Here is a 115915-nt window from a genome sequence, read left to right as displayed (position 1 = left end):
GTTCATGGTCACCCTTGGCTAGCTGGAGGCCAGCCTGGGATCCAAGGCAGTGAGATGGCTGGGGGAGCTGTCAGGCTCGTCGCCCAGCCTGGCAGAGTTCGATCCCCGGGACACAGGTGGTGGAAGGAGCGAACGGACTTCCACAAGTTGTGGGGTGACCTCCATACATGTCCAGGGCGCTCCCCACACCACAAATATATAAGGTTAGTAATAGTAAGGGAAAATCACCTAAACAAGAGAACAAGGACATAATCCAGATATGAGAAGGGGGAGGCGGGGGGAGGAACAGTAGGGGAGGGATAGAGTCAAAGCACATGATCTACTTGAGAGAAATTGTCTTCCGGAAGCCCACCGTTACGTACAGTTGAATACACAGTGGTCAAGAAAGAGAAAATGCAAGCTGTAATAGCGCATGTCTGTAATGCCAGTAACTGGGGGGAGAGGTGGGAGGATGAGGAGTTCAAGTCATCCTGGGCCACATAGCCCGGGTTACATGAGACCTGAGTTCAAAGTCCAAAAGTCAAATAAAACGGGGATAGCTTAGAAATGGGTAAAGTGGAAGATAAAATTTCCCGGGAGTCGTTATATTCACACACACACACACACACACACACACACACAAACTTCTCTCTAACTATCGTAAGTCCTGGTTCAGTACCTGGGCTGTTTAACAAAGGCTAAAATAACAGGACTTTCAACAACCATCTCTACAGCAGCAGTCCTGAAGCTGCCGAGTTCACACTTCACCTACAGAGCTGCATCCCCAGTTCAGGAGGCATTTTTTTTCCCTTGTGAGGAAAAAAAAATAATTACTAATATATTAATATATAACATATAATAATATATAAAAATATATAAAGTTAAAAAATATGTGTATGTGTACTTTGCCTGGTTATATGTCTATGTACTTTGCTTAGTTATATGTCTATGTACTTTGCCTTGTTATATGTCTATGCACCACCTGAGGCCAGAAGAGGGTCTGGGATCCCCTGGGACTCACTGGAATTACAGGTGATTGTGAGCCTCCATGTGGGTGCTGGGAATTGAACCCAGGCCCTCTGGAAGAGTAGCCAGCGCTCTTAACCACTGAGCCATCTCTCCAGCCCTCGTGTGTTACGATCCAAGGTGGTGTTGGTGGGGGCAGAGGGTTGGGGATGAGGCACAGTTGGTAAGTGTCTACCTGGTAAGAAAACACCTAGGTTGACCTCTGGCCTCCTCAGGCGCAGACACATGTACATCCGCAAAAACGATGTACGTACAGCCTGTCCACACAACCATGCATGTGTAATTTTTTATAGCATTTGTGTATTTAGCGTGTGTGTGTGTGTGTGTGTGTGTGTGTGTGTGTGTCAGAACTTGCGCGGGAGTTAGGCTCAGGCTGTAGGGCTTACTGTCAGCCCCTCGATTTTTAACTCCTGCCCCAAATATATATATCAAAGTAGAACCACAGTATACTCTGTAAACACTTAATACTGACTTATCAAATGTGATCACTTAGTTGCATTGGAAGGGTGGAAGCAGAGAAAACTGGTAAAAATTTAAGATAACAAAGTGTCCTTTTTGATAATGGAAAATGAACAGTATGCAAGATCAAACTCATCATAGACAGCAAGGTTATGGGGTTTTCCATTTTCAGTGGAAATGACTTTCTAAAGTTATAAACCTCTCTGCTCATTCCAAGCAATTCCAAACAGTGTATTTATTGGATTAAAATCTAAGTTTAGGGCTAGGTGTTGTGGCCGAGTGGCAGAGGCCGCCCTATCACGTGTAAGACACTGGGTCCACTGGGGAAAGGAATTAAAACAAGATAAGTATGAGAAGACTGGAAATAGGTCGAAGAGATTCCAAACCAGATGAGAGAAACGGAATTGGGGGGCAGAGCTGAAGGTTCCCGGTGCTGTGCTCAGGCTGATGGAGACAAGGCAGTTAGCTCCTTACCCAGCCCAGTGTCCTTCAGGATGACGGGCGCTGGAAGGTTAGAATTACACTTCCTAGATGACCTTATAGCTAGGGTTCCGGGCACAATTCTGCCCCTTCCCATTATTATTGTTATTGTTTATCCTACACGATCAGTCAATAGACAGGTTGGAAAGACGGTTCAGTGATCAAAAGCACTTGCTGCTCTTCCAGAGGCCCAGAGTTCAGGTCCCAGCACTTACAGTCAAGCAGCCTGTAAGCTGGGCTCCAAGGGATCCAATATCCTTTTCTAGCCCCCATTGGAACCCGCCTGTGGGCATGGTATGAGCACACACATCAACAAAACATGAAAAAGGAAAAAGAGAAATGAACAGAAGCGAAGCAAGTATGTTGTGTGTGCTGGGGTGGCTTCTCACCAGGACCCTGTGCCGTAGTTGCTTGCTCAGGGCGGGATTACATCCCAGGAGCACCAGGGGCTGCGTGAACGTCGGGAAGCCCGGAGTCCTCTGCGTGTATTTTTCCTCATTCACTGCTATCACGGGTCTCAGCGGCTTCAGCATGTCTCTCCCCATTTACCTTACGACTTCTTCTTGGCACATCTGAATTGCCAGCATCAGGAGTCCTAGGCTTTGGTAGCATCCTCTACCCGGGAACAGGTCTCCCATAGTCCAGGCTGCCCACAAAGCAGCCAGGTACCAGAGGCTGGCCCTGGACTCCCGGTCCTTCTGCCTCCACCTCCTAAATGCTGAGATTGTAGATGTGTGCCACCATGACCAGCCAAGGCTTTTCTTTTTTTTCTTAAAGATTTGTATCTTTACATTATGCATGTGGATATGCGCTGATGAACCCAGAGGCTGTGGTCCCCTGGAGCGGAAGTTCTTAGTCACCAGCAGCCATCTCTTCAGTCCCCAGGGCTTTATTCTTAGAGTTTCAGTGTATTTATTGTGTCCATGTGGATGCCAGAGACCATCTTTTAAGAGCCGGTCAGTTTTCTTGCTGTCAAGTCTGCTCAGCAGCTGAGCTTTTAGCCACTGAACCAGCTTGCAGGGGCCCAGCTGAGGCTTAATTATTATTACTTTTTACATTGTTATTGCGTATGTGCGAGCGTGAGTGTACGTGTGTGTGTGTGTGTGTGTGTGTGTGTGTGTGTGTGAAGGTCAGAGGACATCTTTGTAAGAGTTGAGTCTCTCCTTTTTTGGTGTGGACGCTGGGGATCAGATTAAGGAGGCGAGGCCTGGTTGCAAGTGTCTTCATTCCCTGAGCCACCTTGCTGGCCTCCAGTGGGGCTTTTTATTAGGTGAAATCCAGGTGGACAAAGCATATTATGATGGCAGTTCACCCGCTACCTGAGATGCTAAGCAACCAAACGGGCAGGTGGCGTAGACAGCATGGCTACGCCTGGCAAAGGGATGCCCCCCATCGATTTGTGAGATGACACCATGTTTCCTCATGATGCTCAGACTGGCAAGCTATGAAAAACTCATGAATTATTAATTTTTTTGGAATGTCCCACTTAATATTTTTAGACCACAGTTGATGGAATGTAATTGAAACCTTGGAAAATGAAACTGTGGGTGGGGAGTATCCTCCCCCCTTGGGTGTTTGCAGAGCTGCTAAGTGTAGCTCGGTGTAGTGACAGCTTTCCCGTCCGGTTGGTGGCTTCCTATATCTGGAGAGGCAGTGGTTCCTTCGTTAGCTCTTTTCTGCAGCCAGGACCCTCAATATCAGAGTCTACAGTCAGCCCTCTAAACAGGCTTTCCAGCAATTCCTTTACTACTTGAACCAGCTAGAGTGGAGTCCAGTGTATGCACTTGCTTTATTTTATTTTATTTTTTTCGGAGACAGGGCTTCACTATGTAGCCCAGAATGGCCTCTAACTTTCTTTCAGTCCTCCTACCTCCATCTTCCAACTGCTGGGATCCCAGGTGGATGACGCTAAGCCTAGCCTGGCCCAGCTGTTGGAACTCAGTGTGGCAGAAAAGCAGAAAGTAACATGTAAAGAGAAAGCATGGATGGGACTGGAGAGAAGGCTGAGTGGTTAGCAGCACTGACTGTTCCTACAAGGGGTCAGGGTTCAGTTCCCAGCTCCCACCCAACCATCTGTAACTGCAGTTCCAAGGGACCTGACGCCACCTTCTGGCTTCCAAGGGTTCCTACACACAGATCCTGCACATGCACTCACGCAAGTACACACACACACACACACACACACATACATATACAATTAAGAAATCAAAACAAGAAAGAAGCATGGTGGGGAGGACAAATACAACAGGGATACAAGCCTGATGATAACAAAGCAGTCCAGGGCTGGTGAATGGCTCAGTTGGTAACAGTGCCCACCACCGACCTGAGTAAATGCAGGGGACCTGAAGAGGAGGAGCAGAGAACTGACTTCTGCAAGTTGTCCTCTGAGTGCCACAAAGTCAACTTGGCACACATGAACATACACACACACACACACACACACACACACGCACGCACGCACACTAAATAAATGTAAAAAAGTCAATACATTAAAAAAAATCACAGGAAATAAAAAGGTTACATGTCATGTCTATAATCTTTTTGGTTTTGTTTTTGAGACAAGGTCTCAAATAATCCAGCCTGGCTTCAGTCTCACCACGTAGCCAAGGCTGACCTTGAACTCCTGATCCCCCTGCCTACACCACCCCCTGCTGGGATTACAGGTAGACGCCATAACGCTAAGCCTCATTTCCATACAAATTTTAAACACGAAACTTCATTTTCCACATACAGTGATTGGATTAATAAACAACACAAAATAAAAACATAAGACATGAACATAATACTAACATACTTAGGATATGTTAATTTTGAGAAATTCGAACAGGAATGGTAAATAGACAACATGAACACAGCTACTTTTTATGAAGACGAAGAATGAGGGTGAGGCTTTTTTTAATAATCTCTAAGCATATGAAGCAAAATGACGCTTTAAAAGTTTCAGTGTGGGCATGTGTTCAGGTTTGTGCTTATCACAGCCTGTGGAGGTCAAAGGACAATTTTCAGGAGTCAGTTCTCTACTTCCCCGTGAGTCATTTAGCTGGCCCCCAAGAGCCTTTTAAATTTTATTTGCAGCGCTGGAATCAAACCCAAGGGCCTAGGGCTCGTCACACAAACGCCGTACAGCTCCGCAGCATCCCCAGGCCCTGCAAAAATGTTTTGATGGTTTAATCATGAGGAGCGTGGGCGTTATTAATGTTATTTTCCGTACTTCTCTGCGTGACTCTAATACGTCCTAATTTACAAAACACAGACACGCTCAACACTCTCCAGGACATTTTGGTGCACAGCGATGTTAGAAGCAGCTTCTGAGCGGAAAGGGGAGAAAGCTGAGGAGGCAACCGGCTGTTTTAAAAAAGGCGAAACTGAAAAGACCCCGAGACGGCTCAGCCTTTAAGAGTAGTACGCAACCACTCTTGCAGGGGACATGAGTTTGGTTCCTAGACCAGTGGGATCCGGCAGCCCTGATCTCCGTGGCGAGATGCACGCACGTACATTTCCACACACTAACACATAATTAAAAATAAAAGGAATCTTAAAAAAAAATAAATAAAGGGGTAGAATTGGCCCCTGCTGAAGCTGGGGTTTTGAAGACAACACAGGGGCATTTGCAAAGAACGTGGGCAAAGAGCTGTGTGACGTGAACAGGGTGCTCCAGGCCTGGCACAGTGTCTCCAGCCGGTGTAAAGCAGGAGAGAGGGCTAGAAACCGCGCTCCGTCCTTAGACAGCCTTAGACAGAGCGAAGTGGGAGCGATGGCGACCTCGGAAGGCCACCAGGAAACTAAGCAGGGAGGGATAGGAGGAGGTAGCTGTTAGGCTCCAGGGCGGTCCAATGACCTCCAAGCGGGGTCGACCAGGTTGCACCCGCCGGCGTGAAGAGGGTAGGTGTGTTGGCACAACTCCGTGGCCAACGAGTCACCTAAAACTCCAAAGGCCGCCCCGAGGCTGGGGGCTGCGGGCCGTGGTACCCGGAGGCTCCCCCACACCGGCGCGGTTCCGCTCTGCCGACGGGGACGTAGGCGTGCGGGGCTCCCGAGGCAGGCCGGGGAGGCGGGGCCTCGGGGCGCGGGGGCGGGGCGGGGTGCGCGGAGGGCGGGGCTTCGCGTGCGGGGGCGGACCTCAGCGCGCTCCCGGCCACCCGCTGGCTCCTGCCGGGGCCGCGGCGGCTCCTCTGCCGGGTCGCGCCAGAGGACGGGCTTCGGGCGGCGGCTCGGGCGGCCTGCCGAGCGAGGGAGCGAGGGAGCGAGCGAGCGAGCGAGCGAGCGAGCGAGCGGGCGGGCCGGGCCCCGGGACCCCGCGCCCGCCGTCCGCCTCGGGCCTCGGGCGCGGGGCGCGCGCCATGGCCGCCTCGCCCGGCTCCGGGAGCGCCAACCCACGGAAGTTCAGCGAGAAGATCGCGCTGCACACGCAGCGGCAGGCGGAGGAGACGCGGGCCTTCGAGCAGCTCATGACCGACCTCACCCTGTCGCGGGTGAGGGCCGGGGCCGGCGCGGCCGGCGCGGGCGGTGCGGGCGGGCCCGCGGGGCCCGGGAGGGCGGGCGGGCGGCCGCGGCCTCGGTCCTGGCCGGCCTGGGGACCCCGAGCGCGGCTCGCGGTCGCGGTGGACGTGCGGGGCTCGCCGGGCCTTCGGTGCGGTGAGCTGGAACCGGCCGAGCCCGGGGAGGCGGGCGGCCTAAGCGGGAGGACGACCCCGGGAGGAAATGGCACGCAGCTCGGAGGCCGGACCCAGACGCGTCTGATTCGGGCGGTGCGGCTTCTCCGCGGACACCCCCCGCCTAGAGCCCTTGACCGTCGGCGTGGAAGGCCTCGGGGCCCGCGGGGTCGCACATCCTCCCCCGGGGGAGGAGGGAAGGGAGGGCTCGGCGCACGCACAAGCGAATCGACGGCCGGCCCCTGAGTGGCGGGGCCCGTGGTACCACGACGTGAGGAGTTCGTGGCTTTCCCCCTCTCGCCTCTTGGAGGTGCTTTAGGTGGTCCCGTGTGTTTGTTCAGCATCAGCTGCTCAGTGAGAAGTGACGGGATGGATGCCTGGCGCAGACGGTGGCTGAGCAGGGACCCCGGGGAGGGAGGAAGGAGCGAGCCGGGACACACACCCGGGAGGCTGGGTGACCGCGAACGGCAGAGGATGCGGAGCGGGCGTCGTCTGTGCTTGATCGCAGAGGGTCAGCGGGAGTGGGCAGCCCCGAGGATGCTGAGTCCTGGCCTTGAAGGCACATTGTCAGATGGGGGGAGGCTGTGAAGATGCTGGGCCCGGGGGAGGCTGGAAGGAGACAGATTGCGAACGGTTTCCCTGCCCTCTCAAGTGCAGACGTAGTATATTTTGGCCCCGATAGTGTTTGGGAACTTAAAAAAAAAAAAAAAAAAATATATATATATATATACGTTGCTAGGGTTTAAATTGGGAGTTTCTGTCTTTAAATATAAACTTAAAGTAAACTAAAAAGTTTTATAACATAAACTGAATTTACTTACTTTAGCAATTGTGAGACCTGGTAGCTGTCGTGAATGTTAGCACCCTCAAGTGGAGTATGGACTCTGTTTCCCTATGATACAACTCGTATCACTCACCGCCGCAGTCTCCTACCCTGAAACCGTTTGTCGTACTTAGGTAATGTTATCTTTTGGTGAAGTTAAAGGAAAAGGGAAATGGCTTCAGAGCTTTCATTGTGGCTACGCTGAAGGAAAAAAAAAATATATATATATATATATGTATGTATATATTTATGGCGAGATAAACGATAGATAAAGAAGGCTGAAGATTTCAAGAAAAAAATGTCTGCATGCCTTGGCCAGCTTCACCCCTTAGCAGCTGTCACTCACAGGCAGGCCTTTACCTTTGTGACCGTGATTAGGCCGAGCTTGACAAACTTAGAACACGTTGAGGAGGTGTGGGTAAAAGCCGTGGATGAATGTAAGGCCTGTGTTGTGACGTTAAGAGGCCCTTTGTGTGCAGACACATGGGCTATGTGTGGCTGTATACCTAGAGTTGATCCAGTCCCCTGTGCGACTTTTGAGTCCTCCTTAAATCATCCTCTGTGATGAGGTCATGAGTAGTGCACTGATTATTTTTGTTTTTATGAGACAAGGTTGCACTCTGCAGCCCAGCTGCCTCCTAGCTCGACATCCTTCTCCCTTTAGCGCATAAGGGCTGGATTATGGGCATGCGCCATCATTCCTGGTTCAGATTTTTACAAACAAAACAAAAACCCCCCAGAGATCCTCAGTTCGCTTAGTTTTGCCTTCCCTCGTGTGCATTCACACATAAACTTGTGCGTGAAGTTCTTTTGAGCTTCAGGACACCCATTCACCAAAACATTGATGTGTGCAACATAAACTCAACATTACCAATGCAATAAATCCAAGTAAAGTTTAATTTAGTATGATAAATGCTATTTTGCTGTATTCAACTTAGGCTCTCTGTGTGAATATGTTGAATTTAGCAAGCCCAATCAACTGTGGCTTTTAGGCTAACCAATTGCTTTTTCTGCTAATTACTACAAAGTTATGTCACTCTGCCCTTTACCAGGTAGAGGTACAGGGAGTCATTTGCATGCTAATCCTGCCTGTGTTTTCTCCTTGACCAGTTGTGTTCATTGTGTCTGAACACTTCTGAACAACACTGAATATGCCCAGGTGTCTTTGTCTATTTAATATTTTAAAAGATTATTTTCTCAAAGAAATCACAGAACGTAACACTTCTCATAAAGAACTCCTAGGTCCTCAAATACATGCGTAACCCGTTTGGAGAGTAATCCACCTTGTCCATGGAGGGTGTTTGGCTGGCTGGTATGCCAGCCTTCCTTCCTGCTTGTAGCAGGCATGTTAATTGATGGTCAGGCATTGGATCTCAGTATCCTTTCTTCTCAGAGCCTGTGTTGAGCCGCAAGTTCTCAGTGTAGCCACAGCCAGGCTTTCAGGGCTGAACTTGAACCCTACTTGCCAGATAGGCGGAGGTGCTACAAGTGGTTCTCAACCTGTGGGTCATGACCCCCCACAACAAGGGCTGTCAAATCAAGTATGATATTACAAATCATCACAGTGGCAAAATTACACTTATGAAGTAAACAAAGTACTTTTATGTAGCAAAGGAACTGTATTAAAAGGTTGCAGCATTAGGAAAGTTGAGAACCACCGCTCTAGATGTGCAGAATTTTTTTTTCTTCTGCCTTTAGTGGTTTAGCTTCATCAGGAAACAATGTGAAAGATTTTGTTTGTTTGGTTTCTTTTTGTTTTTTGGAGACAGGGTTTCTCAATACAGCTCTGGCTCTGTATTGACCAGGCTGGCCTCAGACTCAGAGATTCTCCTGGCTCTGCCTCCCAAGTGCTGGGCTTAAAGTGTGTACCGCCACGCCCAGCTAGCAGTGACAAAATTTTGAGAAGGGAGTAGTAGGAGGACTTGCCCATTGTGGTACCTGGGACTTCCTGGTATGGAGAGGGAGGAAATCAGAGGCAGGTCTGCGAGCTGCTGTGTTTTGATGCATTTCTGTGTTGTTGGTGAGCTGGGTGCTCCTGGTAGAGTTAGTGGGCTGTTTATGATATGCGTGTGGTGGGGTGAAGTCTAGGTGCTTCCCTTGGGCAGTCTTCTTAGTGTGGTCTCTGAGTGCTGAGTCTGCAGTATGTGCCTGGGGTTGCTCTGATACCTGGGATGTTGTAGTGAGCAAGCAACAATGCCTTCTGATGGGGTCAGGATCTAGCAAGGAAGACATTTAAGACGTCAAGACCCATTTTGGCGAATGTTGTAAAAAGGAAGTACCTGGTGCTGTGGGCTAGAATGTCCTTCCCACTCCTGAATGCCTAATGGATTGGTGGGTATGGGGAAGGAATTTGGGGATATGTGTGTGGGAGGGAAGTGTGCTTCAGGCAGAGTCCTAAGGTCCAACAGAAGGATTAGGAGAGAAATTTGAGGTGCTGGGGATGCCGTAGGGTTCAGGCTGTAGACTTTGGATTTGGGACCTGATCCTTTTTTTTTTTTTTTTTTTTGAGACAGGGTTTCTCTGTAGCCTTGGCTGTCCTGGACTTGCTTTGTAGGCCATGCTGGCCTCAAATGCACACTGACCTATCTGCCCACCTCTGTATCCCTGAGTGCTAGGAGTAAAGGCCTGTGCCACCTCGCCAGGCTTCAGTTTTCATCTCAAAAGGATCTGTCTTGCTCTAGAACCCAGAAGGAGGCCACAGTGGACAAAATGCACTGAGGCTGTGACAGTGAACTCAGGTGGGGCTGGCGGTGCTGACTAGGGGGACAGCCGATACTTACAAATGTAAGGAAAAGCTTTGGAGATGGGAGCAAGGCTGGGGGGGGGTGTGGAGATGGCCCTCAGGCTCCAGGCATGTCAGGGTCCTGCATGGAGAAAATTGGCAGGAGCAGCGTGTGGCTGTGCAGAGTTTGAGGGGCCCCTGAAGCGCGGAAGCATGTTCCAGCAGGCAGTAGTCTGGGCTCAGGAAGGAAAGCTGGGCGATGGGACACATTTGAGGCTCGTCGGAGTTTAGCCACAGGAGATCCGCTGCTTAAGAAGAGCTTAGAGACCACACGCTTCAGGAAGGGAGGGTAGTTCAATTGGAGGGTGCTCGCATCGAGTGCACCAAGTCCTGAGTTCGATCCTCAACATAAACCATGTGTGCTAGCTCATGCCTGGAATCCTAGCACTTGCAAAGTTGAGGCAGGAGGATGAGAAGTGTAAAGTCATTCTAGCTACATAGGATATTTGAGGTCAGCCTACCCTATTTCAAACAAAAGACACACACACACACACACACACACACACATGCACTACAAACTGACTGGAAGCCTACACCCTATTTTTGTCTCTCTGACATATTTTTATTTTGCTTTCTTTACCCAAAATGTATATGCATGTGTGTCTTTGTGTGTGTGTGTTTATGTGTGTCTGTATTTATGTGTCTGTGTGTGTTCATGTGTCTCTATGCTTGTATCTATTTAACAAGGGCCAGCAATGAGCATTGGAATTGTACATTAAAGTCTAGACCCTGAATTTTAGAAAGTGAGACCATTTAACAGCACCCTCCTCACATTGCTCTTTACATTAAGATATTTATTTATTTATTTTTTTTTATGTATCTAGCGTTTGCCTGTTTGTATGAAAGTGTACCATGTGGCTGTCAGGTGCTCACATAGTCCAGAAGAGGGTGCTGGATCCCCTGGGACTGGAGTTATGGCCAGATGTCAGCTGCCATGTGAGTGCTGGGAACCAAACCTGGGTTCTCTGCAAGAGCAGGAAGTGCTCTTGACCTCTGGGCCGTCTCTTTAGCTCTTCTTTTTACACTTATTCAGCATGTTTGTGTGTGTGCTCGTGTGCGTGTGCGTGCTTGTGGAGGCCAGAGGACAACTGGCTTGCAGGGGTTCTCTCCTTCCACCATGTGTGTCTTGAGGCCTGGACAGCAGGTGCTCTTACCTGCTGAGCCATCTCGCTGGCATTTCCATCTTATTCCCAGAAGCATGGCAACAATGGTCTTTGATACCCGGTTAGGTAGGACATGTATGTGGTCTTTAGCTTGCCACATTCCCCACCATCCCTGTGACATGCCTCATGCTGCTCAGGACTGCGCTGTTGACTTAGCTTCCCCACATCAGACTTGAATCTGTCTGTAAAGTAAAGCGTGGAGAGGGCAGAGAGGTCAAGGAGGCCCTGCCTTTCAAAGGGGAGGCAGAGGAGGCAGTACCATCGAAGACCAAAGACCAAGTGGAAGGGCAGGAGACAGGCCAGAGGGTTACAGTGAGGATGGGACGGCCACCAGCAGAGCCGGTACTGCTGTCTTGATTAGACGTGTCCTTTGGCCCAGTTGTGTGCAGGCTGCCTGTGCAGGATGCTGGGTGGAAGGTGGACTGTGAGGCATGGAGGGATGGAGCCTGTGGGAATCTTTGGGTGTGTACCACCAGGCCTAGTTTACACAGCCCCAAGGAGTGGACGCCAGGGCCAGGCATGTTAGGCAAGCCCTCTCCCAGCTGAGGCACATCCCTGCTCAGTCCAGTCACTGGTTTCCCAGAAAACAACAGTGTGGATGCCACAGAATGGCGAGGCCTCTGAGCCAAGAGAGAGTCAAGAAAACCCCCTGGAAAGACCAGGTTGTGGTTCAATCTGGCTCTGTCTGTGCCAGGCACAGCCCAATCTCTTCACTTGTTATCTCAGGCAGTCTTCAGAGGGACCTTGTGGTTCATTTGTCTGGATTTTCCATCCTTTCGGGGCGGAGTAAACTGAGGCTTAGAGAAGTATCTTCACAAGGCTGGAAAGGGCAGAGCTGGGATGGGAGTCCAGGTGTCACATCGGGTGTCTACACTCAAAGCCTTTACCCCCAGTAAAGGTGGGGTGTGTGTGTGTGTGTGTGTGTATCTGTCTGTCTGTCTCCCCACCCCACTTTTGGAATTGAACCTAAGGCTTATGACATACATGGCAGTGCTGACCAGCCCCTGCCTCCACCCTAGGTCTTTTTCCCAACAGCACACTGGGCTACTATAGCTTTGTAATAGATTTTACAACTGTTAACTTAAGTCTTGTGATTTGGCTGTTCTGGGGGCTGGAAAGGCAGATCAGCAGTTAAGAGCATGTGCTGCTCTTGCAGAGGACCCAGGTTTGGTTCCCACCGTCCACAGCTCGTAACTGGCCATACCTGCAGCTCCAAGGGATCCCGTGAGCTTCTGGACTCTGTAGACACCTGTGCTCATGTGTGTACATCCCCCTAGACAGACATACACATACACACATACTTGAAAAAAAATAAATATTAAAAAAATTCTCCTGCTAAGCTGGGTCATTTGCATTTGCATAACTTTTAGAATTATCTTGTCAATTTACACAAGCAAGACCAGCTGGGATCTTGCCACTTGCTTGTGTTGGGTGCTGGAAATTAAGCCCGGGGCCCTCGGAGTGCCAGCTAAGCTGTGCCCTGCCACTGAGCTGTGTGTCCAGCTCCCTCCCGGGGTTTTCATTAGGAGTGTGTTGACTGCTGTGAGACCTTTCCGGAAAAGAGTCGCTGTGGTTTCTATCTCATTTATCAGGCATTAGAAGGCATTCTGCTGAAGTGTGTGACCTCAGGTCAAATGTTGCTAATGACAATTACAGGGCGAGGTCGATAAGGAAGATGAATGGAAGGGCCAGCAATAGATGGCCAGTGGTAGCTGATTCTTAGCCATTGTGGTAACAGGGTATACTGAGACCTGGGCACACAGGACCTTCCAGGCCCTGGGTGAAGAGCAGGCAGTGTTCGCCTGCAAAAGTATTAGCTTAGGGCTAGTGAAATGGCTCTGCCGGTAAAGGTGCTGTCGCTGACTTGAATCCAGTTCCCAGGACCTACACGGGAAGGGAGATAACCAACTGTCATAAATTGCTTTCTGACTTCTGATCACATGCATGTACAAAGTTTGTATGTGAGCACACCACACACGCGTGCGAATGAGTTTAGTGCTATTTGCTCTTTTAGTCAAGAAAGTTAGAAATGTGGATTTTATGCAGTCACCCAAGTTCTAAAATTGAAAACATTGACCAAGTCAGAACTCCCTGTAGGCTGCCAGTCTGTGACCTCTGCCTTAGTCGGGTTGTATTTTAGTCTTTATTTTCATCATCTGTAAGCATGGAGGTGTTGAATTCAGTCTCAGGTTTCTAGTTTAATGATTCACAGTTTCACAAGAGGACAGTGTCAGAATAACTGAAAGGTTCTGGAGGTAGAAGAGGGCATCTGCAGAAAGAGTAGCCAGAGAGCTCGACCAGGTCTCTTGTTCACCTAACGCCACATATTTTTGATCTTCATCCTTACACCACTGTGAGGGGCACGGGATGGCTTGGCTAAGCACAGGAGAGCTCACTCCGCTGTCACCCGGTCTGGAGAGGCTCTGGGGATAGGCTTCTCCAGAGGGCGAGCAGTTGTAGGGGCCTTGGAGAGTTGAAGGCAGGTCCCTAGCTAGATTTATAATTGAGCCTGGCTGAAGTGTCAAGGCTTTTGGGTAAGGGTTGAAGCCCTTGTGGGAACTCTCAGGAGGGAGGAACTTGGCACGAGAGTATCTTTGTGAGCTTGCGCCTGGCATAGTATCCAACACACAATTAGGTATTTATAAATGAATAAGGGATGGAGTGATTCTTTGAAGAAGGAATGAAAGGTTTTAGGTCAAGGTAATCAAGAATCTTGTCTGAGCATTTCAAGGACTGCCAGTCAGATGCTTCTAGGAAGTGCGTTTAGAATGTTAAATGGGAACTCCACCGTGCCTCTTAGCTTACTGAATTTTCAAGCTTGACCTTGAGCTCTGAGTTCTGATTAATATGACGCGATTAATATGTCTCCTTATACAGCATGTTTGAGAAATCAAGTTCTGTGAGTATAAGGATGTTAAGGTCTTCATATGCCTTTAAAACTTACAAACAAACACATGCACTTGTTTTTTGAATATGCATATTAAATTAAGGGATATTATCACATGTGGGATTTCTCTCCCAGTGCCACGGGTAGTGGCTGAGGCAGTGATGAACCAGGCTGTTTCTCAGGTGGTAATTGTAGACGCTGGGGGATGGGTAGAAGATGGGTTTCATCCTAGTTGTCTCTAGTTTCCATGTATCTGAAAGCTTTCATGCTAAGTATTAGTAAATCAGAGACTCAGAGGCTCCCGAGTCTCTGTGAGCCTTTCAGTCTTTCTAAATAGCATGGTCATGATTTCCTCACTACCATACTTCCATAATATTTATGTTACGCTAGATAGTTTTCAGTAATTACTTTTTAACTTTTATTTGTGTGTGTGCCTGTGAGTTTATGTGTACTATGTGTGTACAGGGCTCTTGGGGGCCCTGGAACTAACCCTATAGCACTGTGAGCTGCCGGATGTGGATGCGGGGAACCAGATTTGGGAAGCTCCCCCGTAAGAACAATACAGTCCTAACTGCCGAGCCGTCACCCCAGCTCCCACACTGTATTAGCAGTAATCGTAATAATAAGCAGCATGGTCCTTATGGGGGAATGGTAAAGAGGAAAAGAGCATGGTAGAAATAGGAATGTGGGCTTTGAGTGAAGTGGCTGTGGCTTGCCCTTGGGCAGGACGTTGAACTTACCTGCATCTGGGTCCTCAGGTCTGTAGATTCAGGTAGTGCAACTTCCCTGCAGGACTGGGGAGAAAGCTAGGGGGAAGTGGACCAAGCGTCTGAGGACGGCCCCTCGTCGGCCCTCAGGGCTCAGGTCTGGTATACTTTTATCATTAGAGAAGGATAGAGTAATGGAAGGGTGAGAATCTGCCCCGGGGAATCTCGCTGGGGCCTCTCCTCCCTGTATGAATTACAAGTGGCGAGGGTTATGCATACGCACAGTTAACTTACGATTTTAGAAGCGTAACTGGGAAGACCCGCCTGGATCACTTTAGTGCGCAAGAACTATAACCAGTCGACTGCCCTTTCAAAAGTAAAGAGAGTGATGGCTACTGTTCGGTGCCTGTTGGCTTGGCCTCCCTTAAGAAATATTTTTATTACACTTTTGTGTGTGTGTGCACACGTGTGCGAATGTGCACATGGCGCGTGTTTGGAGGTCAGAGGACAACTTGCCGGAGTTGCTTCTTTCTTTCCACTGAATTTTGGTGGCAAGTTTCCCACCTGCTAAGTCACCTTCTCAGTTGGCTGTGGTCTCATTTAATAAACCCCTATCTAGAGATTTATTAATCATTCCTAAGAATGAGTTATGATGAGTTCAGGAAAAGAAATGCTATAGAACTATTGAAGCAAATATTATATTATATTATATTATATTATATTATATTATATTATATTATATTATATTATATTATATTGTAATGGTCTAGGAAGGACTCATGATGTAAGCAGGCAAGAGGCCGGGCTGGCTGAGTGTGGTGGTGCAAACTTGCTATAGCTTGGGGAGGAGGGGCAGTGGCAGGAGTGGGTGGGAGGCGGAGGGGATGGGTGTCGGGAGTTCAAGGCCAGTCTGTTTGTGCAACTAGTGAGTTTGAGGCCAGTTTGAGGTGGAGTTTGAGACTGCCCCTGAGAAAAGAAAGAAGAAAACAAAACAAGCAACACCCCCATGTGCTGTGACCCTTTACATAGCTGTGACACACAAACGTCCATGTTATTGGGGACGTCTGTGGAGAAGGGAAGAAAAACCGTGTTTTAGGGCTTTCTTTTTGTTTGTTTGTTTGGTTTTGGTTTTTGAGACAGGGTTTCCCTGTGTGGCCCTAGCCATCATGGAGCTCATCTATAGACCAGGCTGGCTTGAACTCACAGCTGTCGCCTGCCTCTGCCTCCCTGAGTGCTGGGATGAAAGGTGTGCACCACCATGCCCAGCTTAGCTTAATTTTTTTTTTTAAAGAAAGCCTTTTATTGTTAATGATGGCATCTGCATGCATATATGTCATGTTGTACAGGGCATTGGGAATACTCATGAATTCTTCCTACAACTAATAAATATATATAAAAAAAAACAAAAACAAAAACAGCAAGAAGCCAGTCTGTGGTGGGGCACACCTGAAACCTCACCATGAATTAGGAGTTAGAGGCAGAAGGGTCAGGATCCATAGCTACATCATGAGGCTAAGGCCATCCTGGGCCGTTTGAGACCAGGTTTCAAAACCAAACCCAAACAAGACAGAGCCCAGACGGCTCTGGAAGCCTGAAGGCTGCAGACACTTGCGTAGAAAAAGGGATCAAAACCAAGGCTTCTGTGTTCGAAGTGCTCCATAAAATGCTGTCCTTGGATGCCTCGTTCAGACTTTGCTGAACAACCTTGAACATTCTTGAAATCGCTCTGTTTTCAGGTTCAGTTTCAGAAGCTTCAGCAGCTGCGTCTGACACAGTACCACGGGGGATCCTTACCCAACGTGAGCCAGCTGCGGAGCAGCGCCTCGGAGTTTCAGGTACACTTGCCTGCCTCTGTGAGCCGAATGGCGTGGGGAGAGATAGAGATGAGCCCTGAAGAGATTAGCTAGAAGAATAGCCTGGGCCTGAGTGCGGCGCTGTCTTCTGGGAAGGCCAGCCGTATCTTCTTTCACAGTGGAGGCCTCGGAGGCCGAGCGACTCCACCAGCAGCCAGAGCTGAGCATCCGCTTGAAATGTGTGAGGAGAAATTGCCTCACATGTACAAGGCCCTGGGCACTGTCCTCAGCGTCAGCAGAAAACAAAACACAGAACACCACAAACTGTAACTTTCTACCAGACACACTAAAGGAAAACAAAGTGGTGAACTTAAATTTAACACCATCAAAACAAATGGTACTTCCTTTCAAACGTATCGTTACTATATGGATGTGTATGCTGTGTGTGTTATAGGTACGCCTGTGCCACAGCATGTGTGTGGAGGTCAGAGGACAAGCTTCTACCCTACCTTCCTTACCCCCACCGCCGAGACAGGCTTTCTCTGTGTAGCTCCGGCTCTGGCCATTCTGGAACTGTGTAGTCCACGCTGGCCTCAAACTCAGAGGTCCACCTACCTCTGCCTCCTGAGTGCTGGAATTGGAGGACAGCTTTCAAGAGGCCGTTCTCGTTCTGGGACTCAGCCCCAGGTCATCAGGCTTTCTCAACAAGTGCTTTTACCTGTCAGTATCCTGCTGGCCCTTGCTTAGGTTTTTTGCGTCTTGCTGTGTAGCCCTGGCTACTCTGGAACTTGCTAGGAGCATCATGCTGGCTTCAGGATTGTGGCGACCCTCCTGCCTGTACCCCTCTTCAGTGCCGAGATGACAGTTATCTCCCACGGCAGGCACCTGGCGCTTTTTTTCCCTTTTGTTTTGCGACTTCTTGGGTAGTTCAGGCTGGTCTTGAGCAGCTAAGCTACATAGCTGAGGATGACTTTGAACTTCTCATCCTCCTGCCTCTGTCTCCAAAGCGCTGGGATTCCCAGGGCTGTGGGGATGGAACCTAGGGCTTTGTGTGTGTGTTTTGCTAGGCAGACACTGTAGGTGAGCTACGTCTCCAGCCTCTTCTTAAGCTCTTAGTTTTCCTACTGTAGCTCTCTGAGCTGGATCACAGGCATGTGTCGGCATGCCCAGCCTCGTTGAAATGATTTGATACTCATTTAGCCAAGATATACCATAACACCATTTCAGCATATAAGCAACATACAAAGCATGAGATAGTTCCCACACGTGCTGAGTCTTTGAAGTTTGCTGTGTGTTTTACACTTAAGGCACATCTCAGTCTGGACTACCCATGTCATTAGAGTCATGTGACTAAGGATAGGCTCAGTGGGCAGGTGGGGCAGAGGCGTAGATAGCAGTCTTGCTGCGCTGAGATTAGTGCTGGCTCATAGCCGTAATCATTTACCAGAAAAGCCTTATTCAAAACAATGTGGCCTTAGTGTTTCAGACAATAGTGTCGGGCCCTGCAGCTAAGGTCTGAGGCATTGCTGGCCTGCCACGAAGAGTTACTAGCCTGCCATTTGTAATTAAACAAGTTAGGATTTGACGTTAGTTAAGGTATAAACTTTGTGATGAAGCACCATAACTCCATGCTTTTGGATACACTTCCGTTTTCTTTTTGGGATGTGTGTATATGGTGTGTGTGTGTGTGTGTGTGTGTGTGTGTGTGTGTGTGTTATATGATCTGTGTGATGTGTGTGATATGTGGTGGGTGGTATGTATGGTGTGTGCATGTGTGTATGTGTGTGGTGTGTATGTGCTCTCTAAGTGTGTGTATGTGGTGGGTGTGTGTGGCTGGCATTGTGTGTGTGTGTAAGTTCACAATAATGGTCAGGGCACACAAAGCTGTTTTCAGTATCTTACATGGGTGCTTACGTTCTTGTGCTTGCACAGCATGTATTCTGACCACTGAACTGTCTTCTAGTCGCGCCTCCCTCTGGTTTTAAAGCTAGGTCTTCCTTGCTGAGGAAACTGGGTTCACCGTTTTCATAATATGCAAATTACTGTGGAGCAGTTTAGACTTCTGGCTCTTAAAAATCCTTTCGTGGGTTTGTGTGTGTGCATGGGCGTGTGAGGTATATGTTTGCCTTTGTATTTTAGTATGGGCACAAGCATGTCACGGTGCACATGTGGAGGTCAGAGGGCAACAGCAGGCATTAGTCTTCACCCTGTTTGGGACAGGGTCTCTTGGCTTCTGTGTGCTCCAGCTAGCTGTCCTGCGCGCTTGTGGGGATCGTTCTCCATCCCTCTCGGAGCGTTGGGCTCTCGGCGTTGCTGCTGTGTACAGGGTCATGTAGACCCTGGGGCCTGCACTCAGTCCTCATGACTGCATGGCAGGTGCTTTACCCACTGAGCCATTCCCTGGCCCAGAACCTGGATTTTTAAAATAAGGAGTGCTTGGCCAGATAAATCTTTGCTAATATTTGAAACAAACAAACAAACTGAAATCTGTGGCACTTCTGCTTTTAAGCATTCACATTAAGAATACTTTTTTTTAACATTAAAAATTATTATTTTAAATTGGGAGTGGTAGTGCACACTTTTAATCCCAGGGCTCAGGAGATTAGGCAGGTGGATCTCTGAGTTTGAGCCTGGTCTACAGAGTTCCAGGACAGCATGGCTACACAGAGAAACCCTGTTTTGATAGACTAAAAAAGGAAAAATTATTTTGGGCAGTTGGAAATATGGCCCAGCAGTTAAGAGCACTTGCTGCTCTTGCAGAGTTCCCGAGTTCAGTTCCCAGCACCCACCTCTCGAGGTTCACAGCTGCCCGGAACTGCGCTTCTGGAGGATCTGCTTCCCTCTCCCGTCTCCGTGAGCACTGGAAGCACAGTTAGTTAGTCACTCAGGCTCACACATGCCCTCGTAAGTAAAAGCTCAGTCCTTTTGATTTGTTTGAGGGCTTGGGGGGACAACTCGGCAGATAAAGGATTTGCCGTGTAGGTCTGAAGAGGAGAGTTTGCATCTCCGGAACCCCGCAGGAAAGCCGGGCGGGCGTGGCAGGTACCAGAAATCACAGCGCTGAGGAGGCGGAGGTGGTGAGCCTCAGCGAAGTGGAGCAGGGTCGAGGCAGGCATCTGGTGTTAGCTTCAGGCCTTCACATGCCTGCACACTCACCTGCACACATGTGCCTAACCCATGTAAACATACGTACACTTATGTGCGCACACATATTTGTAAAATGTGTTTTATTTTTATTCTATTTTTTGGCAGATAGCCCAGGCTGGCATCAAACTCCACCCTCCTGTCTTGGCCTCTAAGTGTTGGAACTCTAGGACTGGGTCACTACATGCAGTCAAAATACGATTTGGGGTGAGGAGGTAGCTCAGTTGGTAGAGCACCAGCCTTGCATACACAAGGCCCTAGGTTGGGTCTCCAGAACAGCATGGGCAGGAAGATTAGAAGTTCAAAGTCATCCTTGACTGTTTAGCAAGTTTGAGGCCAGCTCGTAAGCCCTGCCCCCCGACCAAAACCCCTAAAAAACATTTTTGACTTTTGTAACCCTGACATTTTTGGCAGTTACAGGCCAGTTATTTTGTAGACTGATCCCAGTTGTCTCCATTGTTTTTTGGTGCCTTCTGGTGCTTGAGATTGAACCCAGGGACTCACGAATGGCAAGGCAGGCACTGCCCACTAAGCGAGGTCTCTGGCACCCGCTGCTGGGGCTTGTGTTGTCTTTGGGATGAGATTCAGATGGTGAGTCTCTGGCAGGAATAGCTCAGGAGCAATGCTTGGGTCCCGTCAGGCATGTGATTTCCATTTGTCCTGTGACTGTGGGTGCGCCTTTTACCATCTACAATCGGCCTTTCACGCGCTCTGCTCTGAAGTGGCTCTTCTCTCCTGTGTGGTGAACAACTGTTCTGTGCCCATCTAGCTTCCTTAAACTTCACATTTATCTTCCAAATGGAAAATTTGTTAACAGTTTGATGTACAAAGGGAGTTTTTGGGCATAGGTTTTCTTCTGTTACCTTTTTTTGAGGTATACTTGCCTTTTCTAGGTATATAGCTCTGTGCCATGGAACTTCCATCACCGTCGCTGAGGTGTAGAATGGTTCCCTCACTGCACTGACTGTGTCCCTTGGCAGTCACCCCCCCCTCCCCGCCCCCGCCAAGCTTGTCCTGTGAATGGAATCAAAGGATGTGGTCTTCTGGTTTCTTGTAGCCTTTAACCGATCGCACTGGAGCCTCATCTGTGTTGTTGCGTGTGCTTGTTTCCTGTGGCTGCTGGTACCAAGCACCACAACTTGGTGGCTTAAAATAGCAGAAATTCGCTTTCTCACAGCTCTTAGTCCAGGAGCCTGAAGTCATGGGATCCAGGGCCGTGTTCCCTCTGAGCCCTCCGAGGAAGCATCTTTCCTTACCTCTCCCTGGCGTTTTTGTTAGGAAAAGCCACGGTCTGTCGCGCTGTCACTCTCGTCTGTGCCCTTTGTCATGTGACCCTCCCTTGTGGCTGTGAGATAGTCTCCGTCTCTCCTCTCTCATGAAGATGGCAGCCCTTGGCTGTAGGGCTGGGCTCCTAGTCTACCACCTTCTGAAGAAGTGAACCGTTTGCAAAGATCTTGAGTTTTTTCTCCCCCTTTTCCTCTGCTTCCTCCCCTCCCCCCTTCCTTCTTATGAGACAAGCTTTTATCCTGCAATCTAGGTCGGCCTGGAGCTCACCGTAGAACACAGAGCGCCCTCAAGCTTGGGGCCGTCCTGCCTCCGCCTCCCGAGTGCTGGAAGTACAGGAACCCCACATCCAGCTTCGTGCGCAGTTGTGCTCTTGTGTAAATGCCTAGTAGTGGAATTGTGGCTCGTGTGGTAGAATTGGTCTTTCTCTCTCGCCCTCTTTCTGTCTCTGTCTGTTTCTGATGCCGGGGACTGAACTTGGATTTTAATATGTTCACCAGGCCTTCGCCACTTCCATCTTCCCAGCTCCCTAGCTTTGCCTCTATTGGAGGTTGCCACCAGGTTTCCAAAGTGACTGTACAGGTCCTCATTCCACCGGCAAGCTGTCAGAGGCCCGAAGCCCTGAAAGTTCCCTAGCAACTGGCATTTAAGGCTTAAACAAAGAGAGAGAGAGAGAGAAAGAGAAAGAAAGAAAGAAAACCCAAAAAACTAAACAGACAGTCGTGGCAACACCTGCTTTTATCCCAGCAGCTGGGAGGCACAGGCAAGTGGATCTCTAAGTTTGACCTTAGGTCAGGTAAGGAAGTATAGTAAGACTTCTCAAAAACAAACCAACCAACCAACCAGACACACACACACACACACACATACACACACACACCATCTTAATTTTTAAAATATACAGTTCAGTGACATTAAAAACATTCATATGATAGTTAAGTCAATTTCCAGGACTTTTTCATTTTCTAAAACTGGAACTCTGTACTCACTGAAAAACCCGTTTGTTTTCCCTTTCCCAGCCTGGCAGCCACCCTCTGCTTTCTGCCCGTGGAAGGGGCTGCTCTACGTGCCTCATTTAACCGCACACTGTCTTTTTATGACCAAGTTGTTTCACCTCACCCGGTTTCCTCAGGTTTCATCCACATTGTAACAGGACTTCCTTCCCCTTTAAGGGTGAATAATATTCTGTTGTACGTGCATACCGCACTGTGCTCATCTGTTCATCTGCCGGACCCGTGCGTTGCCGTGCCTCTTGGCTGGGGTGCAAAATGTGGTATGCAGATTCCTCAGGTCTCCACTTCCTGTTCTGTGACAGGGCTCAGGTAGCCTCGGCTGGCCTCAGCCTGGCTAGGAGTTGAAGACAGAGGTGAACTCCTAATCCTCCGGCCTCTGCCTTCCACGTGTTGGGATTGCAGACATGTACCCCACATCTGTTTAAGTATCTAGCTTTATTTTTATTTTTTTAAGATACAGACTCAGAAGCGGGATTGCTGGAGCATCTGTAAGTCTCAGGAACTTCCTGTTTTCTCCAGCAGCTCTTCCATTCTGTGTTGTTGCTCGTAGCACACCGGCTCTCCCACACCCTGGCTGACACCTGCTCTCCCTCCTCCCCAGTTCAGAGCCATCCTAGTAGACGGGATACTTCAGTAGAAAAGGTTTTGGTGTCTCACTGTGTCTTCAGTTTGCCTTTTTCCAATAACTAATAATGTTAAGTGTTTTGTTTTGTTTTGTTTTGTTTTTTGGGACAGGGTCTCTCTGCATAACCTTGGCTCTCCTGGACTCACTTTGTAGATGAGGCTGGCCTGGAACTCACAGAGATCCCTCTGCTTCTGCCTCCCAGAGTGCTGGGATTACAGGCGTGTGCCACCACGCCTGGCTAATGTTAAGGGATTTTTTGTTTTGTTTTGTTTTGTTTTTTGAGATTCCTAACTGGCTTGGAATTTACTATGTAGACCAGGCCAACCTCAAACTCAGGGATCTGCCTGCGTCTGCCTCTTGAAAGCCAGGAATGTGCACACCCAGCCTGCATCTTTTTGTACCCCGAGTTGACTTGCTGCTGCCCCCTTCTCCCCTCTTTCTTCTCCTTCGTCCTCTTGCTCCTCTTCCCTTTCTTTTGTCCTTTACCCCTTCTTTCTTTTCTGTATCTTCTTCGTCCTCCCTCCTGCTGCACTCTCCTTCCTTTTTCTCCTCTTCCTCCTTCCGGTAACAACAACAGCAGTCATTACTGTTGTTTCATAGACAAGGTTTCAGTTGTAGCCCAGGTTGCCCTTCACTGCTACTGATTGTCCTCCCTAATGCTGGGATTTCAGGCTGGGGAGAAGGGACATCTTAATCATATAGAGTCTGTATTCTTGAGTGTGGTTCCAAACATTGCAGAAACACAGATTTTAATTAAGTTGCTTATGATCATTTACTTGCACACAGTAATGTTCTTCCTTATGTTTCCCCTTATTGTATTTTAATTAACAAAAATGTATATGTATAATGCATATGCACATACATTATACATGGGTGTTATTTTACATATGTATAATGTACAATAATATGTATGTATAATTTATAATGTATATTTATATGTAAAAATGTGTATTTATAATCCTGGCTGGGATTGAATTTAGGATGTAAGGATGCCGGTCAAGCACTCTCCCACTGAGTTCCATCCTTGAGTGATTGTGATTACAACTTGTGTTGCTACATGGGGAAGGGCTAAATCAAGATAATTACATCCATACTGCTTCATGTCTTTATCACTTTTCATGAGACTCTGCTCTTAGAAGTTTTCAGTTAGATAATATGTTGTTGGAAATTATAGTCACTGTGAGGTCCAGTAGATCCTTTGGACCATTCCTTTTGTCCATTCATGTTCATGTTTTGTTTTGGGACAGAGTTTGATCTGTATATTCCAGGCTGGCCCACAACTCACTATTTAGCTCCAGGCTGGCTTTAAACACCGTTCTCTTGCCTCCGTCTCCTGGGTGCTGGATTTAGAGGTTGTGCTACCGCACCAAGCACAACCTGTGATTTTGTTTGTTTTTACTATACCATTGGGTGGTAAGCATTTTATTTTAATGATTAAAGACGGGTTCTTTATCCCAGTGGCGATGAACACATTCCTTCCTCTAGCGCAGAGGCCCCCACAGGAGATAGAGTATCAGCTGAGTTAACCAGTGCAGGCCATTCAAGCCCTTCTGATAGTCCTTAGCCTGGGGTGGGCCGCCAGGTCAGCGCTATCTACAGGTGGGACTGCGCATGCACACCACAGGCAGTGAGGAGGAAGCGGAGATCCCGAGGGCCAGGGCTGCCCCTTTGCTTAGAGAAGTCATACTTCCACTGTGATCTTCCTGTCTGAATCACAGCTCTGGCACCTGTTGGCTGCATGTTCTATTGGACAACCACAGAGCAGGGGCCTAAAGGCTTCTCTCTACACTGGGCTCTTTGGGTGAGTAATTGTAGCTTTTTGTAGCCTTCACATAACATACCAAGACCTTTTAAATTGTATCTCCAAAGACGGCTACATTGTAACAAAATTGCATCATCATGTTTATAAACTGAAGGTTCCTAAATTTTAACTTATTTTGAGAACAATCTGGTGACAGAGGGAGGAGGCCCTTGTTGAATAGTGGCAAAGATTTCAGGGAGGGTCCAACTTTATTGAGGAAAATGAGTTTACCAAAGTTTACTACCAATACATGTGGATATAATAAGGCCAAACTTTGCAGAGTAAGTTGTTAGAGAGCCAAGGCTTAAAGACTAAGGCTTTGACCCTAGCTCAGTCTCAGTGGGCTCTTTCACTGTGTTTTCCACAATTTCCTGAGGTTCTGAGAAAGAGGAAAGGAAAGCAGGAAAGCAGCCTGACAGAACCCTGTAGTCCCCGCACAGCATATATTGAGCTCATTCTGTGTGACAGATACTGGATTAAATTCTCTATAGAATCCCTTGGGGTTGGTGTATGGATTTGGTAGTTGTCAGACAGCACAGCCACAAATTGTCCAAAGCAAAAACCCCTATTAAATACTAGTGGACCAGGGGTGCAGTTGTAGGTTTTAAATTCACTGTAATGCCTTGAGTCACTAGACAAAGAAGGGCACCCTTAACAAATTAGAGCCACCGTCCACCAAAGGCTGCACATTCATGTGTCTCTGCGTGTAACTTACTCTCTAAAAGGAAAAATATCTTTTTAGATATTCATAGAAAAAAAAAAGAAAGACTTTTTCTGATTTTAAATGTGATAGTTGCTTATTATAGAAACAGAGAGGTAGCATCTTTCTTTGTTTTGACTTTCCCAATAGCTTTGCTTGGATAAGTACTTTATATTATAAAAGCATTATATTGCATGAATTATTTTGTATCTCCCCCTTCTTTCTGTCCTGAACAGTGCTCCTGTGTATAAACAATCTTCTAAAGAAATTCCTGGTTGCTCATAGGGTTTTTTCACACACATACAGCACAGTTCACTTAGCTGGTCCCCATTGTTGGACATTTGACTGTTTTTGCTATCAGTTCAGCAGACACATGCTTGTGCGTGTTGCTGTATTCGTACTGGGGTCCCTTTTACAAGACAAAGAAATTCAAAGGAGAAACTAAATCTGAATGATATAACATTATAAACCAAAATTAATTTAAACTAAAAACTCCAACCACAGCTGAGTGCAGTGGCACACACCTGTAATCCCAGCACTCAGGAGACAGAGGCAGGTGGACCTCTGTGAGTTTGAGGCCAGCCTAGTCTGCAAAGTGAGTTCCAGGACAGACAAGGCCACACAGAGAAACCCTGTCTTGAAAACAAACAAACAAGCAACAACAACAAACAAAAACAAAAAAAACAACCATTTGAAAAATTAAATCCTCTAAAAAAATATTAGCTGTGTTGTTAGAGACTAGGCAGACTATGACAAAAAGGACCGCATTTAAATAGCTTATATACACATATAAACATATAGTTATACAGTGTGTTAAAACAGATGTGTTCCTATTTAAAGCACTTGCTTTTACCTGAATCTAGAAGAACTGTAATTATGCCCAGTGGTCATGCCAGGAATCGATCATGTGGAAGGCAGAAGCAGGAGGATTAGGAGTCATGGTCAGCCTGGGTTACATGAGACTGACAGCCAGAAACCTAAGTACCGTCTGGAAAGAAAGAAACCATGAAGAATGGGTAACAAAGAGCCTAAAAGTGTTTTCATGCCGAATCTGCTGAAGGCTGTGGACTTCTCTCCAGAGAGACACGAGTGCACATGCATCCCTCCTTCCTTTTTCTGAAATTATTCTTAAAAAAAGTTTGGAGTAGGGTCTCACTGTGTTCCTGGCTGGCCTGGAACGTATTTTGTAGACAGGCCAGTCTTAAATTCACAGAGATCCACCTGTTCCTGTCTCCCGAGTGCGGTGATTAAAGATTTGCACCACCACACCGGACTAAAAATTATTTTAGAAATTATGTGTATGTGTGTATCTTTGTCTCTGTGTAGGTGTGTGCATGTGGGTAGGAGTACCTTTGGAAACCAGAAGAGGGTGTGCAATCTCCTGGAGCTGGAGTTACAGGTGGTTGTAGGCTGCCTGGTGTAGTGGCTGGGAATTAAACCTGGGTCCCCTGGAAGAACAGGAAATGTTCTTAACCTGCTGAGCCACCTCTTTAGCCCTCCACAGCCCTTCTTAAAGGATTCAGGGTCTTGCCAAGTAGCTCAGACTAGCCTGGAACTCTTACTTCTCCCACCTCAACCTCCCAAGTGCTAGGATTGTGGATATGCAGTCTGTTCCCACCCTCTGCAAAAATACAATTTTTATTAGGTGAAACTTTAAATGTATTATTTTGTTTTTTCACAGACAGGGTGTCCCTGTGTAGTCTTGTCTATCCTGGACTCACTCTGTAGAACAGACTGTCCTCGAACTCACAGAGATCCGCCTGCCTCTGCCTCCCTGAGTGCTGGGATTAAAGCCACTACAGTTGGCTTCATTCTCATTTTTGTTTGTTTTTATCCTGTGTCAGGAACTCTTGGCTTATAGCCTGGTCTACAAAGTGAGTCCAGGACAGCCAAGGCTACATAGAGAAACCCTGTCTCAAAAAACCAAAACGGCAACCACAAAATCCCCAAACAAACAAAAACCCTAGGCCTAAAATGATTTACTTTGTAAGTTGTTTTAAATAGGAAATGTCACCAAAAGTGGTGGTGACTTATGATCTCAGCATCCAGGAGGCTAAGTCAGGAAGATCACAAGTTCATGGCCAGCCTGGCCTACATGAAAACCCCCTTACCCCTCTAAGAAAAAATTATTCTCTTGTTTTTTAACCTAATTTTCTGGGTCTATAAAGAATGTCTAAAGGAAAATGGCAGAATGTACTGTAGTGACGTGGGATTGTGTCCGGCAGACAGAAAAGGAGTGATTTCACGTACTTGCTTCTCTATTGCCCCCTGACCTCATCAGCAGCTTTTGAAATCCGTCCATCCTCATGTAGAAAAAATCCGTTCCCACTGTGTGCTTGCATGCCAGCTCTTGGGAACACTTTTGCTTTTCAGGTGGACACTAACCTCTCAGCTTTCTGGGCCCTTGTCCTCCTCCTCGGGGGTCCCGAGTCTGGGGAAAAGAGTGTCCTGGTTTGGTTTCTACTGCTGTGGTAAAGTACATGACCAAAAACAACTTGGGGAGGAGAGGGTTTTTGTTTTTTTTTTTTGGCTTATATAACCTGAGTCCATTGAGGAAGCCAAGGCGGAAACTCAAGTGAGAGACCTGCAGGCGAGAACTGAAGCGCAGGCTGTGGAAAAATGCTGCTTGCTGTCTTGCTCCCCATAGCTTTCCCAGTTTGCTTCCTTGTACGTCCCAGGACTCCCTGCCCAGGGATGGTACCACCAATGGTAGCCTTTACCTTATTACTCTCGGGTATATGCATTCGGAGCAAGAAGACCGAAGACCCAGGCTGTGAAACACTGTGAAAGTGACAGGTGTCTGTCAGAGCTCTTCTGCCTCCTACTGTGTGCGCAAACTGGCCTGTGGGCGCTGCCTGCCCTGCCCCTGCCTTTTCTGAGGGAAAAGTTAACTACTTTCCTCCTTCATTCCAAAGAAAAAAAACTTGGCAAACATTTCTCTTCTTGAGACAAAGTCTCACTGTGTAGCCCTGGCTGTCCTGATTATTTCCAGTATGTAGGCAGGGCTGGCTCAGACTCACAGAGATCCACCTGCCTCTGCCCCAAGAGTGCAGAGATTAAGAGCCTGTGCCACCTTCATGCTGGGCATAATCTTTGTTTTTGTTTCTTTGTTTGGTGGTACTAGGATTAAACCTACAGCCTCTACCACTGAGCTGTGGCCTCATCTGGCAAATGTTTCTTAAATACCTACCGTGTGGCAGGCTCAGTAATATAGAACCTAGGAAACATGGGAATGAGTAAGACACCCCCACCCCCAGTTGCAGTCCCATTAGATCTGGTTTAAAACCCCTGGCTCTGATTCCCCTCAGAAAGAAGGCTTCTCTGCTTCCAGCTACAAATGGCCTTGAAAGCTCAGCAGCATCTGTGGAGACCACCCAGCAGGTTTTTTAAAAATATCATCTCAGAGCCCTCTCTTTATCTCTGGGGTCAGCTCCTGGTTCTTCAAGTCCCCTGGCCAGATCCCACCGGTAGACTCTCGTCCTCTGCAGCTTTGCTTGCGGCTTGCTCTCAGCTGTGTGGTGCTACCCAGGGTGAGCTGTCCTGCGACGAGCAGTGTGGGCTGACCTGTCACACAGATCTCAATGGCATTGCCCTCTGTGAGTCTGCGCCTTGGGCATTTTCTCAACCTCCTTAAGTCTGTTTGTGAGGTACGATGCTGATAATCGAATGCAGGGTAAACTGAACCCACAGGAAGCAGAGACATTGGCCGTGAGGTTTGGGAACTGGTGTGTATCAAGGGAACTCAGAGTGTAAAGATAACAGGTGTCTTCCAAAGCCACTACCTAGATTTTGCGTATATATGTTCACTTTTCAAGTTCGTGTCTTTTGTGGCAGAGTCATCTATTTAAACAAAACTTAAAAAGTGAGAGGGAATTTTGTTTCCAGGGTCATAAGCCTGTCTCCAGCCCTGCGCTTGGGCACTGGGTGCTCTCTGCCAGCCCAGAAACAACATTCATTTGTCCAAGTACTGGCTGAGGGGAGATAGGCCAATGACCTTGAGTTTTTACAGGAGATTTAGAAGACAGCTTTACAAGTTATTTAACATGAACTGTTTCCAGGAAAGACTTCTACTGATCACGAATATTTGTTGTGTATTGTATCTTATTTTCTTTTGCAGAAGGTGACCTTATTTCTAAGTTCTTTGTGGGAGTCTGTCCCTTGCAGACCAAATGCATTTTGCAACTGGGACTTCTCTCTCTCTCTGCTCACTGTTTGCCTTTGATTTTTACTTTCAGCAGCGTGTTCTTCTCTCTGCCCAAGGGAATAGTGAGAAGCACAGAAAGTTAATGGCTTACTTCATACTTGTGGAATGTGCATCTGCCCCAACATAGGAACTGTGACCAAGGAAATGGTTGTCATATTCTAATACGAATTTGATTGTGCTTTTTTTTCTTTTTCTTTTTATCTACCCATATGTGTTAAATAAGAGACTTAGAGAATAAGAGAGAAAAGTAGACAGCTCATGAATCTCTAGTAGTCCGGACTTGGCCTTTGTTTGAAATTATAGAAGGAGTGAGGGAACACTGGCCCCGAGCTGAATTAGGAACATGTGTATCTATGAGAACTTAAGCAAGAACACTGAGCAGCTGGAGCGCTGCCATCTGCGGCCTGCCCTCCCATGTGGTCCCGATTGTTCCTGCATGAGGGGTCAGCAATGGCACGGACGCTTGAGGGGCTGGGGCGAAGCTCAGTCGGTGGAGTGCTCGTCTTACATTCGCGAAGCCCTGGCTTTGAACAGCGTGTGATGGCACACACTGGTAATGCAAGCATTCAGAAGGCGGAAGCGGGAAGAGCGTAAGCTTAAGGTCGTCCTCGGCCACAGTGCAACTTTGAGACTAGTCTGGTACACATGAGATACTGTTAAAACATATATGTGTGTGTGTGTAAAACTTTTCTTCATAGTGTTTAAAAAGCAGTTGCTGCAACAGCAAACACCTGTAGTCCCAGCTTCTCAGAAAGCTAAGGCAGGAGACTTGTTGCCTCAGTTTGTCCACCTCTAAACTGGGATAACTAATCGGTGATGTCAGTGTCACTGGGATCTTTGCTTGACTGGGAAGTACAATTGCAATCTTACATATCAGACTCCCTGAGCAGGGCTTGGCACAAGATGAGGCAGGACGACGGTGCTTCTCGGCATGGTCCCTGCTACCCTTCTTCCACTGCCACGGCCCCCTTGCACGGTGCGCGAGCAGCAGAGAGCAAGGGCTGCCACTCAGCAGCTCAGAGTCCTGCGGAAGGCCCCGCCTCGCCTCTGCTAATGGCGCCTACCTCCGAGCACTGTTGCCGGTAGTGGTATGGCGGGGATGAAGTAGGCAGTGTGGGGACTGCAGGTCATGAAAATACTTAACGCAGATGTCGCTGTTGTGACAGAGGAGTTGCCCACACCAGGGTTTTCTTCTCCACTGTGAGTTGTGTTTCTTGTAAGTCATTCTGTTCTTACTAGTGAAGTGCCAGTGCTTGAGAATTACTACTATTTTTTTAATGACTGGGGGGATGGATTCAGCAGCTAAGAGAAGGTACCACTCTTGCAAAGGACCCCAAGTTCTAGATTGGGCAGCTCACAACTGCCTGAACTTTAGCTCCAGTGTCCCTTGTTCTCCTCTCCCCTCCTTAGGTACCTGCAGCCATTTGCACATATCTCCATACAGACAAACACAGAATTAAAATAAAATAATCTTTAAAAATAAATTAAAAGGCTGGGTGTGGCGTGCATGCTTTTAATCCCGGCAGAGGCAGGCAGGTCTCTGAGGTCAAGGCCATCCTGATCTTCGTAGAGGGACCCTGTCTCAAAAAGCCAAAATCAATAAACGAGTGAGCATGACTAGAGCTCAGTCAAAGCTGTCTCCACCCTCGCTTTACTATACTTCCATCTTGTAAAGTAGGTGGGCTTTTGGGTGGGAGTCACACGCCCCAGGATTGCTCACACCTTGGCTACACTCTGGGTACAAGGGTCCTACAGCTACTGCTGAGTTAGTTGTGTAGGCAGAAAATGAATTTGAAAGTCACAGGCCTTGGGGTACTGTTGGGACACCGGGACACCATCCATGCTCTTCCATGCTCACATCCATCCGTGTGGCAAGCCTTGGTTCCTAATGGCTGCCAGGCTAAGGCACCATCATTCTCCACTGCACAACTCTGCTTATCTTGTCCACACATACTCATTTGCCAGAAAAATACCTCTTCCAGGAATTAAAAATCACTTTTCTATTACATCAAGTAACTATTGTTACTTGCCCTGAATTTATTAATGTTATTAAGTGCCATTATGAATAGATATCCTGGGGCTTATGAAGATAATTCAGAGAATATCTGTTTAAGAAGTTTTAGTTGGGCATGGTGTCTCAGGGACGTAATCCCAGCACTTGGGAAACAGAGAGAAGAGAGAGAGAGAGAGAGAGAGAGAGAGAGAGAGAGAGAGAGAGAGAAAGAGAGAGTTCCAGGGCAGCCTGGGTTACATAGTCACATCCTGTCTCAGAAACAGCAACAAAAGCCACTTATAATCAAGTCTGATAAACTGAATATTTGCATAATAACTACAACACAAAATCATTGATTGTAGCATACTTTTCTCTTTCTTGCATGCCTCCCCTCTCTTTTTCCTTTTTCCTTCCTTCTTTCCTTTCCTTTCCTTTCCTTTCCTTTCTTTTCTTTTCTTTTCTTTTCTTTTCTTTTCTTTTCTTTTCTTTTCTTTTCTTTCCTTTCCTTTCCTTTCCTTTCCTTTCCTTTCCTTTCTTTTGTTCCTTCTTTCCTTTCTTTCTTTTTTTTATGGTGGGAAAAAAAAATATATATATATATTTAGAGTTAATCAGCTGGGCTCAGTTTAGATGATCCCAATCTTGTTGGCAACATCCAGAGCATCATAATCAGGAGCCAACCGAACATACGCCTTCTTCTCTCCATCAGGCCTTATCAGGATATTAACTTTGGCCACATCAATGTCAGAGAGTTTCTTCACGGCCTGTTTGATCTGGTGCTTGTTGGCCTTGACATCCACAATGAACACAATGTGTTGTTGTCCTCTGTTTTCCTCATGGCTGACTCGGTGGTCAGGGGAAATTTGATGATGGCGTAGTGGTCAAGCTTGTTTCTCCTGGGTGCACTCTTTCCAGGGTATTTGGACTGCTTCTGGAGCCACAGGGTCTTGGGCCACCGGAAGGTGGGTGACGTGTGGATTTTCTTCTTTTTGTGGCAGTGGATGCCTTTCAACACTGCCTTCTTTCAAGGCCTTTGGCTTTGGGAGGGGCAGGAGCTTCCTTCTTCACTTTAGGCGTGCCATCTTGGCGAAAGGGTTGACCATCCTCCCTTTCTTCCTTCCTAAGATGTGATAGGCTTTTATGTATCCCAGGCTGGCCCCAGACTTACTATGTAGTCGAGGCTGACCTTGATCCTCCTGATTCTCCTGCTTCTATCTCCTAAGCAATGCCTGGCATTCCCTTTCTTTTCAAGCTTCCATTCGAAGCTTAAACTTGATATATATGTATATCATGCCTGTATTATATACACATGAATATATTTTACTGTTTTAAATTCTTACATGTATTTTTGCCTGAGTTATGTCGGCACACCATGCCCATGCCTGGTGCCTCTGGAGGCCAGAAGAGGGCATAAATCCCCTGGAACTAGAATTTCAGATAACTGTAAACCACCATGTGGATGCTGGGAATCAAATCAAGGTCCTCAGGAGAGCAGCCAGTGCTCTTAACTGTCAAGCCATCTCTTTAGTCTCCTCATTTTTAAACTTGCCTTTTCATTATGGGTGTGGAGGTGTGCATGGGTAATCCTAGTACTCGGGAGGGCAAGGCAGGAGGATCAAGAGCTTGGGGCTACAGAGTAAGACTGTCTCCAAAACCAAAACGAACCCTTTTATAGTCAGGGAGAGTAGTGGATGCACCTGTGTGAGGGTTGGTTCTACGGCCTTGTTCTTCTCCGTAAAATAATATATGCTCACTACACACAATTTAGAAAATAGTTAAAACTGTAAAGAAATAAGCTGGCTGTGTATGTGGCACATGGAAGACAGAGAGGTAAGTGGATCTCTGTGAGTTCAAGGCCTGCTTGATACACATAGTGAGTTCCAGCCTAGCCAGGACTACACAGAGAGACCATGTCTCAGAGGAGTGGGGTGGTGAGCAACAGAGAAACTAGTCACGTATGTATCTATACACACACACACGTATATTTTGCTTTTGAGACAGGATGTTACGTAGTCAAGAACAGCCCGGAGTTTGCAATGTAGCCGGAGACGATCTTGAACTTCTTCCCCCCCTGACTGCTAGGACTGTGCTGCGGGCCACCATGCGGGCCACCACGCCCACTGCATGCATCAAACTCAGGGCTTTAAGCACTTCACCGACAGAGCCACATTCCCAGTCTCTAGCCATATCTTAGGGACTGGAAAATATTATTTTATGTGTCATTTTAGTCCTCATGTGTTTTTTATACAGATGATATCATTCTCCCTCCCTGTCTCTGTGTTTCTGTCTCTCTTTCTGTCTGTGCCCACCATGGCCCCCTGCGCACGCGCGCGCGCGCGTGTGTGTGTGTGTGTGTGTGTGTGTGTGTGTGTGTGTGTGTGTGTGAGACGCACATATGTTCCTGGGCATGAGACTCAAGGCCTTCTGCACTGTAGTCGGATATTTTGCAGCTGATCCTCCCGCTGCAGTCTCTCCAGCCATCACTTTCCATGTCTGTATTCTGTATTCCTCCCCTTTTGCTTCAGCTATTATATAATATTTTCCATGTTATTAATATACTTTGTAAATAAAGTCTTAAAAGCTAAACACTCTTTCATCATCTTTGACATATAATTCCCAGCCGTTCCCAAAATGCCAAATACTGATTTTTCTTTTATTAGAAATAATCAAATTTTGTGTGACCCATCGGTATTTTGAGTATAAATTTCTGCCTGTTAAAACAGTCAAAGGAAACTACCTGCAAGTTTTTTGTTGTTGTTGTTTTGTTTTTATCTTGTTTTTTGTTTTTAACTATGTGTGATTTCATTGTTTTTGGCAATGATGTTTAGTCTCACAAAATTGTGGTGCTGATTGGTGTGGTTATTTCTTCAGCTGCAGGAGACCCTTAGCTTTTCTGGAACTGACAGTCCAAGTGTGTGTTTACTATTGGAGAATGACTCCAAAGTCTGTGACATAAAGAGATGTTTCTGTTTATTGACGCTCCCAATGTAATCACATGGGCTGAGCAGCTGAGAGGCCGACACTGCCTGGCAGCCGTGTCCACGGGGCTCTGTAGCCCATGTATCAGCTCTTCTGTACTGACTTAGGTGCGTCCCTCTTCTGGGTACAGACAGCATCTGTGGGGCTGGAGAGATGGCTCAGCACTTAAGAGCACTGGACCTGAGTTTGTTCCCAGCACACACATGGCTGACAACCATCTGCAGCTCTAGTTCCAAAGAATCTGATGCAGGCAGCAGGCATGCATGTGGTGCACAGACATACATGCAGGTAGAACACCTTAACACATAAAGTAAAAAACCTTAAAAGAAAGAGGACTTTTGTGAAAATTGGCGAGGCCATTAATTTGTGGCATACAAACCTGTAGAGACAAGCTGTGTCTGCCACAGAAACGTAACAAGAAAAACCAGAGGACACTGACACTTGGAGCTGAAGGCCTGCAGATGTCTAGTTTCTAGTCGTTAGACTGTGCATATTAGTCTTTCACTTCTAGCAACTAAGTCTGGCTTTTTTCTTAGCACCAGCCACAGTGATTATTTTCTTTATAAAAAGTCATGAAATTATATATGCATGTAGTTAAACATGAAAAGTAAATGCATCAGTGAAGCTGTGATTGACGTATTGGGCTGCGGCCATGTCCTCCCACCACTTACCTACTTTAATATTAAAAGATTTTTTTTACCCTTATATGTTTATTATTATTATTTACAATTTATTCACTTTGTATCCCAGTTGTAGCCCTTTCCCTCATCTTCTCCTGTCCTACCCTCCCTCCCTCTTCCTCCCCTATCCCTCTTCCATAGTCCACTGATAGGGCAGGTCCTCCTCCCCTCCTGTCTGACCCTAGCCTATCAGGTCCTATCAGGTCCCGTCAGGACGGCCTGAATCCTCTTCCTCAGTGTGCTGGCACCTCACCAGGGAGAGGTGATCAAGGAGCAGGTGACCGACTCCTTAAAGGAAGTTCTTGAGGAAAGAAAATATGTGGAAAATGGTTTAATCATTTTCTGAGAAAAAATGAGCAAGAGGGACATTGCTTCGACCAGTTATTTGTAAGTTTGTATTAACATCTCTGCTTAACCTTGCTGGCTTGTCTCTGCACACACGCGTGTGTACTGTGAAGAGAGCTGCCCCTCCTACCAGCCCCTGCACAGTCTTTAGAGTAGCTTCCTTTCTTCCTTTTGCTGGCGAGGGCAGTGCTGGTAGGTAGTTGCCTCCCGTCTGGGCCCGGGGGTGTTTACTGCTTTTATTTCATAGTCTCTGGCAAACTTGCACCCCTACCCTTCCTCTGAAGGATTTTTTTCCCCACTGAAGTTTTTAAACACACACAAAATGATGCTTCTCTTTGTTGGCCTCCTACTTCATGTCTGGTCCTTTCGTATAATGATCTGTTTCAAGCATGAACTTGACCTGTAATGTGCCAACCTCCCTGCAGTGTTGCGGCTGCCTGTGATGGACTAAATGGCATAAATGGACTCGGGTCTGGTTGGCTTCTGCTTTCTGCTGTTGCCTTGTTCCCCAGGCCTTTGGGACGCTTGACCCCAACTAGCCTTCATTTTGCCCATCACCAGGTTGCAGCCAGAAATGAGGCAGAGGGACTTGGGGTGCTGCACATTCTGTAATTTGGCCTCCGGCCCCCATTGTTGGCCTTGTGCCTTCGTTCTGAAAGCTGGACTCTTGTCCAGGTCCTCTGTGCCAGAATCCCATGGTAACCTGCCTCATTTCTCTGGGGTTTGTTTTTATCAGCCTCATTCCCAGGGACTGAAACCCAGTGACCATTGCGCTTTCCTGATATCGGCCTCCAGCCTGCCGCTTGGAGCACATTCTGAAGCACTGTTTCTGCTTGTTCTGGTGCCCGCAGTCAGGAAGTCCCTGTTCTGGACACTTAGCTCAGCAAAGGGCAGCTGTGTCCTTCCAGTTCTTCAGGCCAGAATTCTGGGGTCATCCTTCACCCCTCTTACTCAGTCACATCCGCTTTTGAGCCTCTAGCAGGTTCTTAGTTCTACTTTAAAAGCTTAGTGCTGGGATGTGTCCCGGTTGGTATAGCCCATATCTAGGAAGGCAGCCTGCACAGATCCCTGGGTTCAGGCCCGGTATTGGATAAGCAAGGCATGGTGATGCATGCTTGTGTTCCCTGCGGTGGGGAGTAAAGGTGAGAGAACCGGAAGTTCAAATTTGCCTTCAGCCACATGGTGAGTCTGAGGTTATCCTGGGCTACATGAGACTCTGTACCTCCCCACAATTCCCTAAGATAAAAATAAGTGCCAAAAGTTGGGATCGGTAGTGTACGCCTGTAATTCTAGCACTTGGGAAGTAAAGTTAAAAGGATCAAGAATGCAGAGCCATCCTTGGCTAAATAGCTGGCTTGAGGCCAGCTTGGGCTCCATGAGGTCATGTCTCAAAATAAATAAATGAATATACACATACAAGAGTAAAAAGCCTTCAGAATCTTGACCACCACGTCTGGCCCACTGTCCTCGCTTCCCTGGATTCCTGTAGTAGCCCTCCCACTGGGTTCTGACAGGAGAGCCCGTTATTTTCATAGTGTTGTCAGAGCTGCCCCTGAGTGGCCCTTTAAAGCATGGCCCTTCAGTCTTGCAGTGGCTTCTTCATGGCATTCTTTGTGTAGCCAAAGTACAAATGAAGTACATCCGGTGCCCACAGGCTCCTGTTACCACTGCTCTTAGATGCCTGCTGCCCCAGGCCTGACATCCCTCCTCACTCTGGACACTTGGCGACCATACATGGTCTCTGTCCCTTTAGCCTCCTCTAGGGTTCTCCGACAGGGCCATTGTTCCAGCTTCTCAAACGGCTTTCTTCCTCACTCTCCCCAGCTCTTCATGCTCATCAGGTCTTGAAAGTTACACTGCCGCCTCAGCCGTGGCAGGGGTATTTGATCTGTCCTTTCCCCTCTGTGTCTTTGTTAAATGTAAACTCCGTGAAGGCAAAGGCACCAGAGTGTCGTCTCTAGAGTAGTGGTTCGTAATTCCTGCCTGAAGGAGAGAAGGGGAAGCCGAAAGCCTTTACCTGTGTGTTAATACATCTTACGTGACCGTCTGTGACGCCACTCTCACCGTCCCCACTTTACAGGTAGAACGTGGAGGTTGAGTGACTTACCCAAGAGCATCTGAGCCACCAGATGGATATTCAGATGGGACAACGCGGCTGAGGGAGCATAGACTTTAACACGCTACTAACTGGACACGTTAGCTCTCAGCCCTGTCAGTTTAAACTCAGCCCAGACACATAAAATATGGACGCTGAGCTTCCTCTCAGATTTCCGGAGGGTACGGGAGAGCCTGAGTGCGACATTTCCTAGTGTATTTCTCTGATTATTGGTAGAGTTGGAATTTTGTTGTTAGTATTTTTATTGGCCTTTCGGGCTTCCCCTGGAGAGTTTCTGTTTATAACTTTCCCAGCTTTCTTTTTGGTTTCTTTCTAATTAAGTTGGGAGGAATTCTTTGACTGTTAGAGCTCTGTGTGTCTTACAGTCTTTCTCACACTCTTTCACTGTTTAGTGGTGTTTTTGGTAATATCTTCCCTCTGTGTGGTCAGAGCTGCAGTGCTGCTTGATAATCAAATCACTGAGAATACAGATTTATTCACCCGGCAAACACTTGCCTCTTCAGCGAGGACAGCGCCAAATCCTGACTTCCAATGTGCATCCCCGAGAGTGGCCCTTCACACTGGTTTTAGCAGATTCTTGAAAGAGAATATGTTTTCTCAGAGGCAGGGAGACCCAAACATTTCCCAGATTTTGGCCACATAATCAGAAGTTTCAAAAGAGCTCTGGAATTTATGGGCTGGCCTCCAAGTTATCAGGCATCTGTTGTCTTCTTGAGGGCAGTTTGCTTTCTGCTCTCTCCAGCCTCCCCCCCCCAGCTGGGCAGCACAAATGGGGCAGATGAGGAATGTTTCACATGTCCCCTGTGGGAAGAACTCCAAAGGCAATCTCTGAAGCTAGACTCGAAACTCATATGGTCAGAATTTGGCAGGCTCTTCTGAAGTGTATCGGCCCACCGGCTCTGCAGACCCTCTGAAGGGGTGAGCATGGCACCCAGATGCTGCCTACCCTAGCTCAGGTTTGCTTTGAATCAGAAAACCTTAGGCCTTTGACTGCATGGCCAGAATGGCCCTCGTAGACCAGGCTTGATTTCTGCAGACGTCTCACACAGGAAGCATCCTGTAGGCTGAGCCATTTGGTGTTCAGTGAAATGGGTCTCTCAGATACCTCTTTTTAAAAAAGATTTATTATTTTACTTTTAATATGTAGGGGTGGGGTGGGTATGAGTGCAAGTGCTGTTGGAGGCCAGAGATATCTCTGGAGCGAGAGTCACAGGCAGTTGTGAGCTGCCCAGTGTGGGGACTGGGACTCTGTCAGAGGAGGATGTGCTCTTAAGCACTATCTCTGTGGCCCCTAGGAAACCTTTCCTGCTATGCAAGTCTCTGTTCAACGCTGCCCCCGCCCCCGTCTGTATCTTTCATTCTTTATTTGAGACAGGGTCTTATGTAGCCTAGACTGACTTCAAACTCACTGTGTATAGTCTAGGGTAACTTTAAATTTCTGTTCCTTCTGCCTCTACTTTCCAAGTCTGGGACTGTAGGCACACAAGCACCATTTCAGGTTCATGCAGTGCTAGAGGTCCACTCTACCAGCCAGCTGCCCCCAGTCCTAGTCCTTTTCCTTCTTGTAGATTTTATTTTTATTGGTGTGCACGCGCATGCATGCATGCCTATGTGTCAGCCCCTGCATGCGCAGGCCAGAAAGAGGGAGCTGAAGTTCCAGATGGTTCTGAGATGCTCAGTGTGGCTGCTGGGACCTGAACTCAGGTCAAGAGCACGCTTACCTGCAGAGCCAGCCATGGATATTTGGCCCGTGTCTGCGTCTGCAATCCTAGCACTCTAGAAGTTGAAGTAGAAGAATCACAGGTTTGAGGACTGCCTGAGCCACATAGGAGACTCTGCCTCAGACAAAACAAACCAGCCATCTGATGCATGAAACATAAAATTATCATGCCCTAATTTGTCCTCTTAGATTGGTGGTCAGGGGTTTTGTCCCCAAAGGCCAACTAGATCTCATTACCAGCTGCTTAGTAACTGGCACTGGGACCTTACCCAAGGCCACCCGCCTCTCTGCACCTAGCTTATGCACCAGTAAGCTCTTGTGACTAAGAGTACCTAAGGTGGACTGGCAGGATTAAATCAGCTAATACGTGAGCATCCTCAGAATAATGCCCAGCATGTAGTTATTGCTCAATGCATGTTGCAAAATTCCTGTACCAACTTCTCTTGAGTGAAATGCTGGAGGCATGTTAGCCTTCTTGTGTGATTTCAGTAAATTGCTGATACCACGTTTCCTCTCTCTAGTTTTGGTGTCTAGGGCTAGGCAACTAAGTTTTGCTGTTTATATAAAGCTTCTTTTATTTTTTAAGGTGAGGGTTCATGTGTCCAAGGCTGCACCAGAACTCAGATGTGGATGCCCTAGAACTCTGTGTGTGTGTGGGGGGGGGGGGTAGATGGGGACAGGGGACTCACAACGTATCCCTGGCTGGCCTCACGCTAACTTTGTAGATAGATTAGGCTGACCTGGACTTCATAGAGATCTGTGTGCCTCTGCCTTCCAGGTGTTTGGGCTTATGGTGTGTGCCACCACACCCAATTGATGCCATGCTGGGGAATTGAACCCAGGGCTTCACGCATGTTAGGTAAGCGCTCTGCCCATTGAGCCACGCCCTCAGCCCCTCCTCACCCTCTTCATCCAGCTCTTATTATAGCCTAGGCTGGCCTGAACTAGAGTCCTGCGCCAGCCCCTTGAGCACTAGAGTTACAGGCCTGCACCCCCACACTGGCTTCTTACATAAAGCTTCTTAGATTCCATGCTGGTGACCTGCTGATCTGAGTGGCCGTGTGTGAATGCCCCGACTCAGGGCGGCTCCAGGACAGGCAGGGACCATCAGAAAGAAGACAGGCCTGGGCAGTGGCAGAGCTGGACAAGGGCAGAAGCTGTTTCTCCAGGTGGCCTTCCACTTGGACTCTGAAATTCAGTGTTCTTTCCTCTATCCGGAACCCAGGCCCTGACTTGGGAGGGGAGCTTCAGGCACCACATTGCTTGTCTCTAAACTTTTAAGTCACCACATATTTTGGTTATAGAATCAGCCAAAGTTTTGTTCCAGTTCCTTACAAAATTTCACAATATTCAGGCGTTAGAATTGGTCCCTATGTTGTGAAACAGCTGGTTTTTATATTTTAAACTTGAATTAAAGACTTAGTTGTTGATTATTACTTTGGATGTTTTCCAGGAGGCAGAATGCCGTCTGTGGAAGTTTCTCTACAGGCCCTGATGCCAGATAACTTAGTTTCCCTGTTCAGAGACATAGTGTGTGTTTTAAGACACTCCCTGGGTACAGAAATTGGTTTCCTTGACAACAGGTAGCTAATGTCTTAGTTCTTTTCTTTCTTTATCCCTAACCTCTTGGGGTTTGACTTCAGAAAATCCTCCCTCCCCATTTCTTCCTGGAAACCTATTTGAAGGCGGTCACAGTAGTAGCCTTTGCCACCCATCTCCCAGTGCCATGATTGAACATAGGTTTTGCTAAGTAGGTACTCGTGTTAGTGAGCCATATCCTCATCCCTTTTTAACTGTTTTATCTTTGGGAAAGTATCTCAGTGAGGTGCCCAGTCTGGCCTCTGACTTGCTGTATAACTCAGACAAACCTTGAATTTTCAGCCTTACTGCCTAAGTTTCCTGAGTAGCTGAAATTACAGCCTTGTACTACCAGGTCTAGCTCAAGCTTTTCTTTTTAGTAGGGAAGGGAGGATCCTGGGGATTGAACCCAGGACCTCATGAGTGCTGGGAAGTGCACTGCCACTAAGCTAGACCTGTAGCTGTTCATGTATGTATATGTGTGTGTTTGCAGACATTGGAAGCCACAGAGCATGTGTGGAGGTCAGGACAACTTGCAAGGGAAATTGGTTTCCTCCTTCTTCCATGTGGGTTCTGAGGATATCCCCTTGGCAGCTGTTACCTTCTGAGCCATCATGCTGTCCCCTATTCTGATTTATTTATTTGTGTTTCTATACATGTTTGTTTTTTTGTTTGTTTGTTCCTTTGTTTTTCAAGGCAGGGCTTTTCTGTACAACAGGGCCCTGGCTGTCCTAGGCTCACTTTGTAGACCAGGCTGGCCTGAAACTTACAGAGACCCACTTGTCCACTTTTTTCTGCCTCCCAAGTGCTGGGATTAAAGATGTGCACCACCACCACCCTGCTCATGTATGTATTTTTTAATTATTGTGTTGATGTGTGTGGATGTGCATGCGTGCACGCCCCACTGCCATTTAGCATGCGTTTGGAAGTTAGTGTCGTCCTCTTCCGTGGGTTCCAGGAGTGAGCTCAGCTTTGGGCAGCAAACACTTTTCTGCACTGAGTCATCTCACCAGCCCTATTGTAGTTTTCTTGAGCGCAGAGGAAAGCACTTCCCCACAGACGTTAGCTGGGAGGTGTTTGACAGAGACAGAGTTCACTGGGGAGTCCTGACCAGCCCGGAACCAGCCACCTAGGCCAGGCTAGCCTTCAAGTTGCACTGGTTCTCCTGCCTGGCCCCCCGGGCTGTAGGGATTCCAGGAATGTGCCTCTGCACCTGCTGTCTTTGTTTTGTTTTGGTGTTGCAGGTGGAAGCCCCTTTCTTAAGCCTCTCAGTGGTGGTCAAACGGTGGCCAGAGGGCCTGCGCTCCCTCTGAGTTCTGTATGTAATCCTCCTACTGGATAGAGATTGGCTTCCTCGCCCCCCTCTTTCTGATGCTTAGACAGTAGCTTACCTGAGGTCACACAGTGGCAAGTGACAGCATCAGGATCGTGACCCAGGTTTATCTTTTCCAGGCCTTTGCTGTAATTGGCAAATAAAGTAGCACACACAGAATCAATTTGTTTTCAGTGGAAATGTTTTATTCTATTCTAGTCTGTATAAATTTTTCTGGCCTTTTGGAACCTTAGTGTCACTTTTGCTTGGCTATTCTATTCTGAGCTATTTTAGTCACTCCTTCAGCCACCTGAGAGATATTTTTGTTAATGTAATCCTACTTCAAGCTTTCAGCAAACTTTCCTTCTCTCAACAACAACAACAACAAAGTCTTTGTGGCAGTCCCAAGTCGCGATGCACTGAGAATTTCACGCTGGACCCTGGTCAGGAAAGGCCAGACTGGGAGTTTGTAACCTGATGGAAGTGGTCCCTTACCAGGGCAGGGAGCGCCCAGACCAGGAGGACAAACAGGGTCCAAGGGGTTGGAAGGCCGGAAGGGCTGAAGCGGCCATCGGGCAGATGTGGCCGCGAGAACATGGCCTTCCTTCCCTTGAGTGCCCGCGCACACGCTTACCTCTGCTCAGTGTCTCAGCCACATCTTCACACTCGTGAAATTGCCCAGGCACACTGGGCCAGTCTGTGCCTGTTTAGGCTCTGAGTAGTTTTTGAGGTTTGTTTAGAGTTAATTAATTAGGGTAGTCACTGAAAAGTGTTAATACGTGCAGTTATTACATGTTAATTAAAAAGAAAGTTCAAAGTGTAGAAAAGCTCCTGAGTTAAAATGCAACTAAAAACAGAGTAGAGCGATTGTAAAGCGAAGCGCCGAGGAGCGGCACAGCCCGGGTTTCTGCCAGCAGCAGCCGCTCCAGCTCCTCACAGCCCTCTCTTCATTTTGATCACTTGCCCTGGAAAAACAACATTTGTAGCACCAGAGGGGACTCTTACCCTGTCAGTGCATAGGTGGAAACTGAAAGCAAGGGAAACCCCACCGACTGCCGGCAGCGCTCCTCCTGTGTCTGGCTCGCCTCCTCAAGCTTGCCAGCCACCGCGTGTACTTGGCCACCATATTTGCCTTTGTGTCTCAGTTAAGTGGGAGGGGAACTTCACTTCCTTTTTTTTCTTCTCTCCTCCATTCTTTTCTCTCTCTCTCTCTTTTTGTTGTTGTTTTTGTTCTGCTGTTGAGACAGTATCTCACTACATAGCTTTGGCTGTCTTGGAACTCACTATGTAAGTCAGGCTGGTGTTGAACTCAGAGGGATTCTCCTGACTCTATGTCTGTCATGCTGGGAAGACAGGTGACCTTCACAATGCCTGACTTCCTTTCTTTCTTTCAATCAAGTTTCTACCAGGAATATTTTGGCACTCCTGCTGCTTCTGTTACTGCCATCACTGGTCAAAAAGCACGTGCCCAGTCTCTGCCGTGGTATTGCAAACTGTGGCTCAGCACTTGGCCTACGTTACTTTCTCCTCCCAGCAACCCCAGAGCAGGTGCTGTTGCTGTCCCCAGCTTACATTCGGGGCAAAGATGGAGGTCACCACGGCCAGAGGGCCTCCCTGACCCACAGAGCTGCATAGGAACAGTAGCTGTGAGCCAGGCTCTTTCCTTCTGGGGTGGATGCTTGCAACCGTAGCTGTCCCTCCCGAAGCTTTTGTTCTTTTGTTGGTTTTCCGAAACACAACTACTTTCTCTGAATGCAGAAGTTGAAACCTGTTAAGGAAATTTAACCAGAGTATTTCTTGAAGAAGAAGAAGAAGAAGAAGAAGAAGAAGAAGAAGAAGAAGAAGAAGAAGAAGAAGAAAAAAAAACGAAACCATTTCCTGATTTCTTCATTTGTTAATAACTCCATGACATCATTAGGGCTGGTACCTCTGTTCTCTCAATTTCATACTAAGAGTGAAGTGGAGAAAATACTTTGGGAACTTCTGAAACTGCTTTGATACCCTTTGTTTGATTTTCTCTGCCTTAAGTTTTGTCCTTGAAGCTTATAAAGCTGTGCACCCTAGTCCTGAAGTAAAGGCAGGCGGAGAGGTCTGCACGCGTGTCCCTGCTGTGACCGAGGTCTCTCCAGCGGTGCTGGGCAAGTCTTCTCTGCGTTGTACCCCCAGTCTGATGACCTCTGTATCAGCTACCTCTGATTCTTTGGGTTTGCCAGTATTTCCCTGTAGGCAGAAAAATCAGGAAGTAGGAAACTAAACCAGCAAAGAAACTTTTGGGAGTGTGGTTGTGACTGTAATCAATGACATGCTTCAGCACAGGCAGGAGTGGCGGACTGAGAGTTAGAGAGCCTGGGTTCACCGTCTCTTCCCTTCCTGAGCATCAAGCGCTGGAGTTTCCAAGCCTCAGTTTCCACATCTGTTTGATGGGGATAACATTAGTATGTTTTCACAGTGTTGCTGTGAGGATTAAGTTAGACGTGTGGGAGCAGTATTTTTGTCTTTGGCACATTCTAAGTACCAGTATGTTAATTAGTGTTAGGCTAATAGTTCAGCCTTTTCAGCCATTCAGTTAGCAAACAATTTGAGTTCCTCTTTGTTGGCGAGGATATTAAACTTTTTTCCTAGTATTATCACAGACATTATAATTTGGTACTTGTCTTTTAAAAGCAGTTTAAGACCATGTTTCACGCTAGTAAAAGGAATATTAAGATTTCAGTCAGGTGGTGGTGGCACATGCCTTTAATCCCAGCACTGGGAGTTAGAGGCAGGAGGATCCCTGAGTTTGAGGCCACCCTGATCTACAGAGTGAGTCTAGGACAGCCAGGACTACACAGAAACCCGGTCTCGGAAAACAAAAAAGATTTCTTAGATGAATTATACTAGGGAGGAACTGTGCTGTAAGAGGGTATAATCCAAGATATAAAACTATTTTTTGTTAAATTGGATAATTGATTTCACTGAAGTAAGACAATTCTGCTTACAATTATGATCGAAAAGACTGCAGCCATGTGGAGAAATGATTGTATTATGTGTTAAGCAAGTTTTTTTGGTTTTTTTTTTTTAAGAGGTATGCACTGATAACCAAAGAACTATATCAATTTTTCACACAACTGTCAGGACCTAGCTGGCAGTCTTTGGAATCTTTTTGATACTGCCACTCTGTTACTGCCCATTTTTCATGTTGCTCTTAAAAAAAAAAAAAAAAAAAGGAAAAGAAAGAAAGAAAGAAATCAAGTAAACCTGGCGTTGTGGTGCACACGGCTAGTCCTAGCATTTGGGAGGCAGAGACAGACAGACCTTCAAGGCCAGCCTGCTCTCTAGAGATCCAGGACAGCCAGGGCTAACCAGAGAAACCTTGTCTTAAAAAAACAAAACAAATAAACAAAAATCATCAAATAATGAATAGACAGTGTAATTTCATGCCTGAATCCCACTCCTCATTGCCAGCCTCTGAACTCAGGGGGGAAGATGAAGATCAGAGGTGCCCTTAGGATGCACTTTCATCTTGGGGGGGGTGGGTGGCTCTCTTTGTAAACGTTAGCAGAACAGGTTATGTGTGATCATTACGACAGTTCATTCTCTTCTTGTGCATGCATGTGTGTGCTAGGGGCTGAAGCCAGGGCCCCTGGCCTGCTATGCTCTTGATCTCATACTCTGAACTAAATCACTTTTCAAAACATGCTCAAGGAGACTTCTGATACCTTCTTTTGTAAATTTATTTTTGTTTGTTTGTTTGTTTGTTTGTTTTGAGACAGGGTTTCTCTCTGTAGCCCTGGCTGTCTTGGACTCTACTTTGTAGACCAGGCTGGCCTCAAACTCACAGAGATCTGCCTACCTCTGCCTCCCCGAATGCTGGGATCACAGGCGTGCACTGTCACACCTGGCTTGTGATAGTGTCGTAAGTAATAGATATGTTAATGCTGCGATCCTGATGATGACAGCAAGTAATGATTCCTGTGGCTAACCCAGCCTATAATTTCAACCATTATTTTCTAAAGTGATTATTAGGCCAGACACAGTAGTGCGTAGCTGTCATCCCAGCTCCTGGGAGGCTGAGGCAGAGTAATTGTGGCAGGTCTGAGGTGAGCCTGGACTACATATGAGTTCTAGGCTAGCCAGGGCTGTGTAGTGAGACTCTGCTTTAAGCAAGCAAGCAAGCAAAGAGCCTGCGGAGGCTAGGAAACAAGCCAGGCATGGTAGCACACTCTTTTAAGCCCAGAATGTTGGCAGCGGAGGCAGAAGACTCAGGAGTTTGAGACTATCCTTGACTACATAGTAAATTTGAGGCCAATGCAGACTACATATAACCCTGTCTGGTAAAACAAGCCAACAAAAAGAAGTGATTTGAAAAAGAACCAGAACCATTATTGATTTTACCACTCCTGAGAACTCAGCAGCATGGCAATGCTGAGAACACAGTCCCGTCTCTAGCAGAGAACAAGGCAGCACGTCTCCTTTCTGTGCCTACTACTTGGAAATAAAACAGCACTCTTTATTTTGGCTGACAAAAGGCTCAGGCTTCATCTGGGTGCAGCAAAGCATTCCCTAACCAGAATGGCTGTCATAAAGGGCCTGTCGGAATGCTCAGCTTAGGAGGACAACTAAGAAAAAGCATAGGGAACAGAAACACTGAATACAGAACAGTGGCTGGATCTGGAGGAAGGAATAGAATCCTTCCTCCCTAGTCTGTGTTCTTAAATTCTATAATGTGCTCATATTTCTTGATACTAACAGTCTTATTCAGCACATTGTATTCCAGCACTTGGGAGGCTGAAGCAGGAGGATTGTCACAAGTTCAAGGCCAGCCTGCGCAACAACGTAAGACCCTTTCTCAAACAAAACAAATTCCAGAAACAAGCAGCCTTCACATGGATACTGAATACAGTTTCTGGTCTACACACTTGGGTCAGTCATGCTGGGTTGTTGCTGGGAGGAACTTGAGTCCAGTGGACAGGAGGATGGTTTTACAATTTTTAACACCACGTGATAAACCTACAGTTGAGGAGTGCAGAACTACACTACCCCAGAGTGGTGCCTAATCCAGACTGCAGCCAGGGAAGCCTTCCTGGAAGAGGAGGTGTCACGGTGTGACTCAAGGGCAGTGCCACTGGAAGTTGAAGCAGAGGGTTCTGACAAGAGAAGCCATGTTTGGCAAAGAAATCCAAGAGGTAGGAGAAAGCGTGTATTGTCTGAGGAACTGAAAGTTTGGTGAGTCTGAAACTGTGAGGAGGAGCAGTAGGAGCCTGCAGAGGGAAGCCAGAATCACATCACAGACTTAACTCCTTTGTTAAGGAATGTCAGGTCTGCCTCAAGGATAATGCAAGGCCGTTAAAAGAATGTTTGTTTGCTGTTGGCTCACTTATTTACCAATACGTAAATAAATAAATTCAAATAAGAGCCGGGAGGGTGGCGCACACCTTTGATCCCAGCACTCAGGAAGCAGAGGCAGGTGGATCTCTGTGAGTTCAAGGGCAGCCTGGTTTTCAAAGTGAGTTCCAGGCCAGCCAGGGCTACATAGTGAGACCCTGTCTCCAAGCAAACAAATAAACAAATAAAAAACCAACAAAACAAATGCATAAACCCTCAAAGGCCCTCAAATATATTGAAGCGTCGTAAAATAAAAAGTCCTCCTTCTCCTTCACAGGTACCCAAATTCTGATTCCCAGCAAGGCCTCCTACTGCCAAGTGTTGTTTTCGTCTTTTAGAGGTTTTCTGTGCATATACACGTCTGTCAGTTTGTATGTACATACTCTTTTTACACAATGACACTATGTTACCTAACACACACACGCACACGCACACACGCACACCCTTTGTTGCAAGCCCCAGGCTCTTGGTACCCTGCCGCTGAGTTCTCTCCTCAGCCCTCTATATTCATTTTTTCCCTCCAGTTCCAGGGATGAACCCAGATTCTATAGCGTTCAGGTAAGTGGGTGACCACCCTAGCCCCTTGTATTTGTTAATGCAGCACTTTTACTAGGCACTTGAATTTCCAAGTACTCAGAAGGATGAGGCAGGAAGGTTCGTGTGAGCCCGAAAGTTCAAGTCTAGGCTAGGCAATAAAGTGAGACTCCCTGTCTGTCCTCACCCCTCCCCCCACCTCACACACACACAGCAGTATAGTATGCTTTTCTGGACTGTTTCGTTTTCTAGACCATTCTCACATTGAGAGAAATTTAAATTATGTGCAGTTTTTCATTATTACAAGGCAAAACTGGGGCACAGCCTGTAATCCCAGCATGTGGGAGCTGGGAGTAGAAAATGCAAGGCCTTTCTCAGTTACATGGCAAGTTGGAAGCCACCTGCCTTACAGGGGAGCCGACATTCTCAGTGTTATTCATGTGTGGATATTTGCCTGAGGTGTGTGTGGCACAGGTTCCTGGAGACAAAACAACATAGTAAAAGGCCATGCAAGCCTGACCTGTCACCCTAGTGGGGAAGGCTGAGGCGGTGGATGACAAATTTGAGGCTAGCTGACCTGACAGGGGGATGTGTCCTCAAAAAAGGTGTGTGTGTGTGTGTGTGTTATTTTTATATGTACAGTTTAGTGATGTTATGTGCATTCATTTGTTGTGCAAAACTGATCTCCAGAACCTGTTCACCTTGGAAAATAGGAAATTTGTACCCATTAAATAACAACTCCTGTTTCCTCCTCTGCTGGTAGGTACCATTCTGCTTTCTCCGTCGGTGACTTTGACTGGCTCAGCCTCATAAGTGAACTCACACACTCAGTCTTTGTGTGACCAGTCTCTCTATGTTGTACTGACGGGATTTCCTTCCTTTTAAAGGCTTAGTAACATTACCTTATGTGCATATACCTCCGTTTACCCATCCTGATGGACACTTGAGTTGTTTTCACCCTTTGGCTATTGTGCTTAAAGCAGCTATGAAAATGGTTAATAAGTATGCTCTTGGGTGCATACCCAGAAGTGGGATTGCTGGGCCATAGATAGGTTTAGGTTGCTTTGTTTGCATAGACCGGCCTGGACCTTCTGGCATAAGATGCTCCTGGGAGCTGGGAGTCTAGGCGTGCGAGCTGCACCCACCTCTCTGGTGTCTTTGTTTGGCTTCTCTTGTTGCACTAGAGGTTAAACCCAGAGCTTGGGCACACGGGGTCCAGCTCTCGGCTGTACCTGTAGTTTTTTGGGAGGTTGCTCTCTATAGAACTTGATGGTTTTAGAGTCCCGCAAACGTTTTGGGTCCTGGCTGCATTTCTGTTGCTGTGAGAACGCAGAAGCAGCGTGGGGGAGAAAGGGCTTGTGTTAGCTCAGACCTTGGCTTTTCATTTGTGGGCCTGGAGGGTCTTTACTTTCATGGTGCTCCTCCCAACAGGTGCGGAGCAACAACTTGGGACTTCACGCTTCCCAGGTCACTAGACAGAAAGCATCTCTTCACGTGGCTCTCAGCCATTTATATATTTTCTTTGGGAAAATGCTTATTTAGGTCATATCCGTCATCATCTTTGCCAAGAATGTCACAGGCAAACACTGGAGAAGGTATCCCCTCATTTAAATCAGCACATCTCTTACAGTGAGTGAATTAATTCATTCAACAAATAAAATCAAATGAGCCCCATATGTGTGGCAATCTGAAATCCTGGGGGTGTGACACATAAGTCAGGCTGAATACTGTCTTATGTTTCTATGGCCACTTGTAGTTCTGAGTGCTTTATCTTTTATTGGCAGATAAAAACACTCTATGTTAAGCAAGTTGGTTTTTGTTGTATTTGTTGTCTATTGTTGCATTCAAATCGCCTTAAGTGTGGTGGGGTAGAGCAGCACACATCTTATTATCCGGCAGTTTCTGTAGTGAGGTCTGAGACATGGCTTACCTGGGCTGTCAGTTTCAGGGGCTCACCAGGCTCTACTCCAGTTACGGGCAAGGGCGTGGTGTCCTCAGAGACTTCGCTGGGGACTATCCTTCACGCTCCCTCAGGGCAGCCAGATTTCCTTTGTGGTTAAAGCACGACAGTATCTGTTTTGAGGCCTGAGCTACTCTGAGCTCCTAGAGGCACTTGATGCCACGTGGAGTTCTCCAGCAAGTCCATTTGCTCCTTCAACCCAGGGCAGGCCTTCCAGCACTTCTGCTGGAGTGCCATTCACCGCCATGGCTGCATCCTGGTAGGAGAGCTGCGCTGCAGGCCCTGCCCACGGTCAGTAGCTGAGGATTCTGCCAAGGAGCAAAGAGCGGGAGGCAGGCTGGGACTCATGGGGTTCCCATTGCCTTGGTGACCACAGTCTTCTGTGTATATTCCAAATGATCTCTCCAATTAGAATGTGTCTGGGGGTTTTCAGCTCTGAATATTAAAGATATTGGTATTCTGTAGTGCTAAGTTTGAATTTTTAATATGTTTAGATTAGTCTTCACTCTTAAGATTTCTCATTCACTCTTTTAAAGTTCATTCTATTCTGGAATTTATTCACCTCCCCTGCCCGCTCTGAGACAGGGTCTTGCTTTGTATCTCAGGCTGGCCTTAGAGTCAGGGTCTCTCTCAGCCTCCTGAGTGCTGGGGTTACAGGCATGTGCTACCATCCCCACTGGCTATTTTTATTTATTATTGTGCGTATGTGTGCGTGAATGCGAGAGGACAACTTTCAGTAGTTGGTTCTGGGGTTATCAGTGTGGCTAACACTTTCACTGGCTGAGCAATGCTGTTAGTCTATAATTAGTTACTTTTTAAAAAGCTCGATTTTATGTTTAACCGTGTACTGTGTGTGTCTATGTGTGGGGTACGTGCACACGAGTTCAGGCGACACTGGGTGCTAGAGAGGGTACTGGATCCCCTGGAGCTGGCATCGCAGGTGGTTGTGAGCTGTCTGATGTGGGTGCCGGGAACTGCACTGAGGTCCTCTGAGAGCAGTGTGCTCGCTTACCTGCCGAGCCGTCTCTCCAGTACACTGCCCTCATTTATTTCTTACCTAGTTCTTTCCGAATTTTCTTTCTCTTCTGATCCACTGATGTGGTTGTCTATTTCTTAGTGTGCTTTGTATCTGTTAGTGTGTGTTACTGTAGGTTTAGGAAATAGTTTTTGGGTTTAATTTTAGTTATCTATGTGTGTGTGTGTGTATATGTATGTGTGTGTATATATTGATGTACACATGTGTGTGTTTGTATGATCCAGCACTAAGGGCAAATGAGAACATGTTCAGTCCAGACTATCCCCTGCATCTTGGTTGTAGCTCCTAGATCTCTTCCCATGGGCAACCAGTGTTTTCACATTTTCTTATTTTTTTTTGGGGGTGGTGGGGAGGTGTTGAGACAGGGTTTCTTCTTATAGCCTTGGCTGTCCTGGAACTCACTCTATAGACCAGGCTGGCCTCAAACTCACAGAAATGCCTGCCTCTGCCACCCGAGTGCTGGGATTACAGGTGTGCGCCACCATGGCTGGCCCTTCTCTGTATTTCTGGACTTGGCTTTTTTCTGCTCAGTATATCTTGGCGATCTCCTTGTACTGGTTCATTAAAAGTAACATTTTTTTTAAAGTGTGTTTGGTGTGTGCATGTGTGAGTTTATATACATGCACGTGTGTAAGAGTGTGGTGTGTGCATGTGTGTGTGTGTTCATGTCTGGACGTACAGGTACACATGTTCCACCAAGTGTATCTGGAGATCAGAGAAGAAGCTCGGGTGTCAGTGTTCGCCTTGAGAGGGAGCCTCCTGCTCACTGCTGCGTGTGCCCGCCTCCCATGCTGCTGTAGGAACACTGGGGACACAGAAAAACTGGACACCATGTCTAATTTTACATGGGTTCTGGGGCTCTGGACTCAGTTTTCCACACTCGTGCAGCAAGCGCTTGGTGCAGTGAGCCATCTCCCCAGCACACTCACCCCGTTTGGGGGGCAGGGTCACTGACTACCCCGGAGCTCACCAGCTCAGCAGGACTGGCTGGCCAGTGAGCTCCACGCACCCTGCTGTGTCTCCACTTCCGGCTGCCAGGACTGGAGGCAGTATGGTTACGCCTGGTGATTTATTCTTGCTGGACACACGTCGTTTCCTACACAGAGGGACAGCTGCAAGAACAGTTTCTGGAAGCGAGTTGCCGGAGCAGGTGTAGTTCTATCTTTTACTGTCAGTTCTTCCTCTCTAGTGTGTCTACCAGTTCATACAGGCTTGCTCCGTCATAGAGCCTGTCTACCCACATCCTCCCCGGGTTTGCCAAACTTGTGGTCTTTATCGTCTGTGAGCTTATAAATGCGTGTGTGTGTGTGTGTGTGTGTGTGTGTGTGTGTGTGTGTGATGCTTGTGAGTGTGATGCTAAGAGTGTATGTGATGCTTTGTGCGTGCGTGCGTGTGTGTGTGTGTGTGTGTGTGTGTGATGCTGAGTGTGTGCAGGTGTGCTAAAGGTCAGCCTTAGGTGTTGTTTTCCAGGAGCCAGCAATCTTGCCTTTAAAAAAAAAATCCTTTTTGATTTCTGAAGCATGCGCTTGTATGCATGTGTATTGTGAATTAGCGTATGTGTTCATATGTGTGAGTACAGGCATACCTGTGTATGCTGTGCATCAGTCACTGTGCTTGAACGGCAAACACTTGACTCATTGCGCTGTCTTCCTGGCCCCTTTCATTTTGTCCACTTGCCTGTTTCTTTATTTTTGAGACAGGTTCTCTCTCTAGGACTTGAAAGGCTAGCTGGTCAGCAAGAGTCAGGGACTCAGCTGTCATTGCCTCCCAAGTGATGGGACTCCAGATGCATGCCAGCATGCCAGCATTGCTCGTCAGTGCTGGAGAGCAAATTCCTTGGGCTCTGCCAACTGAGCCGTCTCTCAAATCCTCTGCGTACTTTTAATTTGCATTTCTCTTATAATGAAGTGTGCATTTTTCCTGTGCTTTTGAGGCACTTGTGTATAATCTTTATCTGCATGACTTACATCTTTTTCCCTTAATTTTGGAGGTTGGGTATTATTTGTTAGGAAACGTGGCTCTTTTTATGTGATTTGTGTCATAAGTGTTCTCACGGTTTGCCGTTTCTTATTAGACTTTATGAGGGGACGTTTTAATGTACAGAAGTTTGGGGGCTGGTGCTTGAGGTCCAGGTATGTGCCACCTGCTAACTTCCTTTTTACTTGCGCCAGTGTCACGCTGTGTTGACTAATTATTGTAGGTTTGTCTGCTTTCAGTTGTTTTTCTAGGCTGTTCTTGAGTGCTTGTTTCCAGAGTGATTTTTGGCTTATATGGGGTTGTAGTGGTTTGAATAAGAATGGCCCCTACTGGCTCATACACTTGAATGCTTGGTCCCCAGTTCATGGAACTGTTTGGGAGGGCTTAGAAGGTGTGGTTTGTTTGAGGAAGTGCGCCAATAGGGGCCGATTATGAGGTTTCAAAAGCCAGGGCCCTTTCCAGTTAATTCTCTGCCTCATGTTTGTGGATGTAAGTGTACTCTAGGCAACTGCTCCAGCGTCATGCCTGTCTTCCTGCTGCCATGATCCTCACCAAGATGGTCATGGAATCGAATCCTCCGAAATTGTAAGCCTCCAGTAAACTCTTCTTAAGTTGCCTCTGTCATGGTGTCCTACCACAGCAACAGCAAAGTAACCAAGTCAGAAGTATTTTTAAAAACTGTGCTGTTAATAACTTTTACTCTACTAAGCAGCGCCATTGGTTCATTTTTTAGGCGCTTGCTCTGACGGCAGTGTGGAAACAAGGTAGGAGATAACAAGAATAGAGACCAAAAGACAGTTATAGCTCAGCATGATGGCACACTGTGTGGGTCAGGGGAGTTTCAGGTCAGTGAGACTTTGTCTCAAAACAGTCAAAAACAAAACACCAAGTCACAAAGCTGTTTCAGATGTCTGAGGAAGGATAAATGGATGGGAAATTGAGGAAATGATGGGTGTGGGAGGTGCTGAGGCCAGTGTAACCAGGCCTTGCTGACGTCCCAGGTGGAGAGGGGAAAGTGCTCAAGGTGATCCCCAACACTGTGGGTCAGGCAGCCAGCTAGGGCCATTTCCTGACGGCATCCAGAGTCACAAGTCAGTGCTGGTGAGAGAGGGTGCAGGGTGACTTGTAAAGGGGCGCAGTATAAAACATCCACTGACGTGCTGGGCTCCGGGCCACTGGGCCAGAGCTACAGTGTGTAGCTCTGGAGAGTCTGCTGGCAGAGCAGTGTGACTGACTGACACACTGTGGGCCCCTGGGGAAGTTTAGCATGTAAAGGATGGTTTGTGTGTTCAGAGGTCTGTAGAGACAGGAAAACGGAGAGCATCACAGAACTGGCTTCCAAACAGAGCAGGTCATTCCAATTTCAGATGCTTTGGGGATGTGAGTCATTTAGGAGCTGAAAGGAAAGGCTGTGGTGCCATGGGAACTTCAGTGCAGTAGAAAGCGTTGGGAGTTGAGAGCTGAGCAGGGAGCTGAGGCAGCTCCCATACCGGGAAGCTGGGCTGCTTAGGAGATGCGGGCGAAGGGAAGGACAGTGCACCCCCACGTGAGAGCCTTGCCTGTGCTCCTGTGCTGAGGGGAAGAGCAATGGAGGAGGGGGAAGGGGGCTGCCAAGAGCAGTGGCTTAGAGAAGTCAGCCAACGTGATGTGGAGGAGAGAAAGCCGCTGAGGGTGAGGGCACATGCGAAGATAACAAAGAGCTGGGCTGCGATCCCCCAGCTCTTTGCTGGGTTGCGGAAGGAAAAAGAGCAGGAGGAAGCAGCAGCGGTGAACAAAAACTGTTCAAGAAACGGGGTCAGCTTTAGGAATTCAGTGAGACAGTAAGTTTAAGAAACAAGCACCAGCCAGGTAGCTCAGTTGTTAAAGGTGATTGCTGCTAAGCCCGGTCCGAGTTCAGTGCCCTGAACACATGGCAAGGGAAGAACTGACCCCTGAAAGTAGCCTGACCCGTCCGTCGTGTGGCACAGGTACCCACCCTCCACACCACCCCCTCCTGCCTTTTCACAAAAGTATGTAAAAAAAAAAAAAATCAGTCAAAATTAAAAATCAAGTTGTGAGGTGGGAACTAGCTCAGTGGTGGCTGCCTGCCCGCCGTGAATAGGACCCTGAGCTCAGTACCTATTACTGAAAAAAATAAGTTAAAAAAATGAAAAGGGGATGGGGTAGCCCAGTTAGTAAACCCATGAGGACCTGGGTTCAAGCCTCAGAGCAGCCATAAAAGCCAGGTGTGGTGGTGTATTTGCCTGTAATCTCAGCCTGGAGCAGTCGGGTCACTGGCCAGTCTGCTGAGCAAGTTCCAGACCACCGAGATACTTTCTCAGGAAAGAATGGTGAATAGCACCGAAGGTGCCAGTGTAGACCTCTGGCGTCTACATCGGTGCACACACACTTGAATCCATCGATAAAAGGCAGGCTGTAATGTATTAATAAGTTACTATTTGTCTTAAAAGACAGGAATAGAAGTAACGCCCATTCCCACTTGCTGTGCACACGAAACGGTTATTTGAAGGACTCTGGAAACTATTGTCCTGGGTATATATTGGGAAGCAAGAGAGGGAACTAGATTGGAGGTTGTTTCATATACTCTAACTTTATATGTTTTATTTGTTGAGAGTGTAAATAAATACTTAAAATAACTTAATGAAAAATAGTCCTTAAAAATAAAAATTTCAGCAAGACTTGAATTTTCTTTTTGAGACAGGGTCTTGTATAGCCCAAGCTGGCCTTGAAATTGCTGTGTAACTGAGGATGATCTTGAACTCCATTCCTCTGTATGCTGGGATTAGAGGTGTGTGATCACCATGGCCTGTTTTATGGGGCACTGGGATGGAACCCAGGGCTTTGTACGTGCTAGGAAAGCACTTTGCCAACTGAGCTGTACCCCCAGCCCCAGGGCCTACGTTTTCTCAGCTTCTCCATCTCTAAGTATCCCTGATTTTTCTCTTCAGCAAATAAACACACCCTTGCTTTTTGTTTGAGAGAACTTTGCTTTTATTTGGCTCTCTTTGGCGGGGGGACCAGAAGCCTTGGGAGCCCTTCCTGGACCCCTGGGTCAAGGAAGACATCTGAAGATGTCCACCACACTGGTCCTTTTAAGTTCAGCTGTGTTGAGTGTGCTTTAAGGCTGCATGGAGCCCCATAAGGGAGGAGGGACATCAGGATCCTGCTTAAGGCTGACATGTACCCTGGATCTCCACATCCCGGCTAAGACACACCCAGTGACAGTTAATCCTTCAGCTTGTCACTCCATCAACGTTATGAACAATTTCCAGAACCTACAGAGCCTCAAATATTCCCTTCCAATAAGTAGAAGTAAGAAATACAAAAAAATGCAAAGGGGGATAAAAGGTCTCTATCTTCCTTATTTCATTTTGGTGTTAGAGCAAATAGTAAAATGATTGTGTGGCTTTAGCACATTTTATTTTAAATGTCTAGTTCTTATATTTCATGGGGATTGTGACTTTCAGCCGAAGCATCAGAGGAAATATAAAAAATCATCTCAGAACATTGAGATCACGGATGAGGTCATAAAGCTCAGTGGTAGAGTCCTTGTCTAAACTTGTGTAAGACCCCAGTTTGCCCCCTGCTGTCTCAAAGAAAGGAAAACAGTGATACACAGACAAAGCATTGAAATTCCACAGAACACTAGCTGCACCAGTGGCCATTTCTCTGTACCCGCCTTTTTTTATTTTCCCTCTCCCCTCAAGACAGGGTTTCTCCGTATAGCCTTGGCTGTCCTGGACTTAGGATGTTCTCTAACTTACAGAGAACCGCCTGCCTCTGCCTCCCGAGTGCTGGGATTAATGGTGTGCACCACCATGCCTGACCCCTGTTTACCCATTTAGTGTATCAAGTAAAAGTAAATCATCTAACCTAAGGGCTGAGTTAATTGTAGAGATGACATCATCTCAGCCTTCAAATTTCTCCCATTAAAATCCATGGGTGCTGTATATGGCTCAGTCTCAAGACTTGAGGGGCTTTTTAACCACTGTTCTCTGGTCTAGACATCACAGATAGTGAGCCTGTGAGAAGTCAGTGAAGGGTCAGTTGTCAGCTTTGTTTATGGTGGCTCAGGAACTCCTGAAGTCTGTGGCCTGGACTGTGTGACTGGGTCATGCTTCCAAGTGAAGCCAGCTGAGCCTGCAGTAGTTTTGCTACCAAGGACTGCCAGCCCCACCCTTCCCTGGTTGTAGGCTGAGAAGCTGGGGAATGCCACAGTCCTTGCCAGGAAGAGAGCTTGCTGAGAACTAAGAAGCTGGGGCTGCTGCCCAAATCCATGACACGTTAACCCTTCAAAGGAAAGGCTCCCATTGACTCAGGTGGACTGGTCACTTTTCCCTTCCATGTCTAGGCAGAAGCAAGGGCTTGAAGATAGGAAAAGACTATGTCCAGGTCCTACTAGTTTGCCTCTTTGTTTGACAAAAGAATTCCAAACCAATTTAACTCAGCTATAAGTAAGCAACCAGATTCAGTTCTGATTAAATGGCAAATCCAGGAAGGAGGGAGAGAAAAAACAAGGAAGGAAAGAAGGAAAAAAAATTATTCAAAATAGAAACCAATGACCCAAAAAGAATCTGTTTATGCAGAGCTGTTCTTCACCCTGGGTAGTGTGGTTCCTCATGGGGACAACTGATTGTGAATTTTTAGCATCCTCTCATCTGGCAGATGACCTCAAGAGGTGGTGAGCACTTTGAGGACACGTAAGCTTTGCTTGAAAGAGCATAGGCAGAAGCATGCTGCGTGGCGAAGGCCTGCACCCTGAGAATGTAGCATGCTCTCATGTTCAGTGGGGCCTGGAGGCAGGCGGGTGGCCGACAGTAAGGATGCTGCATGCTTGGCTTGGCTGACCTCAAAGGTCATCATAAGCTCTTGTGGCTTAGTGGATCCTGAAGAACGGGACACTGTGTCTCACCATGGGCAAGAAGCCAGAGGAGGCTAGTACCCTATGCTCTTTTAAGCAAAAGCAGGATGTAAGGCTGTGGGCTTTTTAAACCCTGTGTCTTTATTTAGAGTTACCATGTGTTAAATCTCACTAAATGTTCCAGATTATTTCGTTCTTTCCAAATACACTTTTTCTTATACTTTATTACTTCTTTTATAAAGTTAAATACTCGTTTTATCATTTACTTTTTCCCAGTGCTAAGAATCGCACCCAGCATTCTGGGCAATTGCCCTGCCAAACAGCTCCATACCCTTATTTTCTTCTTTAAAGACCTCAGTAAGAGGCCGGTGGGATGGCTCAGTGAGGGAATGCTTGCTGCCAAGTCTGATCGCCTGTGTCCATCCAGGGACCCACATGGCAGGAGGCGAGAACCTGCTCCCACAAGCTGTTCTCTGACGTCCATTCATGCTGTAGTGTATGTCCATATATATACACGTACATTTTAAAAAAAGGAATCATGAGTGAAATAAAATGGCAATAGATAAGTAAGAAGGAAAAACAAAACATAAAAATATACATTCTCTGTGGGGGTGAGGGAAGCTTTTTGTTTAGCCATACACACACACACACACACACGTCATTACTAGTTTCACTATCTTCCAAGTTTTTAGTTTTTGGGGTTCTGTTTTGTTTCCCCCTTTGCTTGTCATTGAACTGAGGACCTTTGAGTGCTGGGCACTTGTTCTACCACTAAACTGTGTTCCCATCCATTTTGTACTTTTTAATTTGAGACAAGGTTTCACTATATTGCCCTGGCAGGCTTTGAACTCACTCTGTGGTTCAGGCCTGGAACTTTTGATCCCCTTGCTTCAAGCTCCTGAGTAGCTGGCCTCTCAGGCCTGTGCCTTCAGGCTTGCTACAGTATCTGCCTTAGTGTCATTAAGTCTTCCACGTTTTTGCTATTCTTGTTTCATCTCTTCCTCTGTTAGATTTTTTTCCCTCCCTTTAATCTAAGTTCTAGATCTCTCTGAAACTCAGTGAAGTGTCTCATCATCCAGTGTAATCACAGTGGCGAATCTGCTGTGAGTCAGAATGCAGTCAGACTCAAGGAGGAGAGCAGGCCATAGGCCATGCTTGTCTCCTCTACTTGTTCTCTGTGGCTGGTGCTTTGGTTCCCTCCCTAAACTGGGGCCTGAAGATCTGCCTGACCCTTATACCCGGAGGAAGCCTTTGGCTGTCTGTAGGCATTTGCCTCCTGTTGAACCAGCCTCTCGGTCTGGCTCCTTTTGCCCTGCCCTGCCGTGGCTCAGCTGAAACCTTGGTGGGTCAAAAACCAGTTCTGTCCGAGGACTCTTTGCTGGGTGTGATGGCATATTCGTGGAGTCCCAGGACCCAAGAGGCTGAGGCTGAGGCTGAGGCTGTCCAGTTTGAGAACAACCTGGAAAACACTGAACCAAACTGAAACGCAAACCGTTTCTTCCTCCTCAGTTCTTTCTGTCATCAAAAGAAGCAAGTGAGCCGACTGTGGGGATGAGCAGACAGACCGAGTTTCCCTAAGACAGTCTCTCGTCACATGTCGAGTCAGGAGGGAGACGCCCCAGCTTGGGCGGGGAGGTGGGCAACAGGCAGTTTGAAACTTCTTCTCCGGGAGCCTGGGCAGCATGCCCTGGGAATAACAGTAAAACGCTGTCAGGCTGCTCAGGGCCTGCATGAGCCACTGCCGTGCTCATGGCCACCCCTGAGAGTTTGAAGTGGAAATTCTCCGTTTTAATATGGAAAATTTCAGCTGTACACAAAAGTAGGAAGACTAGCATAGTAAACCATCACCACTTTTAATAATCATCAACGTCTTGCCATTTAAACTTTTTGATCACTTATGCTAATAGCAAAAAAAGTTTTGTGTCTCCAGTTTGGGCATATCTTTGTTTACAAATTGTACACATATGGCACTCTCCTGTTAAACACACACACACAAATATAAAACTAAGTGGCAACAGAACTACATTCATGCTGTGAATCATTTGGGGGACACACTTTGCTTTGGCGCCTGAGTCTTTAGAAACATTAGATAATTAACCAAACATGTTGGCACCCATTCCATGGCAGGCACTGTGTGGGTGCTGAAGGGAGGAACTGGAGCTGTCAGTTCTTAAGTCTCTCCTCTGCAGGATGGAAGCCTGGTGGGCCCCACCTTCCTCATCCTCCTCCGCTTAAATGGCAGGCCCAGCTTAGCTGGAAACCCACACTCACAGTATGCTTTGCTTATTGTTCCTGCTTATGTCTCTGTAACTTTTTTCTCTTTGGAGACATGGTCTCATTGTGTATCCCTGACTGGCCTAGACCTCACCTGATGCCTTGGCTGCTTGAGTGGTTACAAGCGCGTGCCACCCTGCCCAGCCTCTCCTCTTGTTTGGACAGATTACTTTGCCTAGCCTTGCCTTGATTTTGACCCTAGCTGCCAAAACAAACAACCCAACAATCAAAAACATGTTTCATTTTACGTTTTGTAGGGTAATCTTTTAGCTTGGTTTATCTGACTATGCCCAAGTCCCGTTTATGTGGCATTTAACAGGAAGGACAAGGAAGCGGTAACACTGGGAGCAAAGCAGGACTCTAAAACAGTTAAGAGCGTGTGGTAGTTTGTGAACTGCAGTCCCATTCTCGTGGGTTCTGATGTTGAGGAGGGCCAAGGAATGTGGGGATGTTACAGTCAGGGAGCCTGGTAGGGCATTGGCACATCTGGTTGGTTTCTGTCATGTGTGTGCTTGATTTTGCCTACTTGACACAAACCCAAACATATCTAGAAAGATGGAATCTTACCTGAGAAAATGCTTCTATCAGATTGACCTATAGGTGAGTCTGTGGGGCATTTTTTTTTTAATTAATGACTGATGTGGCAGGCCCAGCTCACTTGTGTGTGTGTGTGTGTGTGTGTGTGTGTGTCCTGGGAACGTAGTTCTGGGTTATATAAGAAAGGAGGCTGAACAAGCCATGAAGAACAAGCTAGTAAACAGCTGTCCTCCATGGTCTCTGCTTCATTTCCTGCCTTGGCTTCCCTCAAGTGACCCAGGATATGTAAGCCAAACAAACCCTTTCCTCCCCAAGTTGCTTTGGTCATGATGTTTTATCACAGGAATAGGAGTCTACGACATCATGAGAACCAAAAGAACTTCTGGTGGTGACTGGAATGATCTTCTTTTGGGTTTGAGAGAGACACAGTTGTTTTTGGTTGTGTGTGCCCTTCTAAAAAGAGTGAACCAGTGACATCTCTCAGTTCTAACCTGAGAATGAACAAAGCCTGCTCATAGAGCTTGCCTTAACTCTTGCTGTTCCTCATCAGGAGCATGTTCAGTACCAGGGATCAGTCTTTACAAATTTACCAAAAACTAAAGAAACAGCTAAAGAACTTCCCTATAACAGGCTAGCTAAGGGGTCATTCTGTAGAGCTCAGTGATCCATTTAAGTGTGACCTCAGGCCAAGCATTAACTCACCCTGTCTACTATCTTACCTTCCAGCCAAACTTGCCTCCCGTCTCCTGGCTTACCGTTATCAGGGAAGTAGGACAGCTGTGGGCCTGAGTACAGAGAGGAATGTAGGGCTGTTGAAGGAGCCTTGTCAGCCTAAAGGAGGAGGCATGGCTCCCAGCGAGCAGCGCCAGGGCTTTTAGCTAGCTGACCATTCGTGAAGTGCTAAGTTGGTTATCTACCTAAAATGAATTAGGTGTATCATATTTAGATATGTAGAATAATCAGGTATCTTACCAGGCTACCGTCACTTGAATTTTCGATCTTCAGTAGATTCATAAACATAGTAACGTTTAAGTAGGCTGTGTGGTGGGTGTGTGCATGCATTTGTAATGTGTGCATGTGTGTGTATGTTGGAGAGAGCAAGTGTGTGGTGCTGAGGATTAAATGAATGAATTAGGGCTTTACACAAGTGTGCTCCACCCCTGAGCTCTAGTGTAAGGGATCTATCTCCATCTGTGCGCCCCCTGGAAACAGAATCTTGCTAGCAGCCCATGTTGACTCTGAATGTGTAACTCTTCTGCCTCAGCACCCCAGTGCTGGGATTTTAGGCATGTACTAATAAGCCTGGGTAGAAAGAGTCTTTAAATAAAGAGTTTATGCATCAGCTAGAACTCTTCTGAAAATATAAAAAGCAATTAGTTGTATGTAGACCATTAGGCAAAGGCAGCAAAGTGATAAGATGCAAAGATCACTGAATGAGCCTCAAAGAAGCAGACTTCAAGTTTCCAGTCAGCCGGGCATGGCGCCACACACCTGTACTCCCCGCGCATAGGAAGCAGAGGCAGGAGGCCTGGCAGCACAGCTCAGGCTCAGCCTGCGCCATGTGAGAGGCTTCCCAAAAACAAACTAACAAAAACATAAACTGCTCTGTCCCTCTGGACTTACTTATTTTCCTGTCTCTAGAAGGAAGATCAGCCGGATGGCCGTCTGTGACAGCCCCTGCTTTCACTTGTCTAATGTTCAGACAGACCACCAGCCTTGTTCCCTACCTTGCTTCCCCACTGCAGGCTGAAGAGAAGGAACCCTCTACTAGGCCTGTGCAGAGAGAATCCTGGGCGTCCTCCTCAGTGTTTTGTTCCCGTCTGCTTCTGTTGTTTGGCTCCTCGTTTGCTGCTGAGGCGGCTGAAGCAGCCACGTAAATGGCACTGCATCGCGTGATAGTTCTGGAGAACACTGAGGTTTTAGGCCAGTGTGTATTCCTGGCACTGGGGGTGGCTTTCTGTTGCTTTTGCAGTTTCATCCATCCTCTGATCTCTGTTCATCACTGTGTCTGTGCAGTTACTGAGAACTGCCTGTGTAGATTGCTTTTAGACAGCTGCCCTTAAACTTCTGGGCCTAAGCCATTTCCCTGCCTCAGCCTCTGGAGTAGCTGCACACCACCGGGGCTGGGTTAATATACATATAGAGCATCCAGATGTGCGTGTATGCCTGGAGTGTGTGTGTGTGTGTGTGTGTGTGTGTGTGTGTCTGTCTGTCTGTCTGTCTGTCTTGGTAGTGTTAGATCCAAACTCAGTTTCATGCATGCTAGATAAGCACAGTGTATTTTTAAAATGTCAATAGAACTCATTACATACAAGAATGTCATTTGGTCATTTAGTCTGGGATATACAGAGAAACCCTATCTTAAAACCCTTCCCCCAAAAAGATTAGTACTTAGAAGCTCATATTTTACTTGAAAATATTATCATACTTTGTTTTTAATAACTTTGTATAGAAGTATAACCTTAAGCTAAAATTAATTTTTTCTGTTTTGATGTAGAAATAAAGTAAGCCTTGGTTAATTATAAATAAATCATATACTATTATCTTGTAAGAGGAGGTCTTTCCTCCCACACCCAAGCTCCTGGAATCTTCATGAGACTCAATTATTATTTACAAACACTTTGGCCATATAGCTAGGCTCTTCTCTGACTAGGTCATAACTTAAAATAGCCCATTATATTAATCTACATTCTGTCACGTGGCTGGTTACCCAAGCTCAGGCACCATGCATCCATCCTTTTCACATCTTGCCTGGTTCAAATCTTGCATGTCTGGCTCTATCCCAGAATTCCTTCTTCCTGCCAGATTTCCCTCCTATTTCCTGCCTCAGCCATAGGCTGTAGGTTTTTAATTGACAAGTGTTGCACCATATAATACAGAGGAGATTCCTTCTATCCTATTATATATTTGCACTTTTTTTTTTTTTTTCAAAGCGGGGGTTTCCTGTGTGGCCCTGGCTGTATTGGAACTCGCTCTGTAGACCAGGCTGGGCCTTGAACTCACAGAGATCTGCCTGCCTCTGCCTCCTGGGTACAGGGATTAAAGGTGTGTGTCACCATTGCCTGGTCCTATGTGCACTTTTAAAATTTATAATCATAAAAAAAATTTATCATCATCGTCTTTTTGAGTCAGGGTCCTTCTACATAGCTCTGGCTGGCCTTGAACTCATAGAAATCTGCCTCCTGAGTGCAGATTAAAGGCATGTGTCACTATACCTAGCTTATTTTTTTTTAAGATTCGTCTATTTTATTTTATGCATATGGTGGGTGTTTTGGCTGTGTAACATATGTGTGCAGTGCCCTCCAAGGCCAGTAGAGGATGTGAATCCTCTTGTCAGTTGCCATGTGGGTGCTGAAAACGGAATCCAGGTTCTCTGAAGAGCAGTCAGTGCTCTTAACCCCTGGGCTATCTCCCCAGCCCTACAGAGAGCTTTAATAATAAAAACACCCTTAAGTTAACATACAGCTCTCTGACTCTAAGACGTCAGCTCATTGAAGGACCGAAACCCGGCTTAGTCGGAACCCCCAGATGTTTGCCAGTGAAGTAGGAAAGATGTGGGGTTTCTAATCGACCGCGAATGTAATGATATGCCAGCAGTGTCCAGCAGCCCCTGAGAGATTCCGTATCAAAACGCCACAGTGTTGAGCAGCGGTGTCTGGAGCGAGGCAGTGTGTTCCTCCAGTTATTAGACCAGGCTAGAGTCTAGGGAAGGCGAGGAAACCAGCTACCACGCTGTAGCTTTCAGAAGGGACACAGTGTGGACAGCTGTGTGATGGCGAGTGTGGGTCAGCCACACACAGGAGCCCTCCCCAGGGCTAGGAGTGTCCCTCAGTAGTACCTGCTCGCCCAGTAGTGTGGCGGTACACATTTGCAGCCCAGCACTTGTGAGGTGAAAGTAAGACGGTCAGGAGTTCAAGGTCATCCAGCTAAGTAGCGGGTTTGAGGGCAGCCTGGACTATATCAGAACCTGCTTAAGAACAAAAGGAATAAAAAAATGAAACCCAGAATATTGTTGTCTTGAAACCTTTCCACTCTAGAACATTGTTTCTCACTTTTCCCTAATAAACCTCTGTGTGGCACACACACACACACACACACACACACACACACACGGGGATGGGAGAGCTTGACTCCTATCCAAGTTCTAGGTCCCTTGGGAGAGTGCTCTGAGAGAATATAATACAGTGTGCTATTAACTCTAGATTTCCTCACTGAAATCCGTAATTTACAGAGACCTGGTGTTGTAAGCCTGTAATTTGGGCTACTGGGGAGGCTGAGGCAAGAGAATCACAAGTTCAAAGCCAGCCAGAGCAGCAGTTTAACAAGAGCCTATTGGAAAGTTTAAAAAGTGACAACTACCAAAAGAATCCACCAGGGCTGGGGATGTAACTGAGCGGCAGGTTGCTTGCCTGGTATGGAAGGAACAGACAGGGGCCAGACAGGGACCAGAGATGCACCAGTGAACAAACACATACTGGGATTTCAGAAGAGACATCTCAGAAAGGTTCTGCTCCCCTTTCTTGCCAGCCACTGTAAGACCTGCTAGGCTGGGCTAATTTGCTGCCCTGGTAGATTTTTTTTTTTTTAAGAAATACTCTGTTTACAATCCTACAAGATACAGATAGTGGGAGAGTGTGTGGATGTCCAGTTCCCGAGGGAGTTTGAACTTCTGTGGATATCCCAATATCCCCTTTCCTCATCTCTCACCCACAGAAACAAAGGACGAAGTGGCTTTAGCTGTCTCCTTGCCCACCCGCGTGCTAGCCTCAGCCTGCTCCCCACCTCCGGAGGTCCAAGGAATCCTGGTTTTAGGATCAGGCTCTTACTGTCAGTCTGCCCTCCCAGAATCTTTCTCCTCCCTTGGGTTGCCACTCAGGCCTTTCCCTGGGCTCACCCCCAAATATTAGGTCATCCTGTAAGGCAGAACCCAGCAGGCCAGCCTTTGACCGCTAAGGCCCTTTCTGGCCTCCTGGTGTTAACCTGCACTTTCAGGCTGTTGGTGTTGTTTTAGGTTGCCACTAACAACATTGTGTGTTACCCACTCTGCTCTCCGGGGCTGAGGACCCAGACCCCGGGAGATTACTTGGCTCACCCTCTATGGTTTCAGAATTAAATTCCTAAATTACCCCAAACAAACAAAAAGCCGGGGAGGAACAACTGAGTTTGGATTTCTCCCACAACGAATGCTTAGAAAATCTTTCAGAAGACCTTCCCCCGGTGTTGCCTGTGCTGGGCTGGCAACATGCTCGTCTGCCCTGAGTGGTCTGCACTGCACCCAGACAGCTTCTAAACACGGCCCTGAGGTCTCCAAAGTCCCAGGTTCTCAGTCATTACAGTGTGCCTCGGAGCTGAGCTGCAGCCTTCCTAAAAGTACACAGGCACCAGTTTGTGGAGTCTTTGGCTTTATGCCTCCCGGTTTTCCTCCAGCTCTCCTCAGCACAGCTTCCTTGCCATTGGTCCCTCAGCAGAAGGCTTTGCTACAGGAACAGTCCATCCAGTCAGTTAGGGCTCTCAGCAGACATCTGCTTTTCACTTGGGTTACAGGTCAGTGGCTTCAGGCACCCACTGAAGCTCTCCTCCTGTGACTTCCTGCAGTCCAGGTAAAAGGAACAGCCCTTATTTGGGACCTAGCATTTTCACAGCAGAAAGAAGAGAGTATGAGAGTTTGGACACGACATACATCGGTCTGCTCTTAAGTCACCGACACTTCCGCAGCAAGTCACATGGTCCGCTTACCCTTCCCCTGCCCCAGACGTTCATTCCAGGCTCCAGCCAGCTCTTAGAGGTCGCATGACACGAGCAACAGGCGCTGCCTCACTGAAGTCTAGGTCCGTTGGGGGATGTGCAGGAAGGCTCCCGTGCTGGAGAAGACAGTAACCATGACGAGAATTGTAGGGTGACCTCTACTGCGATGTTCGCCAGCACGCCTTATCATATGCACATCTGTTCTTCCTTCCAGTGCCCAGACATGTCTGGGACGGGGCAGTCCACACGTAAGGGATCTCATTTCATTTTATTTTGTCTTATTTTATTACATTTATTTTTTTTACTTATTAATTCATGTGTTCTATGACATACACATGGAGGTTCGAGGACAATTTTTGGGAGTCGCTTGTACCATGTGGGTCCTGGGGTTTGAACTCAGGACATCAGGCAAGGTGGCAGGTATCTAAACCACTGAGTCATCTTGCTGGACCTTCATTTTTTTTCTTCGAGACAGGGTTTCCCTCTGCAGCCTTGGCTGTCCTGGACTCCCTTCGTAAACCAGGCTGGCCTCGGCCTGTGGTCCGGCTACCTCGGTTTCCCCGAGTGCTGGGATTAAAGGTGTGTATCGCAATGCCCGGTTTCATTTCATATACTTAATAAGCCTGGAGAGAAGTTATCATCCCCATCTTATAGCTAAGGAAGACAGAGCAGCTTGTCAGCAAGTAGAAGATGTTGACACAGTGTTCTGAGCTACCATATCAATTGCAGGTTTTATGAACATTAGGAATGAAGGACTGTATGATTTCTGAGTTAATAAGTTGATTTTATAAGGTATTTATGAAATGCTAAATATAAAATCTGGATCTCAAAAATAGATTCACTTTTGAGGGTGCAACAATGTAAAAATTATATACAGGTAAGTTGAAAAGCAAGGGAAAAATTAAGCACTTCAGGACCACAGAGTTTAATCTCTTTTTGATATTTATTTTTTTTTCACTCTGTAGCCTAGGTTGGCCTTGAACTTGTGATTCTTCTGCCTCTGACCATCAAATTCTGGGATCACCAGTGTATGGCACCCCGATCAATATTTTATTTTTAAACATTTGTGTGTGTGTGCATACATGCATGTATGAGTGCGTGGGGGGGGTGTATATCCCCTGATACTTGTGTAGAGACCAGAGGACAGCTTAGTAGAAATGATGCTCTCCTACCTCTTTGTGGGATCTAGGGCTTGAACTCAGGTTCAGACTTGGCGAGGCACACACGTTTACCCGCTGAGCCATCTTGCTGGCCCCAAAAATACACTTTAACATAGAACTCTCCATTTCCTAATGATGACAGTTTCTGTATATAGTCTGTCTGCTTCCATATTAACATGTAAAGGGCTCTTTTGATATATTCTGTAATTATGTAGAAACACAGCTACAAGTGTCATCTTATTTATGTTGACACAAAGCACCAATATGCAGTAGTAAAGTTAGAACCTCAGGCTTTTCATCTCTGACCAGTCACTTTTGTGGGTGAGTGGCACTTTCACAGTAAGAGGCCAACCATTCTCCCTTTCTCTCCACAGCCGTCATTTCATCAAGCTGATAATGTTCGTGGAACCCGCCACCATGGCCTGGTGGAGAGGCCAGCCCGGAACCGCTTCCACCCGCTTCACCGAAGGTCGGGGGACAAGCCAGGGAGACAGATATCCTTTCTCACTGTCTGAGGAGAGCAGGTTGTGAAATGCTTGAGCAATGGTCGGATTGGTCTCCCTGCATTCTCCTGTGGCCTCAGACTTCATCTGATGCGCAGAGAGGAAGCAATAAAAGTAACTGAGTTTAAAATGATAAACATCCCCACAGCCAGATTGGGAAAGACTGGGGTAGGTGTTTATGAAATCATCAGTAAAGGTTGTTGAATAAAACAACAGAACATAAACATTTAATTCTGGTGTGCAAGGGATCCTTGGCATTTTCTTTGGGAATGAGCAGCATTAGGCTTGACTTCAAATCAACGTAGGGAGGTTTAGTCTATCTGGCAAAACCCAGGCAAATTGATGATCTATTTGTGTTTCTGTTGACCTGATGACCTGCTTTTGGAACTTAAAGAAGAAATCTCATAAGACTGTGTATTTGTATAGTTTCAAACTCAATAAAAGACAAGTAAAATATAAAGTTGGTATTTAGGAAAAGCCTTGAAAAGTGATGAGCCCCCGAGCTCTGTGTTGCTGAGTGATAAAGGGGCTGTGAATTCATCTGGCAGTCTCATTCAAGAGATGCTTGTTGGGAGCCAGGGCAAGGAGGGCGGGGCCAGGCCGGGCTGGGGCCAGCACAGTGCTTGGGGCTCAGGGGTAGACAGACTGAGCTGGATTCTGTGGGAGAGGGAGAGACAGTTCTGGGAGCTTCTCTCACTTCGCCTCTCCTCGGGTGGAGGAAGGAGCAGATAGGCGTGGCGAGTCTCCCTGCAGAGAGCTGGTTCCTGGCAGTGATGGTAGAGTTGGCTTCACAAGCTTAGAAACCAGGAAGTGGGGGAGGGCACTCGTGTTTACTGAGCACCTACCCATGCCAGGCACTGTGCTGGGCAGTTTATATGTCATTTAGTCCTCAATTCAATGAGTTGTTTTTTTTTTTTTTACCCTCATTTTCCCATGAGAAAACTAGATGTCAGAGTAACTTGCCTAGGATTCCACTGCTGTGACTCATGTAGCCCAGGCTTGTCCCCTCATGGCCATGGGAACTACATACTAGAGAATACTTCTGTGAGAAATTGCAGGGATGCTCAGAGGAGGCCCCTACTGTCCTTGCCTTCAAGGTCCCTCGGGCTTCACTCTGTTGACAGCTGAGGACGACAGTCCTGGGCAATGCTGATTTCTCCCAGCTCTCCTCTCCGGACACCAAACTCCACCAAAAAGCCGCAGTCACTTCTGGTTCCCTCTGTTATGTGGCTGCCATCAGGGAAAATGAAAATGAGAACTCCCTCCTGGTGGGCTGGAGGATGTCTGAGCCATTAAAGGCTAGCCCACAACCAAAAATATAGGAGAATTCCTTCCTGGAGTGTGTAATGACTTCACATAGCACGCAGAAGGTAAAGGGAAGCTGTTTATCTAACCAGCACGTGACCATGGAGTGGCACACCAAGCAATTGTCCAAATTACTTGGAATTCTCTAGCAAGTGAGCAGGTGTTTCTCTGCCTGATTGAACACAAGGAGCTAGGGTATGTAGCTTGGTGGAAGAGTGCTCACCTAACATTCTGGAGGGTTTGGGTTCAAGAAAAATGTTTTGTTTTGTTTTTCTGCTACTGTGGCTCAGTGGCAGAGAATCTTGCTTGTGTAAAGCCCTGGATTCAAGTCTCAGCATGAAAGAAGGAGAGGAATAAACAGGAGGGGAGAAGGGAAAGAAGGAAAAGAGAAGGAATGGGGTGGGGAGAGAAAAAAGGGAAGGAGGTTGAGGCTTGCAGGTTAAGTGGGAGGAGGTCTGCTGTGCCTGCTCCGTAGGCATGCATTCGTGGGGACCTTTCTCTGGGGCAGGTAGTATCTGGAGCACTGAGGACAAAGTGATGACTGACATCAATTCTGTATTTTTGAGTTTTACAATTATTTGGGAGATGACAGACAACTAAGGGGCAAATAATAATAATTTATTAAGGAAAATAACTTCATATGGTGTTTTAGTTACCTTTCTTTTCCTGTGATAAAACACCATGCCCAAGGCACCTTATAGAAGAAGGCGTTTATTGGGGGTTTAGAGTTTCACAGGGTTGGAGTCCGTGGCCGTCATATGGGGAGCATGGAGGAAAGCAGGCCAGCAGGGATGAAACCGGAGCAACAGCTGAGAGCTCACGCATGTTGAGACACAACCTCAAAGCAGAGAGCGCTAGCTGGGAAAGTCTTCTGAAACCTCCAAGCCCAACCCCAGCGACACCCCCTACAACGAGGCCGCACCTTCTAATCCTTCCCACATGGTTCCACCAACTGGGGAGCAAGTATTCAGACCTGAGAGTCTGTGGGGGCCATTCTTATTCAAGCCACCAGAGAGAGTGATAGGTAAGAGTGTCGCAGTTCCCAGGGAAATGTCCTGACAAAGGGAATGGAACACATAAAGTTCCAGAAAGGACTACATCGCATGTTCAGGGAACTTGTCCCTTTTCAGGTAATATATCCTAGAGAATGACCTGGCTCTGAATCAGCTTGTAAGAGCATCAGCAAAGCTTGCCAACTCCCAAGGGAAAGGAAAAATCGAACAAATACACAGAGAAATTTGCTGAGTGGAGAGTGAGTCTGATTCACTGATCGTGAGCTGTCTCTCTAGTCATTTCCTAAGCTCCTAATTGAGATCCTGGGCTTGGACATCTGCTGCAGTAGAGAAGCTCTCTAGCCCAGGGGTGTCACGAATGAACTACTGAGTCCTGATCGAGGAATCAAAAGCATCAACGGACAAGTGGGGCGATTTTACATCTCAGGTGGTTTTACTCAGATTTTGGAAGGAGACACCTGAGACCTTTTTTGCTTTCCAGACCTGTATTCTGTTAGCTGTGAAGTAACTCACTTTAAATTGTCATCTTTCATATTTGTCTGTCGTACTAGACTATTTTTTAAGAATTATCTTTTATGTGTACAATGCTTTGCCTGCATGTACATTTCTGCACCCTGTATGTGCCTGTAGAAGTTAGAAGAGACGAGATTTCCTGGAACTGTAGTAACAGACAGCTGGAACTGGCCGCCATGTGGCCGCCAGAAACTAACCCCGGGTTCTCTGCAAGAGCAGCCAGTGCTCTAACCCTCAACCATCTCTCCAGCATCACAGTTTACCATTTTAAAAGCCAGAAAACTGGTTTGAATCTTTGTTGATACAAACAGAACAAAAAAGATGTTTTCAGAATTCTCTTATTGTAGTGGTTTCTCAGTGCGGGTACTGTTTTAGGGTCAGCAGACTGGCTAACATAAGGGTTTGGTCCAGGGCAACAGTGGTCACAAAGAAAATGAACATTGTTCAACAAATACTCCAGCTTCCTCCTAACAAATACTCCAGGTTCCTCCCGAAGTGGGCGGCCCAGACCCGCAGGGCTCAGGCGCATGAGATTCCTTCTGTAGTAGGTCTCGTTATTGGCGTGCATGACCACCACAACGCCCAGGCTCGCCACAAGGGGACCCTTGTCGACCCCCGCCACCTACAGGCAGAGAAGAGGCAGCACAAAGGTTATTCTTGGCCTGGGTAGCTCCATCTAGAAAGTCACACCTTTTTGCAGCAGTGTGTGCCTTTAGCAGCCACACTAACCCATGCCCTACCCCACCTTCCTGCTTCTCAGTGATAGCAAACTTGCTTTATCCCAAACACTGTTTTGCTGAGTTTCTGGATTATTTCCATAAATTGACAGCACACAACTATTTTCTGCTCTGTAGGTAATGCATTAAAAAGAGGACACACTAGCAAATGCCGTCTTCAAAGAAGTACATTGTTTTGAAAGGGGGAAACCAAGTTTTTGGAAAGGTCCCCAGCATTGTTGAGAAGCGTGGCTTGAGCAGTCCTGGAAAACTTGCCTAATGCCCTGACAGAGTTGGGAAGCACTGTGCTCTGCAGCCTGGCCTTGCTTTGATTGAGCTTGTCATAGCAGGGTGGAAATTTGAGAACGTGGGGCATTGTTCTTGTAGCTTCATAGCCTGTTAAGTCCAAGTAACACTGTGTCCCAGAACTGCTGTTGGAGTCTTACGGTACATAGTAGGGCCCTGAGAAGCTCTGGGGTTAATACTGTCTACCTTCTTGGGGTTTCTAAAACCTATGTTACCTCAAAACCCAGTTCTTAACCCAGTTCTTACCTAACATTCCTGTCAGAAGGCAGAGAGACACTGGTTCTTAGAGTTCTAAGGCAGAACAGTCCTGACTTCATAGTGTCACACGCAGCCTGCATCCCTCTCACCTGTGCAGAAGCTTGGGAAGAGCTCATGCGTTTCTTCAGAAAGTTGACTTGAGGGCCGGCTAGGTGGTCAGCAGCTTAGGGGCTTGCCACAGAAGCTCAGCAATGTGAGTTCCTCCCCAGAGCCCATGAAAGATGGGGAGAAAGAGCTTACTCCATTCAGTTGACCAGTGTGCCTTGACATTCATGGGCCCCTGCATCATGCGCACGCACACTTACACACATGTATATACACACTTACATGTTAAATTTTCCTGACCTGACATGTTCCTTCTATAGGGGCATGTTTGGGCTGAACATGGTGGCTCACACATGCCGTTCCAGCACTCAGGAAGCTAGGAAGATGGCTACAGTTCAAGGCCTGACTAGGCTCCACAGTGAACTCAAGGCCGTTCTGGTCTAGAATGAGAGCCTGTCTTAGGAAGGGAGAAAAAAGAAAAGAAAAGAAAACAGAAATCAGAGGACAAGAGAAAATAGACACAGCACAGACCATCAGAAGGACCCACACAGCATCCTTGTCTTAGGTAGGGAAGCCTGGCTTCTCCACTTTCCATGGTCACTCCCATCCTTGCTGAGCTGAGGCACACCTGTAGCCATCTTGTTTAAAACTCTACTTTGCTTGGGGTGTTTAGGCCTCTACCCCCCTTCCGCCAACCCCCCAACCTTAAGTAGGAGAGAAAAGGTTATTGGGAAGAGGGCCCAGACCCCTTTACTTCTCCCTGCTAGCGAGGGTCAAGGGGTTCTTTTAGGGCTCTACACTGATCTCCGTCAACTGCAGATACAGGCAGCAGGCTCCTCCATGCCATTGTGACTGCAAGTGTTTCTCCCCGTCTCTGGTCTCTGGTCTCTCCAAACTGCTCCAGGCCACACGCCAACACTGGACACCACCACACAGACCCTCTTGTCTTTCTCGAGCTCATATTTATACTCTTTTGAGTCCTAGACCATGTTCCTCTCCATGCTGCACATAGAAGACCGTTACCAGCTGGCAAAGATCATGCCCCACGTGTGACAGTTAACAGGTGTGGACAAACTGTAGCCCAAGTAAAATCCCACACTTGGGATTAAAACAAAAACATCTTTACATAACATACAAAGAAACCAAAATCTCCATTAACACACGCCAGCGCCTCCCTCCCTCAGTCCCTTCAGTAGTAAGGATAAACCAAATTAGATGAGATAGAGATAAAGAAGAGAGGCCATAAGCCGCATCTCCTAGCTTCTTTTACCTCAGCCTAGCACAGGAAGAGCAACAGGGACTTACTGCACTGTCCTGTTACTAAGCAGGTTAACATTGCGAACTCAACACCTCAACCTTGAGACAGCAAGTATCTGCCCGTTGTGTTATTATACCAACAAATTCTAACTTGAATGGCCAATACTTTGTGATAGGACCTAATGATTTTTTTTTATTCTTGAGATGGGATCTCACTGTGTAGCCCTGGCTGTCCTGGAACTCACTATATAAAGCAGGCGGCCTCAACCTCACACAGATCCTCCTGCCTCTACCTCTGCCTCTGCCTCTGCCTCCAGGTGTTGGGATTAAAAGCCTGTGCCACCACACCTGGTCAGGATGTAATGGTTTTGAGGATGGCAGTGTACTTGAACAACGGTGCTAGACATTTGCTTTATGAATTGAACGTCTGTAAGCAGAGATTCATCAAATCCTTCAGAAATAAACAGGCAGATAAGCGTAGTCTGTGAGTTTTGCTGCCTCCTCCTTACAGGCTTTGCCAACTCCTACACTGATATGCTCATATTTCATGGGGCTTCTCTGTCACCACCTCTGCCTCTCATCTCTCTCTGGGATCTACCCTGAACTCCATAGACATTAAACCTAATCAGACTGAAGATAGGTGTCTCTGGAAAACATCTCTGTCTCATTGTGTTGGCTCAGAGTCAGATTAAGGAATAAGAAAATGAGACATGACAGAGAAAACAAGTATCTGGAAGAAAAGCTTGCAGTCATAATGTTTTTCTTGGCAAAGGAAATCATTAAGATCCTGTTAGCACCCACATGCCCCTAACTCCATATTTTGTATTTACTTGAGATTCCCAGCCAGGCTCCATTAAGACCCTATTTTCCTCCTGAGCCCAAGCAGGTGACACTTTCTTTTCTTGGCTCTGTCTTCTTCCAAGGACACCCGGAAGTACACATTCTCTCTTTTCTGGGACCCATGGCGGCAGTTGACCGCCTCCTAGGATGCAGGATGGCTTGCTGCAGGCTAAAGCCTTGAGTCAGTGGGTGGGAGGGTTGAGCCCCAGCCTGCCATGCCAGTTGTGGGATCTCTAGCTCTTTTAGAACGAGCCTTTGTTCCTTCAGCTATAAAATGATGATCATGTCAGAGAGCTGCTAGATGAGGGTGGTAGATCTGAGTTCCAGGCCAGCCTGGTCTACAGAGCAAGGTCCAGCACAGCCAGCATGACCCAGAAAGACCCTGCCTCTAAATAAATAAACAAATAAATAAATAATAGAGGAGCATGAATTTGTTTAACACAAGCTGGTATCTTAATGTATACCTTGCATTTTCTATATTATTTCTCTGTTAAGAAATAAAGATTTGGGATCAAAAGCGGAATTGGTGATTGTAAGTATGTATTGATCCAGTCAGTGGCATAAGAGACAAAAAGAGTGGACCTGGTGATGTCGTTAGAGGTGAACCAGGTCTGTAAGGAGGCTGTGTCCACCAGAGAGAACAGGAGAGGAAACTGGCACTAGCAAAGGCATTGGCTGGAGAGTCCAGTGTGTGGTAGTGGAACCCAGAACAGAATGGAGGTGAGAGAAGCCAGGGCAGAGTGGAGGCGAGAGAAGTCAGGGCAGAGTGGAGGTGAGAGGAGCCAGGGCAGAGTGGAGGCGAGAGAGGACCCAGGGCAGAGTGGAGGCGAGGGAAGTCAGGGCAGAGTGGAGGCGAGAGAGGAGCCAGGGCAGAGTGGAGGCGAGAGAAGTCAGGGCAGAGTGGAGGCGAGAGAGTACCCAGGGCATAGTGGAGGCGAGAGAGGACCCAGGGCAGAGTGGAGGCGAGAGAGGACCCAGGGCAGAGTGGAGGCGAGGGGACCCAGAGCCTTGTGCCATGTGTGCCTATTAAGCTGTAAAGCCTTTCAGCAAGTAGAGAAGGTTAAAAGGTGATTTTTTTTTTTTTAAGATTGATTGACTGACTGACTATGTTTTTTCTAGACAGGATTTCTCCATGTAGCCTTGGCTGTCCTGGAACTCACTCTGTAAACCAGTCTGGCCTCAAACTCAGAGATCCTTCTGCCTCTGTCTTCTGAGTTCTGGGATTAAAGTGTGTGCCACCACTGTCCAGCTAAGATTTACTTAAAAAAAAAAAAGATTTATTTTTTAATATGTACAGTATCCTGCCTGCATTTGTGCCTGCATGCAAGAAGAGGGCACCAGATCTCATTATAGAGGCTTTTGAGCCACCAAGTGGTTGCTGGGAATTGAACTCAGGACCTTTGGAAGAGCAGCCAGTGTTGTTAAACTCTGAGCCATCTCTCCAGCCCCAAGATTTACTTTTAGTATATTTAATAATATGTGTGTGGAGGAGGAGTATGTGCAGATTCCTGGGGAGGCCTGGGAGCTGACTCCCTTGGAGCTGGGATTATAGGTAGTTTTGAGCTGCTCATACTGAACTGGTTAGCCATTTTCCCAGCTCCCTTCTTAAATTAATTACTCATTTCTTTAACTTATTTTTGAGACAGGGTTTCACTGTGTATCCCTGCCTGGCCTCTTACTTACTATATAGACCAGGCTGGTCTTGAACTTACAGAAATAAGCCTGTCTCTGTCTCTCAGAGTGCTGGGATTCAAAGGTATGTGCTACCGTACCTAGCGTTTTAATTTTTTGAAGCAGACTAACATGACTTAGAATGTTTTAAGAGAGTCCTCTGAATGCAGGTCACTAAGCCAGCACTAACAGCTCTGCTGTACTGTGTGCATTACACATTGCACATGTCTCTCCATGTATTTGGCATGGGTCTTCAGACATGCCAGACCCAGTGAGCAACACAGGACCTAGAGAACAAAGCCCTTTCCGTGAGCAATTTATACCTGCTTCAAGTTCAGTATAGTTCCTTTGCTTCATAAGCAACAGTAACTCACCTTAATTTGGAAAGACAAAATTTTTAGACAGGGATGGTTACACACCCCTATAATCTCAGCACTCATGAGGTCAAGGTGGAAGGATTGCTGTGAGTCGGAGGCTATCCTGAGCTACATGATATGTTCTAGGCTAGCCTAGGCTATTATAGCAAGACCTTGTCTCAAAAACAAACACCCCCACCCCAACACTTCTCAAAAACAAACTCAAAAAGGAAGTGCATCCCCCAGTGCTGGAGACTGAACCCACGGTCTCGCGCACACTAGACCATTGCTCTGCCATGGAGCCGTAGCCACACCACGTCTGGTTCTTACTCTGTGTGTAAGAGAGTCTCACTAAGTTGCCAACTCTGCTCTCAGTCTTGCCATGTTCCTGGCTCAGCCTCCTGAGGGAAAAGGAACTGTACTGGCTTACGTGACTGGAACCCAAGGGCTGTGGCCCGGGTACCGTATAATATCATTACGACTACCTCTGTGGTGTTGACTTCTTGCAGAGACAAGCATTCCTCAAGAGGAGCCACCGGGCCTCAGATACCCCATTCCCACCTGAAAAGTACTGTCCTTGGTCCTGTCTTGAACCTATCCCTGAAGCAATCACTGCTTGCAGGAGAATGAGATACTTGACTAAAACTAATTGGGCCTGAGTCCATCCATCCCATGAGAAAGAGAGGCCTGCCAGAGTTTGTCATGCAGGTAGACAAAGTTCTTAGAAATGTTGGGCAGGAGACACACACACAAGATGGGGGAGCTGAAGCAATAGCTTAGGGAACAAAGTACTTACATACAAACTTGAGGTGAGTTTGATCCCCAGAACACATGTGAAAAAAATGGACATGGTGGCACACACTTGTAATCACAACTTGAGAAAGGCAGAGACAGACAGGTCCCTGGGGTTTGCTGGCCAGTCAGCCTTGTCTCATCAGCAGGCTGCAGGCCAAGGAGAAGCTCTGTCTCAACAAACAAGGAGCCAGGCACACTGGCACATGCCTTTTATTTCACCAATCGGGAGGCAGAGGCAGGAGGATATCTGAGTTGGAGGCCAGCCTGGTCTATATAGCAAATTCCAAGGCAGCCAAGGCTACACAGAAAAACCCTATCTCAGAAAACCAAAACCAAACAACAGCAAAAAGGTTGTTTCCTTCAGAGGAATGGCATCCAAGGGTGACCTCTGACCTCCACAGACACACGCACGTGAGTCTGGAGAAGACCCTGGTTAGAGGACCCCGGCGTGGAACTGGTGAGGCGTGTGGCATGCCGCACCCTCAGCTGTCTGCACCAAATGCTTGGTGGTTCACCCTCCAGGCTCAGCTCTCAGTTCTGCTTCAGCACTCCGTAAATTCTGTTTTCCTTTATTAAAACTTCTACTTCGACGGGAATACTTTGGCATCCAGTTACTCCTCGCAACCCCTGGATGAGAGCTGGCCAAGGTAAGTGAGCTGTATAGAAATTGTTTGTTTGTTTCGTAGAAGTATTTTAACAATAGGAGAGAATCTCTCTGTAAGTTGGTTTCTCTTTATTTTAACCATATTGAATACTGTTTTAGGCTTGTTTATTTATTATTTTATTATTATTTTTAATATTTGAGACAGGACGTCTTGTAGCTGAGGCTGGCCTCAAACTTGTGATGTAGCGAAGGATGGCCTTGAACTCCTGATCCTCCTGCCTCTACCTCTAATACTGGGATCAGAGACATGTTCCACCATGATTTTTTTGTTGTTACTGGGTTTTTGGTTTTTTTGTTTTTGTTTTTGTTTTTAATTTGAGACAGGTCTTTCCATGTAGTTCAGGCTGTTTTAGAGCTTGATATGTAGACCAGGCTAGCCTAGAACTCACAGCAATCCTCATGCTTCTGCCTCCCGAGTGTCTGCTCCAGACTGTTATTTTTCACGTTGAATTTTGTTTATCTTAGAAAAATGTAAGGCTTGAGCTGAGTATGGCGATACATGCCTGCAACCCCAACACTTAAGAGGCAGGAGGGTCACAGCCTGAGGTTAGTCCGAGTGACATGTCAACTCCAGGTAGCCCACGCTATGAAATGAGTCCCTGTCTCAAATCACAACATCAAAAACCCTCAGCCTTTCCGTGTATGGTTCTGAGCTTGTAAGAGAATAGGGAATAAAAATTACTTAAGCAAACCTAGATTGAAATGGAAAAACATAGAGGAACATTCAACGAGATGTCTGATGTGGTGGTCTTATGGTGGACGTGAAAAACAAAGGCCTTCTCTGGCATGTCTCAGCTACTGAGAGGAATGAAAGACTTCTGAATGGGAAAGGTGCAGTGAGCTTGGCTGAGAGTCTCCGAGTGGATTGTGTTGTGAATCCGTATAAGGCCCATCCTGACATGAATGCTGCATCTGTCAACGTGTGGCATTATTTCACACCTCTACGTAGACGTAAAGTGTGTATATCACCAGGAGTGTGGCCCACACCTCTAATCCCAGAACTTGGGAGGCTGAAGCAGGAGGACTACCATGAGTTCAAGGTCAGTTTAAGACTAAAAAGAAAAAAGAAAAAAAAAAGACATTAAAAATTAATTCTCTGAGTCTTGACTCTGAATCTTTTTTTTTTTAATTGATTCTTTGGGCAAACATTACTGAGCCCTTTTTTTCTTTTCTTTCTTTCCTTTTTTGTTTTTCTTTTGATCTTTGAGACAAGGTTTTTGTGGATAGCCCTGGTTATTCTAGAACTTGCTCTGTAGCCCCAGGCTGGCCTCGAACTCCCCACCACTGTCCATGGGTGGGCCCTTATTCATAGTTAACTTAGTCTAGTTCCAAGAAAGGAGGTCAGGATGGCTAACACTGGCCCACCTCACATAGGTTTTCAGCTTCCTCAGGAGTCCTGCGTTTCAAGGTTGTAAGATGATGAATACAATGTTGTATTTTAAGTCACAAAAGGCAGATCTCTGGATGGATGTGCTTTGTCCTGTACCTGAGAAAAGTGTCTTCTGCTTCTTAGCCCTAGGATTGGTCAGGCGAACATTTTCATAGGATGGCTAGCAAGTATATTGCTTTTCCTGGCTTTCCACATGAGAGAGAAAAATGTTCACATCCAGGATTGCCAAAGTGGCCCCTGCACACACACTCTCAAGGTACATGATCAGGGTTAACTTTTGTATACCTGGAGTAAGGCCTGCCTTCCCTTAGAGGGGAGTCAGCCCTTTTTTTTGGCCCTTTCTAGCCAGTATTTAAGGTGCCCAACTAGCTGATGCTCTGTTATAGATTGGTAGTAGTTATCTTGAAAATCAGAGCTTCTGGGTACTGAGAGACCATTCAGTCTGCCCTCCTCTCCATAGTGATACGTGAAGGAAGGCCTGGACATTTTAGGTAACTCTTGGCCTATATAGCTAGATTAGGGAAGCCAGCTGACAAACCCGGGCCTAAAGCACTCCATTGGTCCCAAAGCTTAAGCTTCCTTCCTTTTTTTTTTTTTTTCTTTTTAAAAATTTATTTTTTTATTAATTACAGTTTATTCACTTTGTATTCCAGCTGTAGCCCCCTCCCAATCCCATCCTTCCTCTCTCTTCTCCTCCCATGCCCCTCCCCAAGTCCACTGATAGAGGAGGTCCTCCTCCCCTTCCATCTGACCCTAGACTATCAGGTCTGATCAGTACTGGCTGTGTTGTCTTCCTCTGTGGCTTGGTAAGGCTGCTTCCCCCTCAGGGGGAAGTGATCAAAGAGCCAGCTACTGAGTTCATGTCAGAAACAGTCCCTGTTCCCCTTACTAGGGTTCCCACTTGGACACTGAGCTGCCATGGGCTACATCTGTGCAGGGGTTCTAGATTGTCTCCATGCATGGTCTTTGGTTGGAATATCAGCCTTAGAAAAGACCTGTGGATCCAGGTTTTTTGGTTCTGTTGCTCTCCTTGTGGAGCTCCTGTCCCCTACAGGACTTTCTATCTCGCCCTTCTTTCATAGATTCCCTGCACTCTGCCCAAAGTTTGGCTATGAGACTCAGCATCTGCTTTGATACCCTCCTGGGTAGAGTCTTTCAGAGGCCCTCAGTGGTAGGCTCCTGTCCTGTTCTCTGTTTTCTCCCTTTTTCGATGTCCATCCCATTTACCTTTCTGAATGAAGATTGATCATCTTACCCAGGGTTCTCCTTCTTGCTTATCTTCTTTAGGTGAACAGATTTTAGTATGTTGTAATCCAACTAAAAATGGGGTACAGAGCTAAACAGAGAATTCTTAATAGAGGAATATCAGATGGCAGAGAAACACTTAAAGAAATGCTCAATGTCCTTAGTCATCAGGGAAATGCAAATCAAAACATCCCTGAGATTTCTCCTTACACCCATCAGAATGGCTAAGATCAAAAACTCAAGTGACAACACATGCTGGAGAGGTTGTGGAGAAAGGGGAACCCTCCTCCATTGCTGGTGGGAATGTAAACTTGTACAACCACTTTGGAAATCAATCTGGCTCTTTCTCAGACAATTAGAAATACTGCTTCCTCAAGATCCAGCTATACCACTCCTAGGCAGATATCCAAAATGTGCTCAAGTATACAAGGACATTTGCTCAAAGATATTTGTAGCAGCTTTATTCATAATAGTCAGAATCTGGAAATAACCCAGATGTCCCTCAACTGAGGAATGGATACAGAAATTGTGGTACAGTAGCACAATGAAATACTACTCAGCAATTAAAAACAAGGAAATCATGGAATTTGCAGGCAAGTGGTGGGATCTAGAAAAGTTCATCCTGAATAAGGTATCCCAGAAGCAGAAAGACACACATGGTATATACTCACTCATAAGTGGATATAAGACATAAGCTTCTTCCCTTCTATGCCGTTCTGGTTTTTAAAGGCAACAGCCACCTTGGAAGGAAGAAAAGCATCCTGGATTCAGGCTAACGTCTGCACTTAACAGGTATGTGGACTGTTTCATAGTAGGAACACATTTTCAAGAAGGAGACAGACTTGATTGGTTCAGGTAGTGTTTACATGTTATTGCTTCCCAGTTTGTTTATAACAGTTGCTTTTACATGAAGTGATAAAAGAATAACATTGAGTGTGTAGGAGATGGTGTAGTCAGTTAAGAACAGGGGATCTAAAGGGGACCACCAAAGTTTGCCTCCTACCATGTGATCCTAGCAAGGTAACTCCTGTGTGCCTTAGTTTGAACATGGAGGTACCCATGAGAGGATGGCTGTGAGGGTTAAAGAGAATAGTACATAGAAGCACAGTGGACGATAAATAGCAACTGTTCTGGGGGTTACTTTGGGCCATACTTTAGGAAAGACTTGGGTCATTTTTCAATCCCGACACTGTAAGAATGAGTGCCCTTTCCTGCTTTCAGAGGATAAATGGCTTGCCCCAGAGCCCTTTAGTGAATGTGCAAGGGGGGATTTGAAAAAAACAAAAACAAAATAAAGCCCTTGAGTCAGGTGTGGTGGCTCAGGCTGTAACCCCAGTACTCCAGGAGCTGAGGCAGGGGGACTGCAAGCTGAAAGCCACTGTGAGCTATAGAGCCGAACTTTGGAAAAAAATATTTTTTTTAACTTAAAATCTTTTAGTCATGTGAAGTTTTCAGCATTTGCAGAAGAAACTTACAAGCAGCCCCTGTGCCCATTCAAAGTGTTTCTGTCGTGACCGGCATCCGCCAGCCTCATTTCTTCTCTCCCTCCTTCGTGTGTTGTTCCATGGCCAGCTAGGAGTGCCCCTGCCAGTAAGAGGCCTAAGAGGGGCAATTAACAAAAGTAACCATAACTTCCTCTACATGGTCCGATAGCCAGTCTACAGCCCCATTTCCAGTCATGTCTCTGTTTTTGACTGGTGCTTCCTGAGTTTCTGTGACTCTGGAGGAACTGGGAGCCCCAGGGCTCGCGCTGTTCCTGCTCCGTCCCAACAGGTCCCTGCTTGTGGTCTCCCTGAAGCACTGTCGGCTAACTTGAAGTTGCCCGTGTGCCCTGTCTGGTAGTTTGACCTGACCTTCGGGTGGAGTAACTACGTAGCTGCCCTGTGGAGCTGAAGCTGCGTCTATACTGGAGCTATCCTGGAGCATTTGAAGTGCTTGCTGTTGATCAGCAGCTTCCAAACTTTTGTCCAGGACCATTTACACTCTGAGAGGCCACTGGAGCGCTGAAAGAACATTGCTCTGTGTGTGTATGGCTGTCGATACTCAGTGCTGCTGATGAGAGTCTGAGATGGGAGGTGTACCCACCAGGGCATGTCAGCTGGCAACAATAAGCCCACTGCGTGCCAACATACATAACATCTTGTTTGAAAGAAGCACAGTAGCATTTTCTAAAACAAACAGAACGTACAGAGAACAGTTGCCTTGTTGTACCTCTCGCAGCCAGAGTCATTGTCTGAGTTCGGTCTGTTGTGCCATGCCATAGCACAGCTGCCGGAGAGCCACACCGTGCCACCGAGGGGGAATGAAGAGAAGGGTGTGGTAGTAGTACCTTGACCTTCTTTCTCCCTGGCGAGGCTTAAGAAGCACTGTTTTAGGTGCTTCTCCACATAGCGCAAGAATTCTCAGCAAGCCTAGTACAGCCCCCAATCGGACTGGCCGCTGAGCATCTCCTGAGTTGCAGAGAGGAAAAGGGTGGTCTTAGGGAAGCCATGAACCTGAGGCCGGCCTTGTGCCATTGGCTTCATAGTGTAAGGCTATCCAAGCATAAATGAAACTCTTTTTGGACATACGGTGGTCCTCAGATGCCTTTTTTATGTAAAGGACTGTAGGTAGGTCCTGACCCTTCATTGTGTGGATGTTAGTGAGTCTATTATCTCATCTTCTCTCCTGTTGATAATATTCAGGAAAAAAAAAATGCATTCCATTAAGGAAAACATGGATTTTCAGCCAGACTCTCTCCTCCTCCCCTCTTTAGGACCAATTCCGATTCTGCTCTTCACACGAGTGCTCTGAGCACCAAGCCCCAGGACCCCTATGGAGGAGGAGGCCAGTCAGCCTGGCCCGCCCCATACATGGGTAAGACACACAGGCCCCTGCTAACAGCATCTGTGTTTTCTGGTTCTGCACTGTCTGCGTGCGGTGTGTGGCCTTCCCCAGGTTGGTGGTCTTTGGAGGGGAGCTCCCAGCAGGGAGTTTATGTTCACGACAGAGTTAGGATGCGTCTCCTCCTTGCTTCTCCCGTGGCACCCGCTTCCCTGTTGGCATCTCTTGGCTCTTGAGATTCCTCTTCCCTGGCAGCAGCGCTTTCCTAGGCGGTCATCACCTTTCACACGGACTCTTGCAGTAGCATCCTTGCTGGTCTTTGTCCTAGCATACATCCTTGCAGCCTAACTTTATGTTGGGTTCTCCAAGGCTTCCTTTTGTTACGGGTAAAACCAGATTAGAGGAAGTGGCTTCATTCTGTGTGTTCATGGACCTTGTGTGGCTGAACCTTGGGATGAAGCAAACCCTCCCAGGGGCCTGCATTACCAGCACAGGCAATCTTTCTGGGAGGAGTAATCAAGACCAGGAGTTGAGGAGAACCAGGGACAGCCAAGAAGACCTCTGCAGAGAGCAAGTCTCAGGCGAGGGAGAGGGAACAGAATGGAAGCTGAGTATGTTAGCTCCTTGTTTGCCATGTCTGCTCAGAACACATTCCTGTGGGCCAGAGAAAGGCTGAAAGAGAAAGGCCAGAAGCCATGAAAGGGTAGACACATGCCCCCTCATGCCCTGTGCCTCCATTGTTAACCCCGTCTACACCTCTCCCCACTTCAAGACCTGGTTTGGAATAACCTGAGCTGTAGCACGCCTCCCCATCTCGTTCCCAGCCTGCTCTTCACAGCTGTGTGAACTCGCTGGTGTTCTCCTGCTGTTTCATCCTGTTGCCCATGTCTTCTTCTCTTACCTCAGTGTGAAAGTCTCAGCCATGTATGTACTTTTGTGGAGCCTTTCATGGCCTTCCTCCCTCTCTGCTCCTGAGCTACCCACATCCTCCACTTTCCCAAGCTCCGACAAGCAGGTGCTGTGACTACTGCTTCCTGTAAACATACCCTTCCCCCTTTGCTTAGGCTGAATCTCTTGAAGGCAGTATCTTAAAAGTCTCGTCCTGCCTGACACAGTGCCCAGTACAGAGCATGCTTACTACTGGAGACATGTCAAGAAATCACACAGCACTGAGCACAGCCTAAAACTCACTCTAGGTGCTCACATCTAGCCTACACCCAAATTAACCACGTTTCATTTGGACACTTCCCAAGCCTGTCATTCTGGGCCTTCTAATCGAGAAAGAACACAGGCTTGAATTATCTGTTCTGCATATAGATTGACGTTGAGTATGAGGGCTGGCCTAGATACTGGCTTTTCCGGTTTTCTTTACAGTTTTGGTCTATTTAAAGCCTAAAATGTTTGTTCCTTCCTTGAAGAGCCATTCACACTCTTTTTCCCTTGCATATAGTACGGATGGGATTTGATAGTAATTGTTACTATATTTGTTCCCTTGGTACAATTCGTTTGCTGAAATGACTCTTTGCTTATAAAACCTGAGAGCTTTGGAATTGGTCGGGGACATCTGCTGTATTTCCACACATGGGAAGATGAGAGTGAAGTTGGCAGGGAAATTGGAATTGGATATGGGTCGCTGAGCAGCGCTTGGAGAAGTGGGGTGTGTGGGGAGTTAGAGGAGATTGGCTTCGGGATAGGTAGAGATGGATATGTATAAACAACACCTTAAAAAGCAGAGACTGTAGCCAGTGGGGTGCCTGTGCGCACAGCAAGGTCTCTGTCACCCTGACCGGGAGCCAGCTAGCTGAGTAGACTCTTCCCCAGAACCCCTGTGTTTCTGCCCAGGCTTCGCCCTCTGTGCTGAAATTACTCTTTTCTAGAAGGTCCTAACGGCCTAGAGACGACAAGGGAGCCATAGGTAACTTACAGAGCATTTGAGTTTAAAAAGAAAGAAGGTAACTAAGAAATTGGATTGAATACTTACTCTAAGAGACATAGTCTCTGAGGGACGAGGTGAGCACTGTCAGCAGGTGTGAGGCTGAGCGTGAGAGGTGGAGCAGCCCAGACACTGCTCCATGAGCAACAAGACACAAGGAACACGGGAGGGGCAAGGCCTGAACAGAGCTGCTGGGCAGCCTTGGGAACGTTGGCGGGCTCTCATTTCCACATGCTGGAAACCGTGGGGTCACAGCGTCTGCCAACCGCGGAAGGTGGGCCAGCCCCCGGCATGGATATCTGCACTGTGTGCCTGCTCCCGAAGCCTCCTTCAAGTAGCACAGAACTCAGAAACACATCCAAATATGGATGTGTTTACATGGGAAAGCCAGTGTGTTTAAAATATTATTCAAGTCTCCAAGGATGGGAATTATTTCTGGAGAATTATATTTGTTGGTGGGAGCTATTTTGAATGGTTTTATGTATTTTCCCCCTGTAATTCATTAAAAATTTTCGTTTTCTTTCCTTTTGGATTTTAAAAATATCGACTAGCTCCACCAAAAAGTATTTCTTTTTATAGGACCCACCAAATAAAGTAAAGATTTTTAAAGTGATGGGAAAATACAAGCAAAGCCCAGGACCAGGTTCTGTCATTGGAACAATAATGTCCCTTTCCTGGGAATATTTGCCAGGCACGGTGATGGGAGCCTTCATCATTGTCATCACTGGGGGCAGATGACGAGGGAGGAGCGTCTGCTTGTAGTAGAGCTACATGAGCCTTCATCGCCAGCTCATTTTGTGTCCCCAGGAAGCAAAGCCATTAGCCTGATACATGGTTGGTAGTTCTCGTAATGGTTACTGAGTTACATGACAACGAGACACAAATGATACAAAGTTGTACATGACGGAAATAAGCTTTTATACAACCAAGCAGGGGTGTGATAATCTCTCTCTTCTTGTTTAATTACCTATTTTCCTGGTAGCATGTGCAGTTTGATTACTGTTTCTTATATGCATATGGATGGATCCTTGGCTCTCTGTGACACTTGCCCTGGCCCACAGCTGGCTTTATCCCCAAACTGTCCTTCTCTCACAGTAGCGTGTAGAAGGAGCTGAAGTGGCCCTGTTCCTCAGGGAGCAGCCTTGGAGCTAAGGGCAAAAGAGTGCAGACTGTGACTACACACCACCCTCTCTGAGGACTGTTGTCCCTTAAGCCTCGTTTAAGGGGTAGAGAGGTAATCAGTGTCTCAATGACCCTTCAGCCAGCAACAAGCTCTCACTCGCAGTGTTAAGGAGACAGTTGAAAATCAAGTAGCCATAAGAGAGCTAAGCCTGTTATGACACCTCGGCTCTAAAGAGGCACCAAGAGCCAGGGAGAAGGCTCGAGAGGTGAAATGCTGGCCGTGCAAACACGAGAGCCTGTATTTGTATCCCCAGAATCCATGTAAGAGCCAGATGTTGGAGTACTTCCATGGGAAGGCTGGGCGTGGAGACAGGAGACTCCTCAGGGGTCCGTGGGCCAGATCGCCTGGAGTATGCGGTAGCAAATAAAAAGAGAGACCATCTCAAAGAAGGTTGAAGTTGGCCGGCACCCAGGCTTGTCCTCTGACCTCCATATGCATGCACATTCACATTCAGAGAGAGAGAGAGAATAAAATAGAATATGAAACACCAGTGTGTTCTCAGGGTGGCAGGAAGGCCCAGATTGGAAGGCTGAGATTCTAGAAACTTCTCTTAGGATGCACCGTGGTTACAATACCTACACTGTGTCTACTTAATGTGTCTCCTTCACGTTAAGTCTGTGAGGAGTTATTTCGGCTTGCCAGGCGTGGGAGCACATAAAAGGAACGTGGTGGCAGATGTGCCGAGATCAGCCCTGTCAGGCTCCAAGGCAACGCATGTGACCTTGATCATTGCTGTAAATTAATCTCTGTTTCCAGATAACTAGTCATAACTCCCTGCTTTTTGTTTTTAACCCTTTTGTTATAGTTGTGCCCTTTGTTATTTGTGTGTGTTTGTGTGTGTGCCTGTCTGTGTGTGTGTGTGTGTCTGTGTCTGTGTCTGTGTAGTAGTAGTAGAAGAAATATAACTTTGGCTATTTTATTAGATATTCATTTCAAATAAACCTGTCAATCCCGGCTGCCACCATCCTCAGGTCACTTAAGTGGAACACCTAGAGCCATATCATATTTCTCTTATTTCCTTAGCCTTCACCCCAACACTGCAGTCACAGTAAGCTCGACTCTTTCTCTCGCGGCAGTGTGCCCTGTAGTTCTGGTCCTCGCTGCCGTGTGCCCTACTTTACTGCTTCTTGTCTAGTCATTTGGTTTTCTCTCTGGTGCCCTGGCCTCGAGCCTGCCCCAGAGCCTCATGCTGTGCCGCAAGAAAAGTCTCCAAGGCTCGGTTCTAGCCCAGGCCTTTGTTCTGTGCTTCACCCTTTCCATGTCCCCCGTTGCTCTAGTTTGTGCATAGCCAGATTTCCCCATTCCCTGCCCTGCTATGTGCTGTATCCCTTATCTGCCTCTTCTCCCCTTTCCCTTACTCCTTCCCACTCCTCCTCCTGTCTCACTGAGGCAGCCCTTTAACCTTACTCCCACCTGCCTGAACTCTTCCCAGCATAGCACACTGGCTAGGAACATGGACTTTGGGAAGGCACCCTGCTCACAGTGCTAGTTCCAGAACCAGCAGTGTCTGCGCCCATCACCTGAGCCCAGCCCTCTAATGCGCACTCTAGGAACGGAGCAAGCTCCTGCTGAATGAGTGATCATTAGGGGTTTCAGTTGTGTTAATTTATAGTTTAGCCATTTCACCTGGAAACTTACCTAAGCTGAGCTATGTTTAAAGCTCTGACTTATGTTTTAACCTGATTCCATGCTGAGAACTCACACAGTGCAGTGCATTGCTCTGAGTAGAACAGGTCGCTGGTCCATGTTGGGACGGCTCTTTGGTTTGGCTTAGAAGTCTGCAGCAGGCGTCATGAGCTGGCTCCGCTGCGTTCAGTGAGGGCTGATTCCTCATCTTTGTGAGTAGATGTCACATACACCCTTACCTTGGCTTAGACTCCAGATATACTTTTTAAACAACTTACATAAGAATCCAGACTATGTCACAGCACCCTTCGTGGAACTTGGCTCCACGGCAGGTGTCAGAACAGTGGCGTGGACCCTGAGTCACCTGCTCCCCAGGACAACACATATGCAAACGTGATAAGACAAGCTTTGTTGCTTGGTATTCTGAAGACAGGCTTCCAGACTTTATCAACCACTGTTCTCTTGAGTCAGCAAGAACATTTAAGAAAGACTAAGATGCTTTTAAAGGAAAAGCACTTGGGCATCAACTCTGGACTTGGAATAACTGCATCTGTGCCCAGGATGAACTCTAAAGCACCTTGAATGAGCTATGTCAAAGCTGCTGTGAACTTTTCAAAAATTATATTTCAAACCAAAAGTTATTCTAATGCATGAATACGTGAGAGTACCATGTACTAAAGTGTTTGTTTTTCTCTTTCCTATCAGGTTTCTGTGATGGTGAAAATGATGGCCATGGGGAAGGTATGAGCAGATGTCGGGGTGGGGTGCTGGTGTGTGTGTCTGTGAGAGAGAGAGAGAGAGAGAGAGAGAGAGAGAGAGAGAGAGAAACCTCCCGTCAGTAGTTTGACAGTCATACTGCTGTAAAGGCTGACAACTGTTACTTGGATTATTTATCCTTGATGCTTTAAGAGAATTAGACATGATCAAAGCCATGAGAAAGAAAATGTGTGACTAGATTACAATGGCCCCTTGTTGCCCAAGTTCTCTCAGTACCACAGTCACAAGGTTGTGCTAGGAAGCAAGAGTTGTAACCACATGAAAATGTGAATTAGCCGAGCACGCAGGCAGTTGTCTCACTGCCTTCCCCCGGCACCGACTAAACCAGGCATGTTGGTGCACTCCTGTAAGCCTCCAGTTGGGAGGTGGAGGCAGGAGGAGCAGAAATTGAGGGATAGCCTTAGGTACACATAGAGCTTGAGACTAGCCTGGGATACATGAGATCCCATCTCAAAGTAAGAAAAGTGTGTGCAAATTTATTATAAGGTCGAATCACACATTTCACAGATACTGAGCTTTGCAAAGCCAGATAAAACCATGCTAGAGATCTGCTGAAATGACCCTGAATACCATCAGCAAATTGGGGGCCCAATGCCCCAACCCTGTGTATTTACTCATTCAGTCCCAGGCACTAGGAGATCTTTATAAGCTGAGATGACATTTTCATAATCTGAAGCTGAATGGCTTATTAGCTTGTGTGTCAGAGACCTGGCCTGTGGAGGACACGAAAAGCATGGGTCTCCTGCATGAGAGGCAGAGCCCTCTGACAGCACCCTGCACACTCCTTTTCTGAGCAACCCTTTTAGGTGTTGAATAAAATCATAAAAACTTGAAACTGATTCAACTGACCATTTGGGGGAGAAATGAAGAAATGGCCTCAGGATCATCCCCAGTTAATTCATTTTTTTAAATTATTTATTTAATTTTTTAATTTTTATGTGTGTTGATGTGAGGGTGTCAGACCCTTGGAACTGGAGTTACAGACAGCTGTGAGCTGCTGTGTGGGTGCTGGGAATTAAACCTGGGTCCTTTGGAAGAGCAGACAGTGCCCTTAACCATTGAGCCATCTCTCCAGCCCCCATCCCCAGTTAATTCTTGAAAGGATTTCCAACAAACCTGCATAGGGAAGGAAATCACAATGAACTCCTCATAGGAAACAATCTGTTACTACACGGTAGCCTGTCCCAGTCACATTCCTGGGACTATCCCTTTTGAGCCTTGAGTCCTGATGCTGCCTTGCCTAGCCTCCTGCAGAACCTTCAAAGCATATTTCTATCCTTGTTCTCCCATTGCCTTGAACTGTGTAGGCTCACAGAGCCTGCTGCTCTTGTCTCTCAGCTGTGGAGAGTCCCTGTGGGTTTGCGTGCCCCGGACACTGTATGTTAAACGTCACACAGAGTCTTAGGACCCCATGAGGCTTACATCTCTGAAGCATTTATTTAGTGATTAGAAAAAGAGAGCCAACAAGAGCATAGGCAAAACACACTCTTCAAGAGAGAGAAATCCAGCTGGGGTGGCTCAGGGTAGGAATGTGGGGCTTTGCGGGGTGTTAGGTCCTACCCTTAGCAGCACATCAAGGGAAATGAAGAGAAAGAAGGAGAGGGAGCGAGTGGCTTACATAGCAGGACTAAGACAGCAAGCGGTACTCAAAGCCTGACTGTCTCCGCAGAAGTCAGGGCGCTCAGGACTGTGGCGGTAGTGCTGGGAGGCCGCCATTCTGGGACGCTGCACTTGTAACTATCTCCTAACTTCCTAACTTGCAAACTTAATTGAGAGTTTTTATTTTAAGTGCTTTTCTCAGAGTTCATTGTGAAAATGTGGTCCCTATTCTGTTGTTCTTTGTCCTTTGAGATTTAGTACCATGTAGCCCAGGCTGGCCCTGAACTCTGATCCTCTGCTTCTCCTTCCTCCATGCTGGCACTGCAGGCTTGTGCCAGGCACCTAGCTTTGATCTCAGTTACAAGTGGCTTCCTGGGGCCCATTATTCATCTTGTGTGGGCCAAGGGCAGGATTGTCAAGGCAGTCACAGTGGAGCTGTGCAGTGCTCAGAGCCCTCAGCACCCCTCATTCTGAGCAGTCTCCAGGGTCTGCTGTTGAATAATCTTCCTGACGTCATATCACACAGTTCATCAGAGCTCACCTTTGACCTGTGGTCTGTGTCTGAGAACAAAAAGCCTTCGCCTGATTTGTGGCTCACCCTTCTTGCTTTCATGGTTATGTCTGATAGATAGTTAAAGCAGACAGCCAGGGAGCAGTCTTTTCCTGTATAGCCAGGTTGTTTTGTAACTTTAAAGAGCCACTGGAGCCCTCATCAGCTGCCCAGCCAACGGGGTGGGTTATCGGTTCTTCTCTATTCCCAGGCCCAAGCACATTACCAGGCAGCGTCACTGCCACTCTGATTTCCATATGCTGTTCCTGTTCTCTCTCTGACTCTGACTCTGTCTCTGTCTCTCTCTCTCTCTGTGTGTGTGTGTGTGTGTGTGTTAATGTGGACATAGAGGAGGGGCCATCTGCACATACATGCATGTGGAAGCCTAAAGCTGAATATGTTCTTGATTACTCTCTACTTTGTTTATTGAAGTAGAAAGTCTGCTGAATCCAGCACTTGCTGCTTTAAACTAATCTAGCTAGCTTGCTCCAGGGAGCCCTTGGTGCTCTGGGATTGTGAGCAGCTGACATGTCTACCTGGCTTTTACACGGGCTCTGGGGATGCAGACCCTGGCCCCCCCTCTGAAGGGGGCTCTATCTACTGAACCATCTCCCTATCCGCCTCGTCTCCGTTTGTTACCTTCTTCATTTCTTCTTTTCTTGATTAGAGTGTGTTTCTCCTTATCCCTTTCTCCCATGCCTGCAGGGCCCTGGTCAGGTCTCAGACTAATACATTTTATTTCCTAGTGCTCTTTTTTACATATCCTATAGCCCAAATAAAAAGAGCGCTCTGGCTGGTGTTGGCCACCATTTCTTCTTTAGGCCTTTTATTTATTCCCTACTCTATGGCTTGAATGCCCTTCGCTGTGTCTCTGCAGGGAGCCAGGAGCACCCATTTCCAAAGCCTGGATGCTCTTCTGCATCTCTGCTCTGAGCAAGGGTGTCCTACTGTCCTGGGCTTCCTTCAGCTTGCATGACAGCCGTAGCCATGTTGTCACCTGGCTAGTTTACAGGTCTCCTCAGATTTGAATGCTTTGTTTCTCCAGCCTCTCCAATGACACACAAAGCACCTGCCCAAGAGACTTCAATAAACATTTGATAAACAGGCTGGGGAGATGGCCCCATGGTTAAAAGTACCTGGGTTCAATTCCCAGCACCCACACGGTGGCTCTGATGCCCTCTTCCTCCATAGTACGAATATGTCTATGCAGGCAAAACACTTATACACCTGAAATAATATCATTAAAGAAAAAAGAGGGAACTGGAGAGATGGCTCAGCGGTAAGGGTACTGTCTGCTCTTCCAAAGGAGCCAGGTTCAATTCCAGCACCCACATGGCAGCTCACAACTGCCTATAACTCCTGTTCCAGGGGACCTGAACCCCTTACATATGCAGACAAAACACCAATGTACATTTAAAAAAAAAAATAGTATGTTAAAAATAAATATTTGGTAAAGAAATCATGTTCACCAGGCAGAGTGGCACATACCTGTAATTCCACCACTCGAGAGACAAAGACTGGAGGCCAGCTGCAAGTCTGAGGCCAGCCTTGGCTACGTAGCAGGTTCCAGGGCAGCCAACCCTAAGTGCTAAGAACCATTAAATTTTTTTTCTTTTCTTTTCTTTTCTTTTCTTTAGAGAAAAGGTCTCTCTGTGTGGCTCTAGCTGTTCTGGAACTTCCTTTGTAGAGTAGGCTGGCCTCCAGTTCACAGAGATCCATCTGTCTCTCTCTGCCTCCCTGGTGGTAGGATTAAAGGTTTGCAACCACCCCACCCCAGGCAGCTTTGAACAAAACTAATTTATTTGGCTAAGAGTCAGTGGCTGCCTTCTAACTCTAATTCAGGGAATGTGTTTCTTCTGTCCTTAGGAGCATCCTTCCCTGGTCCACTGAAAGAAGAGAATCTGTTAAATGTCCCGAAGCCACTGCCTAAACAACTGTGGGAGACCAAGGAGGTGGGTGAGCGGCCCTCAGCGGTTCTTGTTGTCCTGGCTGTCTGCCAGAACTGGGGAAAAGGGAAGAGAGAATTTGTCTGGACACTCACTGATACTGGAAAGACATAGTGGGGGAATGCTATCCCAAAAAAGTCTTTACGATCATGTTGGTGAATTAGTGCTGTGACCTCGTGGCTCCCTTGCTTTCTTGAGACTTTGCTGGCTCTCAAACAAAAACTGTTAAGCTGCTGTACCTCACCCAGTCAAAAACTCAGAAACCTGGGCCTGAAGGCTTTGGAGCCAAGCTCTGGCTCCTGCTGATCCAGATGCTCCTTTCTGAAAGGCAAGGCCTTTGACCCAAGCTCTCTGAGAGGCAGCAGGTGACTCATCTGTTTTCTAGGATTTCTCTGAGCTTTGAGTGCTCGTTCTAAAATCCTACCCAAGCTGGCCTCCACCTCGCTTTGTAAACCTCACCCACTGCAGAGAGGCCTCATGGTGTAGCTTGGCCTTTTTCTGTAAAGAGAGCTGTCTTGGGAAAAAAGTCCCTCTGTCTAGCCCCTGGGGTTGTTTGGTCACCGTGCTTAACTGTTCTGGCCTATCAGGATCCGATCCCCTTGGTCCTGCTTCTTTTCCTCCATCACGTTTACCCAAAATCTCTGCTAGCATTAGTGTGGTCTTGAAAGCTTTTTATAAAAGCAAGGTACATACTTGATGTCTTAATTTTAGGGGCCAAAAAGAACTAAGAGTTAAAAATCCACGTATTTAAACAGCTCTCCGTTTCCGTGGCTGTGGAAGGTGGTTTTTGAGACGTTTTTCAGAAGACAGAAAATAGGTGTGTAGTGTGCGCTCCCCCACCCAGGACCAGGGGCTGCTGTCTGGAGACCCGCTCATCTCCCTTGGTCCTGAGGCTGTTCAGTGCCCACCCGTCCTCCAGTTTAGTCTTTTCCCTTAACAGTCATTCCATCTTTCATCGCCCTGTTTTGTTTCATATTTCCTTCTTTTTCTCTTTTGCCAATTAAAAAAGATACTTAAAATCTGAACGTGCAAAACATTTGCCTTTTTGTAGGAAGTAACTTTTAACTAGAAGACTAATAAGGCATCAAGTTAAGAAAATGTGCTAATGTTATACTTCTTTAAAAATTTTAAATTCCTCAAAACTGCTGCTCTCTGAAGATGCCCTTGGCCTGTTCTGTCTGTTGCTGGCTCTACCTAGGGTGCCCAAATCCCCAATTTTCGAACACTTGAATTTGGCTGCGCACTGAGTAAGCCCAGCTTTCTTTGTCTCTCCCTAGATCCAGTCCCTGTCCGGGCGCCCTCGGTCCTGTGATGTTGGGGGCGGCAAGTAAGTAATATTCCTTCTGCTGAAGGTTTTTGCATCTTCTCTGCTCTGCCATAGAGCTGAGAAATGGAACTTGCTGTACATAAACCCAGGACAACTGCATTTGCATAAAAACAGCTGCTCTCTTTGGTACTCATATTTCATGTATTTGAGGCAGTTCCATTATCAACAGCCAAGAGCCAATAAAATAACCATAAATGTGTTTGAGAATAGCCCAGCTGACACAGAGCCTGGGAGAAACAGAAGCGTGCACATGTCAGCTGCAGGCTGTAGCAGGCCGTGGCGTCACTTGACAGGAAGGGGAAACATCGGCTAATTTGGTTGTCTATATAGAAGTAGATTTTAAAAGGTCTGTGGATACTCTGAGCTGCAAATGCAAAAAAAAAAAAAAAAAAAAAAAAAAAAAAGTCAAAGCAGTAAATTTTATAGTATGTCCATTTTAGTACAATTAAAAAAAATCAATGAATAGGAGGATTTGCAATTTAAGATGAGTCTGTGGCACTATTCAGTAATTCATGATGTGTTGTTTTGTTTTAAGGCAAGAGTCTGACTATGTAATCCTGACTGGCCTAAAAATCACTGTGTGGACCAGGCTGGTCTTGAACTCACTGAAATCATCCTGAACCTGCCTCCTAAGTGTTGAGATTAAAGGTGTGAGCCACCATACCCAGCTTAATAAATGGATTTTATAACATGCAGATTTACTTCTTAAAGGATTTTGGATAGATTATGAAACACATATAATATAAAAATAATTATGGTACAAACAAATCTAAGACTAGTGTTAGGAAGAGGAGACTAAGGAAGAGTAAGGAGGCAGAAGGGATGGAGAAGCTTAGGTGTTGACGCACAGAGGGAGGCTGGTGTGGGCGACTCAGCTGAGGAGCTGTCAGGGCACTGAGTGTCTACAGCTCGGACATTCTTTTTTGGTCAGTTAAATATAAACTCCTGTAATTAATAGCCTGAGCTGAGAAGAGAGTTGACTTCTTTAGAACATGACGGGACAAAGACCAGCCCATCCAGAGATGCAGGACCTTCCTACAGACAGGGCCAAATTTTTAAGAACAAATTGGAGGGCTGGGATTGTGGCTCAGTTAGCGGAGTCCTTGCCTAGCACGCACAAAGCCAGGGTTCCAGCTGGTGGTGTGCCCCCGCAGTCCCAGTGCTCAGGAGGTGAGTGCAGGAGGATCTGAAGCTGGTGGTCATCCTCTGCTGCGTAGCTAGTTTGAGGCCAGCCTGGGAGAATGAATACCCTGTCTGAAAAAACAACAACAAACAAAAGAAAAAAAAAAAAAAACTGAGGGAGGGAGGACTAAAGCTATAACCCTGAGGGTAAGAGCTTGCTGTGCAAGCATAAGGACCTAAGTTCAAATCCCTAGTATCCATGTAAAACTCTGAGCATGGCTATATGTACCTGTAACTCCAGCACTGTGAAGGAAGGGGTGGAAACAGGAGAATCGCTGGGGCTTGCTGAGCAGGGGCCTAGTTCCAGGCTCAGTGAGAAACTGTCCAGGAAACAAGGCAGAGAATGAGTTAAAGCAGAACGTCCTCCTCTAGCCTCTGTGAGTGCACCCACACACGCTACCAGTTCATTAACTGAAGGCATGTCTTAGCTGACACCTCCGACAAGTCAACACTCAGGGCTACTGTCCCGTATGACAGAACTGGGACTGCAGTCTGTTAGCTCTGGAGAGCTCTGAAGCTAGTGCCTGCTAGCTTAAGGGAGCTGCTTGCTGCTCTTAGGTTAACCGTCCCATCCCGTCCAATCACTCATGGCCGTTGACTCCGGACTGTAAGGACCAGATCCAGTTCTTAGTGAAACAGACAGGAAAAAGCAGGCAAAGGAACACAGTAGGGGGCCAGGAGTTGATAGGCATTGACAACTTTTAGCGTGAAGGTGACAAAATCAACCTGAAGAAAGGGGCCGAGGGACCCAGGCAGAGAGAAGAGCAAGTGCAAAGACCCTGATGAGCATAAGAAAGCTGTGTAGTTGGGTCACGCAGAGACTTGAGTCACTGGAGGGAACCAGGAGATCTAGCAGGGCCTGGAGCGATCGTAGAGCATGCAGGAAGTGACCATTTGTATTCCTCTCAACTGCAGAGTTGTTTTGATGTCACCGATGACCAGGCTCACCGTGGTCACATCACTGTCTTCCTCTTTGCTGGTGTCCTCAGCCCGCCTAGCCGTTGTTCTGCCTGTCCCAACCTTCATTCCTTCCTGCTGACAGGAAGCTCACCTGCTCCTGCAGTGAGCGACTCCGCTGTCTCAGTGTTAGTCTTCTAATGCTTGAACTCTATAGCCAGTTCTGCAAATCCAGCCATCTGAATGATAAGGCTTACAGGCATGTTTCTGTAGCTTTCCTTCCTCACTCATTCACATGACCCCATCTACTGTCCGTTTCTCCCCAGCCTCCACAGTTAGCCTCACCAGGTTCCCTTTACATGGAGCAGAGGCTGTCACAGAGCACACACTCAGCTTCCTTCCACTGCTGACAGCTCCCCCCAGCAGCTTCTGCCATCATGTATGAGGGCACCTGATGCAGGTGATGGCTTCCATTTCCTGGCCCTACCCTGCACTGGCTTTTCTGAGACATCTCTCCACTACCCATCATTTCCTCTGCTTCCTGGGTTCTCAGCCACACGATACAGATGCAGATAGCGTGTAACGGTGTTTTGCCTGCATGAATGTCTTTATACCATGTGTGTGCCATGCGTTGTAGGCCAAAAGAGTGCATCACATCCTCTGGAGTTACAGATGGTTCTGAGCCTCCACGGATGCTGGCAAACCCGGGTCTTCTTGGCAACCAGTTCTCTTAACGTTTGGGCCCTCTGTCCAGCCAGCCACACTTCTGCTTCCGCTATTTCAACATAAGTGTCCTCCAGGCCGTCAGTCACCTCCTCCAGGGCTTCCCTCAGCGAGGGCCATCCCAACTGTCCCTCATGTCCAGCCAAGCTAAGGATCTAAGATAGGGTTTATGTCCTTATGTCTTCCTGCTCCTCCTCCTAGTCTGTCATTGGCTCTTAGTGAGTGGCTCCCCCAGGCCGGAAGCCAGGAATTGTTCTTGAGCCCTGCCACAGATGTCTCCGGCTCCCATCCCCAGCTCTCCGCTCCCATGCCCCCGTCATTGCACGCTCTAGTTGTCGGAGCACGCTACCACTGCCCCTTTGCCTCCGGGCCCTGCTCCTTGCCTCTGTACACCAGACCTTCCCAGGAGAGCGGGGTGCACTTTATGTCCCTCGCCTTCTCCTCGTTCTCAACACTCCATCCGGCCTCAGGTGCTCGATGCCTGCGTCTCCAGTCCCGCCTCCATCGCTCCCCACCCTCCTAACCCTAACCCTCAGTGGCCGTCGTCTTCACATTCACAGTCCCTAGGCATGCCGTGTGCTTTCATGCCTCCCGTTTGCCGCTGCTTTGGCCCTCCCCCTGAAATGGTGTTCCTGCCTAGCTAACCTGAACTTTTAGCTTTTACACTTAGCTTCCAGTGGCCTCCGCCCATCTGCTGGTCACCCCCTCCGTTGTAGGTACCAGCAGGCTCTTATTGTAGGGTAGGTTGGATCCTTTCACAAGCTGCACTCTTCCTGCCTGTCTCCTGCCCTGCCAGGGTCTCCTACAGACCCCAGTGCCGATGGCTGCACCCGATCGCTGTTCCACAATCACTCCTTCTCTCTTCCCTGGCTCGTGTGGTTTTCTTCAGCCACATTGCTCTGTCGTGGATTGGGCTGGACCACTGCAGAGCCCTCTGCTCTGTTCTGGCCCCCTTTCTCTGCTCCCGTAAGCCATCCTTCACGCTGTACCTTCAGGAGTGTCTCTAGCTTGCACTCGGCTCCCTCTCTCCTACGGTCTTCCCAGTGGCGTCTCCTCCGTGTTTCCTCTCCCATCTGCCACTCCCACTTTACCTGCGTCTCAACAGTAGAGCTGCCCAGCCACACCAGGCACCCTGAGGCTCCATGAGTACACTGTCATGTCGCTAGCAAAACCTTCCTCACCCCAACGCTTCCTGTCTTTGGTATCTACTTTTGTGCTTAGTATTACTTGTCCCTCTCGGTTGTGCCACCCTAATCATTCCTGGCACAGCATGCTTCTTACCATATTACAACTGCCTGTTTGACCGTTCTGCTGCTCCAACTGTGGACTCAAGAACAAGTCCATAGAGAACTAAGGACCCTTTAGAGGGCCCACTCCCAATCTGCCAGAGTTGAGCGGACTGCAGGGACCCACAGCACACAGCCACACAGGTTTGTGGCAAGGCCACCTGCCTTCCAGTGCAGAACCTAGGTAGAGAAAGGAAACATGGACTAAGGATGGGGCCTCCTGTCCCAGTGTATGCTGTGCAGGGCTGCAAGAATTCTGGGAAGTCTACATTTGCATTGAAAGTTACTGTAAAGGTATGCATTGTCAAGATGCAAGGGTTCACTCCTTTGATTGATAACTTTGGAAGATTAAAGCAGGGGCTGGGGGGGGGGGGGTCTCGGTGGGTAAGAGCTTTTGTGTGTCAGTTTGAGGACCTGAGTGTAAATCCCAGCCCCTGCTGAAAATCTGGGTATGGCTGCACACTTGCCTGTAATCCCAGTGCTTTAGGGAGTGGAGACAGGAGGATCACTGGGGCTTGCTGGCTTTCAGCCTAGTTCCAGGTCCAGTGAGAGAGCTGTCTCAAGGGGACAAGTAGAGAGTGCCAGAGCAGGACACCTGACACCCTGCCCTGGCCTCTGCGTGTATGTACCCCGCCCCTATCTGAACACACGCTTTACTTGTTCATCGTCATACCTGCCCTTGTGCCTGGCACACAGTGACCAGTCAGTGGTTGGTTTGTTGGTTGGTTGGTGAGAGTGTGTACATTTTTTTTTTCAGTACAGGACAGATTTATTTTTTCTTATTATTTATTACAGTTTATTCACTTTGTATCACAGCTGCAAACCCCTCCCTCATCTCAATCCCAGTCCCACTTTCTCTTTCTCTTTCCCATTCCCTACCTCCTCTAGTCCACTGATAGGGGAGGTCCCCTTCCCCTACTATCTGACCCTAGCCCATCAGGTCTCATCAGGACTGTCTGGATCTTCTTTTCCTGTGGCCTGGCAAGGCCACCTCACCAGGGAGAGGTGATCAGAGAGCAGGAGTTCATGCCAGAGACAGCCCCTGCTGCCCTTACTAGGGAGCCCACTTGGAGACCAAGCTACTAGATCTGCATGCATGGGCCTTGGTCAATTCATCAGTCTCTGCAGGACCCCCTGGGCCCAGGTTTTTTGGCTGTGTTGCTCTCCTTGTGGATCTCCTATCCCCTCCAGGTCTTTCTATCTCCCCTTCTTCCATAAGATTTCCTGCTCTCTACCCAAAGTTTGGCTGTGATGAATGGGAAGACATTTTTCTCGTTTTCGAGATTATGGAAAGTTGGCTGGAGAGAGGGCTCAGTGATGAAGAGCACTTGCTGCTTACTCTTACAGAGGACCTGATGGGTGACCTACAGCTACTTGTAACTCCAGCTCCAGGGGTCCAACAGCCTGTCTTAGTTAGGGTCACTGTGACGAAACACCATGACCCAAAAAGCAGCTTTTGGGGAGAAAAGGATTTATTTTGCTCACAGTTCCATAGTTCCTCATCAGTCAGGACAGGGACTCATGTAGGGCAGGATCCTGGCGGCAGGAGCTGATGCAGAGACAGTGGAGGGGTGCTGCTCCCTGGCTTGCTCCTCATGGCTTCTTCAGCCTGCTTTGTGTTATAGAAGCCAGGACCACCAGCCCAGGGGTGTCCATATCCACAATGGGCTGGACCCTCCCCATCAATCACTAATTAAGAAAATGCTCCACAGGCTTGCCTGCAGCCTGAACTTATGGAGGCATATTCTCAGTTGGAGTTCCTGCCTTTCAGGTGACTTTTTTTTTTTTTTTTTTAAGACAGGGTTTCTCTGTGTAGCCCTGGCTATCCTGGAACTCACTCAGGCTGGCCTCAAGCCCACAGAGTTCAGCCTGCCTCTGCCTTTCAAGTAGTGGGATTAAAGGCGTGCACCGCCACTGCCCTGCCCTTTCGGACTTTAGTTTGTGGCAAGTTGCTATAAAACTATCTAGCACAACTCTCTTCTGGCCTCCAGGGACACTTGCACTCCTTTCAACGCATAGACACAGATACACACACTCCCACATACACATACACAAATAAAAAGAAAGTAGGTCTTTAAAAAGTGAAAATTGTTATGTTTTTAAAGTTTATGAAAATGTATTGAAACAATATATCCTGGAAGGTATCTAGTTACCCAAAGATACTTTGTGTGTGTGTGTGTGTGTGTGTGTGTGTGTTTGGTGGTAAAAATAATTTGGAAACCTAGAAAAATAAACACTAAATATGATGTACTGTCTCACACTTTATATAGTGACTTAGAATTTGCAAAGTGTTTTTGCATTCATAATCTAATCTGGAGAATATCCCTGTAAAATAACCGTGACGTGATCTGTCTCATTTAATGAGTAGGGAAATTGCATCCCAGAGACGAGGAGCTGACAGACTGTGTTCTTAGGAGAGGCTCGGCCTGCGGTGGTGCTCCTGTCAGTGACAGGGAAAAGGCATCGGATGTGTCCCGTTTTCCAACAGCTAAGTGCATTAAAGAAAGTAACCCTTCTTTCTCTTCTTCCAGTGCTTTTCCACATAATGGCCAAAATGTAGGCCTCTCACCGTTCCTGGGGACCCTGAACACTGGAGGGTCATTACCAGATCTAACCAACCTCCACTACTCAGCACCCATGCCAGCCTCCCTGGACACCAACGACCACCTCTTTGGTAGCATGAGTGTGGGGAATAGTGTGGGCAACCTTCCAGCTGCTATGACTCACCTGGGGATAAGAAACTCCTCTGGTAAGTACTCCCTTTAAGAAAGGGTCTTGGCTGTGTCCCCTGGTGTGACTGTTTGGGGCATCATTGAATGAGAGTGACCGCCTCTCAGCGACATACTGTGGTGTCCTTTGTACGGCTAAATCTGCACTGGGGGTCCAGTTCTGCGTGTTTGATCAGCATTGGAGCAGTTGCGCTGCGCCCCGTCCGTCCCCCATTGTCTTCACGAGCGCACGGATGCATAGAACTTGGGGAGGGACAGTTAGGAGAAATAGGTGCCGTTCCATGCCAACTGAGCAGCGTCAGCACTTCTTATTAGCATATGGTGATCTTCTACCATTTAATCCATTTCCTTAGCTGTCCCCAGTTCCCCAGCGGATTCCAAAAGGACAATATTTTAAATGTCAGAACATTTACAGTGGGATGATGAAAATATTTATCCTAACATATGTAGATTAAGTAGCAATCTACAACAGCTCAAACATATTAAAGTGCTCAGAAGTGCTTCCGGACGTGGCACTGGCTGTAGTCACGCTCCTTGTAATGTGCTCTCGTTACTGTGCAGGCTCGATTGTCCACAGCCAGACCCTGTGCTGAAGCACGACTTCCCGTTGCGCCAACACTGCTCTTGTCAGCACTGGGAGCAGGCTGTACTTCGTCCTCCATCCAGTGCCACCGTACAGCCCCAGTTCACGGTGCCTGCTAGAAATTGTGCTGTTGAATTCGGAAGGGCTCCCCAGCGACAGCCTGTAGGTGGAGGAGGTGCTTGCTGGCCTCCACTCGGGGTTCAGTGAGATTCAGCAGGCAGAGCAGAGCCTCCCCACCCGGGAGAGGCCCCATAGGGCTCCCTGCCAGGTCTCCAGCGGTGCGGTGGGGCTGCTGCTAAGCAGCATGCAGCTGGCTACAGACGCCATCTTTATTTTTATTTGAGGAAGGCTTGGGGTTTTTTGGTTTTTGTTTGTTTGTTTGTTTGGAGAGAGATGCCATTTAATAACAAACCACCTTTTATCTCTTAAGGCAGAGTTTTAATTTTTTTGGAAACCAAGTCACGTGTGGGCAGACACACTGTCAAAAGTCAGTAGTGAAGCCACGTGACAATGCTTCAGATGCAGAGTGTTTTAGACTATTCTAGGGGGCCTGGTTGGGTACTGTAAGAAGACGCCAGTCTCTTCTCTCTGCATTTCTTTGATTTATTTCACAACAGAAACTCTCAAACCCATTGAGAGTTCTGGACTCAGAGCCCGGGCAGTTCCCCTTTTAGATGAATTCTCAATGAGCAGTGATGCCCAGGTCACTGAAACAAAGCGCACCCCGCATGGCTTGCTCGGGACTTGAGGAAAACAGCATCCGCAGGCTCTCCCCTTGGCTTCTACCTGAAAACCTCGTGCAGAACAGCCGAGGGCAGACGTCTGGCTTCCTAGTGTCTGTGCACACCTTCAGGTGCGTGCTGCAGATGCTGCAGAGCTGGCTCAGCGGTTAAGAGCACAGGCTGCTCTTTGCAGAGGACCCAGGGTCAGTTCCCAGCACCCGCATGATGGCTCCTAACCACCAGTTCCAGGGCATCTGGTGCCCAGTTTTGGCTCTCACCAGCACCAGGCATGTTCATGGTATATATACATCCATGCGAGTAAACAGGCACCCATACACATAAAATAAAAGTAATTGTATGTTATATGAAATGTAAAAAGCTAAGGTAGGTTCATCACAAGTTCATCACAGCCTGAGTTAATTTTTTCTTAAAAAAAAATAAAAAAGTCAGGTGCCCATGTTTTTGAAAGATATTTAATCTTTCTTTCTAAATGAGGCTTCTTTTTAACTGAATTCAGACCTGTAGCTCTCCTTATTATCTGAGCTACATGGATCTCACCTTTTCACGGATTGGGTGCTGGGCTAACTGTCAGGATTCTACCACCAGCATCGCTTCTGGTGAGGTGGCTCGGTGGACAACAGCACCTGTTGCCAAGCCTGGCAGCCTGAGTTCAACCCCCAGAACCCACACAAGGTGAACGGAGAGATCCGATTCCACAGAGTTGTCCTCTGACTACCACACATGCGCCCCTCCCCCATCATATACACATCTTACACACTATCAAATAAAAACTTCAACACTAATAAGTTTGTGTATAAGTATGGTGGCCCACACCTGCAATCCAAGCAGCTGAAGGAGAGGCAGGAAGGTCAGGAGTTCAAGGTCATCCTCTGCTACAAATCGAATTTCACTCAGGCCTGGTCTACGTGATAGATGCCCTGTCTCCATTTTAAAAAGTTAAATTAAATTAAACCCTAATACTTTTGCCAGCTAAAATAGTTGGTGTTGTAATTTCTTCATGTCCATTATTTTTATCAGAGATATTTTTTATTACATTGTTATTTGGTGTCCACATGCTTGTGCAGGCACAGTGCACACGTGGAAGGCAGGGGGCACCAGGTGTGGCACCAAGTGCTCTTACCTATCGCTGTTTGACTGGCCCTGTCTTCGTTGTTTTGAGCCAGTCTCGTGTGGCCCTGCCTGGCTCCAGCCAACACACGCTGAACACCTGGATCCCCTGTTCCTGCCTCCCAGCTGCTGGGTTTGCAGAGTGCTGTTCTTACTTGTTCTGATTTGGTGTTTGTTGTTGTTCTTGCTCTTGTTCTTTTGCTCATGGTTCTAGAAATTGAGCTCAGGGCCTCAGGAATTCCAGGTGAGTGCTCTGCTACTGAGCTGTCTATCCTGCTCCCCACAAGCTTTTTTTTTTTTTTTAAGATTTATTATGTACAGTGTTCTGCCTGCACGTGTGCCTACACGCCAGAAGGGGGCACCAGGTCTCATTATAGATGGTTGTGAGCCACCATGTGGTTGCTGGGAATTGAACTCAGGACCTCTGGAAGAACAGCCAGTGCTCTTAACCTCTGAGCCATGTCTCCAACCCCAGTTTTGTGTTTTGTTTTTTTGTTTTTTTTTTTTTTCTTTTAAATCGACACAAACAGACATTTCTGCTTCCCAACTCTTAGCATAAGAGCAGTGGACTGAACTAGCCATGGACATGGCCTGTTGAGGTAAAGGCAGCAACAGCAGCTTTCTTGTGGAGTGGTGCTGTTCCATCTGGGCTTGAGCCATGTGCCAAGGGTCCAGCCGGGCACAGAGCAGGGGCTCTGGCTTCCTGGAACTCCCCTCTGGCTGCCAGTGCTATGGACACACCATTCCCAGATGTCCATGCTAAGGTTCCCCTCCCCTCACCTCAGAGAAACAAGGCACTAGCAGAAATGTCCTTTCCCTGAGGTGGAAACACTGTTAACAGACAGTATAAAGAAGCCAGAGTCAGAGTGGACTTTAAGGCTGAAAGGTCCAGGGAGGCATGGGGGCACGTTCCCCAGTGTTCAGAGGGGCCAGGCCACGGGAGGCCGGATGCCCGTGGAGGTCAAATCTGCTGCTGTGTAGCCTGAGGCTCCTTCCCTGAGCTGGGCCTGAGATCCCCACTACCTCCTGCGCTAGCTCCCCCAGGGGTTGTTTTCTTCGTCTTCTTCTTCGGAAGCAGTAATTCTCCTCTCACTCAAGCTGGCTGCTTGGCAGCAGCTGTCTGAGTGTGGTGTTTCTGTGCCTTGCCTTTGGCATACCCGAGACATTTCCAGTAGGAGAGCTGCCCAGAAACTTCTTCGCGCAGAGTCGTCACACCCTAGTAGGAAGTTTGCTGTACTCCCTGGGAAACAAAAGCTTCAATCCAAAATCATAACAAGAGACTTGTGAATGTGTTATCTTGCAGGTCTCCAGAGTTCTCGAAGTAACCCTTCCATCCAGGCCACACTCAAGATGGCGCTGTCCTCATCCCTCAACAGCCACCCGCAGACATCCGTGGCCAGTGCGTCTGCTCTTCACCCCACGCTCCGTCTCTTCTCCCTTAGCAACCCTTCTCTTTCCACCACAAACCTGAGTGGCCCCTCTCGGCGCAGGCAGCCTCCGGTCAGCCCTCTCACACTCTCTCCTGGCCCTGAAGCCCATCAAGGTTTCAGCAGACAGCTCTCTTCAACCAGCCCCCTGAATCCGTATCCTGCCTCCCAGGTGAGAGAGGCTTTTTAGGGTTCCCTAAATTCAACAGGCTGAGCAGCCTCCGGGCCCTTTTGGACCTGGTCCATTGTTACTACACCACGCACCCCTGAGATGCGCTCACTCCTGCCTTCTTCCCCAAGTAAGAGAGAAGGGGTGTGCACAAGTCAGAGTGCATTAATGGTTTTCTGATAGCAGCATCGTGGTGCTTATTGCCTGTTAGCAAATATTAAACAATTCATAGTCATTAACTCCTGAAGTTGGGGCCGGGGAAAGGAGTGGGTATGGAGAATGCTAGGCAGTTCAGGTTAAAATGACAACCAGTATTTAAAAAGAAAAAAAAAAAAATCAATCCTTGATCTAATAACTACAGTAAGTCATAGAGAAAACCCCAAAACTCGGTGTCCTGACACTTCAGTGTAGATTCACCTCTTCCCTCATTCCACTACGTGCTTGGGGAACAGTACTCTCATTATATAAAATAATACTAGCTGTGACGAGGCTGACAGCTCCTACCTTTGGAAGTCCTAGCCTGTTACGGAAGTAGAAGAATGTCACGGTAGGCTAGCTGGCTTTGTTTTTATTCTAAACTCCTAGGGTGGTTCTCCCTACCGTAATCTCTGGTAAATATATTTCAGTCCATTTGCCACACCCTAGATATATTCTAACCTCATTAACTACATGCTTCTTTCCATGAGTAATGGTTTACAGAAAGAACACAAGGGAAGAGGTTAGATGACCTAGTTATTAGTCACTGTACTAGTTACTGGTGATGGGATACTGATATGTGAGCAGTTTCTTCCAGGGAAGATGAGAGGGCATTTGGTAATTAAAAAAAATTTTTTTTGCGTTTAAAAATGTTATTGGGTTCCTTTTAGGTTTTTTTCCTAAGATTATTCTATGAGCTATACGAGTATTCTTGCTTTCTAGATATGTTTTAAGGGTCAAGAACATTGACTTTCTAATATTTTTATTACTATTATTTGTTTAATGTTTAGATTTAGAAGCTGTCTTACTCATGCACATAGTTTCAAAAGGCAAGTGGTTCTGAAGGGCTTGTTTTGAAACAATAGTTGTCTCCCCTAACCCATTAACCATACTTTTCACTGCCTGGAGCTGGCTGTTTCCAACCATTTAGCTAATCTCTTTGGTATAAACATGTTATTTTGTTCTGGAGTTTTGCTATTAAGCATTATCTAATGACATCCCGCCATCCAAGATTGGGATTTAGTTTCTTTCAACACTCCACAACCCTTTTCACACACACCTTGCTCGGCCTGCTCATTTATTATAATTTCAGTTGGAACATTATGTGGTGTTTGTGTTCCTCTTGCTGCAGCGATGTGGTCAGGCCTGACCCCACAGCGCACGATGAAGTGACAGCGTGAGCATTGCTTGCTCCAGAAGTTAACACCCTGCCCTTTGTTACTGGCTTTCTGGTGGAGCATTGCTAGTTCAGGCCCAAACTCCTGGATCTTAACACATTCCAAACAGATCTTCTCTGAGCCTTCGGGAGAGAGTGCAGGTGTCTCTGCACGACTGCGCAGTGTATCTTACCTTCCATATAGTCAAAAGTTGGGCCACATAGAGACATTTCTGCCTGGGACTTCAGAGGTATTGATCGGCTTACGCCAGTGGTAGACCTGAGACTTGGAGTGGCATCTTCTTCACTCCTCTGGAGGCTTGTAGGGTATTCCTTCTTGTCTCCAGTATTGTGAAACTTTGAGATAATGTGGCTTGGAATGAATCTGGAGGATTTCTTATGTCTGGAAACTTATATCCATCATTTCTGGGAATTTTAATTATTTTTTTCAATGACATTTCTCTTGAGTTTTCTCTGGAAATCCTGTTGTACAAATGTTGAACACCATGAAGTTTCCCTCTAATGTTCTTACTTTCTTCTATCACCTCTCATTAATTTTTCCTCCTTTTTTTGTCTGTCTGTCTGTCTACCTACTTACTTACCTTCCTACCTACCTATCTAATCTGTCTATCTGTCTATCTACCTACCTGTCTAATCTGTCTGTCTATCTGTCTGTCTATGTGTGGGACATGGCACACATACAGAGATCAGAGGACAACTTTTGGGAGTCAGTTTTCTCCCCTTGCCGTGTGGTTTGGGCAGTCACTCTCCTTGTCAGAGTTGGTGGCATCTTTACCTGCTGAGCTAGCTTACTGGCCCCTCAGTTTTCTTTCTGGAAAATTTTTGCACTTTAGTCCAACTCCTGTTTTGAATTTTGATCCTTATTTGTGAATTTATAAAAGTTCCTTCTCTTTCTTGTTTTCTGAATGTTCTTTTTTTTTTTTTTTTTTTTGAGTATCCACTCCCTAGGATTTTTTAGTAGTTTTCTAACTTCTTTTATTTTTATAATAGAATTTTTTTTTCTTCCCTCCCTACATACTTTCTTTCTTCTTTTTTGTTTTTTGGTCAGAGCCATACTATGTGGCCCAGGCTATGTATAGAAATATATTCCAAATATTTCAATATGTATGTCTAAAGAGAAGATTTTTTTTCATTAACAGGTGATCATGCCAAGGGCCTCGTACATGCCAGGTGAATGCTGTACTACTAAGTGACAGTTTTAATTGTTTACTTATTTATTTTTGGTTTTTTTGAGACAGGGTTTCTTTATGTAGCCCTGGCTATTCTAGAACTTACTCTGTAGACCAGGCTAGCCCTCAGCCCAGAGATCCACCTGCCTCTGCCTCGAGTTCTGGGATTAAAGGTATGCCAGCACCACAACAGGCCAAGATAAGTTTTTTTTTAAATTGCCTAATTCATTTCCCCACATCTTCTTTCCCAAATTTCTGGTCTGTGCCTGTTTGGGCCCTGATGGTCATGCTGGGTGCTCTGTCCACCTGGAGATGAGGTGGTCTGGAAGTCCTTGGCACACTGCCCACATTTAAGACCAAGACACAGAACTGCTGGCAGGCAGCTCTGACAGGAGCTTGCTGAGGTCGTGACAGAAGTGTCTCTTGGTTCCCTGGAAGCGTCTGTCAGAGGTTCTAGTACACTTGGTTAGGAGTCTCAGGCTGGTCCAGAATCTCTGAGCAATACTGTACTTGTTTGATACTTGCACGTGGGTCTGGATACCAGTTTCTGGGAGCCACGTGGGAGGTGGCTAGCTCCCCTTTACTACACTGAGACCTTACCTTACCCTCCACTCTCCTGGCTCGCATCAGGGAGGGCAGCTAGTTGCCCTCAACCCAACCAGACCCTCCTGGGTTAAACTTCAACCCCTGCTCCATCTTGTTCCCAAACCTGGAGCTCCTTAGGGCTACGTTCTTAGGAAGCAGATTTCCTCTTGGCTCTTCTTGTTGAGGACTTAACACTTTGCCTTCTCTGGTGTTTTACAAACTTGGTTGCCATCTTCTTTTCTCCCATATTCTTTCTCCTCCCATCGGTGTTGTTCATGGCTTTGGTTCTGTCTGTTACTGCTCACTGTTGTTAGTGTTGTGTTAGTGTCTTGTTGTAGAGGAGTTTAGGAAGGTGGTACAGCTAAGTACCCTTTTCAGTCTTCCGTGTCCCCCCAGCAGTGTGGCTTTAAAAACAAAATGACATTATTTGCACTGAGAATACAGAGGAAATTGGTTATGTTCTTGTTTGGTGAAATAGTAGAAATGTCACTGCTAGGAAATGCTTTCTGGGGTATAAAGCTGAAATGAGCTTGGAAGGAGCGGAAGCAGGGCATCTCAGCAGAGCAGGGAGAAGCCCAGACTCTCCTCTCACCTGGACTTTCCTAATCCTGAACCTTATTACCTGGAAGCTAATGAGTCATGTGGTTTGTTTCACAGATGGTGTCCTCAGAGCAGAACCCACTTTCCTTCCTGCCTGCAGACGCTCAAGCCCAAGTATCCCCACCGCCCCCTTACCCCACAGCCCAGGAGCTGCCTCAGCCACTCCTGCAGCAGCCCCACAGCCAAGAGGCCCATGCTCAGCAGCCCCAGGCAGCCCCGTCCCTGCCACAGTCGGACTTTCAGCTCCTCACTGCCCAGGTAAGTCCCTGGGGGGCACAGTGAGGTGAAAGCCTATCTCACCTGCCCTCCAGCTCTAAGAGTTACCTCCTTATTCTCAAAGGGCTCGCCTCTGACCAACTTCTTCCCAGATGTGGGCTTTGACCAACAGCCCATGAGGCCCAGCCCTGCCTTTTCTCAACAGGTAAGTGATTGCTCCCATCCCTACCTTCCTTGATGCATAAAATGCACCATCAAGGCCCATCTGTGTGTAGACCGCCTCAGTGGAAGAGCAGAGGTGCCCCATCTTTGTCCCAGTTGTGTCCCACCGCCTGGAGAGCCTTACGTCATCCCTCTCACTCGGTACTAATGTGGCTGCCTCGTGCCTCATGCCTCAAGCCTCAAGCCTCATGCCTGTGTGTGCAGCTCTCAGCAGAGAGCCTGTATGAACTGCACGTGGTGGATTTTGATAGCATTCCAGTCATAGAGTTGGGAAGATAGTTTAGTCGATAAAGCACAAGGACTTAAGTTCCACCCCCAAAGCCTACATGTAAAGACGTATACCTCAGGGGCAGTGGTACACACCCTCAATCCCAGCACTTGGGGTGCACAGGCAGGCAGATTCCTGTGAGTTTGTGGCCAGTATTGGGTACCTAGCAAGTTTCAGACCAACCAGGGCTACATAATGAGACCCCCTGTTCAGAAAGCAGGACGGGGCGGGGGCTGGGGAGACAGCTCAACAGAGAAGAGCACTTGCTGCTCTTCCGGAAGCCCCAGGTTCGGTTCACAGCGCCTACATGACAGCTTCTAACCTCCCAGAGCTCCAGGTCCAAGGGATCTGACCCCTTCTCCTGGCCTCCTCAGACACTGGGTGTGCCTATGGTGCACATGCATACGTGTAGGCAAGCACGTATGCTCATAAAAATAAAGCTTTCCACGACAAAAGATAAAGAAATCCCTGCTGGGATGGCGCACACCGCTGCGACGCCGGAGACGGGTGAGCCCTAGGGCCTTCCGGCCAGCCAGCCACGCCCACTCGGCGAGGTCCAGGCCAGGGACAGACCCTGTCTTCAATTTGAAAGGTGGAGGACATCTGAGGAGTAACACCCAAGGTGTCTTCTGGCCTCTAAAGGCACACACAGTACAGGTGTCCACACACACACATGAGCCTAGACACACGTGCACAGCCACACACAGGGACCCTAGCAGCTCATCTCCTCTGTTGGTGCAGCTGAAGGACAAGGAGGCACAGCTGGCCCCAGCAGCGGGAGTTAGAAAGTACTGTAGCATTGTGCCTGCAAGCCTGGCTCTGCAGCCAGCCCAGGGCAAGGCCTTCTGGCAGAGCCCAGCCCGGGGCTAGGATGGGGGAGGTTCCTTCCGCAGAGCATTTTCATTTGGCCACTTTCTTCTGCTTTTGTGTTTTGCATTGCTCTAGACTATAGTGTTTAGTAAGGATTAGTCAGGCTCCAGAAAGAGTCAAAAAGCGAAGGAAGGACAGACCCACCTCCAGAAATAAAGGTAGCTATTGCCAAGGAGGCCATGGTGACACCCTGTGGCAAGAGGGAGTGGTCGTCTCCTCTCTCGGTGTTTTGTTGCTGTTATTGTTTTGTGTTTTGCGGTGCTGAGCATCAGACCCGGGTCTAACACATGCAGGGCCCTCCGGCACTGAGCTCCACCCCAGCCCTGCCCCCCGAGGTGAGAGTAAGCACTTCCCTCCAAAGTGTTGGCGCCCTTTCTTCTGAGACTTTTAAAAAATGGTTTTAAGCATTAATTTTAGCAAAGATTTCTAGATGAGAACCCCATGGTAAGCCGCCCTCACAGGCTTTGTCTTAGAGAGATGCTGGTGAGGGTGAGAGCTTTCCCTCTCTCCGTTCCCCAGAAGCCAGAGAGCCCACTATTTCCTTGACCACAGAGGGACCTCTGAGGGGCTCCCACAGCCTTGGTCAGGCTGAGGAACGGGGATATCTCAGACTCAGAGGCTAAGCTGTGACCACTGGTGTCTCCTGGAGTTATGTAGCAGGGAGCGTGTGGGCAGAGAAAGCCACCCACCCACTTGCAGTCCTCACGAGCCTGCCTGAAGCCCAGGGACTGTTCTGCCTGTGTTACCACACAGCAGAGCCCTCGGGGTCCTGGGCCGAAGGGACTCGGGGGCAGTCAGGGGACGTGCCGCACTTGTCCACACCTCGGAAGCGGAGCCGCTGCCCACAGTGTGGCTTTGCTTCCAGGTGCCTTTGGTGCAGCAGAGCCATCGAGAACCACAGGACTCATGTCACTTGAGACCAAACCCGTATTCCAACTGTGGGAACTTCCCGAACCCCATCCTGACAGGTGAGTGTGGGCCACCCCTCAGCGTCATTGTGGGTCTCATTTCAGCGTTTTCACCTCTCCAGGACAGGTCAAGTCATACAGCATTAGCTAAATGCAAGCCCCTAACTTGGCCAGACTTTAGGATGCAAGTGTTAGTCTCAGGAGACTAAAACCATTCAAAAGGGAAAACCCTACAAAACGTCAAAGACTTAGTTGGGCATGGCAATACATATCTGTATGTATTGACGCACTGGGAAGCTGAGAGAGGAGGCTCCCTTGAGGTTGAGGCCAATCTAGGCCACGCAGAGAATGAGACCCTGTCTAAGGAAAAAAAGTTGATTCCAGAGCCTTGGAGTGGTCAGCACAGCTCACCGTCCTGTCTGGGAAGATGGCAGGATAGCATGCTGGGGAGTGTCACTCTTTAGAAGCCTCAGTCCTCCTATCCCCACATCTCCTCTCTGCTCCTTTCAGAAGAGACAAGCACCAGCCTGTTCAAAGGCATTAGTGGGGGCCTGTCGGGCATGCCTGAGGTCAGCCTAGACATGGACACTCCGTTCCCATTGGAAGAGGAGCTGCAGATCGAACCCTTGAGCCTGGATGGACTCAGCATGCTAAGTGACCCCAGCATGGGCCTGCTGGACCCCTCTGTGGAGGAGACGTTTCGAGCTGACCGGCTATGAGCAAAAGACAGTGGAACAGGGGAACTGAAATGGCCAGAGTAAGCTAGAGTGGAGCCAGCAAGCACCTAGTCATCAGCACGGAGGGAGCCGTGCTGCCCGGGCTCGCCATGAGGTCCCAGCTCAGACACCATGGCTTTCCTAGCCACAGCTGCACCCTGCCTCTCCAGCCTGTGGCACCGGTTGCACCACTGCAGGCCGGCTGCTTTGGAGCTTCTGGCGGCCGGGAAACTCGCCCTGTCTCCCTTGATCCTTTATATGGCCACCTCGCCAGTCAGTGTGTAAACGTAGGAAGTGCTGCGTAACAGGTAGCCGCTGTAGCGTCGTCAGTACTCGGAACCTGTGGAGGCCTGTGGATTGGGCTCAGAGTCACACAACGGTACCAGAGCACCACGATGCCTTTCTGTCTGACCACCCAGGCCAGGCACTCTGCAGCTGGCGGGTGTTCTGGGCCTAGCCCCTGCTCTGCCAGATGGCTTACTTAAAATGAAGACACTTCACCACCCGTCCCAGGGCGAGCTTTGGTCAGACAAGCAGTGCAGCTTGCTTCCTCCTGGTGCGTGATCTCCCTCCCGCCGCTCTCCTCTGTGCACGCCTTTCCTTCGGGAGCAGAGGGAGACTCATTTGCTCACTGAAAAACCTTCCCTGGAAACAGGGTGAACCCGAAGAGGACAGTGCTCCTTCTAGGAGACTGGAGGAGGAGGAGGCTACAGGCATGTCACCTGGGCAGGACGCCCTCCATCTTGGGCCTGCCACCCTCCAGCCCCACGGAGAGGGCTGCTGGGACTCCTGTCAGTGCATAGCAGCCGAGCTGCCCTCTTCCTCTCCAGCTCTCTCCGCAGACCCCAACTTTAACGCAGTTCCCGCTAGACTGTAAGCTCCAAGAGCACAGGGTCTTTGCCTCGTTCCTGACTGAGCTCTGGAGCCCACCAGGTGCCTGGTAGGAGTGAGTGCTGTGTAACTGGGTGCAGTATCCAGGCGTGGTGGTGGGAATGACTGCCTGGTCGTGGGCCAGTCTGACCTGTAGCTGTGTCTGTTCTCTGCGAAAGCTCAGAGCTTTAACCTTCTCGTACCGGTGCCTTCCTAGTCATACTCACTTGACTATGCCTTAACACTAGCTGACCAGATCTGTCACTAGGCTCATCACCCCTCCTCCTCAGGATTATGGCCCCCAGCAGCTAGGTGGGAATCATCCAGCGAGTGCATCCGGAATGGCCCAGCACACCAAACCTCCTAAGGGTGGGACACCTGGCGCCCTGACTGGGCCCCACAGCAAAATCTTCCCGCTCAGACCCATGGTTTTTTTGTTTTTGTTTTTTAATTTTCTAAATTGCTTAAAATAGAGGTACATATTCCGACGTTAAGAAACGAGGCCTGATTCACGGGACTCTTGTTATTCGTTAACGCCTTATCACACAATAATCTGAGCAGATTCTCCTACCACCTGCCTCCCAGCTGGTGGAGCCCACACAGCACACAGGGGAGGAGCCGGGTATGAGGAGGTGGGGGCGGGGGGACCCGAAGGAGAATCTTTGTTGGACAGCTGCTGTACTCCCAGAAGACACGGGGTGTACTGAGGCTCAGTGACCGTCCCAGCCCGGAGGGCAAAGATGAAACAAAGGAGGCCGGCACATCTGTGCCCACGGCAAGAGGGGCCTTCCCTCTGACAGGAAGCTGGCCCCTGCACTTCTCCACACCTTGCCCACATCTCTTCTTCTTAGGCCTCCTTTATGCATCTCCAAACAACCCTGACGGTGCCATGCTGCACCCTCCTCGATGCCCCCAGAATTCCGTGCTCCCCTTTACCTCAGTCTCTGCCATTTAATTGGGAAACCAAATTAGAATCCTCTTTACCCAATTCCAACCCCCCCCAAAGATGCCCCTTTCCTCTGCTTCCGAGCCCTGTTCCTAGCGAAAACTCTCATAGGCTTGATGCCTGAGGTCCCCCAGAGGGGTGACTTGAGTTAAAGCTTCCAGTCTTTGTGCTGCCCAGCACCCCAGCCTACTTGCCCACGGAAGCTGGTCCCTGTGATGGAGGCCCCTGAGGCGGGATCGGTGCTGGGGGAAGAGTCTAGAGAAAGGGGGCCTCAGCACAGGCTGCCCTCTGCTTTGTGCCTTATCCGTGGGATCATCGCATCAGGGGAGGGCCTGCCTTGTAGCAGGAGTTCCCATAGCCCCGTGCCCTGGGATGCCCTGCCCTGAGCTGCCCTGCCCTCCAGCTGCTGGGGACACTCTGGCTATGGGACACAGCACCATGAGTCTTAGGCCCGTCAGCCTGGCCTGGCCACTCGAGACGCTTTAAGCCGCTGGAAAGCCTACCCCGTCTAGATGCTGTCGAGGACTCCAGGACAGCGTCTCCGCACCCCGGCCATGTAAGCCTGCCCTCGCTGCTGCCTTTGTGACAGTCGTGTCTTAGGCCTCAGCGCTGCAGCGGCTTTCCCCGGACCTACTTGTCAGTGTTTTCACTTTGTCACACCCGCTGTACTCGTTTCATTGGAGCGGTTGTGGGTTTGTAGGATATGAGTGTGAAGAGAAATGTTTTCATTGTGTCAAGATCAGTTCTCCTCCGCCCTGCTCCCTTTCTCCTAAGTGTACTGTGTATTATCTGAACCGAGAGGTCGTGTATTCACGCTCATGCGCGTATCTGAAGACATTTCCTGCTGGGACTCTCTAGGGCTCTTCTGATTTATGCACAGATGGTTCCCAGCATTTCCACTGCTCCAGGACGGGCCATCCCAGCAGCTAATCAGACTTCCTGCCAGTGTCCTAACTCCCAGTCGTTTGTTAAGCAATATTGAGAGATTGGACTTTGTATAAAGTAGCTTCCAAGTTTCATAATGTATCATTTTACATCTTTCGTAATTAAAAGCAGCACAATATGGTTGTATCTGCTCTCGATGTTTCTCTTTGGCCTTGGGTTGCAGCGTGGTGGGAGGCCTCCCTGGCTCTCTTTGCCTACTTGGCTGGCAGTCACTGATTTGTGACCATTGTCTGGCTCTGTCCTATGCCAGGCCACTTACTGAGCTGTCTCATTTCATATGCAAGGCACACGGTCCCTTTGAAACTGGGTAACAAGGACAGAGCACTCTGGATGGCCCTATGTTCTGCCTCCTACCTCCTCCAAAGGCCCAACCCCTCGCCCCATCTGCTCTGTCCCTGCACCAGCCTTGACCCTCTTCCCAGTGCCTTCTGCCCGAGGCATGAGCCTCCTGTCCTTCAGAGGGAGCTCCCTCAGCCATGCCGAGTGCTCATCTTGGGGGTGACTCCTGAGATCTCCCTCAGAAATCCCACCTCTGACAGGATCCTGAGAGCCCTCCTTAGCCCTGATCCTGTTTTGAGGCCCACTGTGGATTTCACCATTCTCTTGGTGAGCTTGACCTCTGCCGGGCCCCTTTTCCCTTCCTTCTGGGCTGATCCCCGGTAAGTGGCCTCTAGGCTGTCCTCAGAAATCTCTTCTTGCTTTGACTGCCCACCCCTGGTCTTTCCCTCTCAGAAACTCGACAGGCCCACCCTGCCCGCAAACCCAGCCCTCTGCTTCCCTGTGGCTCTCGATAGAGCCCATAGGGCCTTCTCTCTCACCCAGCCACCCCAGGCAGTCAGGACCAGCTCTTTCCCTCCTCGGCCCCCTGTTTCATCCTCCCCTAAACTTGCCCAAATCTCTCACTGCCTTGATCCCCCTCCCCTGCGGGAGCCTCTGGCTAACCTGGGTTGATTTTCTACGTGTCATTACCCGGCTCTTCCTCTAAGACCTGCCTGGCCCCCAACCCCAGGCCCTCTACCTCAGCCTTGCATCTGCCTCAGTCTCCTCCCCA

General features: G+C 47.7%; 1 protein-coding gene and 1 pseudogene across 2 annotated transcripts; one reads left to right on the top strand and one right to left on the bottom strand.

Moving 5' to 3' along the window:
• Positions 1–6069: 6069 nt before the first annotated feature.
• On the top strand, positions 6070–114990 carry Crtc3 (CREB regulated transcription coactivator 3). 2 transcript variants are annotated; one of them, XM_060367424.1, is made up of 15 exons: positions 6071–6416; positions 16695–16793; positions 68065–68184; positions 77854–77915; positions 81297–81359; positions 83323–83423; positions 88838–88873; positions 92925–93010; positions 94282–94331; positions 100951–101168; positions 104885–105180; positions 108961–109161; positions 109244–109324; positions 111345–111447; positions 111898–114990. In XM_060367424.1, exons 1-15 carry the CDS (start codon positions 6285–6287, stop codon positions 112104–112106), a joined length of 1857 nt encoding a protein of 618 aa, XP_060223407.1. In that variant the 5' UTR covers positions 6071–6284; the 3' UTR covers positions 112107–114990. The 2 variants fall into 2 exon arrangements, with proteins under 2 accessions (XP_060223408.1, XP_060223407.1); XM_060367425.1 differs by lacking the exon at positions 16695–16793 and having other exon boundaries at positions 6070–6416.
• On the bottom strand, positions 32139–34003 carry LOC110553385 (large ribosomal subunit protein uL23-like; annotated as a pseudogene).
• Positions 114991–115915: the final 925 nt, after the last annotated feature.

The sequence above is a fragment of the Meriones unguiculatus genome, chromosome 14, assembly GCF_030254825.1.
Source record: "Meriones unguiculatus strain TT.TT164.6M chromosome 14, Bangor_MerUng_6.1, whole genome shotgun sequence".
In the NCBI taxonomy this organism is placed as follows: Eukaryota; Metazoa; Chordata; class Mammalia; order Rodentia; family Muridae; genus Meriones; species Meriones unguiculatus.
The sequence above is the reverse complement of the archived record's forward strand: the minus strand, read 5'-3'. Positions and strand labels throughout refer to the sequence as shown.

What these genes read in the sequence shown, in the direction of transcription:
- Crtc3 (XM_060367424.1), top strand. Translation starts at nt 6,285, where the DNA reads ATGGCCGCCTCGCCCGGCTCCGGGAGCGCCAACCCACGGAAGTTCAGC. An exon ending in CTGGCCCGCCCCATACATGG is followed by an intron (nt 83,424 to 88,837) that starts GTAAGACACACA and finishes CTTTCCTATCAG; the next exon opens with GTTTCTGTGATGGTGAAAAT. An exon ending in CCCGAACCCCATCCTGACAG is followed by an intron (nt 111,448 to 111,897) that starts GTGAGTGTGGGC and finishes TGCTCCTTTCAG; the next exon opens with AAGAGACAAGCACCAGCCTG.